The sequence below is a fragment of the Leptodactylus fuscus genome, chromosome 7, assembly GCF_031893055.1.
Source record: "Leptodactylus fuscus isolate aLepFus1 chromosome 7, aLepFus1.hap2, whole genome shotgun sequence".
NCBI lineage: Eukaryota > Metazoa > Chordata > Amphibia > Anura > Leptodactylidae > Leptodactylus > Leptodactylus fuscus.
Genome location: NC_134271.1, coordinates 22,376,260 through 22,520,438, shown reverse-complemented (window position 1 = coordinate 22,520,438; position 144,179 = coordinate 22,376,260). Strand labels below are relative to the sequence as shown.

At 41.4% G+C, this 144,179-nt stretch overlaps 5 protein-coding genes across 5 annotated transcripts in view; all 5 read left to right on the top strand.

Annotated features, from left to right (window-relative positions):
- LOC142212524 (interferon-induced transmembrane protein 1-like) overlaps positions 1–609 on the top strand; it is a 3,977-nt gene extending 3,368 nt beyond the window's left edge. The window contains exon 2 of the mRNA XM_075280484.1: positions 1–609. This exon is cut by the window's left edge and continues 589 nt beyond it. The gene's annotated coding sequence lies outside the window, so the exon portion shown is untranslated.
- A 37,619-nt stretch (positions 610–38,228) lies between these two features.
- Positions 38,229–71,099, top strand: LOC142214433 (uncharacterized). Its single transcript, XM_075283380.1, has 42 exons — positions 38,229–38,298; positions 40,712–40,735; positions 41,443–41,505; positions 42,065–42,121; positions 42,263–42,316; positions 42,787–43,048; positions 43,719–43,836; positions 44,666–44,753; positions 44,832–44,944; positions 46,125–46,341; positions 47,178–47,303; positions 47,414–47,531; positions 47,773–47,911; positions 48,251–48,358; positions 48,978–49,047; positions 49,176–49,313; positions 49,445–49,609; positions 49,689–49,783; positions 50,165–50,291; positions 50,450–50,705; positions 50,921–50,976; positions 51,234–51,334; positions 52,355–52,509; positions 52,592–52,730; positions 52,815–52,925; positions 53,045–53,224; positions 53,370–53,609; positions 53,799–53,955; positions 54,630–54,758; positions 55,126–55,270; positions 56,143–56,183; positions 56,466–56,768; positions 57,817–65,355; positions 66,046–66,300; positions 67,409–67,507; positions 67,675–67,715; positions 67,952–68,080; positions 68,749–68,916; positions 69,041–69,169; positions 69,927–69,981; positions 70,146–70,278; positions 70,877–71,099. Exons 1-42 carry the CDS (start codon positions 38,229–38,231, stop codon positions 71,097–71,099), a joined length of 12,936 nt encoding a protein of 4,311 aa, XP_075139481.1.
- Positions 71,100–82,365: 11,266 nt separating this feature from the next.
- On the top strand, positions 82,366–112,550 carry LOC142214432 (mucin-5AC-like). The gene is made up of 32 exons (XM_075283379.1): positions 82,366–82,485; positions 82,693–82,728; positions 84,179–84,223; positions 87,098–87,359; positions 87,609–87,723; positions 89,049–89,139; positions 89,586–89,692; positions 90,655–90,871; positions 91,859–91,984; positions 92,619–92,736; positions 93,789–93,927; positions 94,769–94,879; positions 94,972–95,041; positions 95,622–95,759; positions 97,923–98,087; positions 98,452–98,546; positions 99,201–99,327; positions 100,449–100,704; positions 100,906–100,955; positions 101,410–101,510; positions 103,258–103,409; positions 103,866–104,004; positions 104,111–104,221; positions 104,299–104,478; positions 104,574–104,813; positions 105,742–105,898; positions 106,188–106,316; positions 106,876–107,026; positions 108,455–108,495; positions 108,895–109,146; positions 110,348–112,302; positions 112,386–112,550. The coding sequence occupies exons 1-32, from the start codon at positions 82,413–82,415 to the stop codon at positions 112,548–112,550; spliced, it is 6,114 nt and encodes a 2,037-aa protein (XP_075139480.1). The 5' UTR covers positions 82,366–82,412.
- Positions 112,551–115,125: 2,575 nt separating this feature from the next.
- On the top strand, positions 115,126–119,397 carry LOC142214431 (uncharacterized; the record flags this gene model as incomplete). Its single annotated transcript, XM_075283378.1, has 1 exon — positions 115,126–119,397. A coding segment is annotated over exon 1 (4,272 nt), but the record flags the coding sequence as incomplete, so codon positions are not given.
- Positions 119,398–122,649: 3,252 nt separating this feature from the next.
- On the top strand, positions 122,650–129,436 carry LOC142214430 (uncharacterized; the record flags this gene model as incomplete). The annotated part of the gene is made up of 7 exons (XM_075283377.1): positions 122,650–124,132; positions 125,747–126,133; positions 126,257–126,355; positions 127,344–127,384; positions 127,716–127,844; positions 128,387–129,203; positions 129,240–129,436. Coding segments are annotated over 7 exons (3,153 nt in total), but the record flags the coding sequence as incomplete, so codon positions are not given.
- Positions 129,437–144,179: the final 14,743 nt, after the last annotated feature.

Below are 144,179 nucleotides of genomic sequence, written 5' to 3'. Positions count from 1 at the left end.
GTTTTGCAATTCCCTAGTGCTGCTGCTAAAACCAGGGAGGAAGAGGAAGACAAAGACATTGAGTCCTAAACTCAACCCAGCCCCTGTCCATACCTACTTGCCTCAGTTACCCTAGGTGGTAGCAGGACAACTGGGCAACAGAATAGGTGTACACAGAACAGGAGTCAGCAAGCCAAGGATCAAAGCCAGAGAGACAAAGCAGTACAAAATCGTAATCCAAGAGAGAAATCACAAGGGAATTCAAAAGTCAGTAGTCAGTAATACAATACAATAGAAAGAGAAGTGCTCAATAAGGACAGATTCACAATAGCCAGCCAACCAGTGTGGGCTGAGGACCTGTTTATTGGAAGTCCACAACCCGCACCAGATATGATTGGAAGATCACACTGGTAAGGCTAAGATTAACTATTTGAGGAGCCGAGGGAAACAAAGGTGTAAGAGATGGGTGTGGTGAGAAATCAATTGCAGAGATAAGGGGATAGAGCAATGTTCAGACAGAGCAACAAGAATCAAAAGCAAGGAATCATAACTGAACACTCCTCCTGCGTGGCAGCACGCATGCGGAGGGTGGCGCAGAGACCCGAATAGGCATAGACGTTACATCAGTAATATTCTTCTTGTCCCTCCCTGGTGTCCTCCTCTTACTCCTAAGGCCCTTTGAGGAAACTAATTAACATTTAACTAAACACAAGTTGCATATACTGTAAGTACACAATAGTCAGTGTATTCTCATGTACTGTAAGTACACAATAGTCAGTGTATTCTCATATACTGTAAGTAAGTACATAATAGTCAGTGTATACTCATATACTGTAAGTACACAATAGTCAGTGTATACTCATATATGGTAAGTACACAATAGTCAGTGTATTCTCATATACTGTAAGTAGTACATAATAGTGTACCTTCGGCACCTTAATAGAATGTAAATGTGTATTATGCCGCCTGATCTGTATTTTGTGCCCTGTGTGATTCCTATGTTTGTACATGAAGACACGATTTTCCATGTTGTACTGTTAATATGTGCGGTTAGTATGTTGTCTGCTATGTAACTTTCACCTCTATGACTGTTGACTTGTTGTGCTGTTTTTACTCTTGTTATTGTTCATATGCTTTTTATTTGTGTACAGTTGTGTAAAAAAAATAAAAAATAAATTCTGTAAGTTCTTTAAAAATAAAATTTGGGCAAAATTTTTTTTTCTTCTGAAATCCAATCCCTTTGTGAATTACTAAAGTCAATCACTCTTTAGCCTGAAGAAGTGGCTTTTCTGACCTCAATACACATTCGATTATCATGAGCCACAATGGTCCGTTGTCTAATATACATGGGATCCCCCAGATAATGTCAGTGAGTGGAGAAAACAAGGATCAACCAAGTTGAACCTGAACACCTAATCCTTTTGGTTGGGCAAGGGACTCACGTCTCTCCATCAAACACAGGCTTGGCCAAATGGTATTGGGAGTCTGGAGGAACAGCTGTCAACCAAATGTGTATTCAACCAACATCTATAAGTGGTTGAACACCATGAAATAACATAAAGATAAGATAGTCAGGCCTTTCTAAAACCATGAATACAGTATAACTAGTATATACAATCAAAGGGCCAATAGCTGTAACCAGTTGTTAGCCAAAGTTACAGACACCAATGCTAGGTTCACACTAGCGTTTGAGTCTCCATAGGAGTCTTCGTCCCAGTTTCCGCTTAAAATCGGCAGAGAGGAAAGTCTTGCATGTAGGACTTTTCTATCTGCTGGTTTTAGTATAAAAACCTGATGGACCCCATTATAGCCTATAGGCTGTAACCCAGGGGTGTAGCTATCGGGGTAGCAGAGGTAGCAGCAGCTGCAGGGCCCTGGACATTAGGGCATATGCAGTGTACAGGGGCCACTATAGGGCATAATAGTGCGTGCAGGAATGCGGGAGGGGGAAATCAGTCGGGGTCTTTGGGGGAGGAGGGGTCTCCATTTCAAATGTTTGCCTTGGGGCCCCACCATTCCTAGTTACATTACTGGTGTAAACACTTTTTAAGCAGAGAGGGTCTCCGTCTTTTGGGTCTGCATGGTTCCACAGGACGGAAACCGCAATGCTAGTGTGAGCCTAACCGCTTTACCTCTCTTGATCTTGAAAGGCCACAGTAGTCAATGTTTTTCCATCAGAAATCAGATCCTTCTACAAAATGCATAGTGAATAAGATTTTTCTTTTAGGGTGATGTGGAAAGGAAAGCTGGTCAATGTAACTGGATGATATATATGTAAATATGTCTCTTGAGTGTGGGAGGAAACTGGAGGTGCAAAGGTTACAATCGCTACCGGGTCCTCAAGCCTCACAAGGCCCAAAGGCATCTTTGGAACATATGGAGAAACCAGTAATGTAGATATCACATGGTAAGAGTGGGCCCTATTACCATTTTTGCATTGGGGCTCAGGAGCTTACACACAGTATAAAGGTCCTCAGTGACACCTACATACAGTATAAAGGTCCTCAGTGACACCTACATACAGTATAAAGGTCCTCAGGGACACCTACACACAGTATAAAGGTCCTCAGGGACACCTACACACAGTATAAATGTCCTCAGGGACACCTACATACAGTATAAAGGTCCTCAGTGACACCTACACACAGTATAAAGGTCCTCAGGGACACCTACACACAGTATGACGGTCCTCAGGGACACCTACATACAGTATAAAGGTCCTCAGGGACACCTAAACACAGTATGAAGGAACTTAGTCACACCTACACACAGTATAAAGGTCCTCAGTGACACCTACACACAATATAAAGGTCCTCAGTGACACTTACACACAATATAAAGGTCCTCAGGGACACCTATACACAGTATAAAGGTCCTCGTGACACCTACACACAGTATGAAGGTCCTCAGTGACACACACAGTATAAAGGTCCTCAGTGACACCTACATACAGTATAAAGGTCCTCAGTGACACCTACACACAGTATAAAGGTCCTCAGTGACACCTACACACAGTATAAAGGGCCTCAGGGACACCTACATACAGTATAAAGGTCCTCAGAGACACCTACACACAGTATAAAGGAACTTAGTGACACCTGTGATGTTGTTATAAGTATGTTCTGTATGTTCTGTTCTGCTTACTTATTCTGCTTTGTCTGCCTAGCAACAGTGAGGTAGTAATGGAGGAGGAGCTGAGCTTAGGGGGAGGAATTGTTAGACAGGGAGCCATGATGGAGCATGGAATAAAGTGTTCTGATCTACAAGAGTAACCATCTCATAGTGGACTTATTCCAGAAGACCTCCATCCTCACTACAACACTACAATTGGCGACGAGGATTAAGAATCATCAGCTAAAGGTATTTCACTGCTACAGAAAACTTGTGTACAAGACTGCAATCCTAGCACCAGCCATGGCCTGCTTACCCTCCTTTGCTGTATTTGATGTGCACCAGCCCCAAGCAAACTTAGCAGCATGCTGGAATAAATGGCTGAAACGCTTTGAGATATTCCTGCAAGCAATGAACATTACTGATAATGCAAGAAAGAAAGCCATGTTATTACACTATGCAGGGGAGCAAGTCTATGATATCTTCACAACTCTGCCCAATACAGGGGAGGACAGTGACTATGAGCTAAGCAAAGCAGCACTAACTAAGCATTTCTCTCCATACATAAATGCAGCTTTTGAAATTTTCAAGTTTAGACAGTCAAAACAGTCAGCAACAGAAACCATTGATGAATATCATGTCCGCTTAAGACAACTTGCAGCTTACTGTGAATTTGCAGATATAGACAAGGAAATTCTGATGCAAATCATACAAGGTTGTGTGTCCTCTAAGTTAAGGAGACAAGCACTCAGAGATCCCACCATGACTTTAACAAAGCTACTGGACATTGCACGTATTCATGATGCAGCAGAGAATCAAGCTAAACTTATAGAGAACACAGACTGTATACCAGAGCAGCCATCTTCTGTAGCAAAGCTCACTCAGAAGCCACATGTGCCTCACACACAGGCTGCAGCCTGCTACAACTGTGGAGGTCCTTATCCTCATCAGAAACCATGCCCAGCAAAGGGAGTAACTTGTCGTAACTGTGGGAAACAAAATCACTTTGCAAAAGTCTGCAGATCAAAATCACAGTCTTCTCTCTCTGCTAAACAAGCCTTGCCACAGAAAGTTCAGGCAGTGCAGTCCGTGTCCCCTGCGGATGAGCCCAGTAGCACCTACTTATTCTCAGTGACTGAGGGGTCTCGCAATGTGCATGCAATGTCTAATCCCAAACAAGTCATCTTAATACATGGCAATCCGGTGGAGACACTGGTAGATACAGGGGCGTCTGTCAATGTTATTAGTCATGCCACTTATAGCCAGCTAAAGAACAAACCTGCTTTGCAATGTACTAACCTGAAGATATATCCTTATGGTTCAGCTACTGCATTACCCCTATGTGGCAAATTTCAGGCATTACTAACGGCTGATGGGAAATCCATCACGGACACTTTCTATGTAGTGGAGTGTTCTGCAGACACTCTTCTTAGCTGCAATAGTGCGGTATCTCTGGGCCTAGTGAAACTGGCAAACAGCGTAACACACTCTTCTGTCCAAAATGTTATGCAGAAATATCCTCAACTCTTTCAAGGCATAGGAAAGCTGAAAGACTTTCAAGTGAAATTACACATTGACCAGTCAGTCCAGCCGTCAGTTCAACCTCACAGGCGCATCCCATTCCATGTCCGCAAGCTAGTGGAGAAAGAGCTACAAGACCTTGAGACAGATGATGTTATTGAACGTGTCGAGGGCCCAACTCCCTGGGTCTCACCAATTGTTGTTGCGCCTAAACCTAAGCAGCCTGGTAAAATCAGGTTATGTGTGGATATGCGACATGCCAATCGAGCCATTCAAAGAGAAAGGCACATTACGCCTACCATTGATGATATTCTCACAGATCTAAATGGTGCAAAAGTATTCTCAAAAATTGATCTAAAATCTGGTTATCATCAGCTTGAATTGCATCCAGACTCCAGATATATCACAACTTTTAGCACTCATGTCGGTCTAAGAAGGTTCAAGAGGCTGAATTTTGGCATTTCATCGGCTGCAGAAATCTTTCAGAATGTTATCAGGCAGGTTCTTTCAGGAATACCTGGAGTCCTCAATGTTAGTGATGACATCCTTATCTTTGGCACAACCCAAGAGGAACATGACAATCACCTAGAACAAGTCTTTCAGAGACTGCAAACCTGCAATTTAACTGTTAATCCATCAAAATGCGAGTTCAACAAGACGTCATTGAATTTTTTTGGCTACATTTTTTCTGAAAATGGTGTTTCTGCAGACCCTGAGAAAGTAGCAGCCATAACCTCTGCTAGCCAGCCACAAAATGTCTCAGATGTTCGAAGTTTTCTTGGTCTGGTCACATACTGTGGACGATTCATACCTGATCTGGCTACTGTTTCTGAACCCCTACGACAACTCACTAAAAAGGATACTCCTTGGTCATGGACAGTTGAACATCAATCAGCATTTGACACACTAAAGTCCAGTCTTTCTAGTGACACGGTCATGGCCTATTTTGACCCACTAAAGTCTACTGAGCTCATTGTGGATGCCAGTCCTGTAGGCCTTGGTGCAATTTTAACTCAGGTGTCCAAAACTGGCAGTATCTCCACAGTCTCCTATGCGAGCAAGGCTTTAACAGAAACGGAACAGCGCTATTCTCAAACTGAGAGGGAAGCTCTTGCAGTTGTATGGGGATGCCTTCATTTTCATCTTTACCTCTTTGGTTGTCCATTCACAGTGGTCAGTGATCATAAACCACTCATTCCAATCTTCAATAAACATTCATCAAAGCCACCCCCACGACTTGAACGCTGGCTACTCCGCCTGCAGAACTATCGCTTTCACTTGAGATATGAGGCAGGAGCTGGGAACCCTGCAGACTATTTTTCAAGACACCCTTCACCACAGTCTACCAAAGATGACTTGCCTGCCACTGTCTTAGCTGAGGAGCATGTAAATTTCATTGTTACACACTCTGTGCCAAGAGCAATGACCCTCAAAGAAATTAAACATGCGGTGGATTCTGATCCCCAACTTCAGTTGGTAATTGACACTGTTCGGTCTAAGAACTGGAACTCTTTTCTAGCTGACACTCGTCTTCAACCGCAGGGCCAAACAGCATATTTACAGGCCTTCTTTAATGCAAGTCACTCTCTTTCTGTATCTGACTCAAACATACTACTACGTGACAACCGCCTGGTCATTCCTCAGAAACTTCAGAGTAGAGTGATCGATCTGGCCCATGAGGCCCATCAAGGTATAGTTAAAACAAAGCAATTACTTAGGGAGAAAGTATGGTTTCCTGGACTAGATAAACAAGTGGAAGCACTTATTGTCACATGTATACCTTGCCAAGCAACTACGGTGGACCATAGCCGAGCACCAGTACAAATGACACCTCTGCCAGACAATCCATGGACTGCTGTGAGTGTTGATTTCTGCACTTTGCCAGATCATTCCTATTTACTGGTTGTCATAGATGATTTTTCTAGGTTTCCAGTCATTGAACCCGTTTCCACCACCTCTGCAAGAGCTGTCATACCAAAACTGGACAAAATCTTCTCTGCATATGGCATACCTGAAACAGTGAAGACTGACAATGGGCCACCTTTCAATAGTGCAGATTTTCAGTCTTTTGCAACTTATCTTGGTTTTAACCACAGGAAAATAACTCCTTACTGGCCTCAAGCCAATGGTGAAGTGGAGCGCTTCATGCAATCAATCAACAAAACTCTTCGGATTGCTACCATGGAACACAAGGATTTGCAGCAAGAATTGTACAGATTCCTTAGACAGTACAGAGCCACCCCACACTCTACTACAGGAACTCCGCCAGCGACTGCGCTTTTCGGCAGGCCTTTGCGCATTAAGCTTCCAAACATCCCAGTAGTTCACGTCCAGACTCCATTGGTCCTCAATGATTCCCTTGCCAAAGGCAGGATGAAAAGATATGCAGATAAGAGAAGTTGTTGCTTCAAACAGCTGGATGTGGGAGACTGGGTCCTCGTTAAAAGGCTGAGACCCAGTGACAAGTTATCATCCCCTTATCATCCAGAACCCTTTCAAGTCACACACGTCAAAGGTACCATGGTTACTGCTCAACGCCAGGGTCATCAAGTGACACGAAATGTCTCCCATTTTAAAAAGCTTTGTGACTACAACCCAGGAGCAAGTGCAGAGGAGACAGATGATGAGGAAATTTCACCAGGTACAACTGGTTCAGCAACACCAACAAGAGATACCGAAAATTCACAGACTGTTTCTGATAACGAGATTCTCAACGCTACCCGACAAGGATGAGTCGAAGGCCACCAACGCACCTCAGGGACTATGTTCTGCAGTAAAATTTTCTTTTCAGTTCGGACCTTTTATTTATTGTTCATTTATAATGTTTGCATTTTATTTTATTTTTTTTTATAAGAAGGGGAGAGATGTGATGTTGTTATAAGTATGTTCTGTATGTTCTGTTCTGCTTACTTATTCTGCTTTGTCTGCCTAGCAACAGTGAGGTAGTAATGGAGGAGGAGCTGAGCTTAGGGGGAGGAATTGTTAGACAGGGAGCCATGATGGAGCATGGAATAAAGTGTTCTGATCTACAAGAGTAACCATCTCATAGTGGACTTATTCCAGAAGACCTCCATCCTCACTACAACACTACAACACCTACATACAGTATAAAGGTCCTCAGTGACACCTACACACAGTATAAAGGTCCTCAGGGACACCTACACACAGTATAAAGGTCCTCAGGGACACCTACACACAGTATAACGGTCCTCAGTGACACCTATACACAGTATAAAGGTCCTCAGGGACGCCTACGCACAATATAAAGGTCCTCAGTGACACCTACACACAGTATGAAGGTCCTCAGTGACACCTATACACAGTATAAAGGTCCTCAGGGACACCTACATACAGTATAAAGGAACTTAGTGACACCTACATACAGTATAAAGATCTTCAGTGACACCTATACACAGTATAAAGGTCCTCAGGGACACCTACACACAGTATAAAGGTCCTCAGTGACACCTACACACAGTATAACGGTCCTCAGTGACACCTATACACAGTATAAAGGTCCTCAGGGACGCCTACGCACAATATAAAGGTCCTCAGTGACACCTACACACAGTATGAAGGTCCTCAGTGACACCTATACACAGTATAAAGGTCCTCAGGGACACCTACACACAGTATAAAGGTCCTCAGTGACACCTATACACAGTATAAAGGTCCTCAGTGACACCTACACACAGTATGACGGTCCTCAGTGACACCTACACACAGTATAAAGGTCCTCAGTGACACCTATACACAGTATAAAGGTCCTCAGGGACACCTACACACAGTATAAAGGTCCTCAGTGACACCTATACACAGTATAAAGGTCCTCAGTGACACCTACACACAGTATAACGGTCCTCAGGGACACCTACACACAGTATAAAGGTCCTCAGTGACACCTATACACAGTATAAAGGTCCTCAGGGACACCTATACACAGTATAAAGGTCCTCAGTGACACCTACACACAGTATGACGGTCCTCAGTGAACCCTACACACAGGATAAAGGTCCTCAGTGACACCTACGCACAGTATAAAGGTCCACAGTGACACCTACACACAGTATGAAGGTCCTCAGTGACACCTATACACAGTATAAAGGTCCTCAGGGACGCCTACGCACAATATAAAGGTCCTCAGTGACACCTACACACAGTATAAGGGCTAGTTCACACGTGAGTATAAGGGGAGGTTTTTGACAGCGGAAATGTCCTTTCTTCAGGCGGAAGCCGCGCAGGCTCAGCCGCGCGGCTTCCGCCCCCGGCAGCACCCTCCTATGTCGGCTCATTCATTTGAGCTGACAGCAGAGGGTTAAGCCGCGACAGCGATGGTTGCGGCGGGCGGGTTTTGACAAGAGAGAGACGTGGCTCACCGCGTCTCTCTCCGTGTCAAAACCCGCGCGGGCAGTTCACGTGTGAACTAGCCCTAAACGTCCTCAGGGACACCTACACACAGTATAAAGGTCCTCAGTGACACCTACACACAGTATAAAGGTAATCAGGGACACCTACACACAGTATAAAGGTCCTCAGTGACACCTACACACAGTATAAAGGTCCTCAGGGACACCTACACACAGTATAAAGGTCCTCAGGGACACCTACACACATTATAAAGGTCCTCAGTGACACCTACACACAATATAAAGGTCCTCAGGGACACCTACACACAGTATAAAGGTCCTCAGGGACACCTACACACATTATAAAGGTCCTCAGTGACACCTACACACATTATAAAGGTCCTCAGGGACACCTACACACAGTATAAAGGTCCTCAGTGACACCTACACACAGTATAAAGGTCCTCAGGGACACCTACACACATTATAAAGGTCCTCAGGGACACCTACACACATTATAAAGGTCCTCAGGGACACCTACACACATTATAAAGGTCCTCAGTGACACCTACACACATTATAAAGGTCCTCAGGGACACCTACACACAGTATAAAGGTCCTCAGTGACACCTACACACATTATAAAGGTCCTCAGTGACACCTACACACATTATAAAGGTCCTCAGGGACACTTACACACAGTATAATGGATTTTATTTGTTACAGTGCCTAAGGTGAAATCTGCAGTTATAAGGCTAGGTTCACATGGAGGAACATGCCACAGATTTGGGAATGGATTCTGCGGATCCCATAGACTATAATGGTTTCCGGACAAAAAACGCGGAGAGGAAAGCGCTGCTTGCAGGACTTTTCTCTCTAGATTTTCCTGCTGATATGGGAATGGAATAGCTGGAACACAGATGTGAACTGGGCCTTGTGTGAACATCTATAATATGGCTCCACAATATGGATATACCATATAACAGATGTAAATTGTATATCCTCGGTATTACTGAAAAACACAATCTTCTAGCCAGGAAATGAAATCAACCACTAATGTAACACTAATGTCATACTGATGTAATCCAATACAGTAATGGAAGTGATGGGTTTCTGAGTGAGAGAACAGGGCGTTATCCGGCTCTTTGCATCTTCACTCTGACCTCTGATGATAAATGAAGCAGATAATGGAATCTGCCAACGTGCCGCCATTAAGTGCCCTATTAGATGACATGATGATCAGGACAGTTATCGGGAACAAACAGTCCTAGGAACGCTTATTCCCTCATTGCCGTAAGGACGCGTTTCCACCTTCAGGTTTTTTGATGCAGTTTTTGAAGCTAAGACTCAGAGAGGATGAAAAAAACCAAAGCAAAGTATCATCTGTCCTTCATAGAGGGTGACTGAAAAAGGCGCACAAGCAGCGCCCGTACTTAAAGTAACACCAATGGTAAATGACCGGTGACTGGAAATCAAAGGAAATTTGGCGTAGTTCTCCCTAGCAATCTATCAGAGCTTTCAAGGACGGAACGTGAAATGCACTTACAAAATGTTGCATCGAAGCAAAAATTTTTTTGCAAGAATGGCGTCTGCGGTGACACCACAGCCGAACTTTCAGAATACGTTTGGTAAATGTGCTCCACATAGGAACTGCTTGTCGCGTTGGATGATGCAATTCGAAAGAGGAATTGGTAGAGGAAACGTCTTTGGTCCCTCCTTTTGTGCGTTGGATATAGGCATAGACATCTGCTGTGTCACCAAACCTGCAGCCCAGTACTAGGTTATACATGGCCCGATACTCGGCCATGGCTCCGTGTTTGGGGACCTCCGCCATAGGAGACTCTGGCATAGATTCTGCTTACAATCTGTATATAACTGGCGGAAACCCAACGGACCTCATTATAGTCAATGGGTCGATGAGTAACCGTTTTTAAAGCAGATCCAAACGCTAGTGTGAACCTGGTATAAGAATGCCTTCAAAAAGTTCTTCTAGTTTATTTTTGTCAATTTACAAAATGAACAATATTAGGTCTGACCACCCAAACTTGTATACTTGCCAACCCACCCAGAACATCCCAGAGGCTCCTGATAAAAGGGGGTGACATCCTGGCGTCCCAGAGGAGCTGGGCCTGACGATACGCGTGTAAAGAGCAGAACCTGCTGTAACACTGTAGTGTGAGTCTCGCCTAAGCAGCTCCCTCTGATGTCAGAGAAGGCAATACAAATAGCATATGCAACATGCGCCCCCTAGTGGTTGTCAGTAAAATGTTTGAGCTACTAGCACAGTGGCCGGAGAGATCTTATTGATTGATCGTCATTCTCATCATCTTCCTTCATCTCCCTTGTTACTTCAGTAACTGGACCATTGACTGTTCCCTCCAGTGATCCTTTATTTATCGCCTATGCCCAAATGATCGGCCATAAATAATGATAGAAAAAAAACTTTAATAACTATTTTAATTGTGCAACTGTTAAGATATTAATATCATGCCAGCACTGTCAGAGGCGTAACTTGAAGCTTCTGGGTCCAAAGCAAAATCTGTACAATTTAGAGAAGTTGTATATTTTATATAGTAGAGGGACCTTTGACACCACCCCTAAGGGTCCTGGGCCCTATTTTATACAGCAGAGGGACCTTTTTGACGCCCCCTAAGGGTCCTAGGTCCAATAGCAACTTCCACATCTATAGGTAAGTAAGATGGGTAGATTGCTGGAAAAGTAAGACAAAGATTTGTGCGTTGCAAACTATACAGGCTTTGGCTCCAAAAAAGTTACATAAGATCAAGTCAGAATAGGTCTGAAGACACCAAACATACTAAAGATGCCCAGGAGACGTGAGGTAAGGTGAGTATAAGTGTTTGCTATTGTTCCTCACCAAGTTTGGGCCTTCACTCAAATAAGACCCCAAAATATAAAAATAACACTTTTGGTACTATATGAAACGAACAAGAGGGCCAAACCTCACGAATATTTGTGAAAAGAATCTCGTAAGGTTCGCCCATCTCTAGTTTTCAATAATTTTATTTAATACCCCCAAATGAAAAAATCAATGACAAAAACAAATAGTCAATTGCTCAATATCATTGTAATAGATTCATAAATACACCATCATTAATGAAATATTTGGAACCAGAGTAAAAAGGATAGTAAATAGAATTGGGCTTTTTGGTGATTTTTATTACATTTGTTGTCGTTTGCCATATTAGATTAGAAATAATTGGTTTTCTCACTTGTTGTCCTTGTTTTTTAAGTCTTGTTGGTTGTTGTCACCTATTTCTTGGCTCTTGTTGGATGATGACATCTACTTCTTGGCTCTTGTTGGATGGTGGCACCTTCTTCTTGGCTCTTGTTGGATGGTGACACCTACTTCTTGGCTCTTGTTGGATGGTGTCACCTATTTCTTGGCTTTTGTTGGATAATGGCACCTACTTCTTGGCTCTTGTTGGTTGGTAGCACCTAGCTCTTGGCTGTTGTTGGATGGTGACACCTACTTCTTGGCTCTTGTTCGTTGTTGTCACCTATTTATTGGCTCTTGTTGGATGATGGCACCTACTTCTTGGCTCTTGTTGGTTGGTGGCACCTACTTCTTGGCTCTTGTTGGTTGGTGGCACCTACTTCTTGGCTCTTGTTGGTTGGTGGCACCTACTTCTTGGCTCTTGTTGGTTGGTAGCACCTACCTCTTGGCTCTTGTTGGATGGTAGCACCTACCTCTTGGCTCTTGTTGGATGGTGACACCTACTTCTTGGCTCTTGTTGGTTGGTGGCACCTACTTCTTGGATCTTGTTGGATGGTAGTACCTACTTATTGGCTCATGTTGGATGGTGACACCTACTTCTTGGCTCTTGTTGGTTGGTAGCACCTACCTCTTGGCTCTTGTTGGATGGTGGCACCTACTTCTTGGCTCTTGTTGGATGGTAGCACCTACTTCTTGACTCTTGTTGGATGGTGGCACCTACTTCTTGGCTCTTGTTGGTTGGTGGCACCTACTTCTTGGCTCTTGTTGGTTGGTAGCACCTACTTCTTGGCTCTTGTTGGTTGGTGGCACCTACTTCTTGGCTCTTGTTGTCCTCCTTGGACTGAGCCACGTTTATTATTTATTGTCTTTTTTTATACTTTTGCTGTTAGGTAGTTTTTAGCGTTTGGTCTGTGAGCAGAGGAACTTGCTTGGTTACAGGAGACATGTTGATACCTACTTTATTTTGAGAATTTATTTTGTCATCTTGTTCAGAATCTGGATTTTCATCTTCAGAGCTTTCCGCTTTTATACTATTTGGATTCTTTTCTTTTTTTGCAAGTGTTATCAACACAGCTAAAGCGCTTGACATTAATAAAATTTTATTGTCTCTCCATTAGGACAATAAAGGTCAACAGTGATCTTCTCTGTCTCTGTCTCTTGGCAACAGCTACATTTTTGCTCCATAGATTGTGATTTTGCAGAAGACATAATGGAATAGGTTTTGCATAAAACAATAAGTCACAAATCATTAAAGCCACTCAAATATAGTCTCCAATTATTCCAAAGTAAAACTAAAACTACCGTATATACTCGAGTATAAGCCGACCTTTTCAGCAGATTTTATGCTGAAAAAGCCCCCCTCGGCTTATACTCGAGTCACGCAGCACAGGACTGCAAGGACCTGCATAAATTAAGTGAAGGGGAGTGTCCTTCAGTGGTTGCTACAGTAATGATATGGGACACACCCCCTTTACTAGCAAGAGAGATGAAAGCCCGGAAGGCGGCAGGTCCCTGCTCCTGTGTCTGCGTCAAGAGCTCATACAGTAAAGTGACAGTAAAACACACAGGTACATGCTGGGGCCTCGGCTTATATTCGGGTCGGCTTATACTCAAGTATATACAGTAATAACCAATCATTATATCATCGATCTAATAATTTGGTCCAACGCCTGTCCAAACCTTACAAACGCAAATTCATATTACGATGTAACTTACATGGAATAGCTTTCACAGTTTCCTTTATAAGACATCACAACAATCTTGTTGGTTTGGCAGCCATTTTGAAGAATGATGTTTTCTGCCTTTACCTTTTGACACTTCTTAACTTCTTCCTTTACATCTTTAAGTGAAGGCCAAGAAAAGGTTTAAGAGCTTGTTTTATACCCTAATATTTCCATTCCAACCATCTCACCTGATTCTGGTTTGCACTCATATTTCTGTGGTTCGTAATTTTTTCTGTTTCTGACCTGATTCCATCCTGAGTTTTGTCACTTTCTCTGTCCTCTGCCATCATTCACATGATACATGTGCAGCTACTGGCAGTACCATCCCTACCTGCTGGAGGACAATGTGATTATCCCTTTCTCCTTATATTGTCCTGAGTAGTCTGAATAACCCTACAGTCAGAGAGGCTGAACTGTTATTTTCTTTGCTATCTTATGTGGCAGGTCAACATGGAGAGTACAGAATGTCCTCGGGATATTTTAGTTTTTATCTCAGGCTCAGAATAATAAAATCAAGGGGGAACTAGCTTACGCTATGTTCACACCTACATTCGGATTTCCGTTCTTCGGGTCCACTTGGTGACCTGAAAAAAATGGAAACCCAATCTGTAGACCTTATAGACTAGGGATTTTCTTGATAACCATTTCTTCCAAATGGCATACTTACATTTTAAGCAACATCCATTGGGATCTTTTTCAATGGTTCCCTATAATAAACAATATTTATTGGCAACATTTTATGATTTTGAAATGAACATGTTAACAATATCTAAGTTGCTGCAATTTGTCCATAAAACATTGGAGGCCAATAGGTTAATTATTCCATAACGTCGAATGACTTCAACTATGTCTAATTACTTCAATTATGGATTAATTGTTGATGGGTCTTAAATATGTAGAAACTAGAGATGAGCGAACATTGTTCGGATCAGCCGTTCCGAACAGCACGCTCCCATAGAAATGAATGGAAGCACCTGGCATGGCGACTGGCCGCTGGCAAAGTGTACGTGCCAGGTGCTTCTATTCATTTCTATGGGAACGTGCTGTTCGGAACGGCTGATCCGAACAATGTTCGCTCATCTCTAGTAGGAACCTAACACAAAAGGGATGTTATCTAAGTGAATACTTACGGGCACACATTCATCAGGATTGATTTTCGGCCATGATATTTTGGATGCCACAGGTAAAAGCTTGTCTTTCTTATGGACACACTCAGATTTCGTACAATTATCTCCAGGAGGTGACCAAGTGCTTCCAGGCTGTGAGAAAGCCAACATGCATTGGTATATGTCCACAGATAACTTGGAGGTTTGGAAGGAACTTTAAAATTGAGGGCCTATCTTTAGGACAGACCATCAATATTATATCGGTGAGGGCCAGGGTATTGTTGCCCTTCACCCCTAAGTATTGAATAGCTGACCAAAGAGGCTACAGCACATAGATAAGCATTGCTACAGCACCATACATTGTATAGTGGCAGTGCCTGGTACTGCACATGACTCAATCCAATTGGCCTAACTGTTCATGATGGGACAATTATTCACAATGTGATTGATCGGCAATAAGCTTTAGTACCAGGTACAGGGGACACAAAATGGATGACTTGTATGGTAAGTAATGGAGAGACCAAAGTGCTTGAGTGTCACGACCTCTTGAACCTCTTGAGTTCCTGGAGATTTACCCTCACCAATATGATATTAATAACCCACCAATTGTAAAATTTCAAAAAAACCTTTTTAATATGCAACAATGAAAAAAACGTGTGTTTTCCGTGCAGTGTCTGCACAAGTCATGCGGAGAGAAAAGTGCTGCTATATACAGTACATGTCACATGGACAGTTTGCTTATCTAAGTGGTAGAGTACATGTGGATAGAGCTGTGACTTCTGGGGTATATAGGTTATCTTCCCAAGATCATCTGCCATTAGGTAAGAGTTGGGAAACCCCAATAGACTGTCTCTTCGAAATTGGCAGGTTTGGTTGATAGACATCTAATTTGTATGGCCCCCATGTTACTTCCAATCCACTGGATTAACTGTTTGATCGGCAGGGGTTTGAGAGGAAGTTCAAGCATGCAGTATTCATTCTCTATAGCAGAGGTCCCAAACCACTGGTCCAAAGACCAGGACTGGGCCATTGGGGCTTTTTTGCTGGTCTGCGGGGAGGGGCGGCAGGCGGCAGACGTGGCTCCCAGCACAGCATATTATGTGGGGTGGGTTGGCAATCTGGCCACAGTCGCATGACTCTTGGTATAGCTAGTGGCGGGAACCTGCGGGGCCATGGGAAAATGGTCTTGCTTGAAGCCAGTCCCTGTTGCAAAACAGGTTGGGAACCTCTGCTCTATAGGACTACAGGAGATAGTGAACACTTTTCTTGACTATCCCTAACAGTCTCATAGAATGGATGGAGCATTAGCTTTATAGGGTAGAAGGGGGTACATGGGATTCCCATTCTCTCCCATGGATAGGAACCGGAATAATTATTTAAAGTCTGGGTTATTCTACTATATTCTGTGTGACTCTAGAATTACTTTTGTCCTCCCACCATAATTCCTCCTTTTGTCACATCGACGTCAAGCCCTTCAATCTTTATAGCAACATAAGACAGAACTGTCTACCCTGAGATAACAGAGCGCCGTATCTGAATATTATAATCTTCATAGGTCTTGCAGGGTTTCAGGGTCCAGGGAACTGGTTAATGTCTCCATCAAATGTCTTGTAGTGGATATTTCCCTGGGTGCTGCAGACTTGGTCGTTGTGTGCGGGGTTGGTCACTGTAGTGATACATTTCTCAGATATTATTCTCCAAACAATATGAATATATTACTCATTCTGCTTTGCCACAGTTCAATAACCTAAAGCTGAGGAATACATTAGGCTGTTTATGTAGGGCTTGCATTGCTTCTAGCAATAATCTCTTGATATCCTCTGTGTCCACAAGAGGTTAGGAAAATGGGAGATGACCCCAAACTGACATGGTACCATGTTTGCACAGCTTAAAAGGTATCGGTCACCATGAAAACACTATACTATCCGACAGCTTAACAGATTTATATATTTTGGGGAAAGAAATTCAGTATAATTTGTTATGTATTGATCTAAATCCCGGTTGACTCTTTAGGAGTCCAGTGGGCGGTCCTACTCAGTGATCCCATAGAGATAGCTGTCAATTACTGACAGCTATCCTTTTCCTCTACATAAGCATTCTCAACCAGTGACTCTAAGTGTCGAATGTCCAAAATTTGCTGGAACCGTCCAACGTTTTTGGAGACAGTCGCGGCTGAAAGGGGGTAGGGTTTACAAAACAGCACCTCGATAGGGTTGGTCTCAGGTGGTCCGGGGGGCGATCATAGTTAGTCCAAGGTTGGTTGGTAGGGATGCGCCTGGGATATTATTATGGAAGTTCTGATAGTTATAGAAAGATAATCTCATCATGATCTCAGGTTGACCCATACTGGGACTGATGGAGCCGGTACTGTTCCAAACTAACAAGTCATATGTCCCCTGTGAACTGTAATACAGGATCCACACTCACGGCTCTACTGTGTGCATGAGACCTTACGCTGTACATGACCCAAACTTTTTTACACATGGACAGCAGCAAAATTTCCACTCAAAAAGTGATGTTGGCGCATCTGAAAATAGCAACTGTGTAGCTAGGTATTTACATATGAAACATGTTTGCTCTAGCAAATCGAGAAACCAGGCACGGCCCTACCACGTCGCTCTCTTGCTGAGTCATGATGTGTCTCACGACTTGCAGTTCCTTTCGGTAACTGCTTGGTGTCTCCAAGGGCTATAGAGTTGTTTAGTTGTGAGAGAAGATTACTATTCTGCTAACAGCTATATTATATCTCAACTCCCTATATATGTATCATAAGGTACAAGATCGGAGCAGTAAACTAAATGAGATAAAAGTGCGGTTTAATTTCTGCCGGAAAACTGTCCCATTTTTTTGTACTTTGAAAGGAGTTCTTAAGATGTGACAAAATTTGTGGTGTAGTATCCTAAGCCAACTCATAACAGGAGATATGTATTAAGCCATAGGCAGCAATGCTAGTAGACAAAAGGAACCCATTGAAGTGAATGAGAGGCTTTTTTCCATGTGGATTCTATTGCAGATTCAGCGTCAACATCAGCGCCAAAAAAAATCCATGTGAATGGACCCAAAGGGCACCAACGGCCCTGTACTTAAAGAGGACCTTTCATCAGATTGGGCACAGGCAGTTCCATATGAATTCAGCGGCTTTCCCGATCTGTGCCCCGAGTAAAGCGCTATCGGTCCCGGTACTGTAGCGCTTTACAGTCAGAAGGGTGTTCCTGACAGTCAGGTAGGAACGTCCTTCTCCACAGCAGCGCCTATCGCGCTTTACTGTGTGAGCGGGGAGGAACGCCCCCTCCCTCTGCTCACAGTACTCGTCCATAGACTAGCATTATCAGGAGAGGAGGGGGCGTTCCTCCCCGCTCACACTGTGCAGCGCAATAGGCGTTGCTGTGCAGAAGGACATACCTACCTGACTGTCAGGAACACCCTGCTGACTGTAAAGCGCTACAGTACCGGGACCAATAGCGCTTTACCCAGGGCACAGATTGGGAAAGCCGACAGTGCGCTGAATTCAATGCACTGTCGGCTTTCCAGCAGTATATAGAACTGATTGTGCCCAATCTGATGAAAGGTCCTTTTAACCACTGTGCCCACCCCTGGATGACGTTACTATTACGACATCCTTCAGGCCGGCCATTTCCTCCTCTATCAGTTAAAATAAGTCCACAATAACTTGCCTGCAACTTCCACCTGACTCCACCACCGCCACAGAAGAGTCTATTTGACACCTTAAACGGACTCGACCGCCACCAAACTGGTTAGGAATGCAATAGCCTCTAGAAACCTTATATACTACAAGTCCCCATACCATCTTCTCTACTATATACCTTAGCCATTGTGATGGACAAAGAAAATTGTTAAGCCAGATCAACTAAGCTATGAATATTGACCTGGCTGTACTTAGGAACTAGTAAAGAGAACTAGACTATAATACTGAAATTGCCTTAAACCCGTATATGTGGGGGATACCGCCATACCACAAACAGGTAATTGCCAACCATTTATGCACATACGTATATACTTCCCACTTCTATTGTGTGGGGTCCCAGTTATGGTGGTAACTGTATAAACATGATATAGATGTATATACCATGTATGAGATAAAGCCTCTTCAAGGAATAACTCTGCCACTAAAAAAACAGAACTGTCCATTTATATCCATTGGTAACCCTATACCCACTTATACTGCCAGGAAAGACATCGAGAGTATAAAGAAGGGAAGAGTAAAGTACTCGATGTGCGTCAGCTTCTCCAGATACTACAGCAACCCCAGGCCACTTACTGGAGTGAAAAACCTCACTATTGTTGGATGGGTCATTACATCAGCCATTAAACAAGCCATTAAATGATGCTTATAATGATGAGAATAAGCCCATGATCCACTTGAGATACAGTAGTCTCTGAAGGCATAGTCATGACTCTAGGGACTTAACCTAACAGGGTCTTCTAAATGAATAATTGGTTTGCGGAAACAGGTGGTCCATACCTTCAATGGATACCCCTCTACACCAAAGGGCCACACCTCCGATGGTTACTTCTCCACACCAGGGGGCCATACCTCTCCACACCAGGGGGCCATACCTCCGATAGATACCACTCCACAGCAGGGGGCTATACCTCTGATGGAAGCCTCTCCACACCAGGGGGCCATACCTCTGATGGTTATTTCTCTATACCAGGGGAACATACCACCGATAGATACCTCTCAGTGTATTGGTGCACCCTGAACAGTTGCACAGGAGCTCAGTAAGTGAGTAGACCCTATTACCATATCACATATTACTTTCTTCTGTCCATTTGAAGGATGTTAATGTCTAAGCTAATGAACTTTATGCCTAACAATTACTGGTAGGTTATTCAAGAGACATGAAGAGGTGCTCTATGCTGATATATTGGAAAACAAGGGGCACAACTGTATGGGGGCATTCACAACACCATTGATGACTGTCAGTAGTGTCCGTAGCTATTGTCCGTTACAAGATTTTAGCAATGGACACTAGCTGAACCGTCAGAAATTTCAATGGTATTTTATCTTGTGTCCGTTTGTGTCTGTTTACACTCAATCCATCAGAAGTCAATTTTTTTTTTAGCAGACAAATAAATCTCACATGCAGGACTTTTATGTCCAATTGAAAAAATGGATTCTTGACAGACAACAAGTGTCCGTTATTTTTTTAACATTGAAGTCTATGGGCAACAGATAGAGTTGAAATTAGTGGGACAGTGCCCCAAATATGGGACTGTCCCGCGAGAGCTGGGGCGGCTGAGGGTCCCCTACTACCATGAGACCAGGTGCGGATGGACCGTTGACTCGTTGGCTCTATGGTATGGATAAAGCAACCCTGGAATAATACATATAAAGCCAATAATGTACTTTTGTAAAGGTCACATAAAGTAATAGAGGCCATTCACTTTGTAGCGTGTATTTTTTGTACTTCCTGGTGTAATCCCTGTATTTTTTTTTATAATTAGATAATCATGGGTTTACCTTCTTATCCTCGTAACCTTCTCCCTAATCCAGATTTGTGGAGCTTCATGAGGTCACCATGACTCAGACAGATGTGGGCACTGATCCTTCCTTGCACTACCACAATTACTAGTGAGACAGCAGCATGCCGGCTGGACCTACAGGTTCCCTCTATAAAACCTGGCACGAGAGGTATCCAGAAGAGCTGTCATCTTTATGGAACATCAGAAGAGATAATGTAGCTTTTGGTAGACAGGTATATATTATATTTAGGCTTAGAAAGGGGCGTAACCTAGTATACCAGATTGACCATATGCCCATCTGCCCCTTATGCCCAAACAATCATATAAACAATAGTAAATCATATAGAGTGCCAATAACTTCTATATGTGCCGTAAATGGAGATAAAAGGTGTCAATGAATTTGCCATGGATAATGGATAATGTTGGTCATCTAACACTCTGGCTTTTGCACCATGATATCTTACTATAACTCATACAGTAGTAAAAGCCTATATACAACACAACAAGAGAAGTATATCAACTTTGTAGAAGATAGAAAGTACACAAAAGTTAGAGCAGTTCATGCCATCAATCCCATTTGCATCGTCACAGACACAGACCGTCAATGTAGTCATAAATGGTTCTCAAGAGTGGATTGGCAATGATATTCATCGGGCATTGACCAATATATCTACTGATGGGCTGCTCAATTGGCTCCTGAGAAACGTGTGGGCCTGGGCCAGTAATGTAACCAGGCATCACAGAGAAGTTACCTGATTTGTACAGACCATAGGGTATGACCACATGGTCTTGATGTGGTCATAACAGGTCCTGATACCAATATGGACATACTAATGCTACAATCCAGACCATTTGTGAACCTGATGACCATTCTCTGTGAGGTTTTGACATTTTTGACACCTAGTTTCAACACTCACTGTTTAATTTAGCATTGCAATTGGTTCTTTGCTCACATGTTTAAATATTGTTGATGCTTTGAAAAACCACAGGTTTCCATTTCTTGGAAATGTGACGGCCTATGACTAGTACTTTGCCTTTTGGGTGTGTTTGTAGACTTATAAGAGGGGCTGGTTGGACAAACTCAGAGAATAGAAGGTTGACCAGCCCACTAATGTACATATTTGACACATTTGCTGATTGCTGTGTGGCATTGGCTGTGTGCCATCTATACGCAGAAATGAAGGTAGTAGTGGAAACTGAAGGTTGTTGACGGGCCTGGACTGGCTTAGCACCGAGCGGTGGATTGGGGAGGCCACTGGAGCAGCGCTGCTCCAGCGGCCTCCCCTCACGCTCAGGCAGAAAGCAGGTCCTCTCCGTGCCTGCTCTCTGCCTGCGAACGGCGCTAAGCCCCACCCCTAATTTTGCCCCGCCCCTTCACCCCCGTTTCGGTCACAGTCCTTCATCAGATAAGATCTAGAGTACTGCAGAGTGCGCATTGGAGTCATGGCATTAATGCTCACTCTGCAGTACTCTAGATCTTATCTGATGAAGGTCTGTGACCGAAACGTCATGTTTATTACAATGATCTAGTGACTACTATATTCTTGTATGCTTTACAAACTTGTTCATGGCGTTTATGCTTCAATAAATTGTTCAACTTTTCACGTTATTGGTGTGCAGCAGCATTTATCTACATTGTATTTGAGTCGCAGGACTCCCTGTCTGCTAGCACCCACATTCATCCATTATTAGTGTGCAGTTCCATTGCTTTCTTTATAAAGCTGTGTCACACACGCACAATTTCTAACACCAAGAGTATTACTGCAAATACCTACTGTATATAATAATACATGAAAATAAGGTTCTTGGTTTTTATACTTTTATCAAATTGTATTTAAGCTTATTTTCCAATGAGAATGCAACCTCCTGCACTAAAATGGCTCACCTGTTATGGCGTTGGCCTCCTACGATTTAAGGGCAAGGGTATTTCAACCATATTATGGCTAACATACATCACTGTCTCTGGACCTGTGGCTTCTGAGATGAACACGGGAGCGTTGTTCACTTCAAAAGTATTTAGGGTTGACATACAGTACAGACCATAAGTTTGGACACATCTTCTCATTCAGAGTTTTCTGTATTTTCATGACTATGAAAATTGTAGTTTCACACTGAAGGCATCAAAACTATGAATTATATACTTAACAAAAAAGTGTGAAACAACTGAAAATCTGTCTTATATTCTCAGTTCTTCAAAGTAGCCACCTTTTGCTTTGACTACTGCTTTGCACACTCTTGTCATTCTCTTGATGAGCTTCAAGAGGTAGTCACCTGAAATGGTTTTCACTTCACAGGTGTGCCCTGTCAGGTTTAATAAGTTGGATTTCTTGCCTTATAAATGGGGTTGGGACCATCAGTTGTGTTGTGCAGAAGTCAGGTGGATACACAGCTGATAGTCCTACTGAATAGACTGTTAGAATTTGTATTATGGCAAGAAAAAAGCAGCTAAGTAAAGAAAAACGAGTGGCCATCATTACTTTAAGAAATGAAGGTCAGTCAGTCCGAAAAATTGGGAAAACTTTGAAAGTGCCCCCAATTGCAGTTGCAAAAACCATCAAGCGCTACAAAGAAACTGGCTCACATGAGGAGCGCCCCAGGAAAGGAAGACCAAGAGTCACCTCTGCTGCGGAGGATAAGTTCATCTGAGTCACCAGCCTCAGAAATCGCAGGTTAGCAGCAGCTCAGATTAGAGACCAGGTCAGTGCCACACAGAGTTCTAGCAGCAGACACATCTCTACAACAACTGGTAAGAGGAGACTTCGTGCAGCCTCAGGCCTTCATGGTAAAATAGCTGCTAGAAAACCACTGCTAAGGACAGGCAACAAGCAGAAGAGACTTGTTTGGGCTAAAGAACACAAGGAATGGACATTAGACCAGTGGAAATCTGTGCTTTGGTCTGATGAGTCCAAATTTGAGATCTGTGGTTCCAACCAACGTGTCTGTGCAACGCAGAAAAGGTGAACGGATGGACTCTACATACCTGGTTCACACCGTGAAGCATGGAGGAGGTGTGATGGTGTGTGTGTGTGTGTGTGTGTGTGTGTGGGGGGGGGGGGGGGGCAAGCTGGTGACACTGTTGGGGATTTATTCAAAATTGAAGGCATACTGAACCAGCATGGCTACCACAGCATCTTGCAGCGGCATGCTATTCCATCTGGTTTGCGTCTAGTTAGACCATCATTTATTTTTCAACAGGACAATGACCCCAAACACACCTCCAGGCTGTCTAAGGGAGAGTGATGGGGTGCTACGTTAGATGACCTGGCCTCCACAGTCACCAGACCTGAACCCAATCGAGATGGTTTGGGGTGAGCTAGATCACAGAGTGAAGGCAAAAGGGCCAACAAGTGCTAAGCATCTCTGGGAACTCCTTCAAGACTGTTGGAAGACCATTTCCGGTGACTACCTCTTGAAGCTCATCAAGAGAATGCCAAGAGTGTGCAAAGCAGTAATCAAAGCAAAAGGTGGCAACTTTGAAGAACCGAGAATATAAGACAGATTTTCATTTGTTTCACACTTTTTTATTAAGTATATAATTCCACATGTGTTACTTCATAGTTTTGATGCCTTCAATGTGAATCTACAATTTTGATAGTAATGAAAATACCGAAAACTCTTTGAATGAGAAGAGTCCAAACTTTTGGTCTGTACTGTACATTGGAAATTTTCGAAGACAAAATTGCTAACAGGGCTCCATCTACATCTTGACATTTATAATACTTGTGTCTTCTTATGTGGCATACTGTCATGCTTTCTTCAAGCTCCAAGGCCAAGGTGGGATAGGTGTAGGTACTATTTGTTGATATATTTTCTATCGAATATATTGGGGGGGGGGGGTTTATTCTGGGGAACGTGTGGTCTCTATTGTTCTTCTATTCTTATTATTGCTATACCTTCTCTAGGGCTGTTCAGCACTTGTTCACATTGTTATGGTCATAGATCCAGTTACGCTTCACATTGGTAAATAAGGATAGGAGATGGTAACACATGACCTCCCTTCCTTAGCGCAGAACAAACAAGCTCTATCACGGCTTGACTAATTACTTTTCTGGCAGGAAAAATAACACAATGGATTAGGTCAGCAAGCGGTGAAGAACAAATAGAGATACTTTGGTCCAAGATGCCAATTTATGAGATTAATTCTCATTGTTGTTTTGGAAGAAACGAAAGGTAAAATGTTTTTCTCTAGGACGAAGATGAAATCTGGATAGAACTGTAGTTTTTAATGGTATATGGGTTATAGATTTAGAAATGTGTTGTAGAATGACAAAATTCCATATTTCTATTCTTAAAGTCTAAAAAATACTAAAAGTTTCACACATATCTAACAATATGACTAGAATGTACTGCTGGCCAATATAAAGAGGAGACAATGTAAGAATCGGAGCTCAATAGGGTTGAGCCGATCTTGAGATTTCAGGATCGATTTCAAAATCCGATTTCCAAACATTTTCCAGCCAATACCGATCTCGATCGTGAAATTTGCTCGATTGCCGATCGGGATCCGATCTTTTCTGATCCCGATCGCTCAACCTTAGTCAATGCTTCTCTATGGGAAAAGTCACATTTAGGGTTGAGCCGATCTTGAGATTTCAAAATTTGATTTACCGATCATTTTGTAGGCCAATCCCGATCATGAAATTTGCTCGATTGCTGATCGGGATCTGATCTTTTCCAATCCCGATCACTCAACCCTAGGGCTCAATGATCTGCTGCAATACCTTATTTTTCCAATTCATGTAAGATAGATGAAATAGTCCTTTACTAGTCTCACCATGGGGAAATTTATTGTGCTACAGCAGCATGGATAATACAATAATAGTACAAGAAAAAACACATACAAATCTCAGAATAGAAGATAAAAAAGATAGCAGGAGTCATAACAAAAGGAATAAACGTCTGTGCGGAGTGATCTACGCTTAGTCTGGTGTTGACTATACAGCCTGACCGCGGTTGGGAGGAAGGATCTCTGATAGTGGACCTTCTCACACTTGGGGTGAAGCAGTCGGTCTTTGACAGTACTGCCCAGTCCTGTCACGGTCTCATACATGGGATGGGAGTTCTGCTCCAGCATGGAGCTCACAGTATCCTTCTGTCACCCACCAACTGTACTAGGTCCAGGGAGCTCCCCAGGACAGATCTGGTCCTTCTAACTAGTCTATCAAGTCTATTACTATCCTTGGTTGATGTGCTACTTCCCAAGCAGGCCACTACAAAGAAGATGGCTGATGCTACTACAGAGTTGAAAAAGGCCCTAAGATGGGCCCCTGGACTCCAAAAGGCCCTCAGCCTCCTGAGCAGGTGGAGAATGCTGTGGTCCTTTCTGTGCAGCGCATCCAGGTGATCGGCCCAGTCCAGCTTATTATTGAGGAGTACACCCAGGTACTTACAAGTGTTGACTATTTCAATGCCTGTCCCTTGGATGTCCACCGGATTCGGAGCACGTCTCCGCTTACTAAAGCAGCACTGTAGCACTTCTACAAAACCATTGCTTCTTGCAATATAACCATAACGTGTGTCTAAAAAAAAACAAGAGCAAGCAATTGACCGCACAGTGCATGATTAAACTCGGAGTTTGTATCCACTACTTACCATTTGTTTTTCCATAGACATACATGTCACTTCCACTTTGACATATCTTTGTTTGTGTTTGCCTTAAAGAGCTAGAAATGACATAGATAGGTTCCTAGAAAAGTGTTATATGCTATGCTTTAAGTCAATTTAAAGTGTGTGGTCATATCGAACTTGTTTGACCTGAAATTAATCGGGGACTCGAGCATCCTAATCCTGAAACCAATCTTGAAAGGTTCTTCTAGCTATGTTTGACAGCCTTCTCTGTAGGAGAAGATTTCCCATAAACCATTGGACATTCAGAATTGTAGAATTTCCTTTTTGGACTTATTTACAGTGAAGTCACCTTTAGGGAGCCTCGGTAACACTATTTTGTAGTAAAGAAACATCCACTAACTGTTAAAAAGGGATAGTTGCGCCCTGATTCCATGTGCCTAGACATTCCCAATGGGAAATTTCTGAGTGTACAGTATGCTGGAATTGCACCTATGATCTGCGATAGACATTCCCACATAGAGGCTAGTATAGAGGTAGTACGACCCTCTTCTTCATTGTTGTTTAGATGGTAATTCTGGCTATTTTAATGGCTCGTCAATGAAATGTATGCTTTTGGTGTCATTGGGTACAGAGTCTGTTCTTTTATTTTATTTATAAAACCTACATATAACTACTAGAGATGAGCGAACAGTAAAATGTTCGATATTCGATATTCGTTTCGAGTAACCCCTCAATATTCGACTACTCGAATCGAATATCGAATCCTATTATACTCTATGGGGGAAAAATGGTCATTTCAGGGGTAGGCAATGTTCAATCAAATTGAACTTACCAAGTCCACGAGTGAGGGTCGGGCTGGATCCTCCGAGAAGTCTTCTCCATGCAGCATTCCCATGACGTCTTCCGGCTCTGAATTCACTCTGTCAGGCATCAGACCTGGGCAGAGCCGACTGCGAATGCCCGCACTACAAGAAAATGGCCGCTTACAGTCAAAGCGGCCATTTTATTGTAGCGCGGGCATGCGCAGTCGGCTCTGCTCAGGCCCGATGCCTGGCAGAGTGAATTCAGAGCTGGAAGACGCCGCGGAGACGCTGCGCGGAGAAGACTTCTAAAGGTAGGAGAAGAACCAGCGTTGATTGGCCGACTGTATAGCATTCGGCCAATCAACGCTGGTTCTGCATCAAATTTTTCCATTCGAATAGCGAGTAGTATTCGATCGAGTACGAGTATTTAGAATACCGTAGTATTCGATCGAATACCTAGTCGATCGAATACTACTCGCTCATCTCTAATAACTACACTGGTCCATAACCTTCCACAAATTTATCTGTATAGCCTAGTCTAATACATATGAGCCATATGAGCCATTTTGAATAGAGAGAGACCTCCTAGTGGGTGTCCGTGTATGTCTTCTGTATGGTTACCCCTTGTCTAGAGCCTGGGTGAAAATGGCATGGTATTATTTTACTCTTACGGAAACATAGGTGCCATCTGCTCTGATCCACCAAGTTGGCATGAATAGTTTATATCCAGTAAACTTAAATTCAGGTTGGGTTAACATCGGTGCTGGAGTCTCCGTTGACCCAGTCAAGGAAACTTCCGAAAATCGGCGGAGAGCAAGCTCCTGCACAGAAGATTTTTCTCTCTGCCAATTTCAGTTTTGAAATGGCTAACACCAACAGACCCAATGAACCCTAATATAGTCAATGGGGTCTACCGCTGTCCATGTGTGACCAATGAAACAAATATGGCTGTCCATCACTTGGACCCATAAGATGGAGTGTGCAACACTAGTATGAACTTAGCATAACTAGAAACCTGGATGTTATATAAAGAAGATATGTTTAGCTAATGGTTTTTGCATTAAACTTTTCATTCCATGTGATGGTTAATGCCCTTATGACGGTATAGTGAACCTTTGCCTCCTGTATTATGATCTCAAATTAATATTTATTTGTCGGTGATCCATATCTTATGTGTTTGCTTTACATGTTACTAATTTGTTCCTGTAACCACAGAACATGACTTTAAGCCAAGGTAAACGCTATCAGGCTTAGTCCCTGATCTGAGCCAACACTTCCCTAGGGAAAACTCCGGGGGTATTGGTTACAAGACAAATCAGCAGGCTGAAGTAACCATGACTAAACCAGTCATAGCATTGCACAGGGGACAAATTATTTCATTTTGCATTATAATGCATTCATATACATAGTAAATCTAAATATTCAAATAATTTTTCTGCTATTAACCCCATTTCCAGTTTAGTTTTTTTTTAAAAAAACCTCTATTTTTTATTTTTCTATTCAGAAAGCCGTATGGGAGTTTAATGGTGTTGGGGACTGTTCTTCATAGTATTACCATATAATAAATGAGTATACCATATAAAAATTGAATGGGGTAGAATTGGAGAAAAAACGCATGTCCGTCATGTTCTTACTGGCTCTGTTTTTACTGTATTCTATGGGTCGGTACAATTGCAGAAATGGCGAATTTATGTAATTTTTATATTTTAACCCATTAAAAAATCCTAAACTTGGCAAAAAAAAGTTTCTTGGAGTTGCCATAATCTGACAGCCATATCTTTTTTATATTTCCTGGTACAGAGATGTATAATGCAATATATTCCACCATGTCCTATTGGGATACAAAAACTGGAACCTTGCCCAGTAGTGATGAATCCAGACCCTTTTGATAATGGTCAAGATTTCTACAGTTGTGGCCTAAAGTTTTGAGATTGACACAGTCTGGTTTTCACAAAGTTTTCTTCTTGAAGAAGTAATTTCTATCCAAGAAAAACATCCAGGACAGGCTCTTTCTTCAGGAAGTATAGGGACTGGACTTCAGAGGACTGGGGTAAAGTTATTTTTTTTCAGATGGAGCCCCTGTTTGGGATATCTGGATGAATAATTATCCAGGGAATTCAGGGATTCCGTTCCCCCTCCACTGTATTCAGGTGGAAACCACGCTGAATCCACATGGACCCCATTATAGCCTATGGGGTCCGTGGGTAACTGCTTTTATAAGAGGATTAGGTTTCTACTATAGATGAGCGAACACTGTTCGGATCAGCCGATCCGAACAGCACGCTCCCATAGAAATGAATGGAAGCACCTGTGACGTTGACTTTGCCGGCGTCACAGGTGCTTCCATTCATTTCTATGGATGCGTGCTGTTCGGATCGGCTGATCTGAACAGTGTTCGCTCATCTCTAGTTTCTACAAGTGGACCTCCCAAACCTAGCCTTAACAATTCTGACCCACAGTGGGTGGTCCTGGGTGCCAGGACTGAATTTCAGGTACAACTCAGTCCAGTTTCCTGATATAACTGTAATCTGTTTGGCCCCTGCCGATTTTTAGTCCCACCCACTTTTCTCAATATAATGTTCCCCTCAATGTTTCAAATAATTGATATCTGTTTGGACATTTCTATTTAAAGGGGCTCTATCAGCAAAATTATGCTGATAGACCCCCACATATGCGTGAATAGCCTTTAAATAGGCCATTCAGGCATTGCTAATGTTATATTAAACTACCCCCCCCCCCCCCCCCGTTTTAAAATAATACCCTAAAAAAGAATATGATAATCATACCTTATCGTGCACGCTGGGCGGGCATGCACTGTCCAACGTCATCTTTAGCCACACCTACATCTTCTTTCTTCTTGCAGTGATGTCCTCGGGTCTTCTTCCGGCATCATTGCTTGTAATCCCGTGCCGGTGCAGTAGCAGAGAAACAGGGGAACTCAGTATGCTCAGTTCCCCTGCTACTGTTCCCCTGCTACTGCGCCAGCGCGGGATTACAAGCTATGATGCCAGAAGAAGAAGACGGGACCCAAGGACATCGCTGCAAGAAGAAAGAAAATGTAGGCGCGGCTAAAGATGACGTCGGATCGTGCATGCCTGCCCAGCGTGCACGATAAGGTATGATTATCATATTCTTTTTTAGGGTATTATTTTAAAACGGGGGGGGAGGGGGGGTGTAGTTTAATATAACATAAGCAATGCCTGAATGGCCTTTTTTAAAGGCTACTTACACATATGTGGGGCTCTATCAGCATAATTTTGCTGACAGAGCCCCTTTAAGCTAAAGTTATTAAGCACTTTGCCAAATTTTTGACTGCCATGTCTCCTTTAATATTAATGTAAGTATATGGGACTGTAGAGACCCTAGTCTGTATACAATGCTATTACATATAATATCTGACCACGCTGGTCCATTCTCGTACTCAACTTCTCTCTAAAGGTCCCCAACGAATGTTGCCTGTTTCAGCCATGGGAAGTGGCAGCAATATTACGCACACAGATTGTTCCCTCCCAGAAGACAGGGGAGTCTTGCAGCTTCATTTTTTTTTTCAAGTATAGCATATAACACACCGCAGAGTAAATCAAATACAACGTCATCAGGGACTTTGTTTGGAGTTGCCGGCCATACGTTGACGTGACGTTAACAGTTGTGGTTGGGAATTTTCTAACAATTTCCATGACTACAAAATTGTTTTTTGAGTTTTTCTTTAACAAACATCAGGCGTGTGTAGGAAGTGTCAGCCCGGAGTTGACATATCAAACATAAGAATTTCTTTCTCACGGTGAACCTATAAAGAGTGTCAAAACTAACAGCCGAAGAAAGTGGGGACACATCGAAGGAACTTTGTGCACATTGCCCCCAGTTTAGATATTAGCCTGGAAAAAATCAGATTTTTAAGCATAGACATTGCCTGTAAACGACAGAGAAAATGAGTATTTAGAGTCAAACTGAGGTTCCTTGGGTCCTCCAAAGAAAATTATTATGGAAAAAGCCAAATAACTAGCAGCCACCTCTCTATTGATTTTATTGGGGGACATTGGCTACTGGCAGCTACTTTGAATCAGCGGACTCCCGTTCTTTCATTAGGTGAGGGTCCCAGAGGTGAGGCCTATACCTATCTGGGATTTAAGGTCTATCTTGTGCATGGCTCTCTCTGAAGCTCATCAACAAACACAGGGGTCTTCTGAGATAATCTAACTGTGCCCAAGTAAGATACCGTGATAAAAAAGCAAAAATTATATATAAATAATAATAATGATAACAATTATAATAATACTTCTAATTTATATAGCGCCAACAACATCATTCAATCCCCTGCCACACAAACACCGCCACTTTACATGGGGTATATAGGCTCATCATTAGAGATGAGCGAGTACTGTTCGGATCAGCCGATCCGAACAGCACGCTCACATAGAAATGAATGGACGTAGCCGGCATGCGGGGGGTTAAGCGGCCGGCCGCCGTCAAAGCGGAAGCACCAGGTGCATCCATTCATTTCTATGGAGCGTACAGTTCGGATCGGCTGAACCGAACAGTACTCGCTCATCTCTACTCATCATCAATAACTGGCCTCAGTAGCTGTACAGTGACAAATATATACAGGTAATGCATAGACATGAGTGAGCTGTTTCGGACAGAGCTTGATTCAACCCTAGTTCTCCAAAAGTTTCGGGTTTGACCTGAAATTTTTGGGATTTGTCACCCATGAAACACTATTATACGCTGGGTCTTCTTTTTATACTCTATGGCTCCTCTTCTAATACTGTCCTTGCCTTACTTCTCCTGGGTATCCAGCAGACCCCCAATGTCCTCTTCAGGCCTCTGATTGACATCAAGCACCCCAGGGTCACCCATGACCATGCTGAGGCCTAGCGTTGAGGCCTAATGGTGACCCTGGGACGTGTAACGACATAGAGACCAGAAGAGGACATTGGACAACTGCTGGACTTCACAAGGATTCCAAGGAGAGATGGGCCTCCACTTATAATACTTTGGGATCTGAGGAGACCCCAGAATATAATAATAGCACTTCCGATAAGTCAAAATGAATCTTATGAGGTTCACCCATGTGTAGTACTGTATGTCATCACTGCAGCCATTTAAAGAGCACCTTCCACCAACTCCAGTTCTCTGCATCCTCTAATAGTCACTGCTCAGCTCGCCTGTGCAGAATCCACTATAAATGCCCCTCACACATCATGAGAAAACCAAATAAGGTAGCATCTTACCCCCCCCCATCACAGAAGCAGCCCCCCAACTTTAAGTGGTACTGGTTCAAAAATTTGCTCACAGAACAAGTATCAGAGCTGAGTCTGGAGACAAGTCCTGCACCTTTGTGTCCATTGTATGACCAAGGCCTGGTTCACATCTGCGTTCCGTATTCCGTTCTATGGGGTCCCCAAGCGGTCTCCCTTTATAGAATACCAAACACAGATGTGAACCAGGCCTAATGTAGTTTTTTACATTCTGGTAGTTAGCAATGAAATGGTATATTATTTTTGGATAATATTTTTAAGATAAATTAAATCGTGTTTTGGGAGCGTGATACCTAAACGCTACTGAATAATGGAAAAAGATACTTGTCCTAGTCACTTCTCTATCATCTCTATGGTTGGTAGTGATGTGTTAAATACGGTAACACACGAGTTAATGGAGAGCGGCTTCCCTCTGTGTGCGCACTGTGTGTAACCAAACATCTCTGTTTGTCTTAGATATGTATGTTTGATCTAAAGGAACAATAAAAATTCTCATTATCTAATGCTTATTATACAGTATATTGTGTCTGTGTGTGTATATATATATGTATATAATATTTGTAGATTTCTACTGCATGCGTCAGTTTGGCATGGGAAAAATCTTAGTTTGTTTGACAAACATATTACCTTTATACAGTGTATAATTTATGGGACATTAAAGGCATTGTCCCATTATGGACATTATGGACAACAGTGAACAGGAGGACAAATGACTGGAAGTCCACCTGAGGCCTCCTTGTGAATGGTCCAATGAGCTTCTTTAAAAATCTACTACCGTTCTGTGTATACAGCTCCTATGCAGACCTATGTATATCCATGGTTACCCGCAATAACAACAATTATAGTCTCACCAGATCCTGCAGTTATTCTCCCCTTCATCTCCCTCTACGTCAGTAACTCTACTCAGTATATGTTAACAAGAAGTAGATGACAGATGGAAGATTATATAGTGTTGGTTGTCTGTTACCATAGAATCACATACGTGGGAAATATTTATTCAAGGATATATGAAAAGTTGCCTTATTGAGCAATAAACAGAAGGAGTGTTCAGAGATCACAATACTGATGGGCGAGAGCGCGGGAGACCTAGGAATGGCCATCAATCAGTGGTGTAACTAGGAATGGCGGGGCCCCGTGGCGAACTTTTGACATGAGGCCCCCCCCAACCGACACCGACGCCGAAGACCTTGACCGGCCCCCTGCTCCGCACTCTATTATGTCCCTTAGTAAGCCCTGCACACAGTATTATGTCCCATAGTGACCCCTGCACACAGTATTATGTCCCATAGTGACCCCTGCACACAGTATTATCCCCCATAGTGGCCCCAGTACACAGTATTATCCCCCATAGTGGTCCCAGTACACAGTATTATCCCCCATAGTGGCCCCTGCACACAGTATTATCCCCCATAGTGGCCCCTGCACACAGTATTATCCCCCATAGTGGCCCCTGCACACAGTATTATGCCCCATAGTGGCCCCAGTACACAGTATTATGTCCCATAGTGACCCCTGCACACAGTATTATGCCCCATAGTGGCCCCTGCACACAGTATTATCCCCCATAGTGGCCCCTGCACACAGTATTATCCCCCATAGTGGCCCCTGCACACAGTATTATGCCCCATAGTGGCCCCTGCATACAGTATTATCCCCCATAGTGGCCCCAGTACACAGTATTATCCCCCATAGTGGCCCCTGCACACAGTATTATCCCCCATAGTGGCCCCTGCACACAGTATTATCCCCCATAGTGGCCCCTGCACACAGTATTATCCCCCATAGTGGCCCCTGCACACAGTATTATCCCCCATAGTGCCCCCTGCACACAGTATTATCCCCCATAGTGGCCCCTGCACACAGTATTATCCCCCATAGTGGCCCCTGCACACAGTATTATCCCCCATAGTGGCCCCTGCACACAGTATTATCCCCAATAGTGGCCCCTGCATACAGTATTATCCCCCATAGTGGCCCCAGTACACAGTATTATCCCCCATAATGGCCCCTGCACACAGTATTATACCCCAGAGTGGCCCCTGCACACAGTATTATACCCCATAGTGGCCCCTGCACATAGTATTATCCCCCATAGTGGCCCCTGCACACACTATTATGTCCCACTGTGGACACCCATAAGCAATTATTATACTCTGTGGTCTTTTCAGACCCCAGAGTATAATAATCGGAGACCCGGGGAATAAAAACATAAAAAATTACTGTTTCTTACCTGTCCCCGGCTCCTCCACTGTCTTCTCCGCTGCCGTCTTTGTTCTATGACGTCGGACGTCACATGACCCGGGAAGCAGGCTGGGTTCATGTGACGTCAGAGACGTCAGACAAGAAGGAAGGAGGCCTGGCCAGGATCGTGGAGAGGTAAGTAACAGTGTTTATTACGTTCCCTTACCTCTCCCGGTCCGCTGATCATTATACTCGGGGGTCTGCAAAGAGCACGGAGTATAATGATAGCAGCGGTAGCGGCTGTCACCGGGCCCCTAATGTCCCGGGCCCTGTGGCAGCTGCCTCTGCTACTATGGCGGTAGTTACACCCCTGACATCAATATCTGTATATACAATACTGACTACAAGTTTTAGGCAGGTGTGGGTGCAAATGCTGCAAATAATAACTGTTTTCAATAATAAAGGTATTAATAGTTAATTTTGTCTGTCTTGGATGACATGAAGAGACAGAAGGATTGGAGCCAGCCTACATCCATAGAAGATCTGTGCTTAGTTCTCCAAGACGGCGGAAACAACCTCCCTGTCCATATCTTCTCTTTTGTTCATTTATGAAACTTTGTTAATTGACAAAAATAATCGATAACACTTCTATTTTTTGGAGGCAGTCTTATTTTGCAGCATTTTTCTGCACCTCCCAAAACTTTTGCACAATTTATCATTGAGAATCTGAGTGTCAGTACTCACAATGATCAATGGTTTGAAGAGGCTCTAACACTTAGGCAAGCACTGTGGCCTCCTTATTGTATTCACTGGCCTGTACACCAGTAAGTAGTACAAGTTACCTAGTTACATAGTAAATGAGGTTGGATGAAGACATCAGTCCATCAAGTCCAACCTATAACCCTACAATCCCTACAGTGTTGATCCAGGGGAAGGCAAAAAACCACAAGAGGCTCATGCCAATTGCCCCATTTCAGGGGAAAAAATTCCTTCCCGGCTCCAATCCAAGTGAATGAGACAAGGAATAATATGATGGACCAGGTCGAAGGACATGTTTGGCTGAATGGTGGCAGTGGTGTCGCAACATGTGTGGCGGTACGGCATGGAATAATATGACGGACCAGTGTACAGGACACACCTGGCTGAGTGAAGGCAGTGGCGATAGCTGTGGCAGCACTAGTAGCAGTATGAGACTTTTTTCAGATTAGCGCAGACTGTGAGACTATTTATTGGTTGAGCAACAAAAAACGCTTAAGAAACAGAACTTTTTTCAGATTAGCAGGCTTTGTCTTCTCTGTTTATTGGGTGAGCAAAAAAAACCCAAACCTTAAATAACAGAATTTTTTTTCAGATTAGTGCAGGCAGAATACCGTATATACTCGAGTAAAAGTCGACCCGAATATAAGCCGAGGCCCCTAATTTTACCACAAAAAAACTGGGAAAACTTATTGACTTGAGTATAAGCCGAGGGGGGAAATGCAGCAGCCACTGGAAAATTTCAAAAATTAAAATGGTCGGAGTTTTTGGGTGCAGTAGTTGCTGGGTGCTGGGGAAGGGGAGGGGGTGTTTTGGTTGTCTGTCTGACCCTTCCCTGAGCTTGAGGACTGTTTTCTTCCCCCACTTGGAATTCAGTCTGGCTGAATATAGGGTATCTATAGGGTATTAACCCCTTCCCGACGGAACAGGAGCACTGCAGATCCCCTATATTCAGTAGACCGGGCACTGTCAGACACAGGGATACCTAATGTGTTTGTGTTTCACAGTCATTTTCTACTTTTATATGTATTCTAGGGAAAGGAGGGATTTACAACTTTTATTATTTTTTATATTATATTTTTATTAAAGCTTTTTTTTCAGTATTTTATGGGAGATTCTATAAATTACTATAGCGGCTGCTCATAGACAACCCCCCCTCCCAAAAAAATTTTTTCTTTTTTTTTCTTTGCTTATCTCGAGTATAAGCCGAGGGGGGCTTCTTCAGCACAAAAACTGTGCTGAAAAATTTGGCTTATACTCAAGTATATACGTTTTGCTGTTAGAGCAGCAGTTTGTAATTTATGAAAAAATTTAAAGTCTTGTCCCAAAAAAACCCTTAAGAAAAGATTTACCATTAGCAGGACTGACTTTGTCAGTAAAAACAATGTTAAATAGTCTTTGGACAACTCAAGCTGCTCCATTGCAAAACAGACTTAAATACAATTGAATTATTAGCAACGAAAGGGTTAATTGTCCTTTGTCTTTATTAGACAGAATGAAACATGGATGATATACAGTACGTGGTCTCTATTACTTGTCTGACGCCCACACCAGTATACAATATGCTAATGAGATATATATTAAATATGTTACTATAGAAATACTTATTAGGATCAATCAAAGTGCCTAACCTAAGTAGTGGCCACATCACAGTTCCCATCTACTTAAAGGGTTCACACCATTAGGGAAACTTATCCTTTATCCACAGTATAGGGGACAAGTGTCCAATTGCTGGGAGACCCAATCACCAGCCCCCCAGTGATCAGGAGGATGGGGAACTGAAAATATCCTTAAAGCCTCCTTGTGAATGGACCCCTATTAAACTTCTCCGTTCAATTCTATGGGGCTTCTGAGACTATATTTTCTGGCACAGCCCAATAGAAATGAATGAAGTGCCGGTCACCCAGGCTTTATGGCTTGATTGCTTGGTGTCCTGATGATAGATCCCCCACTGATCAGATGCTTATCCCCTAACACATGTTGCTCTGCCATCCAGTTTTACAGATATGGCAGGGGTCAGTTGCACCTGGTTTGGGACATCGAACTTTGAGTCAAGGCTTCTTTTTACCACTCTACAAATCATGTGATACTTGGAACCACTATTACGGGGAAGGGGGGGTGGCTACAGTGCTGCAGTCTTTGGCAACTTCATCCGTCACCAGGTTACCCTTGACTTCTGGGGTCGTCTCCTTCGTGTAGGCTTGAACCTTTGATAGCCACCTTCTTCCATCGCTCTAGGAAATAGGTTAAAACGTCTACACGTTAGATTGGTTTTCCCGAGGACCCAAGAAAGTCTCTACTACACCAAGTGATCCCATAACCATGGGCAATCCCAAAAACGTACCTGTAATCCACAGACACATTTACAGTCTTACCTTACGTAGTTACATAGTAGATGAGGTTGGATAAAGACATCAGTCCATCAAGTCCAACCTATAACCCTACAATCCCTACAGTGTTGATCCAGGGGAAGGCAAAAAAAAACCAGTTTATCCCCGTGACTGCCTTCGGAGTAATACGTCAATCTCCATGGCTGCCACAAATCCTTGTCTATGCAAAAAACTCAAAATCAATGTTAAGAAAAAAATCTTTTCCATGTACCAACTCTTGCGTTCCACTCGTCATAGTTCGAAACAATCATGTCATGTGTCTTGTGACATTGTTCCTTTCCCCGGGCCAAGTAAATGTTGTCTCCCCTTTTTGGATCCACAGATTTAATACATGAAATAAGCAATAAACATTGAGACATCTTCAAAGACAATGCCAATCCTTTCTATACCTGTCCTGCTAGAACAATAATTACAACAATAACTATTTCATCGGAATTCTCCCCAGCAGCAAAATGCAGAAATTTACAAATGACAATTGGAAAGCGACTGAAATATCGTCTTGTAAGGTTCATTAATTGTGTTTAATATGTCTTTCATACGTTAATCAAACCTCCTCCCATAATACAAACATCCTTGGACACAGCAGGACATCCCATACATTGCCACTGCCAATATCCTCCACACTGACTCCGCCCCGTTTTATACAAAAAATATCACCACCATATCTGGGCTTACTCTATAAAAGGGTCAGATGAGACTCCCTTCATCTGTTCCTCCTCATAAAATCCCCAGTTCGGTGTCCAGTAACCGAACTGCACGCAACATGGGGACTAGGAGGCTATTGATATCTATAGGAAGCCTCCTGATATTTCTTACATGTATCCAAGCACAAGGTAAGTGTCCAGTGGTAAAATGTCATCTCAATCTATTTTGTCAATGTTATATACTGTCTGTATTAGATTGTTATGTGGTTAAAATATAATTGTATTCCCTACGTTTATAGATTATATATGTATTTAGTAGAGATGAGCGAGTGGTATTCGATCGAATACCTCGCTCCCATAGGAATGCGTGTAAGCGGCCGAACACCAAAGCGCAGTGAATATTTGGTGTTCGGCCGCTTACACGCATTCCTATGGGAGCGAGGTATTCAATCGAATACTACTCGCTCATCTCTAGTATTTAGGTCTGCATTTCCATGTATGGGGCAGTATCAAGGGGTTTTTTTGCCCCATATAGGGGATAAATTTCAGATAGCTAGGGTTCTGCCACAGCTATTAGGAGAATGGGGACCCAAACGTCCCCATGGGTGGAATTAATTCACTTCTATGGGGCTCCGGACGCCCCATAGGAGTCAATGGTGCACTGGTCACGCAAGTGCACTTGTACGTCATTCACATGGAGAATGGATGGGGACTTTTGGTATAGGGAATAACTGCCTGTAATGGCAAAACCCATGTCCATTCTGACAACATGAAATAGACTCAATATCAACTTATAGTTTAGTCCAAATCGTAGAAATCGGAGCCACTTTCCAAACTGTTCGCTCTTGTTGATCACTATCAATGTTATACTCATTAGGTCATATACTGTATCTGTAGATTTTCTGAATAGTTAATACTACATTTGCAAAATTGACAGTGCCGATTCACTTATTACTCAGGTAGTACAACCCAGATGATCTACCATTTAATATATGCAACACCTCTAGACAAGCCCTTATCGAAAGGTCACACAGCAAAATTTTTATGTAGATTAGAGCCTATGTCAAGTTAAAGTTTGCTACATCTGTACTTAGTAAGGGTTATAGCAGGGGTAGGGAACGTACGGCTCTCCAGCTGTTGCAAAACTACAACTCCCAGCATGCATACTGGCTCCGCTGTTCTTGGAACTCCCATGGAAGTGAATGGAGCAGGATGGGAGTTGTAGTTTCACAGCAGCTGGAGAGCCGAAGGTTCCCTACCCCTGGGTTATATTGTAAAAGGCCGAATTTTATCAATTCAGGTATTGTCAACTGTTGCGATCAGATGTTAAAAATAAAAAGTTAATATTTCCATGCTGAATTTTAAAGTACAGCCAGTACCTAAGCACTGGCTACTTGTGTAACAGATTTGCTTACTTGCATCCATTGTCATGTCGTAAATAGGGCAGGAAATGCGTTAGCAATTATTACAATTCTGCATCTTTTTAGTCGACACTTGGTTTTATCGGATCAAACACACTACAGGGCTACATGGTAACTTTGGCTATCACTTCAATTGCATGGCCAAAGATCATTGGGTTGTCCTATCGACCCCTAATGAATGGGGTCTTAAAGCCCCCATATACAAAAAAGAAAAGGTAGTCAAACCTGATGAACTGTATAGGCATGTGTATGGGGGAATAGCTGGTGGTCATATATATATATATATATATATATATATATATATATATATATATATACATATATATATATATATACATATATATATATATATATATATATATATATATGTATCCATCTATATACTGTATATGTATCGATGACAAGTCACAATATCATAAGTAGAAATCTGGCCAGATATAGCCCAAGCATGCGATATACAAGATATGATACAGCCTGATCCATGGGATGAAATGAGCCATTACACAGATACAGGATTTACGCACTGATGACATTATGATAACACAGATTAGCCGTGTTTAACAAGTCAAGCCTCCAGCAGATTATACAGAAAGGCAAAGTTTATTTAGTCCTTAGGCAAACATTGGCTTCAAAGTTCAAGAGCAATCAGTAAATTGTCTAAGATGTTCCACTGCGCTAAGTATATATGCTTGGGATTATACTGAGCTAACAGGGAAATCATCTCATAATAACATATAGGATTCAGCCTCCAAACAGATTAACTAGCGTATAGCGACAGCCATGGAAGGAGTCATCTGTATATCTAATAGCTTTATATCAGTCCTATATGAACACCCCCGGAGGACTTGCAGGATAATATATTCAATGCAGATGTTGTTCCTAGCGAGATTTGAACCCAGGACTCCAGCACTGCAAGACTGCAGTGCTAACCACTGAGCCACCGTGTTGCCCCATAATGCGTATAGGTTTCCAATGGGGGGGTCCACATGGGGAACCCGAATGCAAATGTGAGCCAAGCCTTAGATGAATTGGTTGTAAAAGCCTTTAACTATTCAACCACTATGTTTTTCTTTTTAACGCTCAGTCTTTACAAAAACTCAAATATTACATAAAGTTTCATCGTATATCTCATTTTTTAAATTTTTTTATTTAATTTTAATACTTTTTTTATCTCGTTTAAGCTACTGGTCAGAAAAAGATTTCAGGTGAGTCGCTTTAATTTGATGAATTTTAAAACTTTCTCTATACTTTAATATTTGTCTTCGGACAGCTCCTTTCCACGTTGTTGGCAGTGCGGATACACGCTATGTGTGTGCGGTTTCATTGCTTTAGAATCGGAGTTGTGTAGTGAGATCAGCTCTGCTTATCTTACTCAGGCATAAGCTAACAATGAAGGATTGTGTCCATAGCCTTGTCATATTGACTTATTTGTGGCTATGTTTGCCGTACACATTCATTGCCAAGCCACAAATAACAACCACTTGCCTTCTATGGTTATATCTGTTACCATTGCTACATTTCCCATCAGTAGGGTTGAGCCGATCTTGAGATTTCAGGATCGATTTTAAAATCCGATTTCCGATCATTTTCCAGCCGATCGCGATCGTGAAATTTGTTCGATCGCCGACCGGGATCCGATCTTTCCAAATCCCGATCGCTCAACCCTAAATGCAATAAATCATAGGTAGGGTTGAGCCGATCTTGAGATTGCTATGGTTTGATTCTTTGTCACATTGTAATATCAAATACTGTCTGCTCATGTACGTTCTGATTTGTAAATTGCTACCAAATATGTTGGCGCCAATTAAAGTTATTCTTATAATTATTGCTCCCTCTAGGGACCGGGAAGATAATAGCTCCAGTAATGTTGTCAATCTGTGCCTTGACGTATTTCTGTTCTTGTATTTTGTAGAAGAAGATTGGGATTCTGTTGATCAAGAATATACAAACATCGATTTAGACAATGTGAATCCAGGTGTGTACCTACCGCATGTAAAAACTGAACAATGGTAACAATTGCATTGTTGTGATGACTAGGTAAAATATACTTAGTGTAATATAGATATAGCCAGTGAGAACTAAATGGCAAACCTACTAATGTAATTCTCCAGAACCTCTGCTATTTTTCTGCCTGCACTGAGCAGCCCCTATATAGACTTACAATTTTTCACTGACATGGCCCGCATTCTCCACCATGGTCACATGCCTGGTTTGTAATGGGTTTTTGTGTTTCCTGTGATGTGCCGTCGTCCATATTTTCTACTCCAGACTTACAGACAGAGCTATTCTTTCCAGCATCCAGTCTCTACGTCCCTGCAATGATTGACATGCAGACTGAATAAGTAACTCATAGCGGGGAGGTCGATCTTTAGTGCAGTGAGACCAACAGTTACATCCTCATTGCACCAAAGCGCTCACTAGTATATGAGGACAAAAACTAATTTCTCAGCAATGGAGGCAACAATTGGAAAGAAATACTCACACTGGTTATTGGTATGTATTATTAACAATGTGTATTCATATTGACTTTATAGATGATGTACAACAGACTGACGCAGATGACGATGACGTACAGCAGACGCAGCAATCAGGTGAGACATCATGTATATGTAATAAATAGTCATTCGGTTACCTTAATGACTGCTTTGCCTTTATGTGGGTGATACATATTAATTGCCCTGACTCTAGCATTCTCCAAATTTATTACTGATCAACATGCTATAATTTTACAGATGGAGGTTATAAAAAGGCGAACATTATCACACATCCTCCTCCGGTTTACAAAAGTAAGTAAAAACTTATAGCAAGAAGATGTAGAATTGCATCTATCTAATCTAATCTAATCTATCTATCTATCTATCTATCTATCTATCTATCTATCTATCTATCCATCCATCCATCCATCCATCCATCTATCCATCCATCCATCCATCCATCCATCCATCCATCCATCCACAGTATCTATCTATCTATCTATCTATCTATCTATCTATCTATCTATCTATCTATCTATCTATCTATCTATCTATCTATCTATCCATCCACAGTATCTATCTATCTATCTATCTATCTATCTATCTATCTATCTATCTATCTATCTATCTATCTATCTATCTATCTATCTATCTATCTATCCATCCATCCATCCATCCACAGTATCTATCTATCTATCTATCTATCTATCTATCTATCTATCTATCTATCTATCTATCTATCTATCTAGGATATAGTAATCATAACTACTTTCCACTTACAGGTGTGAATCCCTATCATAACCAAAGAATTTGTAGTACCTTTAGTAACCATCACTACAAAACCTTTGATGGAGAAATCTTCCATTTTCGTGGCCATTGTAGTTACAAGTTTGTAAGTCACTGCCACCAAAATTATGAGGAATTTTTTGTGGGAATCACACGTCAGACCAGGAAAAATGTTCCCGTCATCGCCAGCATAAACATGAAACTAGAAGGTCTTACTATTGTGTTGGCTGAGAAGTCTGTCACTGTGAACAATGAAGAGTAAGTGTCTATTGTATTATTTCTTTAGAATAGCCGGGTGTCTTACAGGCGGGTGGTGTCCCAATACTTTTCTAAGGATGTGTGTTGTTCTCTTTGCACTTCATATACATTGTGATGGCTAAGAAATTCTCGAAGATTTTTTTTAATTTTTTTTTTTTTATGCTACTTCTAGCTGTGACCACTGCAGATACAATCCTGACGTTGTTCCTCCACATTCTCTTCACTAATATTATTTATATTATTATTTATATGTAAAGAAATATCATGGAATTTGAAAGTAAACTAAAAATTCTTGTGCGGTACTTGTCTAAATTTTTCTTATGATTTTATTGCATGGAGACATTAAGATACATATTTGGTATAGTTTAGATATAGCAGTACTGAGCAGCAGCCAAAGTGAAATCTGAACTTCTATGGATTATATATTATTAGTTTTTGGGATCTACGTTAGGCTAGGTTCACACCGATCGTGAAATTTGCTCGACCACCGATCACGATCCGATCTTTCCCGATCTCAACCCTAATAGTGACACTCAATTGTTACATGATTTATCTTATGTCTTATTAGTGATGTATGTAGAATATATATCACATGGCACCCTATGTACTGTATTCATTTATATGTGAAACATTTGGACATTTTATACTAATGCTTCCAATTTCCCAACAGTGTGGATCAACTGCCATACAGTCATGGTGGAGTCGAAATCTCAAAGACCGGTACCTATATGAGAGTTAGTTCCAAAATTGGCATGGTAATGCTGTGGAATGAAGAGGATTCTATAACGGTAATTTAAAAAAAATGGCTTCACTTCTACCATATTTAGTACTTTTAATACTTTATCAGACCCGGTCTGTGTGGTTTAATCTCGGTGAGAGACAGAGATTCAGAGACAACCATGAAAGTAGTTAAGGGAATGAAAAAGTTTCTGGAAAGATTCACAAAATTGAGATTATTAAGTGATAACAGTAAAGCGTCCACTACATTTAAGAGAAACCTATCGCTAGATTTAGGGTCATTACATCACTAGCAAGTCATTAGGATTTTGCCTTCAAAATCTTCCTATTTCCAAACCAACCACACTGGGTACTAGTAAAGAACTTGTAACTAACTAGAGATAAGGTCAGGACTCATAACTAGTCGCATCTGGCGCATGCGAATGACACAGCTAGATTTAGGGTCACTACATCACTAGCAAGTCATTAGGATTTTGCCTTCAAAATCGTCCTATTTCCAAACCAACCACACTGGGTACTAGTAAAGAACTTGTAAATAACTAGAGATAAGGTCAGGACTCATCACTAGTCACATCTAGCGCATGTGCATTACACAGCTAGATTTAGGGTCAATACATCACTAGCAAGTCATTGGGATTTTGCCTTCAAAATCTTCCTATTTCTAAGCCAACCACACTGGGTACTAGTAAAGAACTTGTAACTAACTAGCGATAAGGTCAGGACTCATCACTTCTCGCATCTGGCGCATGCGCATGAAACAGATCAAGCTATGTTGGTATTCACGAAATACTGATTACTTCCTATAATACTGACTAATTACAATAATACTGACTACATTGATGCATTAATATTCATAAAATGTCCACTTTACATTTATAGGTAGAACTGAGTCAAAAATATGCCAACCAAACTTGTGGTCTTTGTGGTGACTACAATGGGAATCCACACAATGAGTTTATGGTCAACAGTAAGTACAATGCAGATCGTGAATACGTATGATATTTACTGTATAGGAAATGGAAAACTAATTTCACCTTTTCTTTAGACGCCCCTATAACTAATCACCAGTATGGAAAGCTTCATAAATACCGTAACCCAGAAGAAGAAATGTGTGATGATAGTAAGGAGGAAGAAGAAGACAAAACATGTCCTACCAATGTAAGCATTCATACATGTTAGAGATACGTGGATCGAAGATAACGTTCAATAAAAACATGGAATTGTGAAGCATTGAAAGTTATCTTTCCAAGGCTATAATATATATGGACTATTCTTTATAATTCATTACAGTCCAACTCACAGAACCCCTATCAATAGATGAAGGAAAGGACCTTGGTCAACGTTCTCTGTTTAGCCAGAAATAGTTTTATACAATTCTTTTGACTATCTCTAGTAATACAGCTCAGTCCCATTCATTTGAATGGAACTAACCTTATGTGAGCTGCAGTACCAAGCACAACCACAACCATATATACAATGTGGTGTGGTGCTGGGGGCATAAGTACCATAGTAGGGCCCAAGAGTAACTCCAGCAGATAACGGGCCCTATTTACTTACCGATCCTGGCTCCTGCTCACAGCCGCCGGTGCTTCACCTTCTGTGGAGACGGCTGTAAGCAGGAACCAGGATCGGTAAGTGAGGCCACGGGCCCGCGATCCCCTCAAACACTGCTATCATTATACTGATAATGATCGGAGGCCCAGTAAAGGTGAGGGAACATAAAAAAAAAAACCTGGTACTCACCTCTTGTGGCTCCGATAGGCTTCGGGCCTTTTTGGTGATGTCACTGACATCACGTGGGCCGGGCTTGCTTTCTTATGCGTTGCCTCAGCTCAAGTGACGTCAGATCCCACTGGTGTACTGCCTGCCTATCCTAAAATATACCACCCCAGAAAATCACTTGAGTTATTAAGTTCCCTTTCAAGTACTGTGGCGATAGAAGGCTTCATCAGCCCATGAATGTATCGTACATTCTGGACTTGACACAGTGTTCGACATAGAGAATGGGGAGTAAGTAACTCCCCTGAGAACACCGGACTGGTCATGTTAAAATCTTACTACCTGATCCGAAGTTTTATGTTTGTGTAATGACAGTCACCTCTATTACGAAAGTGTCTGACCTCTGTATAAGCAATGCCGCCCCTGCTACCTCTTGTGTCACCCCCTCTACCTCATAGATTGTAAGCTCTTGCGAGCAGGGCCCTCAGTCCCATTGTGTGAAGTGACTTTCTTTGTAATGTATCTTTCTGTCTGTATTTGAAACCTACAAATTGTACGGCGCTGCGGAATATGTTGGCGCTATATAAATAAACTGTATTATTATTATTATCTTTTACAGAAAGCTCTATGTCGTTCTGTTTTGACCGGTGCAGGTCTCAAAGACTGCAATAACATTGTGAAAGTTGACAAATACGTTGAGCTATGTGAGCATGATATTTGCAGATGCAAAGGGAATTCAACAGGGTTTTGTCTTTGCAACATCTTTACTGAGTATTCCAGACAGTGCACACATGCTGGTGGAAAACCAAAGAACTGGAGAACATCTCAAATCTGCCGTAAGTCACAATCCACCAATCCACTGAAGAGACTGTTATTTTTTTCTGGTTAACGAAATATTATCACTCATAGAAATTTGTAGTAGTTGTGTTTAGTTACTTAAGAATATAACAAGGGCGGCTCTCTGTGTATCTCTGGCATGTCCTTGTCCAGATCTTATTGTACTATACACTATATTGTTATGATTGCACAGACAGGACACATCAATAAGCTCACATGTATGGATGAACCAATAAGAAAGAGTGACTATCTCCAAAATTGGTGACAATCTTCAGTTGGACCTTACGTTATATCAGAGACTGGGTTCTTTGGAGGAGTCTTTGGTGGTGGCCCAGACACCAGTCTTGGTGGTGGGCCAGCCTCCTCTTTGGAGGAGTCTTTGGTGGTGGCCCAGACACCAGTCTTGGTGGTGGGCCAGCCTCCTCTTTGGAGGAGTCTTTGGTGGTGGCCCAGACACCCCTCTTGGTGGTGGCCCAAACTCCTCTTTGGAGGAGTCTTTGGTGGTGACCCAGACACCACTCTTGGTGGTGGCCCAGACTCCTCTTTGGAGGAGTCTTTGGAGATGGCCCAGACACCCCTGTGCTCTATATTACTAAATTTGTCTGGTTCAGAGTTTAGACTGTGTTCAAACAAATAATTTCAAGCAGTTGTTGCCAGCCCATGGTTCTCTACCCTTCCACCATGAGTATCACATGCTGGAGACCACCAATGGAAAATAGTGTAAGATCACTGATGTAAAAGATCAAGACCAAATTATGTGTTATATCAAGAGTACATGGGCATATGATAAAATATAATATTCTACTTAGTAACATGTCAATTGTTAAATTTTTAGCTCTGAAATGTGCATTCAACCTACAATTCAAAGAGTGCGGCACTGCCTGTCCCGACACTTGTACCAACCCCGAGCGCTCATCAGTTTGCGATGATCATTGCACAGATGGCTGCTTCTGTCCCGCAGGTAAATTATTATTATTTTCTACATGATATAAACCTCAAATATATTGCAGATGGAGGATCGGCCTCTACAAAAAAAGTTCTATCATCTAAAGCCTTCTTTTGATTTTTAAGGAACGGTGTTTGATGACATCAGAAAAACGGGTTGTATTCCAAAAGAGCAATGTCCCTGCACGCATAATGATAATGTGTACCCATCAGGAACAGGATATTCTGAGACATGTCAAGACTGGTAACTACTGTTTCATTATCTATAGCCTAAGTGTAGTCTCTCAACCATTGGTATGTAAAGATCAGAGGGACGTGTTATGTCCCTAGGGGGCACTCACACTCCCGTACTTTTAATAGGCAACACAATGTATAATGTTACAATGATAGCAAATTGTCACCATGGTGGCGTATACTATTGGAAAGGGAACAATATTTCAGTTTTACAAACTTATCTTACCTCTGAACATCACTTTCCTCAACAGCACATGTCAAGGAGGAAAATGGAACTGTGTTAAAAAGTCATGCTTTGGTGTTTGTGCTGTTGAAGGAGGTTCTCACATCACCACCTTTGATCTTACCCGCTACAACTTCCATGGAGACTGTACCTACACTCTAGCAAAGGTAAATAAGGGATATACATCGTAGACATAATAAATGGATTAGTACACTGGCAGTACGGGTGGATAATTCACTTATCAATGGCTAAAACCAACAGGGTGTATGGGGATGGGATCCAAAAGTGGCCAAATGGTAGATATGGTGGACTCTAGTCTAGCCTAGCAATACGAAAAGGCCACAAATTTGAGTTTTCTTATGGGACCTTCCAATGCTATTATATACTTTATACAATCAACTAAAAATATACCATCAGGAGATTCCTTTAAGATGTGTAACTATGTCATCTGAGTTCATAACGTGATGTGATAACTAACGTTTAGCACTTTTGTCCCAAATTTACAGACACATGATTCCAGCCTTAGTATTTTGGCTGAAATTAGCAAATGTGGGCATACAGACACAGAAACGTGCCTCAAGAGCATTTCCATAAGCTTGAATGGAGGAAGGGAAGTAAGTACAGTAGTTAAAGAAATAAGAAATATTTTCCAGTTCTTGTAAATAGGGTTGAACGATCGGGATTGGATAAGATCGGATTCCGATCGGCGATCGAATAAATTTCTTCAATCGCGATCGTAATTCCGATCCCGATCTATTCCGCCAGGATCGAGGTCTGAGGTTATCTCAAGATCGGCTCAACCCTACTCATATATGTATCATTAATAGGGTTGAACGATCGGGATCGGAAAAATCAGATCCCGATCGGCGATCGAGCACATTTCATGATCGGGATCGACTGGAAAATTATTGGAAATCGGATTTTAAAATCGATCCTGAAATCTCAAGATCGGCTCAACCCCACTTGTAAATTAACACAGAATATTAGAATAATCTAAGAATTCATCGCTATTATCATAGGCTCCAATATTGGCAAAATCATGGCATCTAAACCTCTGTTTTAGAACTGCCCAAACTAAATGTGGATGCCCACTTTTGGGTAGAGTTTAATAAGTACCACCCAATTTTGGGATAGAATTTATGGGGAGATTCCAATTTGCCTAGATTGTTTTCAAAAATTTGAGAGAGTCCTGGTCTTGTCTTTTTTGTAACGCAATTCTTTAATTTCCTTCAGTTTATCTTAGTGAAGAAATGTGGCAGTGTATATATTAACTCAGTCTACACCCAACTGCCAGTCTCAACAGGTATGTATCGAGGGTGAACCTGCTAAAGGATATATTACTATAATAACATGGGTTTAAGTTTGACAACCATTGTTTCTTTGGTCTGCAATTCGTCTTGTTCCTTATTACAAATTTCTCTTTGTTCACAGCCTCGGTTACCATCTTCAAGCCTACATCCTTCTTCACAATTATACAAACTGTCAAGGGCATGCTGATTAAAATTCAACTGGTTCCCATCATGCAAGTTTATGTAGAAGCCGATCCACAACATAAGGACAAACTGTCCGGTAAGATCACATAGTTTTGTTTGACAATAACCAAGAATAACGTAGGTGACAATGTGCATATCGGTGATGCCGAAAGAACAGCAGAATAAAGAATGGATGACTGGACTCAAAGCAAAATAATATCTTTTCAGGTCTTTGTGGCAACTTCAATGACATTCAGGCCGATGATTTCAAATCTCCTGCTGGAGTTCTGGAAGGAACCGGATCATCATTTGGCAACTTGTGGAAGATTCAGCTTGACTGTCCAAATGTCAAAAACATATTTGAAGATCCCTGCGCCCTCATTGGTCAGAATGGTGAGTATTTTTGTGGCTACTGTGCAAATAATAATATTAATGACTAAGCTAATATTAATGAGTTTCACTTTGTTTCCAGAACAATACGCATCCCACCATTGCGACTTACTGCTCGATAGTGATGGACCCTTTGCCAGTTGCCACAAGACTGTTGACGCAGAGCCCTACCATAAGGTAAAGCTAATAATACTACGGCTCAATATATAAAAAGTCTGACAAGTAGTTCCTAGTAAGTGTAATGTTTTTGATGTTCGTTCAGATTCCTCAAATTTGTTTCAAGAACCAATTTCTCAATTTGTGATATGTTGGCAAAACTCTTGATAGGTTTCAATTTCAATTTCACAACCGGTGGCCACCAATAGTCACATATACGAGAGGCATCCTGTGACAGAGTATCACAAAAATCATGTTGTCTTGAAAGTTGATCATCTCACGCTATACATTTTGGGCTAAATTTGATACAACCCTCCATACTACAAAAAATTAAGCCAAGTCAAATCCGCTCATGGTAAATCATCCCCTAAATTTTTTCCTATTTTTTATATATATCCACAGAACTGCATGTTTGATGCCTGTAGTTGTGAGAAGAAAGAAGACTGCATGTGCGCTGCTCTCTCATCCTATGCCTATGCCTGCGTTTCCAAAGGAGTTGATTTAAGCGGGTGGAGGACAAATATTTGCCGTAGGTTTTTCTAAGCCACAAATTTTATTTTTTATATTTTTTTAAAAAAAATTTCGGTCATCTATATTACAAAAAAGTTATGTCATAGCGGGAATTTCATAAAATAAAATGGTTGTACATCTGTTCTAATATATTATATTGGTGTGTTTTAACCTTAGACTCATACGCAAAGAACTGTCCGAATGATCAAGTCTATAGATACAAAACCAGTTCTTGTCAACCTTCTTGCCGTGGTCTTAGTGAAGTTGATGTCACCTGTAAAATCGAAACTGGCACATTGGATGGTTGCACATGTCCTGATGAAATGTATCGAGGTGACAATGACAAATGTTTCCTGGCTGCTGCCTGCTCTTGTTACTATAAAGGAACTGCCATTGCACCTAATGATGTCATTCACGAAAATGGAGCAATTTGGTAAGATGTTACTTTATAAAAACGTTAGAATATGCCAAGAGACAAGTGCGGTGTCTCTTTACTGCGGCATTCGTACAATAACGCAAACCAATACCACCGTTGACGTAATGTGATGATGAAAACAGTCAGTTACATATATATTGTATTTTTCCGGAAATTCTGAAGCAATGTCACTGTGAATAAGATTTACTAATCCCTGTTCTCAATTGTTGTAGCACCTGCACAAATGGAAAATTGGAATGTCTTGGTGTAGCTCCCGTGGTGATAAAAGGTATTGTATTCTTTGCTTCTTCGAGTTCTATATGAATTGTGTCCACCAGTATTCCTTTGGATTGTAAAACATCCATTGCATTGTCGTGTGCAAGCAACATCATGAAAGTCTCTACCAATGGCACGACCACTATTTCTTCCACTCTTTGACCTGTTGTATCATTGTACCTGTTACTTTGGTGCAAGACTTAGTAATTCTTATGTCAACACTTAATTATTTTACTTGTACTTATCATTACACTACTTTCTGACCCACAGAATGTGATGCTCCAATGGTCTATTTCAATTGTGACAATGCCACCGAAGGGGCTAAAGGCTTTGAGTGCCAGAAAAGCTGTTCCTCCTTTGACACAGAATGCGTAAGTTACCATAAATTCATTGTGTTTTATGGGGTCAATGGGGACATAAAGATTGCTGGATTATCCTTAGGATGGTCCATCAGTATTAGATTCGTAAACTCCATACCCTCATGGTTTGTGTTTCCAACCATTGTTCCATGGTTTTTCCAACCATTGTTCCAGTTCCATTGTTGCCCATTACATTTGTCAGGTATTGGAGCTCAGTCCCGTAAAGGTAATTGAGGATTAGTTGTAATACTAGATACTATGTAACATCTCTGCCTGTTCGGGCCTCTGCGCCACCCTCTGCTCGCATGCTGCGGCGCCGGAGGCGTGTGCAGTTTGACAATCTGCTTAAGGTTTTTAGTTGCACTGTGTGAACACGGCTCTAGTCCTTAATTGGATTTGCACCACACCCGTCTTCTGCCAAGGTTGCCTCTGTTCATTAAGTGGTTAATCTGTCTTGCCTGTGATTGACAGCTTTCTTCCTGTCAGGTTCTGGGCGGGTTCTTCCTTCCCTATTTAGTCTTGGCTCACAGTCACACTGGTGCCGGTTATTGCCTCTAGCTTTCTGGTTTTTCTTGCTGTTATTGCTTGTACTCTAATCCTTGACCTCTGGCTTTCCTACTGACTATTCTCTTGACTCCGATTTGGCACTGCATCGCTCTCTTGTTACCGAACCCTGGCTACCTGACCTCCCTTTGTTGTTGTACATCTTGTCTGCGTTTTGTGTTTCATGTATTCAGGGAGGGACTGTCTTCGTGGTTGTCGCCTATTACTTAGGATAGGGTCTGGCAATAGGAAGGGCAAGCGGGGGGCTTCAGTTTAGGGCTCACTGTCCCTTGTGCCCCTCCCTCCAGGGTTCACCAGCAGCTTCTGGGGAATTATCATCTGGCTATTCCCTAACATACTACCTATGGACAAGAATCCAAATACTCAACTCAATATTCACTCAAATTTTTAATCCTTTTTATTTAATATTGACTGTACCAGTTAGATTTTTTTTTCACAATTTGATTTTTTTGTTACCTTGCCTTACAGTATAGCTCTAGTTGTGTATCTGGCTGTGTATGTCCTGAAGGATTGGTGCTTGATGATGAAAGAAACATCTGTATTCCTGAACATCAGTGTCCTTGTAGACTCAACGACGACTACTATGCAGCAGGAGAAACTGTTCAGGTCAAATGCAATACTTGGTAAGATGCTGCAGAACTTGAGGGTTTTGTTTTCTGGAGTTTTATGTTTTTCGATTCATCTGATTGTGACCTTATTCTACAGTACCTGTAAGCATAAGAAGTGGGAATGTACCACAAACACATGCCTGGGGACTTGTAGCGTATACGGAGATGGACATTACATTACCTTTGACCAAAAAAGATATCATTTCAATGGAAATTGCTGGTACACCTTGGTGGAGGTAGATGTTTTTTTATATTTTCTTTCAAGTAATACAGTATACGTATTCTGCCATCTGCCAATCTATTTCTTTGTGCGTTCCTAGGATTATACATCAGATGATCCTAGTAAAGGTACCTTCCGAATCTTAACAGAAAATGTTCCTTGTGGCTCATCAGGGACCACCTGTTCCAAAAAAATCAGAATGTTTCTTGGCGTAAGTATAAATTATCCGAAAATATCCATCCCATGACTGTCCTACTTTGTAATAACCATCCATATTAACAGATTTCTCTTTTATTACTAAAAGTTCTTCCCTTTTTGCTTCATTTCTAGAACTATGAGATGACACTTGGGGATCAGAAGTTTGATGTGGTTAAGAAGGACTCTGGAAACTATGTACCATTCAAAGTTCGACACCAGGGCATCTATATGGTGGTTGAGGCGCAAAATGGTTTAGCTATGATCTGGGATAAGAAAACCTCTCTCTTTGTTAAGCTAGATCCAAAATATGAGGTAAAAATGTAAACTATAGTCAATTACTATACATCCAAAACTAAACATTTAAATGCTTAAATTTCAATTTCTTACTTTTTTTCTCATTTCGCGTAGTAAATTCAAACCAAAATTTATACTGTTTTATTGAATTTTTTTTTTTCAGGGAAAAGTCAGTGGTCTCTGTGGTAATTTTGATGGAAACGCTGCTAATGACTTGGTAACCAGAAGTCGATCCATGGTTGGAGATATTGTTGAGTTTGGCAACAGCTGGAAGGTTTTCTCGAGATGTCCCAATGCTGTGGAGATTAAAGATACCTGCGCCTCTAACCCATATAGAAAAGCCTGGTCCCAAAAACAATGTAGTATCATCACCAGTGGGGTGTTTGTGTCCTGCCATGGTGTGGTGAGAACTATTTTATTTTATTTTTTTTATAACTTTTGCTGTTTTTGTTCTCATTTCGTACAATTTTTTTATATTTATAGTTAAACCTAGATAAGCATGATCTTACCAAATCCATTTCCAACCTGATCCATAAAAAATAGTGGTACCTTCTCACTCCATTCATAATATCTGGTTATTTTCTAAACTCAGGTGGACCCTGTTAAGTTCTACGAAGCTTGCGTGAATGATGCTTGTGCTTGCGACACTGGCGGAGACTGTGACTGCTTCTGTACAGCCGTAGCTGCTTATGCCCAGGCTTGTAGTGAGGCTGGGCAATGTATCCGTTGGAGAACCCCAAATATTTGCCGTAAGTAACTTTTTCTTACAAGAATCCCAATCCTATTTTTCTTTATATTGCTTGGATTTATTTGAGAGAAGTAGGTGGAATTTGGATATCCCAAGGGCAAAACCAGGAGTTGCACTCCTCAAGAATACGGGAGCCAAGGGTACAATTAATTCGGACTTTTAATAGACGATAACACTTTTCGGGGTTCTTTAAAAAGCAGATCTCTATGATGTGGCTATGCAGTCATATTTTGATGAAGGGTTGCTTTTAAAAACTCAGAAATGCGTTATCTTCTAATAAAAGTCCAAATTAATTGTACATTTCGCTCCCATCCGTATTCTTGAGAAGTGCGTCTCCTAGATTTGTCCTTGGGATATCCAGATCCCAGCTACTTCTCTCATTTGTTTACGGCTTTGATAACTTTCGACGGCCGGTACACAAGGCATATGCAACCCTCATTGAGGCAAGTTTGCCCGTGAAAACAAGGCTCTCCCCACATTGGGAAGTGTGAATATCGAAAGATCAAGAGGATAAGATTGGGGGTCCACAAGAGTTTTATACCTTGCTTCCACAGAGGAGCGCATACTTTCTGCATTTTTTTCCTCCTATACATGCATATATGTTTCTGGAAAAATTCAGATTATTTTCACAAATCACAACCATACCCTTTAAATCATCTATTTTCCCCCCTGCAGCCGTGTTTTGTGATTTCTACAACCAACAAGGCCATTGTGAATGGCACTACAAAGCATGTGGTGCTCCATGTTTGAAGACTTGCATGAACCCAACTGGTGTCTGCTTTAACAAGCTCATTGGCTTAGAAGGTAAGTGTTCCATTAATTTACCAAAAACTAACAAGTATTATGTACATAATATTAATATTCATAAAGAATGTGAACATTTCCACAATTGAAACATTAAATAGCAGTAAATAAATCCTTTATATAAAATGGATAAATGGTTGTCTCCAACCTATAAGCGGAAATACACATTATAGAGGGGGGCTTTCCTAATACATGGACTGGAGAGCTGTCTAGTTGGCGATGTCTTTGGTAGACCTGGTTCTCCATTTTGATTTGGTACCATATCATACAACAGCAGCCTCCAACAATATCCGTAAACCAGAACTGTAGACACATTAAATGTATGCTCATTTCTCATTACACCTGTGCTGATATCTCTTCACTTCAGGTTGCTACCCCACATGTCCTGAAGACCGACCATACTTTGATGAGGAGTCTATGCGTTGTGTTGCATCATGTCACTGTTATGATGAATATGGAGACGAATTCAAACCAGGAGAAAAGATGCCAGGGCCAACCAGATGTTCTCAATGGTAAGAGTGTTGGCACCTGCATTTCTACCCTATATATGGGTTTTTATATAAGTATATCTTTGGTTCTATGTCTGATCTTTGTTATAGTGAAGAGCTTCTCTCATTGGGTCGCCATTTATTACAGTCATCAAGATGAAATATTATAAGAGACGCATAGCTATCATAGCTATGATTAAGAGGTCTACCTACCTCGAAACGCGTTAGCGGTTTTTACTTCACTCTATATGTTTTCTTTCTACCACTTCGTTTGTGTCATGTATCTATTTTTTTAAGAAGATGAATTAAAGTTACGAGTTTTAAAGACTGGAGTGTTGCGGACCATTATCCTCTTTTTTTCTACCCTTCGAGTAGCTATATACTGTTTGGGGACCAGTGAAAGGGACAATATACTGTGGGGGTCAGTAAAGAGGGCAATATACTTTGTAGGGATCAGTATAAGGGGCAACATACTGTCTAGGGATCCGTATAAGGTGCAATATACTGTGTGAGGGTGAAAGGGGAGTTATACTGTGTGTGAACCAATAAAGGGGGTAGTACATTGTGTAGGCCAGTAACGGGAGTAGTATACTGTGTGGGAGCCAGTAAAGGCAGTGTTATAACGGGTCATTACAGGGGATAATATACTACGTGAGCCATTTAATGGGAGCATTATACTGCGTGTGGGCCAAATAAAGGGATTTTTTGATCTGCAAATGGGAGGCCATGTCTTCAGTTTTATTAAGGGGGGCCCCATCACAGGACCAAAGATTGTTGGATTGGGTATCCCTCATTCCCTGTCCAAAGGGTGGTGCTATTATAGTAAAAGTATCTGAAGACGTTTACATGTATCAGACTGTTAGTAATACATTGTTGTTTTTTTTTCTTATCTATAGCATGTGCCAAAAAAATGGAAGAGAATGTACCCGGGCAAAAGGTATGACGTAGTAGTATAAACTGCTGTCGGTTACGTAAACTGCGATTGATTTACTAATATTGTCTAATATAGCAAGACTAAGACTAGACAGTTTTATAATGTGCCATATCCATCACAATAGCTGATACTAGATAATAAATATGACGCTTTTTTGTCCGTCTAATCTGACGTTACACACTCTGATTTGTTGCTTACAAAGGATGTGAAAATGGATTATAATAATTTGCTGAAAATATTTATATATTTCATGTTTTTTTTGTTTTTTTTTTCTTTTTGAACTAGAATGTTGTGAATACGAAGGCAAAGAATATTTACCCGGTGACATAGTCTATTACACAGCTGATGAAATAGGCGGCTGCTTAAAAGCCATTTGTTCAGAAAATTCAACAATAGAAAGATCGATTGGCTTATGTCCAACTACCTCAGCTCCAACTACAATATGGGACTTCAGCTCAAGTTCTGAAGAACCCCCTCCTACCCCAACAACTACCCACGAAGGTGGTACAAGCACAGGAAAACCAGGCACTGTCCCTTCCACTTCGGAACCTAAGACTACCACTGGTCCTGGGTATACTACATCAGAAGGTATTCTGTCTTGGAAAATTCATGCTTTATACTACTGTGAACACAAATGCCGTTCTTTTGTTGCTACATAATTTATCTTGGTTAAAAATTGGCAGGGAGTCATGCAACAATTTATAATTAGAGATGAGTGAGTAGTACTCGATCAAGTAGATATTCGGTCGAATACTATAATATTCGAAATACTCGTACTCGATCGAGTACCACTCGCTATTCGAATGTAAAAGTTCGATGCAGAACCAGCATTGATTTGCCGAATGCTATACAGTCGGCCAATCAACGCTGGTTCTTCTCCTACCTTTAGAAGTCTTCTCCGTGCAGCTTCCCCGCGGCGTCTTCCGGCTCTGAATTCACTCTGCCAGGCATCGGGCCTGGGCAGAGCCGACTGCGCATGTCTGCTTGTAGTGCGGGCATGCGCAGGTGGCTCTGCCCAGGCCCGATGCCTGACAGAGTGAATTCAAAGCCGGAAGATGCCGCGGGGACGCTGCAAGGAGAAGACTGCTCGGAGGATCCAGCCCGACCCTCACTCGTGGACTTGGTAAGTATAATTTGATCAAATGTTGCCTACCCCTGAAATGAGCATTTTCCCCCCATAGACTATAATAGGGTTCGATATTCGATTCGAGTAGTTGAATATTGAGGGGCTACTCGAAACAAATATCGAACCTCAAACATTTTAATGTTCGCTCATCTCTATTTATAATGACATTTATAGGTAAGGTTAGGTTCACACCGGAGCCCGGATTCCGTTTGGGGATTCTATCCACCATTCCGCTTGCAGTCTTTTCTCCCTGTTTTTTTGGACGAAATCCTGGCGGACCCCATTATAGTCTTTGGGGTCTGTGGGTAACTAACCACTTATTAAGTAGATAGGGTTTCTGTTTTTTGGGACCCCAAGCGGACCTGAAGAACAGAAATCAGGTGAAGGTATGAACCTAGAGTAAGCCCCGTACGGTTTAATAGCCCTAACATGTTTCAGTGAATATAAATTTGATTAATTCTATTGCATTTAATTGTAATTTACTTACTCGATTTTTTTCATGTTTTTCAGCTAAACCTACCACTTGTGTTGAGCCATATGACTGTAAATGGTCAGAATGGTATGATGTGAGCAAACCTGAAAACAATGAAGGAGATTTTGAACGATTTGAAGATATTAAGCGCCAAGGTCATGAAGTGTGTGAACATATAAGTAAAGTGGAATGCGAAGCCACAGATCACCCTGGCACAAAAATAGAAAAATTGGGGCAAGTTGTAACATGCAATCGAAATGAAGGCCTAGTTTGTCGCCATAGCGACAATGACGAACCGTGCCTCAATTATAAAATGAGGGCGCTATGTTGTAAGGTTAGGGATTGCACAACTACTCCATCATCAACAAACGAAGAACCGATTTCAACTCCATCAATTGGAACACCGCCTCCCACAACTCCAGAACAACCAGTAACTTTGCCTCAGGTAATTACAGAAACATCAACTTCTGAAGAATTCACCACTGGTGAACTTACATCACCAGAACCAGAAACCTCAAAAACACCATCAACCACAACTTCAGGTTCACCTGGTACACCTGAGACAACTGGCACAGAGACAGTAAAAACAACATCATCTGAAGAGACCCAAACATCTGTTACACCCTCTCCAACAACAACCTGTGTGTATAAAATGGAGTGTCGGTGGACTCCATGGTATGATGGTACTAAACCTAATGCCAGAAGCGATGGAGGAGACACTGAAATTATTAAAGACATTAAAGATGGAGGACATGAATTTTGTACAAAGGATGAAGTTGAAAACAAGATAGAATGTCAAGCTATAGATGATGAAGGAAATGCTATTGCTGATAACAAACAAAAATACACCTGTGATAAGACTATTGGACTTGTGTGTCACAACAGAGATCAATTAAATAAACAGAAGTGTAAAAACTATGGAGTAAGGATGGAATGTTGTCAAAAAGTTTGCGAAAAAGTAGTAACACCAGAAGTAACTACACCTAAAACTACAGAACCAAAACCTACTACTGGTGAAACAACAACTGAAGGAACAACTGAATCAGAACCAGAACCTTCTCCAGAGCAGCCGTTGTCAACACCTTCCCCAACAACCCTCTGTGTACTTAAGATGGAATGTCGCTGGACAGAATGGTTTGATGATAATAAGCCTACCACAAAAAGTGATGGAGGAGACACTGAAAGCATTCCAGATATAAAAGCAAGTGGCAGGGAAGTTTGTGAAAGCAAAGAAGTAGAAGACAAAATTGAATGTCGAGCAGTCGACAAAGATGGTCAAGTTATTACTGAGAACAGACAAAAGTATAATTGCAGTTTGCCACATGGTGTGAGCTGCCAGAACAGAGAACAAGCAAAGAAAGAAAAATGTAACAACTACATGATGAGGGTTTTGTGTTGTGCAGAAGTTTGTGAACCCGTGTCTACAAAACCTGAAACATCTGAGCCTGTAACACAACCTGGGACTACACCCAAAGAGCCTGGAACTGAAACATCTTCCCCACCAGAAGACACAACTCCTCCTTCCACAACAACATCGGAGGTTTCAACCCCTTCTACTTCAACATCAGGAACATGCATAGAGAAAATGTACTGCCGCTGGACACAGTGGTATGATATCAGTAAGCCTTCAAAGAAAAGCGATGGCGGAGAAAGTGAAAATCCAAAAGATATAATATTAGCCGGGAATGAGATATGTACGGCAAAAGAAGTTGAACGTAAAATAGAATGTGAAGCCGTTGATAACGCAGGAGTTAAAATTGCTAATAATAAGCAAACTGTAACCTGTACCTTGGGAACCGGATTGTCTTGCCAGAACGAAGAGCAGGAAGAAGAACAACCATGTCATAATTACAGAATGAGGGTTCAGTGTTGTGAAACACATTGCGAACCGGTTGAGACATTGCCCACAACCTCAGTTACCAAACCTACTATTTCAACTCCCAAAGACTGTGACAATGAAAGAGCATTAGAATGTCGCTGGACAGATTGGTTCAATCAAAATAAACCGTCTGAAGAAATTAATGGTGGAGAAAGTGAAAATACAAAAACGTTGAAGTCTTCTGGAATCGAAGTTTGTAAGAAGGGTGAAGTCGAATATCAAATTGAGTGTAAAGATGAACAAAATTCAGAAACACCATCTAAACAAAAAACTACTTGTAATGTAAAAGATGGCTTAATTTGTAGGAATCTAGATCAATCTGGGGAAAACTGCAATGACCACAGTATAAGGATGGAATGCTGTTCAGAAAAGTTTGTGAAATCTTGTGGTGAATCAACAACCGTGCCGACAACAACTTCGGGAACCACAACTCCCTCCTCTGAAAAACCCCCTTCCCCAAGTTCAACAGAAGTCAAACCACCGACAACAAGCTGTGTAAAAAAAATGGAATGTCGTTGGACTCAATGGTATGACAACAATCCTGCCAATCCTAAAGGAAATGGAGGAGATTTTGAAAATCCTAAAGACATAATAGCTAAAGGACAAACTATTTGCAATGAAAATGAAGTTCGGAGCAGGATTGAATGTCAAGCCATTAGTAAAGATGGTACAGTAATATCAGATAATAAACAAAAATTTACTTGTGATGTGGAAACTGGATTGAGCTGCGAGAATAAAAATCAGAAGACGAAAGAAAAATGTGACAATTATAGAATACGATATGAATGTTGTGCAGAGTCCTGTGAAAACACTGACACAACACAGGCAGTTACAAGTGAAACAAGTGAGTCTCAGGAAACACCTACTGATACAAAATCCCCAACCAGTGGCCCATCCACCCCAACCACAACATCTACCACCAAAACAGAAGACACTTCTCCTCATCCTGCTACAACTACCAGCTGTGAGAAATTTAGACAGAATGAATGTCGTTGGACAAACTGGTTTAACACTGGTAAACCTTCATCTGACCCCAGTGGTGGAGACATTGAAAACCCCAAAAAGCTGAGTGCTATGGGAATTCAAGTATGTAACGAGGAAGAAGATGAAGAAGCAATTAAATGCCGAGCTGTTGATCATCCAGATAAAAAATTTGAAGATCTTGGACAAGACTCTGAATGCAGTGTGGAAAATGGATTAATTTGTCTGAACAGTAAACAACAAGGAGAAATAAAACAGTGTTTGGACTATGAATTCCAAGTTGAGTGCTGTTCCAAAAGATTTATTGAAGTTTGTGGAAAGACAACTCCCACTCCTACTTCACCATCAACTAGTGAAGTAACAAAAAGTCCTACAACAACATCCACAACAGAACCTTCAACAGACATACCAACTTCTGAGCAACCCGGAACCAAACCAGGCACTCCATCCGGAGGCACCACACCTGGTCAAACTTCTGAGCAACCCGGAACCCAACCAGGCACTCCATCTGAAGACACCACACCTGGTCAAACTTCTGAGCAACCCGGAACCCAACCAGGCACTCCATCTCAAGGCACCACACCTGGTCAAACTTCTGAGCAACCCGGAACCAAACCAGGCACTCCATCTGAAGGCACAACACCTGGTCAAACTTCTGAGCAACCCGGAACCCAACCAGGCACTCCATCTGAAGGAACCACACCTGGTCAAACATCTGAGCAACCCGGAACCCAACCAGGCACTCCATCTGAAGGCATCACACCTGGTCAAACTTCTGAGCAACCCGGAACCCAACCAGGCACTCCATCTGAAGGCACCACACCTGGTCAAACTTCTGAGCAACCCGGAACCCAACCAGGCACTCCATCTCAAGGCACCACACCTGGTCAAACTTCTGAGCAACCCGGAACCCAACCAGGCACTCCATCTGAAGGCACCACACCTGGTCAAACTTCTGAGCAACCCGGAACCCAACCAGGCACTCCATCTCAAGGCACCACACCTGGTCAAACTTCTGAGCAACCCGGAACCCAACCAGGCACTCCATCTCAAGGCACCACACCTGGTCAAACTTCTGAGCAACCCGGAACCCAACCAGGCACTCCATCTGAAGGCACCACACCTGGTCAAACTTCTGAGCAACCCGGAACCCAACCAGGCACTCCATCTGAAGGCACCACACCTGGTCAAACTTCTGAGCAACCCGGAACCCAACCAGGCACTCCATCTCAAGGCACCACACCTGGTCAAACTTCTGAGCAACCCGGAACCCAACCAGGCACTCCATCTCAAGGCACCACACCTGGTCAAACTTCTGAGCAACCCGGAACCCAACCAGGCACTCCATCTGAAGGCACCACACCTGGTCAAACTTCTGAGCAACCCGGAACCCAACCAGGCACTCCATCTCAAGGCACCACACCTGGTCAAACTTCTGAGCAACCCGGAACCCAACCAGGCACTCCATCTCAAGGCACCACACCTGGTCAAACTTCTGAGCAACCCGGAACCCAACCAGGCACTCCATCTCAAGGCACCACACCTGGTCAAACTTCTGAGCAACCCGGAACCCAACCAGGCACTCCATCTGAAGGCACCACACCTGGTCAAACTTCTGAGCAACCCGGAACCCAACCAGGCACTCCATCTGAAGGCACCACACCTGGTCAAACTTCTGAGCAACCTGGAACCAAACCAGGCACTCCATCTGTAGGGACCACACCTGGTCAAACTTCTGAGCAACCCGGAACACAACCAGGCACTCCATCTGAAGGCACCACACCTGGTCAAACTTCTGAGCAACCCGGAACCCAACCAGGCACTCCATCTCAAGGCACCACACCTGGTCAAACTTCTGAGCAACCCGGAACCCAACCAGGCACTCCATCTGAAGGCACCACACCTGGACAAACTTCTGAGCAACCTGGAACCCAACCAGGCACTCCATCTGAAGGCACCACACCTGGTCAAACTTCTGAGCAACCCGGAACCCAACCAGGCACTCCATCTCAAGGCACCACACCTGGTCAAACTTCTGAGCAACCCGGAACCCAACCAGGCACTCCATCTGAAGGCACCACACCTGGTCAAACTTCTGAGCAACCCGGAACACAACCAGGCACTCCATCTCAAGGCACCACACCTGGTCAAACTTCTGAGCAACCCGGAACCCAACCAGGCACTCCATCTCAAGGCACCACACCTGGTCAAACTTCTGAGCAACCCGGAACCCAACCAGGCACTCCATCTCAAGGCACCACACCTGGTCAAACTTCTGAGCAACCCGGAACCCAACCAGGCACTCCATCTCAAGGCACCACACCTGGTCAAACTTCTGAGCAACCCGGAACCCAACCAGGCACTCCATCTCAAGGCACCACACCTGGTCAAACTTCTGAGCAACCCGGAACCCAACCAGGCACTCCATCTCAAGGCACCACACCTGGTCAAACTTCTGAGCAACCCGGAACCCAACCAGGCACTCCATCTGTAGGCACGACACCTGGTCAAACTTCTGAGCAACCCGGAACCCAACCAGGCACTCCATCTGAAGGCACCACACCTGGTCAAACTTCTGAGCAACCCGGAACCCAACCAGGCACTCCATCTGAAGGCACCACACCTGGTCAAACTTCTGAGCAACCGGGAACGCAACCAGGCACTCCATCTGGAGGCACCACACCTGGTCAAACTTCTGAGCAACCTGGAACCCAACCAGGCACTCCATCTGGAGGCACCACACCTGGTCAAACTTCTGAGCAACCTGGAACCCAACCAGGCACTCCATCTGGAGGCACCACACCTGGTCAAACTTCTGAGCAACCCGGAACCCAACCAGGCACTCCATCTCAAGACACCACACCTGGTCAAACTTCTGAGCAACCCGGAACCCAACCAGGCACTCCATCTCAAGGCACCACACCTGGTCAAACTTCTGAGCAACCCGGAACCCAACCAGGCACTCCATCAGAAGGTACCACACCTGGTCAAACTTCTGAGCAACCCGGAACCCAACCAGGCACTCCATCTGAAGGCACCACACCTGGTCAAACTTCTGAGCAACCCGGAACCCAACCAGGCACTCCATCTGAAGGCACCACACCTGGTCAAACTTCTGAGCAACCCGGAACCCAACCAGGCACTCCATCTGGAGGCACCACACCTGGTCAAACTTCTGAGCAACCTGGAACCCAACCAGGCACTCCATCTGAAGGCACAACACCTGGTCAAACTTCTGAGCAACCCGGAACCCAACCAGGCACTCTATCTGAAGGCACCACACCTGGTCAAACTTCTGAGCAACCTGGAACCCAACCAGGCACTCCATCTCAAGGCACCACACCTGGTCAAACTTCTGAGCAACCCGGAACCCAACCAGGCACTCCATCTCAAGGCACCACACCTGGTCAAACTTCTGAGCAACCCGGAACCCAACCAGGCACTCCATCTCAAGGCACCACACCTGGTCAAACTTCTGAGCAACCCGGAACCCAACCAGGCACTCCATCTGAAGGCACCACACCTGGTCAAACTTCTGAGCAACCCGGAACCCAACCAGGCACTCCATCTCAAGGCACCACACCTGGTCAAACTTCTGAGCAACCCGGAACCCAACCAGGCACTCCATCTGAAGGCACCACACCTGGTCAAACTTCTGAGCAACCTGGAACCCAACCAGGCACTCCATCTGAAGGCACCACACCTGGTCAAACTTCTGAGCAACCTGGAACCCAACCAGGCACTCCATCTCAAGGCACCACACCTGGTCAAACTTCTGAGCAACCTGGAACCCAACCAGGCACTCCATCTGAAGGCACCACACCTGGTCAAACTTCTGAGCAACCTGGAACCCAACCAGGCACTCCATCTGAAGGCACCACACCTGGTCAAACTTCTGAGCAACCCGGAACCCAACCAGGCACTCCATCTCAAGGCACCACACCTGGTCAAACTTCTGAGCAACCTGGAACCCAACCAGGCACTCCATCTCAAGGCACCACACCTGGTCAAACGTCTGAGCAACCCGGAACCAAACCAGGCACTCCATCTGAAGGCACCACACCTGGTCAAACTTCTGAGCAACCCGGAACCCAACCAGGCACTCCATCTGGAGGCACCACACCTGGTCAAACTTCTGAGCAACCTGGAACCCAACCAGGCACTCCATCTGAAGGCACCACACCTGGTCAAACTTCTGAGCAACCCGGAACCCAACCAGGCACTCCATCTGAAGGCACCACACCTGGTCAAACTTCTGAGCAACCCGGAACCAAACCAGGCACTCCTACATACCCTACTTCACCATCAAACTGTAAAGTACTGAGGGACAAAGAATGTCGCTGGACAAAATGGTTTAATACAGATAAACCATCTTCAGACGCTAGTGGTGAAGAGAAAGAAACTTTACAAAAACTGCAATTTTTGGGAACAGAAGTCTGTAAAAATGAAGAAGTTGAAAATGACATTGAGTGCAAGTCTGAAGGATCTCCAGGTTCTTATCAGAATTCTGAACAGGTAGTGACTTGCAATGTGAAAGATGGTTTAACTTGTAAGAACAAACAGCAAGCAGATGGACAGTGCCTTGACCATGCTATACGCTTTGAATGCTGTTCTAAAATATTTGTTGAGAAGTGTGGAGAGCCTGAACAGACAACACCATCATCTGAACCCACAACAAAATGTTTCTGCAAAGTTAATGATAAGGTGTATACTCCAGGTAAGATTCAGTATTTGGACCTCTGAATAGTTATTATTTATGGTTATTGCATTCTGGATTACAGTTTTTTTTTTATTTTTCATAGTCCTGCAAACACTATTTTCATAATAAGCTTGTAGAAAAGATGTGGACAGGAGGTTTTATGAAAGCATGCAAAGTCCCTGCAACTTCCTTTGAAGTATAAAACTTTTGCATGCAATGCGCTTCTATAGGGTGCCAATGATGGTGCCACCATACTAAATTATTCTCTTCTAGAAGCAATTCTTGTAGGGTAGAAGATCATATATAAATATATATATATATATATCATCCTATTGAGTATTCTACAACATATATATTTTTTGTTATAGATTTACCAGAAAAATTTGCCTCTATATATCTGGTATACAGAGATATGATAGTGACCATAGTAATCTTTGAGTGCTGCGTTACAGCACTGTACAGAGCGGCAATACATTTCAGATCATGAGCATTTCATAAGGTTGGAAAATCCAGAATGTATTTATTTGTAAGGCACAATAGGCCTATGCCTATAGGCATTATGGAGGATGGTTTGCTTATGGAGGCTTGACCTACCTATGCTAGATAATCAATAAAATGAATGAATGAATGAATGAACTATACTACAACTTTTATTCACATATCTTATAATATTATCTCCTACAATGTTTTATAATTCCTATTTTTCAGGTGAAATGATTTACACCGCATACGACCATGAAGGTTGCGCATTCCATGCATTTTGTGGGGACTCATGTGAAATCAAGCATTCAGTAGGAGATTGTCCCACCCCAACTCCAACTACAACTACTTCAGGAGAACTGACCAGCATAAAAGATGTTGGTACTTCCAAAGACAAAATGACTAGGCCACCCAAGACAACCAAAAAACCTGGTACACCTGGTACTACAGAATCTAATGAATGGGAACCGTCAACAGAAACGCGTAAGTACAAACCTAATAACCTAGTACGGTGTTGTGATACAAGGAATGTGATTGTTAATCAATGGCAAAATTGTGTAGATCACATTTCACCGATGAAGTATAAATTTGGAAAGGAAATGTCTGATAAAAGATGTCTGTTACCCTGCAAGTGCCGACCATGACTCAGGAGATAGAGCACCCCCAAGTCCTTAACACTTTTAGGTTCTTCTTATCCCTAATGACGGTACATAAGGGCTCATTCACACAGAGTTTTTTGGCATTGGATTTTGAGGCGGAATCCGCCTCAAAACCCACTGCCAAAAATGGCTCCCATTGACTTCAATGGGAGCCGCTCGCTTCTTTTTTCCGCTAGCTAGTAGAGGAAAATAGAAGCGACATGCCCCTTCTTTCCACGGCGTCCGTGGCGCAAGGCTGCCTCCTGATTAGGCCCATTCATTCGGGTCTAATCCGGAGCAGAATGCCATGACAGGATGCCGGTGCACATCACCGGCATCCCATCGTGGCTAGCCATGCGGAATGTTCACACGCGGACATACCCTTCTGGTGCTACTTATCAGTATAATTATTCTACCCTAGCAGCAATGTCTTGGGACGGTATTATCTCTTATACACTGTATTTATGTAGCAGATTCTACACTTCACTACTCTGGTTATGTAGACAAAATGCCACATGACAACCAGCCGAAACAAGATGTTCTGAGATCTTACAGTTTAGAGGGATTAGGGGGCAGTAATGAAGCCGAAGGTAATTTGGACGATACCTGCTTCTTTTAATGGTTCCAAATTACTTCAGATGTTTGGGATTCTTTCTGATGAAATAGACAAATTCAATGATTTAGATGAGTGGCTTCTCTTTTCTGGGTCTTTTCCAATCGGCACTACCCTATGGTCCCACCCATATTCAATATGGATAGCCCTCACCATATGATTAGGCAATGTCTTCTTTAAATTTCCAAATTACAATATAAGAATCACATATGATCAAGGGCGGTCACCATATGCCGGCCAAATATGACACTAAGGTAACTGATAAAACTGTTGCATTGATATTAGTAGTCAGTTATATACTGTGTAATGTGTATTATGACCGTACATGTTTACTTTGCAGCATGTGGACCATGTGAATGCTTGATGCCCAACTGCAGTACAGGATATCGTGTGGTGTCTAAGATGCCGCCAGGTGCCTGCTGTGCCACCATCACATGCGGTATGTACCATTTACTACTTACAGTATCATACAGTATGTCTTATGAGGGATTGTGAAAAACAATTTAAAATTTTGCTAATTTAATAACCTGTACATGTAAATTATACAATATGATGTTGCAAATTTGGAAAATATTGGCACAAACCATTTTTTGTATTCTTTTCCAGAACCCGACTCAGTCTGTGTAGTGGAGGATGCCATATATATGGTATGTATATATGAACCAAAAATCTAACTTCGCTATATCATTCTGCCAATGGCACCGCTGGCACCAGGATGTATATAAGACCTTCATTTGTTTTACGTTTACGAAGGTTTGGCTCATTGTAGGGGGTCATACAGTATACAAAAGTGTCTACTCCATGAGGGTCCACCTATACAACACATAAAGAAAGACCTATATGATGACTATTTTCTTACCCTGTATTCTATATTCTTGTACAGCCTGGATCCACCATCCCACAAGCTAAGAACGCGTGCCAGAAATGTGAGTGCGCTAAAGATGAGAAGGATGAATCTGGTTTCTATGCAGTAAAATGTGAGGAACTTTCCTGTGACAAGACTTGTGAGAAGGTGAGTGGACATATTATTGTGGCCTGTGCATAGTGGAAGAACACGTAGTGCAGTAGGACCACACCATAGGCTGTTTTAACCAAATTCAGTATCATTTCAACTAGCGTGCCGCATGTAATGTGCCCACATGAAGTATGTTGCTTTAACCATGCCTGAGGAAGGGATGTTAGAAAAATCCCAAAAGCTTGCAATCTGTCATCATTTTTATTTAGCCATTAAAAAAGGTATCAACTACTGAAGACTCTCCAATTTTTTGTATTAGAAAAGGAATTTATCACCGTTTTTTATTTATTTCTGTAGTTTTTACTTTATTATCTGCACATCTTGCCTGAGCTCCTGTTAACATGAGCCGTGTTATATTCCACCTGATAGTTGAGCATTGTCAGCTTTGCCGGGATGTTCCCTGTTTGCAGAGATATTGGTACCATTAGTTTCAGTACTGATATCACTGCATTGTCAGACGGTCTCAGTGTCATCACTGGGGGTGGTGAGGAAGGCCCCCTGACGGTACATTTCTTGAGACTTAAATTTGCAAATATTCATATTAAAAAAAAAAAAATTCTGTTGACACATTGACTTTAAAAGACTACCGTGTCATCCCCTTCGGCTCTTACCTGTCTCATATAAGATGATGCTTCTCTGATCACTGTCCTGGCTGTTTCATTCAGGGCTTTGAATATGCCGAAAAGGCAGGCGAATGCTGTGGTGAATGCGTACCCAAGCAATGTACCATTAAGAAGGCAAAGGTAGAGACTGAAGACAGCACACAAACTGGTCAGACCCAACAGGAAGAAAGTGGAGAAAGTGGAGAAGAGGGCACACAAATTCTGATCCAGGTAAGTGCAAAAACATCCCTGCCCCGGTCCTACCATGTTGAATGACACTGTCCTAAAACTTACAAAGTGGCCATTACTTATTATCTCTATTTTAACTTTTTTTTTTTTTTTTTTACATTTTTAGATTGGAGACACCTATCGTCCCGAAGGAGACAAATGCAGTTACTATGAGTGCGATGAGGAAGATGGCAAACCTGTTTTGACCAAAGTGAAGAAAGTCTGCCAAGAGTTGGACATCGACAAATGCGAGGAGGTAGAGCAATATTACCTGTATATAAAGTCACAATTCATGGGGACTCTAATATTGTAGTATTTGTATATCACGTCTGAAATTTATTTTACTATTAACCTCCATTATGTGTTCAGTGACTTGTTCCCAAAAAAATTGTAGAATTTTTATAATAAGAGATTTGCTCACCTTGACTCCTCTTCTTCACAGCTTTTCCAGAATGTGTGATGGCCACCAGATTTTATCCCAGTGTTCCGTAGCGATAGTGTGGTCTACTTTTTAGGATTAAGAGTCACCTCTCACATTAAACATGGTGTCTGATCCGCCAACATCATGTTATAGAGCAGGCGGAGTAGAAAACTTGCCTTAGTGATTGAAATCCATGCACTTTCTAAGCTTAGGAGACCAAGAGCTATCTCTTTGTGGATGCTAAAAAAACAGGGGTAGGCGGTCAATTTTAGAGATTTCGGTCAAAAAGTTATAAGTTATACTGAACCCTTGCCCAAAAACCAATATGGTAGTCTGCTAAGCTCTATAACATGTCAATAGGTTACTGGTCTTAAGGAAAAGTTGTTTGTGTTCATCATTCCCTTGTTGTGGCAGCATAGCCAAGGACTTGGGTTTCCACCATACCATAGATGGGAACATCTATCGTCTTTCCTACCATGATCGTTATCATGCCCATAACGTTTTGCAGAGCAAACAGTTTTTTTTTCACAAAAATTTAAGATGATATTTTATTGCATACTTAATGTAATACTAAATTGTTTTTTTCTTCTAGGGCTCAGTTAAATCTGATGAAGATGGCTGCTGTCAGACATGCACACTTAAGACAGGCAAGTACATTATTACAACACGCTAAGATTTCATGTCTTTCTCAAATGGTAGCCTTATGTATTGTCAGTGGGGATCCAATTTGGAGACAATCTATATTAACAGACCTAAAGAACTTGGGTGTAGCAAATATTTGCCCATATTAATCAATTCTATTTCTTTGCAGAAGTGAAGGTGGTTGAAAAGCCCGTACTCGAAAACTGCAGCTCTCGCAAGAACAAGACGTTATTGAAAGATGGTGACTGTGTACTTGAGGTGGATCTCACATACTGCGGAGGACCTTGTATGGGAATATCAATGTAAGTGACTATAGCTAGACCATAAATTGATAAAATTTCAGGTTTCACATTTCATGCATACATTATGGACATCTTCTGATGAGGACAGATTTTGCATTGGGACCCAGGAACCTTATGTTACACCTCTGGCGATAAACAGGCCATGTGACACATGAACGTGACAGCATTAGCCTATGATGTGGAAGCGGCACCGTACTCTTTCGAGCATCTTTTCATTGGGGTGCTGGACCCCCTACCAATCAGTTATTGATAGCCTATTCTAAGCATCTGTCATCAGTGTCTAAATCCTAAAATATCCCTTTAAGGCTCATCCAATACTGGTGTGCTATAGTTTATTACAATCACCTAAGTTGGAATGGGCTGCCCATAGACTTCTATAGGTCCCTACTATACCCTACCATTATTGGCTTCTGGTTTGATTTAAAGGTCTTTTTTGTTGGACTCCATTGTTACTAAGGCTACTAAGGACAGTTACACCTATGGACCAAAGGTTCATAGATCATGAGGCTGATATTCAATTTTTGAGAACTAAATCCATGCTGCACCTTGGAAACTAATGATCACTCTATTAATGGTCCTCGTATGTCTATATTTGCAGGTACTCAGCAGAATCTCAAGATATGGCTCACACGTGTAGCTGCTGTACAGAACTTGAGGTGGCTGTAAAGACGGTACAATTGATGTGTGCCAATGGTAAGCGCAAAGTCCATCACTACAAAGATGTGGTTAAATGTGGCTGCTCGCTAGCTACCTGCGAACCTGTCAAGGCTTCTGAGAGTAAAGAAATCCAGCAAATCACCACTAGACGAAGAAGAAGATGAACGCAAATCCAGAGAGCAAGACAGCAATATAACGCTTTTTGAATAGTCAACTTGACTAAATTCCCCTGATGATTTTCCTTTTATTGTCTACATACTGCTACCCCATAGTCTGGCGCTGGATAGAGAACGCGTGTAAAGGTCATACATGCAAATTCCAGCATTCCCTGTAAAAAGCTTTATGTTGTTACTTGCTTTCTTATGCTTATTATTCCTTGTATATGTACTTGCCATTAAACTATAGAAATCAATGTGCAACCATTTGTCTTGGGTCCATTTTTTCACATCTTCCTAATGTCATGCTTCCAATGTCAGACTCTATAGCAGTTGAGATACAATCCTTTATTACCTATGGAAAAATGAAAGGACTTAGTTTTCACATATTATTTTGGGCTTCATAAGCATGTGGTAATACATTGAACAAGATGCTGGGCCTTCAGATACCCTATTGCTTGTCCAAACTGAACCCCAACCTTTTATGATGTTCATAGAGATGCTCTAAAGCCAAATGCATGGGGGGCAGGCTTGGTCTAGCCCACAGGTGAGCCCCCAGTGGACCCCTGAACCAAGTGGGTCCCCAGCTTACCCTGCCATGGCGTATTACTCTCACCGGGGCATATTTATTAGGCCTTGTATGCAGGTTTCTAGTTGGGCCATCAGTCCCACCAGGTTTACCATCATCTTTCCAGATTTCTGAGTATAAAGGTGATATTAGCTGGCGTATATTTTGCCTCCGGCCGTGAAGACTGGCATGAGGAGTCATCATAAGTCCAGGCCACTGTTCTTCATACAGATACTCATCGTACACCATTGAACCAGGCTATGGTTCAGTATAAAAATACTTGATAGATTATTTAAGAAATTGCTCGGTTTATTTTTATACACTGCAGACACATTGAGGGCTGAGATGACATCTTGGGGCAGAGTTTCCCAACCTTTTCAGACTTGGAAAAAAAAACAAACACATTTTTTGAAATTACAGCTGGAACCACAACAAAACTATATGCATTATACTGTTGCAGTTTTGATGCAAATTGTGACTGCATCTCAACTGCAACATGTGAATGTATCCTCACTACACCATCCTATACATTCCACCCAGCACATACAAAAAAATCATCTTTTATCATCACCAAGCTCCCTCAGTGGCCCCAAATAGTATCATGTTCCCCAGTGGCCCATCACACAGTACATGCTGCCTAGTAGTCCTCAGACACATAATAATGCTTTCTATTGGCCCCCAAACACCAAATAATGCTCCCCAGTGGCCCCCGAGCAAGTTGCAATACTCCCTAATGGCCCCTGGGCAAGTAGCAATACCCCCTAATGGCCCCCAGGGAAGAATCTATGTTCTCCAGTAGCCCCCAGACAAATAATAATGCCCCCAGTTGGCCTGCAGAGAAATTATAATGTCCCGAGTGGCCCCCAGGCAAGTAATAATGACACCCAGTGGCCCCCAGTCATCTAGAAATGTCCCCCAGTGGCTCCCTGACAATTAATAATGTCCTTAGTGGCCCCAGGAACATAATGTCTCCCATAGGCCCCAGTCACATAATAACTGCCCCCAGACGAGTACTAATGTCCCTCTGCAGTCTCCTGACAACTAACAATGTCCCCCAGTGGCCCCACACTCTAGTTGTGATATGTGACAAGCTTTGTGATCCTCCAGCAGGTCTTCATCAGACATCACTAGCTGATCTATCAGCAATAGAGCAGGAAGCTAAAGCCCTGCTGCTCCATTCTATTCAACTACATCAGCGTCCTAAACATGGCAATCTAGTTAAAAGGAGGCATGAGACCATTTCCCCATCAGATTCCCCTGGGGGGTCTCCGTGGAGGCTGACATGACATCTAGGTGCAGAATTAGGCCATTCAGTATTCCTTCCCATTTTCTCAGACTCGCTGCACTACAATCGATCTGCTGCTGTGTGACCACTTATTCCTCACAAAGCTAAAAGAGCCAGGGCAAGAGCCAGGCAGAAGTCTATTGACAGGCCCTCAGGAGCAGGGATGGTTTTAGACAAAATGGGGCCCTGGGCAAAATTAAAAGCGGGGCCCCAAATCCTGACACACCAACCACACCGTCATATTTATTCATTTCAGATGTCAAGGCTGCACTTACTGTGGCATTGATATAGTCTTTAGACAGTAAATTAGCGGACATTTTCTTGTGGCCTGTGGGCAATGTGCAGTTGGCTTTGCCCGAGGCCTACAAGTTTCACCGCCTGCGCCAGAAGAAGACGCATGAAGAGGACGTTCCAGAAGAAGATGGAGGCTGCACTGGAGAGTTCTCTTGCAGCACTGTAGACGCCCTCAGTGCTGTTTGAGCGCTGGGGCCCGCCTCCAGTGCTGCAAGAGAACTCATTTGCATACCGACAGGAAACAGAATTTTAACCGAACAGCGGGGCGAAGAAGACATCTAAAGGTAGGAGAAGAATAGCCTTTCTTAAGGCTAGTCCGACGTGTCAACGAAAAATAAAAAGTTTTTAATGGTAGAATCCTTTTAAAAGATTAGGAAAAAATTGTAAACATATACAGTCCTATGAAAAAGTTTGGGCACCCCTATTAATCTTAATCATTTTTAGTTCTAAATATTTTGGTATTTGCAACAGCCATGTCAGTTTGATATATCTAATAACTGATGGACACAGTACTATTTCAGGATTGAAATGAGGTTTATTGTACTAACAGAAAATGTGCAATATGCATTAAACCAAAATTTGACCGGTGCAAAAGTATGGGCACCTCAACAGAAAAGTGACATTAATATTTAGTAGATCCTCCTTTTGCAAAGATAACAGCCTCTAGTCGCTTCCTGTAGCTTTTAATCAGTTCCTGGATCCTGGATAAAGGTATTTTGGACAAACAATTCAAGTTCAGTTACGTTAGATGGTCGCCGAGCATGGACAGCCCGCTTCAAATCATCCCACAGATGTTCAATGATATTCAGGTCTGGGGACTGGGATGGCCATTCCAGAACATTGTAATTGTTCCTCTGCATGAATGCCTGAGTCGATTTGGAGCAGTGTTTTGGATCATTGTCTTGCTGAAATATCCATCCCCGGCGTAACTTCAACTTCGTCACTGATTCTTGAACATTATTCTCAAGAATCTGCTGATACTGAGTGGAATCCATGCGACCCTCAACTTTAGCAAGATTCCCGGTGCCGGCATTGGCTACACAGCCCCAAAGCATGCTGGAACCTCCACCAAATTTTACAGTGGGTAGCAAGTGTTTTTCTTGGAATGCTGTTTCTTTTTGGACGCCATGCATAACGCCTTTTTTTATAACCAAACAACTCAATCTTTGTTTCCAAAATGAAGTTGGCTTCTCCAAATGTGCTTTTGCATACCTCAGGCAACTCTATTTGTGGCGTACGTGCAGAAACAGCTTCTTTCTCATCACTCTCCCATACAGCTTCTCCTTGTGCAAAGTGCGCTGTATTGTTACCGATGCACAGTGACACCATCTGCAGCAAGATGATGCTGCAGCTCTTTGGAGGTGGTCTGTGGATTGTCCTTGACTGTTCTCACCATTCTTCTTCTCTGCCTTTCTGATATTTTTCTTGGCCTGCCACTTCTGGGCTTAACAAGAACTGTCCCTGTGGTCTTCCATTTCCTTACTATGTTCCTCACAGTGGAAACTGACAGGTTAAATCTCTGAGACAACGTTTTGTATCCTTCCCCTGAACAACTATGTTGAACAATCTTTGTTTTCAGATCATTTGAGAGCGGGCTGTCCATGTTCGGCGACCATCAAACTTAACTGAACTTGAATTGTTTTGTAGAAAGAAATGGTCCAAAATACCTTCATCCAGGATCCAGGAACTGATTAAAAGCTACAGGAAGCGACTAGAGGCTGTTATCTTTGCAAAAGGAGGATGTACTAAATATTAATGTCACTTTTCTGTTGAGGTGCCCATATTTTTGCACCGGTCAAATTTTGGTTTAATGCATATTGCGCATTTTCTGTTAGTACAATAAACCTCATTTCAATCCTGAAATATTACTGTGTCCATCAGTTATTAGATATATCAAACTGAAATGGCTGCTGCAAACACCAAAATATTTAGAACTAAAAATGATTAAGATTAATAGGGGTGCCCAAACTTTTTCATAGGACTGTATATTTGCGTGAAACTGCCATGTGTGTACTGCTGTGCACACTACCTCGACACTGTGACTACCTCCATGATGTAGTCGTGTACTGCACATACTTCTATCCTAACAAGCATCAGATCAAGTAAAGGGTTTTTTCTGGCCGATTTCTTATACTTGTCATCAATCTACAGGACAGGACATTGGTATGTCAGTATATAATCTGTCAGGGTTCAACACCCGAACCCCACACAAATCAGCTGTTCTAGAAGCTTCCGGGTGCCAGGCTCTGCTTGTGAACAAGATGCCGCACCACTTCTACCCAAGTAATAGGAGCGGCGCTGCAATTACCAAGAACCACCACTGTACAGAGGATGGCGCTGTTGTGTCAGTCCTATTACTTGAATGGTAACGGTGCAGCACTATGTCAGCACACGGAGGCCACTAGAACAATCGGACCCAACATATCACATACTGTTGTCCTATGATGTGAATAGATCATCACTATAAAAATGGACCCTAACACAAATGGTGAGGTTTTTTTTATGGACATTGACTAATTTTATTCAGACAAAAATGCCTGAATAAAATGCTGTAAATCAAAATCAATACCAAACTTCAGCTGGTATGACATGAAACAATAGGGGGCAGCAGAAGATGCTTCTTTTGTCAGGATGCTATTTTGGCAAGTATTCCGCAGCTGATTCAGCCACAGACTTATTGGTGCGAGACCACTCCTACTTAGCCCTGTTGTTCCTGTTGTAAACCACAGCTGAAAAGCTAAAGCTCTGCTGCTCCGCATAAGGCCAACTCATGCTAAGACCCCAAGTTGCGGGAGTCAAAGCCAAGAACAGCCACAAAAGAAATGGGGAATGTATAGAAAGTTCTTATACTTCTACCTTGACTTTGGGTTAAAAAGAAGCAGCAAAATCTGCAACAAATAAAGCTGCGTTTACGCAACGTGGGGCCTTAGCCTCAAACTCATCTTCAACTGCCCCTTAAAAAATTGCATCCATAATATATATATTGTGGGGAAGATAGCTCGGTAGATAGCAGTGGTGCGGACCCAACCAGTCAGAGACAGGGACACAAATCTTGCAGCAAAGCGGTTTATTAAACAAAAACAGCAAAATAAGTAAACCTTTACGTCAGGCACAAAAACTAGCAAAATAAAATACAGCCTCAACTTTAGGGAAAATAATGTCAAACCAAAATCCTGCTCGTCTGAGCACTAACTAAACAGAAAATACTAACTGTACGTGTGGCTTACTACTACCACACAAAATCAACCAAAAAAAGCACCATACCATACCATACACAAAGCTCTGTGTCAGGACAGACCCAGCCACTTCCTCTCCCCTCAGGATCTGCCCTGAAGTGCAGGGTCTGCAGCCTTTTATGGCCCAGTAACGTGCCTATGACCCATACCTGGGGCTGATCTGCCCTAGAATCTGGCGCTGATGTAGCACAATTCAAGCAATTTGCCTTTCACCTTCTCACTATATATTATATAGCCATATCTAAGAGAAAAATACTACTGTGAATCAACCGGCAAAATACAGGTCTTGTATCAATCACTAAGATTCTATTAATACAGACGAGATTCTCAACCATGTGGTGACTGTGATCCAATATAAAGTAGACCTGACTCACCCATTGTTGTATATGAAGTAGTGATAAAATGTATTCCCCATGGGGTACAAATGGCCTGTGGGGGGGGGATGGTTGAGAATTGGAACAGTCATGGGAATATACCCTAAGAGGTGACTAGTAACTGCAGACACAACCAGTATATGGCACATAACACTGATAAAATGGAGATGTAATAGCAGTCACGGAGAACATTGAAATGATCAGTATGAATAATAGAGGTCACATACATGGCGGAGGAGCTAGTAACCTACAGGACCAACATGGAGGCATAATAAGAGCAGTGCAGTTTACATACCAAACCACCATCCTTCTCCTGCTCCCAGGATGCTCTTCTCTAACCAGTGACTCTTCACATGAATTTCTCCAGCACCACCATAGTCAATAAAGTAATGCGGTGCCTCATTCTGTCACTCCATAGAGCCACCAGAACTCACACAAGCCCCAACCCTAATTCTATGAAGTTAAATACAGAGAATAAATACAGGAATTCATGGTCCCCACCCAACCCCCTCCCCAAATCCTGTTCCCCTTTTCTTAGTATTTCTGGGGTTTCAAAACTTCCCTTCCAACAGTGGGAAAATACTGACATGTTTTTTGGTGTCACTGACTGTAATGAAAGATCCTATTGACTAAAAGGCTATATAAAGGCAGCAGACTGAAGCTCTGGAGATGATATGCTGTCTCATGGTAACTGGGACATTGCATAACTTCAGTGGAAAATCTTTCTCATATCGTGCAAGAGTATGCCTGTTTATGGAAAATCTCTGTATGGTTTGCCTTGGATGATTTCCAACAGCATAAACTAGTAGTGAGAACCTGAAAAGCAAACGTTCATTTAAAGGGGACCTGTCAGCAGGAAGTGGCTGCCCGATCTGCGGGCTGTACTCCATAGAGGACGTGAAGAGGACCACATGGATATTCTGCTTTCTAATAAACAATAAGACGGTCGCATTCAAGGAAACTTAGGAGGAACCCTAACTATAGGTGTTGTTACTTACGCAACCCCAATTCCGAAAAAGTTGGGACATTGTGCAAAATAAGACAAGAATTCAATGATTTGAAATGTCATAGAACCATATGTTAATCACATAAAAACACTAAGGCTCCGTTCCCACGGAGTAACACGGCGCTCATTCTGACATGTAAACACGTGTCAGAGTGAGCGCTTCAAAACAGAATCCCATTGACTTCAATAGGTTCCGTTTAACCAAGGGTGGGCAATTAATTTTCCTATGGGGCCACATGAGAAATTGTATCAGTTCTAGAGGGCCATGTGCGTCGCGGCAAATTTAGCTCCACCCACTTCTGTGCTGACTCCTCCCATTCTCAATCATTTTGCATGTGCCCCACAAAGTAAAATCCTCCTACAGTCACCCTAACATTATACCCCCCCCCCCCCACATTATAACTTTTCCCTCCAAATATCCCACAGTATTAAGTCCCTCTCCTGGTGCCCCAGTATAAACTAGCAGAAACTAGAGGGGACATTAAACTGGGGCAGCTGGAGGGGGACATTAAACTGGTGGTAACTAGAGGCAGACATGTCCCCCTCCAGCTACCCCCCATGGTTTAATATCCTCCTCCAGCTTCCCCAGTTTAATGTCACCCTCCATCTGCCCCCTAGTTTAATGTCCCCCTACATGTGCATTAAGTTTAACTGCCCCCCTACATCTGCCCCTAGTTCCCCCCTCTTGCTCACACATGCTGTCTCTTCTCTCTTTATCATCCAGCAGCCCCCATTGCTGGCAGCTTGCAGCAAGCACACAGTCCCAGGTGGCTCCACCCACTAATGAGTCATAGCCTATCCTGGTGATAGGCTGTGATGACATCATCCCAGGTCCTTGAAAAACCTTCCATTAGCTATGCAGGCTGGATAGAAGCAGTCAGAGGGCCGGATGTGGCCCGCGGGCCGCACATGCCCAGGTCTGCGTTTAATTGAGGTAACACATTGAAATCAATGGGTTAAAAATCCTCCCATTGATTTCAATGTGTAGCGTGCATTAGTACAGAACCCATTGAAGTCAATGGGCTTCTATTTTGAAGCTCTCATTCTGACACGTGTTTACGTGTCAGAATGAGCGCCGCGTTACATCGTGGGAACGGGCCCTAATAAGTATGAGAAGTTGAAACTTAGACATTTTTTCACATGAAAAAAATAAGTCATTTAGAAGTTGACGGCAATGATACATCTGAAAAAAGTTGGGACAAAGCCATGTGTCAGCTGCTCAGCATGGATTCAAGTTGTATGAGCTGCCCGTTGTTTTAGGCTGTAATGCCATCCCATATCATTGGCGAGGCAGATTGATGACAAGTTGGAAGGTCTCACTCCTCTCTAGTCCACAGGACATGGTGTCTGTTTCTATAAATAATATCAAAGTTTGATTCACCCAAAGAAAAAATTTTCTATGTTAAGGCTGGGGCCCCCACGTGGCATAAACTGTGGCATTTTACAATCACAGCAAAGTAGACGGGATTCTAGCAAATCTCATCCCCACTTTGCAGTAAAATACGCACAGTGGACACACTGTGATTTCTAAAACTTCGCAGTTTTGGAAATTGCAGTATGTCCTTTTTTCCTATGAAAGCCCCAATCGGTTTCCGTATAGGTATAATGGAAGCACAAAGAAAACTCTGTGGACTTTCTGTGCATCGCATAGTAGTAAGAACCGTGATGCGTTGCACCACAGTGAAATCATCTTCTTCTAAAGACTGATTTTCCCACTCATGGTTACTTCCAACCAATCATGTGCAAAGAGATATTTGCCTATAGATAGAAAGATGTAGAAAGCTGACTGTAGTGGACTCTGTTAAGTACCACTGTTGTAAAGTAAAGGCAAAAGGGAAGACTTAACTCCAAATGGCCCCAAAACTAGCAAACAATAACAAGAGAGGGCCAAGTGGCTGTGTTTCCCCTGCCAGGATCCACAATGTAAGCACCTATCTTAAAAAGTGGACATCAATCTAACTGGTCATTATTCCCATCGACCTCAGGACAGTCATGGGTTGGGTTCCACCGCCTTCCAGAGTGACAATGTTCCACTCTGGGAATGGGAGGGGTCCTCTCTGATTTTGAGAGAAAGATCCAAGTAAGGAATATAAGAGACATTGTCAAGAAAAGAATGGCTAGATGGATAAACATAGAGACTCCCCCAGATTTAGAGACCGAAAGGCAGGTGTAGGGAGCATGCCCTTCGCAGATAACATAGGAGAGCCATTGATAAGTGAGGCCACAGCAGCCAACCACTGTAAATATGTTGTGCACAAAGAGACTACATTGTTTATACAAGTAATGTGTACCTTCCCATAGAATGGCCAATGTTGTGAATGTTAACACGCAATACCTGCACACCCAGTCCCCATAAAGTCTATGTTCAGATTGCATGTCTGTCTACAGATTGTCGCTGCCGACATATTAACGTGGGTGTTATAGGAAATCTGAAAATACATTATCAAAACAAGTGTTACTGAGGAGGCAAACGTGGCCGTGACATTATATCAAGAAAAAAGAGCGATCGGCAAAAATCCCATAAAACACCTTTCACACTAATGTTAGCTCCTTTAACTGAACAAGATAGATAATGCGGAGGATTAATTCATATGGACAATATACGGTAATTCTTCCTGTTGACACTTAAAAAATACTGAATATTGAGTTTGTATATACTGTACCATATTTCAGCAAACAAATAAGCAACACGCTGCAAATTTTACTTTTATTTACATGTTCCACAAGAAAACACCATACTAATGTGTTGGGCATTGTATGACTTATATTAATCCCTTCCCCTTACGGCTATTTTTTTTTTTTTTTGTACATAGTTACATGGTAGATGAGATTGGATGAAGACAGCGGTCCATCAATTCCAACCTATACAGTGTTGATCCAGATGGAGGCAAAACAAACCCGGTGAGACTGATGCCAATTGCCCCATGTTAGGTGAAAAAATTCCTTCCCAACTCTAAATCTGACAATCCAAAAGTCATAACTTTTTTATTTTTCAATCACAAAGCTAGGATTTCTTATGTGCAGAACAAATTGTACTTCATAATGGTTCTCCCTGAATACTCCTTACAATGTATTGGGAAGCAGGAAAAAATTAAGAATGGGGTGAAATTAGAGAAAAGGTGCATTTGGTCCAATTTCTTTTGTTTTTCATTTTTACAGGTTTCTGTGGGTAAAAATACATGTTCCTTATACTTTTTGGGTTAGTATGTTCACAGCGATACCAAATTTTTAAATCTTTTGAAATGTTTTAATACCTTGCACACAGTGTTATGCCCCATAGTGGCTCCTGCACACAGTATTATGCCACATAGTGGCCACTGCACACATTATTGTGCCCCATAGTGGCCCCTGTAAACAGTATTATGTCCCATAGTGGCCCTTGCACACAGTATTATGCCACATAGTGGCCCTTGCACACAGTATTATGCCCCATAGTGGCCCCTGTACACAGTATTATGTCCCTTAGTGGCCCCTGCACACATTATTGTGCCCCATAGTGGCCCCTGTACATAGTATTATGCCCCATAGTGGCCCCTGCACAGAATTATGCCCCATAGTGGCCCCCGCACACAGTATTATGCCCCACTGTGGACCACCCATGAACAATTGTTATACTCTGGGGTCTTTTCAGACCCCAGAATATAATAATAATAATCAGAGAATCAGGGTATGATAAAAAGATAAAAATAACACTGTTATTTACCTCTCCTGGGCTCTGGCGTACTCCCCACTGATGTTGGCCATCTTCAACGATGGAAGACACGTCACTTGAGGCAGGCCTGTGTCTCGACACATAAGGAAGCAAAAAATGTTACCAGATTAGAAAAAAAATACATTAGTATTTGGTTTTATTTAGGAAAACATCTGTATGGTATGTAATACACTCCATTTAACAGAAGGGAAAGAGTACATATTACAGATTTTCTCCGAGCCTCTACATGGCTGTTATATTGACCCAACCCCTGCACCAGGCTAAAATTTTAGGTGACTCTAGTCATGGCCATTAGCAGAAGTGCTGCAAGATTGTGATGTCTTTAGATTGCCCAAAATTTTAGCCAGAATTAAAAGCGATTTATAACTACTCACAGAGAGGAATATACATCTCATACTATGTGCATTGTACTAGACCACTTGAACTTCTTTCTCATTGACCCAGACCATTCTTTCAAGTCGGTTTTAAAAAAAGAACAAGGATTTTTACACAAGGTAAGCTAAACATAGGCAGCTCATTTGTTATGCTTGTCTTAAACAATCTCATTGACCCATTGTCACCTCCATGGTTTTTCTTGTGAAAGTAAATTTCACCCATCCGCCAAAGAGCAAACATCCTGGGTCAAAACTCTCCATTCTGACATAGGGTGAGAAACATGCTTGCTCAGGTTGGTCCACACAAAAATCCACCCACAATGCATTTCTCACCCTCTGTGATGGAAAGATGACCTAGGTAAGGGTGGAATTTTTTTTCTATAAAAAGGCACAGCTACGGTGTTGAAGATTGTCACCACCTCTGAATACAGCCGAGTTCAGTACCTACAGTAAAGTGACTGAACTCAATAGAAATGGGGACTTGGAGGGGTGCGGGGTTAGTAGCATGCTCCCTTATAGCAGTGCTAACCCAATTTAGTGTCCAAGGTGAGCATATGTTACTATTTTAGGTTTTATCTGCTATACAAATTCAGAATCAAAAACCCTTGCCCAAAGCACAGTGACTTGTTGGTACCCTCATTGTCACTCACCAACCTGGGCATAAGCCTCAACAACCAAATTGCCACAATTTCAAAAATTATTGTTTAAGGTTTTTGGTTATTTTGAATGGTTCTTTATGTTTGTTTTTAACAGGTTTGTCATCCGACTATTCAATGCAACAGATATCTGGTAAGAGTTTTATAAATTTACACATAGTTGTTATATCGAAATTCCCTACAATTCCAATTGTGTATAATTTTCTTTTGTAAAATTAGAATAAGAGAACAAACACCAGGGAAAAGGCTATAAATGTACCAAAAATTACATTACAGTCCATATTCCAAATTGGAAATGTGTACCGTAGCTTTTATTGACATTACTAAGACAAATATCTACTTTCTTAGATCAACAGAACAGAATAGCCGAAGTAAACTAAACACTTACAGTAGATTCCCACAGCTCAATGTCGACAAAACAAGTATTTGCCATGAAGATAACAGTCAGATTATGGTTTATTGACTTTGTACTTTCACTAGTCATTCATTTAGTAATCTTTATTGTAATTGACACAAAATTTTTCTTTTTTGAAATGATGAACGTATTGGAAAAGAGCAGAACAAATTCTCAAATGTCCCTAAAAACAACTTAGAGAAAAACTTAAAATGGAAAGTTAATCTAATGCCATGCACAAGGTTTATAATGGAGCCATAAAGGCTAAATTAGATAAATTTTTTGAAAGGGTATGCGTGCTACTAGAGAAATAATGTTACCTGTAGAATAGCACAACGTAGAATATTAGAATTGGTTTAACTATGTTACAAATCTTTTATAATATTAAAGTTCTTTAAATGTAAAGTTAACTTATTTTATTAAATTTTTTTCTTTTATATGTAGTTAGATCTCCTGAGATGCTGATAGAGTTGACTGATTTTATAGTTAATGTGTATTAAGACATAGGCAGTTCTTAAACAATGTTATGGAAAGGGCAAGACGGATTAACCGGGAGGGAAAAATAATAATCTTTGGAACATTGAATTATAATATGTTTATTAATCTTTTATCACTGGTCTTCGTAAAAAGGTTAATAAAGAAATATGATTTTGGTATTTTTATGCCAAGGATAGCGGATTACATTTATAGGATATAGGATATAGGATTCTTTCAATTCAAAAATTTTATTGGAATTTCAAAACATGAGAATAAACAATGCAAAGACAGAAAATGTAGATATTATCGTACAATGTATACAGAAACTGAGCATAAACACCTAAATATTATACATTATAATATAACATATAGAAGTACAGGATAGGGGGTGTGGGGGGAGGAAAGAGGGGCGGTTAGTAGAGTAAAAGGGAGGCTGAAGGTGGGTGGGGGGGCCGGAAAAAAAGTAAATTAACAAAGGAGATGGTACAGGATTCTTTGAACCCAAGGTGAACAGGTTTATCACAGTATTTTCAAAACTGTAGCACTACCTTGGCTATGTTGTGTTTGGCAGATCGTTGACCGATTAATTTCTAGTTTTGTATTCGATTAGAAATTTGTAGTAAACTATATTTTACATGTGATATCATTTTCCGCTATCCTAAGGCTCTAGAATATATATTTTCAAGTAATGTCTTCTGTTTTTTCTCTTTAGACACCCAAGTGACCTTCATTGGAACACCAACTCCCGTTATGAAAAGTAAGTCCATAATACCTAAAAATCGTAAAACAATAGTAAACAACTAGAAAAAAAGCAAATTTACTCAAAAGAAGCAAAAATCTTATCTTAATAATTCCACTGATAAGATATTGGCACTATAATATACAGTAGTATATAAAATTTCCAATCTAAAAAATACTTAAACTATTGGTAGAGTTGTCTTATTCGGGTAGTAAGACATTATAAAAAAAAAGCCAATCCCTTAGATTTAAAAAGGATTTTAAGTACCATGTTGACCGAATTCAAAGTCATATAGGGCAAGCAAATACGGCAACCCCACTGACCTAAAGATTTTAAGTTTCTTCATTTCAAGTGGACCGCTTTCCATACTTCAAATGTCGATGAACTACTATTGCTGTGAGGGTCTCTTTCCATATGATGTGATATTAGCTAAAATTAAAAACAGAATTTATGGCGAATAGAAGAATAAAATACTGTGGCAAAGTCTGAGGGGATGAAACGTTCCATTAAATCGTTTCATATAATATGAATTTGAATATGAATATAATATGAATATAACATATTGTGCTTGATTCTTGCAATTATATCTAAAATCTAGAAATATCGATAACTAGAAAAAAAATGTCCAACAAAACTGATATGAAAAAAATTTTATATGAAAAAATTAGGAGCAGGAGAAAAATTCTTAGAACATTCTGCATCCACAAAAGTGTACTTCACGCCCAATACTTTCCCATTTGTAACCATATATTTTAAATTATTATCTGGATATGGGGTAGGGTAACTATAGAGTGGCTAAAATGGGAATATCACAAAATATATTTCCAATAAAATATTATTAGGGCCCCTTCACACGGAGGATACTCTGGCTGATTCGGAGCGTGTAAACGTTCCGAATCAGCAGTCTTTAAAGCAGGTCCCATTGCTTTCTATGGGAGTCGGCATACGCGCGCTCCCCATAGAGATGAATGAGAAAAAGCAGCCCATTCATTTCTATGGGGAGCGCACATATGCCGCCTCCCATAGAAAGCAATGGGACCTGCTTTAAACGCTGCTGATTCGGAACGTTTACATGCTCCGAATCAGCCAGAGTATCCTCCGTGTGAAGGGGCCCTTAGGCTAAAGACCAACGTTGTCGAAATGCAGCTTTTTTTTGTTGTAGTTTTTGTTATGGTCAAAGTCAGGAATGGCTACAAAGGGAATGGGAAATATATAGGAACTTCTTTTACTTATACCTTCTGCTCAATCCAGTCCTGCCTCTGGCTCAAAAAAACCACAGTAAAATCTGCAACAAAAAAACTGCATTAACGCAACGCTGGGCCTTAGCCTTAGGAAGGCTGCATAGATCATCTAAATAATGCTGTATCCAAATATGTAGTCTCTATGTTATCACTCATACAGTCCTAGGAGATACAATAGTTTACCTTTGTTATTGGAGTAGACACCTTTAGTATCATGTCTGGCAAAGAGGCCTAATGTTCTAAAATCCTGAATTTTCATCCATCTTAACCAATAAACAAAAGGAGGCTTTCCCTTTTTATTTGAATCTCTTGCCACTGCAGCCATTTTTTTGTTTTTGAGTTTTTTATTTTTCTGTGTATATTTTTTTACAAGACAAATACAACTTCAGTATGGCCCCATTTAACACATTCTGCAATGTACTAAATGGGGGAAAAAATGAGTTTTGCTAGAAAAAGAGTAGCTGTATTTTATGGGTACAATCATGGCAATAAACAGTAGATCTAGTTTTTTTTTCATGTTTTCATTACGAAAAATTTCACTTTGGAACAATCAAAAAAAATTTTTTGTTGCCATATTGCTGTAACATTTTTATATTGATATTTTTTATATGATTCTTTAAAAGATTTATTTTTTTGTACGGCAAAATGTAGTTGTTTATCCCATTGTTGATACCGTTATTAGCACTCAGAATATAGTAGAACATTCTGGAATGAAAACACAAATGGTAGAGATGGGTGTAAATTGCATAGCCAGGACAATAAAGCGCAGAGTTTCTGATGGAAATGGATGTAGAATAAATTTTCTTTGGATAGAGAGTTTCAAGAATGGATTTTTTATTCTCAGGTCCAGTTATTGTTAGGCCTCTGTCTGTAACTACAAAAAAATGCCCCCCACTTCCCACAATTTGCATTGCATGAGAGGTCGATACACATGGCACACACTCACTCTGTAAAGCACTTCGTATATACTCGAGTATAAGCTGAATTTTTCAGCACAGTTTTAATTTTTGAAATTTTCCAGTAGCTGCTGCATTCCCCCCCCCCCCCCAGGCTTATACTCGAGTCCATAAGTTTTCCCAGTTTTTTGTGGTAAAATTAGGGGCCTCGGCTTATATTTGGGTCGGCTTATACTCAAGTATATACGGTAGATGATCATTGCATCTATGGCACTGAATGGTCAGGTTTGAACTTTTACCTGTTTCTGGTCCATTTTAGCAAGGAGTCTGCTAACTCAGCTCTTGAACCAATGCCATCACTTCGCCATACATAGGTGTATGTTCACTGGAACAACCTTCCCACCATGTGATGCATGTCTAGCAAATATCAAGGAGTTAACAGACTCAGAACCAGTATAAAGGATCCGGTCCCAATTAACAAATTTTGATGGGTTCCATTGACTTATAATAGGTTCCCCTTGGCCCATCTCGTTTTCTGTGGGGGTTTTTGCCAAGAAGACGAGCACTAAATATACAATAGAATAGTCTTACTTCAGTATTACAAGCAAATAACAATACCCTAAGTACTGTTAGTCTTCTTTCTGTACAATAATAAGATAATATAAAATAATAATATATAATTTGATATCAGACTACACTTCGATCTGTTTTATCGCATATTATAAACGTGAGATGTTCTTTCCTATCCTCAACAGCCGCTGTTTCTGCCCACAATGGACAAGTCTGCAGCACGTGGGGCAATAGCTACTTTAAGACCTTTGATGGTGATATATTCTATTTCCCTGGAACGTGCAACTATCTCTATGCCTCAAACTGCAAGAGCAACTTTGAGGACTTTAACATCCAGATAAGGCGCTCCATCGTCAATAAACTGCCAACTATCAGCCACATCTCTGTGAAGATTGATGGAGTTTACATAGAGTTACAGAGCGGCACCGTAGCAATTAATGGACTACCGTGAGTTATTGATATTATATTTCATTATACACTTTTAGAATTCTATTATAACTATATATTTGCTTTAGTCTGGAATCAAAAAGAGTAAGCCTTAAGGATATTTTCACCTTTGCCTATAGTCTTTCATTACAAGGCATCCTACTATTTTTTGTACACAGCTCCTGGAAGTTAGTGAAGTGTCTTCTACATCCTTGTTGATTTATTAGAATTTTTCTTGAATTTTGTAACGTATCTTCATGTCTCGTACAGGGTGGAGCTCCCATACAGCTTTTCTGGAGTCCAGGTTGGCAGGACTGGCATGTACATTCAGATCGCTGCACGTTTAGGTCTCCAGTTTATGTGGAATGAAGATGACGCTATCTTGGTAACTATCCACAGTTAAAAGATAGGTTATCTTAGAAACAGGAATATTTATTCTTATCTACTTCTGGATTGTGAATCTCCCCAACGTAAAAATTTTGATTCTGCAAAAAAGGAAAGTTTTACAGAGGCCAAATATAGGGCATGAGCCTAATAACAGATATGATACACCAGTCTTTGTATATTCCCTTCAATATTTTAACTTGAGTAAAGTTTTCTTAAAAAACTCAAAAATAAACATAAGAAGTATTTGATTCTGAAGCATCCAAACATAGGTGACACGGATGTTATGGGTTATTTTCACTACATAGAAAACCCTTCTGAGCAGTTCAGTTAAATGTTTAGGCTATGTGTACACAAAGAAATTTTCAGATTCCGAAAAATTCTATCCAGAATTTGCTAGAATCATGCGATCGACCCTTGGAATATTGGTTCAAATCTATTGAGTATTTTTTATTTATTTATTTATTTATTTATTTATTTTATTTTCATTATAATATATATATATATATATATATATATATATATATATATATATATATATTATTAATTTTATAAATAATGTCTTTATTTTTATGTAATATTTAATTTTGCATTTTTGTAATATAAATATATGGAAAAGGGTTAAACAAATAAGAAGGCTGTAAATTTCTCATTTTTTTTTTCATTTATCTTTTAATAGCACAAAATACTGCTAAAATATTTTTTTAATATATTTCTTTCCCTCTCCAGTAGGGTTATCTTTCCATACGTGATAGCTAGGACATGTGATATGGATATTAACAATTCAACAAAAATCCACATGAAAATCTACCATGACTTAAAAAAAAAAAATGTTACCAGTAGTAGAAATTTGCTTTATGTGTATTATTGGCATCATAAGTTCCTTTGTAGTGAGCGCCCCCTACAGTTTTTGAATCAAAAGTTAGATATCTCTAACAGTTCTCTTTTTGTTAAAAATCGAATAAGCTACATCAAACCACGGGGCCAAAAATGATATGTATACAAAAAAAAGGTTTAGCGATGCCAAAACAAGGGTATGGGAAATGTATCTGTGTGTGGGAGGAGGGGGGAGGGGTGGGATTAAGGCAAAAAAAAAAAAAAATGAAAATGAAATGAAAAAATATTTTAGCAGCGTTTTGTGCTATTAAAAGATAAATGGAAAAAAAAGAGAAATTTACATCCGTCATATTTGTTTAACCCTTTTCCATATATTTATTTTACAAAAATGCTAAATTAAAAATTACATAAAAATAAAGACACAAATATTATTTATCTCCTGCTCTAAAAGTTCAAAATGTAAATATATGAATCTACTTTTCTTTTTAGTTGGAACTGGATCCAAAATTTGCCAACCAGACCTGTGGTCTTTGTGGAGATTACAATGGAATTCCCATTTATAATGAGTTCATCACCAATAGTAAGTCCTCAGTAATTCAGTGTATTAGATACAAGTGTCACCCCTAATGTACAATACATATTTACTATTCAAAATGTGCTGCAATTTTGATGTAGATTCCACCAAAAAAAGGCCAAAAAACAAATGTCTTATGTTTTTTTTTACATAGTTTGTAAATCTTCCCTGTTTAGAAAAATGGCCACATCTGCGTTTGGGTTTCCATTTGGGGAATCCGCTTAGAGACCCCCGAACGGAAACCTATACGTATAAAAAAGCGCTTACCTGGGAAACCCACAGACTCCATAGACTATAATGGGGTCCGTGTGGCTTTTGCACAGAACATGTGAAAAGTCCTACAAGCAGTCAAAGCAGAACATGCCATGTGTACCAGTATGATGACAGAAATTGAAGTTTTTCCCAGTTTGTAAGAAAAAATATCCTATTTTCTCATGTATAATACCTTTCAGATGTTCAAGTAACTACAAATCAGTATGGAAACATGCAGAAGCTGAATGGACCCCAGGAAACTTGCCAAGATGTGTTACAAACTGCTCTGAGCAACTGCACGGACACGGTAAGTATATAGAACGTCACCAATAAGCAGCTCATACACAAGGGGGTCTATAGAGTTAAAATGTCCCTATTGTACCATCACCCCTGATGGTGGACTCATGAACAATAACATTTTCTAATGATTATTATACGCCTAACTCATGGTGTGGTCTTCATGTCTACCCCATCTATCTGACTAGGGATTGGTGGAGACCAAACTCTGGTTTTGGAACCTTTTCCAGCCTGATGAACAACAGGAACTCTTCTTTTGAGGTCCTCCAAAACTCCTTTTTTCGTGTCTGTATTTGCTAATCCTATAAAGGTTCACATCCTATCACATAGTATCACATATAGGTGGTAGGGGGATATTGTCACTCCTTAGGGAGAGACCACCATATAGGTGTGTGGAGATTTGTTAAGCCTTTAGCACTCCACTTGCAAAGTGGAGTGCTAAAGGCTTAACAAATCTCCACACACCTATATGGTGGTCTCTCCCTAAGGAGTGACAATATCCCCCGAACCCTGTCTAAGCCTCTCACCTCTACCAGGTTATAGTCCTCTCTACATCGGGCTGATGAGATCCAACCAGATCGAAACAGCTGTCCTCGATTGAGAGACTATAACCTGGTAATAATCCCAGCGTCATTGCTAAACAAAGGCCTCTTGGAAGGTCGGGCATGAAGCTAAAGGGAGCAGCCATTATTGGGTTATTTCACTGGAATCCTGTCTTAAGACAGGCTTGCACATTCCAGTGAGCGCCCTCTATTGGTTTGCAACAATGAGGCAGCAACTGTCTTCCTAATTACATCATGGAAGGCGGATTTGCATATTCTTCCCATATAGGTGGTAGGTCATTATTGTATTGAATCTGTATTGTGAGAGATTGGAGGTGGACGCACATCTGTATGTCTATGGCCTTTAGTAAACTGATTTCATTTCTTTTATGATTTCATTGCCTTATCCTATTTGCATTGTTTTCAACAGAATCGAATATGTGAGGTGGTCTTGAGAAGCGCTCCTTTCTCACAATGTAACTCTTTGGTGGATCCAGCTCAGTATATTGATGCCTGTGTCCAAGATCTGTGTCGTTGTAGCCCAGACGCCATTGGCTTTTGCTTATGTAACACCTTTACTGAGTATTCCCGCCAATGTACCCATGCTGGTGGAGTTCCACAAAACTGGAGAACTGCTCAACTCTGTCGTAAGTGCCGTCATAGTCATGCTATAGATCTCAGATCCCCAAACATTTGTACTGGTTGGGGGCCGTATTGGGTTTAAAAAAAAGACGTAAGTGTATCATGACGATATTACTGGTATGGTATAATTTAATCCTTTCCGGGTTTTTTAAAAATTTAGATTGTGCGCCCCACATAGAGCTCACAATGTACATTTTTCCTATCAGTATGTCTTTGGAATATGGGATGGAAATCCACACAAACACGGGGAGAACATACAAACTCCTTGCAGATGGTTTTTTGCCCTTGGTGGCATTTGAACACCAGGACACCAGCGCTGCAAGGCTGCAGTGCTAACCACTGAGCCACCATGTTGCCCCTGTTTTTTGCATTCTTGTTGTATACTCCCGCCCTTCCAAAATCCATACATTTTTTTAAATTTTTTTATTAATAGAACTACGACTTTATATTAATAGTTCGATGGTGGGACTATTAAAGGATTATGTTATCTTATCTTATGCAGTGGCTTATTTTTTCAGGGCAAAGTTTACTTCCTGATGATACCATTAAATATTCTGTACAGTGTATTAGAAAGCTGGAAAATTCAGTATGGGTTGGGATTAGAAAAAACTACAGTTTTCTTATGGGTTTGTTTTTATGGTGTTGAGTCTGCCGTCAAGGTATATTACCTATAGGCAACGGGTTGGTCTGATCACAGTGATGGCAAATTTATACAGTTTTTGCTATGTTTTACAACAATCCAATTTATTCTTGTAGTTATACCTTCTAAGAATTTAATAGAGGAGTGGGGAGGAACGAGGCACAGGGATTTCACTCATGAAACCAGAGCTGTTATTGAATAGGACTTCCACTCTTAGGCTCGATTTGGAGGGTTCCCACTTAAACTGAAGGTCCCTTGGGGAGGAGACTTGTTAGATTGAAAAAGTGGAGTTAGGGGATTCGATTTCACTATGATGGATACGATATAGATTGATAATGCTTTCTTTTCACAGCTTTGTCATGTAACTACAACATGGAGTACAAGGAATGTGGCAGCGCCTGCCCAAATACTTGCACCAATCCTGAACGCTCATTAGTGTGTGACAGCCATTGTATAGATGGATGCTTCTGCCCTGCAGGTAAGTTAATGTTTATGTTCAGAAATTTACTGTATATTATACCGGCTCCATAGTATCATAAGAAAGTGGAGCTGAGCAAGATAAAAAAAACATCTCAACTTCAGGCAAAATAAATGATGTGAAACAAAATCCTGCTCGTCTGAGCACTTAACAAAACAGTAACAATATACTAATTATATGTTTTCGTACTACCAGCCGCATGAACAAACAAATTAGCACAATACGGTCTCACCAGACTCAGAGTATCAGGACAGACCCAGACTCCCTGGATTTGCCCTGAAGTGCAGACTCTTCAGCCTTTTATGGGCCAGTAATGATGCTATGAGCCAGACCTGGGCTAAAGCCTATTCCAGACCTGCCCTGAACCACATTTAGGTCAAAAACCTGGGGTGGATATATCAGGACTCCAGCACTCTGCCTGTCATGTTCTCACACATTCTATATTGAAACCAAATTACAGATTCCCTTTAAAAGATATGGAGAATTTTTTATGTTCCTATGAACGTTAAATGTAAAAAAATAAAAATAACTGAGGACTTTGTATTACATTGAGGCTGTTCCTGCTTCGGACACCATTTTAAAGGATATTTCTCTGCTGCTTCAGTCCGGATATTGATATGTTTTTCCGTTTCAGGAACGGTCTTTGATGATATTAACAATTCTGGATGTGTTCCTGTTCAGCAATGTTACTGTACATACAACGGACAGGTTTACACACCTGGCACCGGATACTCAGCCCAGTGTCGCACTTGGTAAGATATATTTAATTCTTCTGGACATTGACCTCAATCCATTATATTCACGTAACTATGGTATATATTGTCCCAATGGTGGAGACCCAGTATGACCTCTGTGTTGTGTTGTCAATTGTGGTTATTTCCTAAGCTCTTCAATAGAGAAGCAAAATTATTATCTCAGTAAAAATCTATCTATTAATTAATAGCTGCATCTAGGTGGTAAATATGTTGTTATTAGGAATTTTAGAGGGGCATTACTAGTTTCGCACTACATTTGCTCAAATAACTAAGGGACCCGCACCCTGTTTTGCCCAGTCGTGTGATGTCCTGGATGACATGGATCATCTCTGCACATCCAGTCCGGCACTATATATCCCAGTCATCCATGATATGAATGTGTCGGGAGGCGCTTCTGCCTTCAGCCCCCAAAAACCATCCATGTTTCCTCTAGTAATTGCTCTAAGTAGCCCGCATAATATTTTTTAATTATATGTCTATGGAGAGGATATTAGAAAAACATAGCAAGGCTATAGAGATCAAAAAATGACTCGGTACAGGATTTTGGACAAAAACACTTTCCAGCCCCCCACTCCCGTATCTTCCAGCACATAAGATAATGAAGATAATGTGAATGCTATAGGCAATCACTGTACGCAGAGATCACATGACTGATCAATGGAGCCCAGGATAAAGAGACTAGGGACAAGGGCATCAGGTACAGATGGTTCAGAAGTTAAATATGGCTTAGGGCCCCTTCACAAGACGTAAGCGCTCGGCTCATTCCGAGCCGTACACGTGAGCGCTTCTAAACACTTCCCATTCACTTCAATGGGAGCGCACGTAAAGCCGGCTTTACGAGCGCTCCCATTGAAGTGAATGGGAAGTGGTTAGAAGCGCTCGCGTGTACGGCTCGGAATGGGCCGAGCACTTACGCCGTGTGAACGGGCCCTTAATTTATTATTTTATAGTATTCTAAAACTTGTGCCAAACATTTTTATAGGCCAGACCAATACTTTACATGTTTGGAACTGCAGCAAATATATAAATGCATTTTTTTTCACCATCAGCACTTGTTCAGCCGGCAAATGGAGCTGCGTAAATAAGGCTTGTCCGGGATCCTGCTCAATCGAGGGAGGATCTCATATCACCTCCTTTGATCTTACACGGTACATGTTCCATGGAGACTGCAGTTACGTTCTAACAAAGGTACCTAGGAAATAACTCATAGTATTATATAGTAACAACATGATTGTCCTTCTTGTGATCTATCAATGAATAATTATACGTTACATGTAAAAATTCACACCTAAGTATACACAGTAGATCTTGAGGTGGCTCCCAGTCATGAGAATTCCACTTTGGAAATTTTCCTGTCGTTGACCAAAAGATGTTGGAATCCTATGGCGGAATCTAGTGCAAAATTTCTGCTGTTTGAACTTACTCTTATAACCAGGGGTGTAAATGATATGATTTTACAGTCAGAGCAAAGTGGATAGGATTCTAGCAAATCACTTGCTCACTTTGCGGTAAAAACCGTGGTGCGGAAATGCAACGATTTCTAAAACCGATGCGTTTTTAGAAATCGCAGCATGTCAATTATACGTATAGAAACGCCGGCGGTTTGCCCATAGGTATAATTGAAACAGAAAGTCCATAGAGGAAACCTGAAGAACCGCATTCATTTAGAGGCCCAATGTGTAACCAATGTTCCTAAGATCTATTTGCAGATTGTAAACAATGTAAATAGTCATAAACTTGCAAATAACTTGGAAAAGCACACCAAAGTCATATCTATCTATCTATCTCCTATCTATCTATCTATCTATCTATCTATCTATCTATCTATCTATCTCTCTCTCTCTCTCTCTCTCTCTCTATCTATCTATCTCCTATCTATCTATCTATCTATCTATCTATCTATCTACAAATAAATCAATGTAGATCTTCTCTTCATTTATACAGTAGCATTGGTGTCTAGGAATTATATTGACTAACTCCGTTACCTCTTTGGTTCAGTTCTTTACATTTAGTTTTGCTCTCTCACCAGACATGTTACAATGCCACATTCAGCGTATTAGGAGAACTTCGTACATGTGGTCTGACAACCACTGAGACCTGCCTGAAAAGTGTCACCCTCCTCCTAAATGATGGAAAAGATGTAAGTTTCCGTTGCCCTGTACAATTCAAGCTCAGCGTGAGCCATTATTAAGTATATTGTTTGGTATTAATGTGGATGTTCTTCTCTTACAGCTGATCTTCGTGAAGCCTTGTGGCACCGTATATGTGAATTCTCTCTACACCCAGTTGCCCATTTCATCAGGTATGTTGTGCCTATATATGAATAGTGATCCTATTCTCTAGTATGGGTTTGTTTTAAGGGTTCTAGCACGAGAAACATTAGTGGTAGGGTAACCACCAGGTAGCCGCACATTTGTGATACAATATCAAGATATCATGTGGTTGTGAAATGATATTCATCGCATAACATGCAAATCTAGACACTCAAGATTGTACATCTGTACAATAACATTCTCAAACCCACAGGACACAAAGCAGACACAACTTATTATTAGGAGACCCCTCTGATGAAAACAATAATGCATTAGCAACAGATTTTATAGAATCATTCATGTTTTCCTACAGTCTTATGAATCTATGTTAACACCTTTCTTTGATGGATTTGTGTTTGGTAATCCAATATTATACAGATTCTTCTACTATAACAGTAATGTATCATAGTGAAACAGTATTACAGTTCTTGTAGTACCACATGTTTCCAGCAGGCGGTGATGTTCAGATCCTTTATTGTAAATATAGTAGATTATATATGTAGCCCGTACAGTATACTGTTCCGTTATGTGACCTTACTGATAAGAATGTATATCTTGCTTGATCCGCAGCCAGTGTCACAATCTTCAAGCCTTCGTCATTCTTCATCATTGTGCAGACCACATTTGGGTTGCAGCTACAGATCCAGCTTGTGCCCACCATGCAGCTCCACATCAATTTGGATCCATCTTATCAAAATACAGTTTGTGGTAAATATTCATTATTCATCTTGTAGAAATCATAGAGACAATGGAAATGTAGCTATGGATGAGGATATTACTGAATATGGAGTAGAGAAGGTTTTTCAGTCTTCTAGAAGGATCCTATTGAAAAGAATGTCACCTAAAGACGATGTACCAAGTGTCTGGTAAGGGTCTTACTGCTGGGACCTTCACCCATCCTGAGAACTAGGGAACAGAGCAGTGGCGTAACTAGGAATGGCTGGGCCCCAAGGCGAACGTTTGATGTTGTCCCCTCCCTGACCGACCACATTCCTGCACACAGTATTATGTCCCCCAGTGGCCCCTGCACACAGTATTATGTCCCATAGCGGTCACTGCACACAGTAGTATGCCCCATAGTGGCCCCTGCACCCACTATTATGTCTCGCAGTGGCCCCTGTACACTGTATTATGCCCCATAGTGGCCCCTGTACACTGTATTATGCCCCATAGTGGCCCCTGCACACAGTATTATGCCCCATAGTGGCCCCTGCACACTGTATTATGCTCCATAGTGGCCCCTGCACATAGTATTATGCCCCATAGTGGCCCCTGCACACAGTATTATGCCCCATAGTGGCTCCTGCACACAGTATTATGTCCCATAGTGACCCCTGCACACAGTATTATGCCCCATAGTGGCCCCTGCACACAGTATTATGTCCCATAGTGGCTCCTGCACACAGTATTATGTCCCATAGTGACCCCTGCACACAGTATTATGCCCCATAGTGGCCCCTGCACACAGTACAATGTCCCATAGTGGCCCCTGTACACAGTATTATGCCCCATAGTGGCCCCTGAACCCACTATTATGTACCGGCCTATTAAAAAAACAAAAAACAAAAAAACGGGGCCCTCCAGGTTCCCTAATGTCCCGGGCCCAGTGCTAACTGCTACCGCTGCTACCCCGGTAGTTATGTCCCCGGTCCAGTGTCCCCACACCCCCTTGTTTGTTGATGGGGTGTTCGTATGTGTGTTAAATTCAGCTCTATAGGGCTCCAAAGAGAAGCTGAGTACGGTACTCAGAGAATAGAGTTTAATGAAGTGGCTGTGTTCATATACAACAGAGGGACTTGGGGGCCCCATTCTCCTACGGATAGGGGACGCACTTTGTTCTTAGTAAAACCATTTTAAACCAAGAGCCATATTAAGAGCCTGCAATAGATTATTAGAGTAAGTAATATCTTCCTTACCTTATAGGAGTTTGTACAATAGTTGCCGAATTCCAGGATCTCCATAAACCTTCTCAGGCATGAAAAATATCTCTATGTGGTAATGTTTAATAGTGGTCTAGGAGGGGGAGGATTCACCTGCAGCTTCGCTCTTTCTCTATTTTTTGGAGAAATGGAATATTATTAAGGGATCTAGAAATAGGGTGATATTTGCTTAACTAGACTATGGGATGTTCAGGTAGGAAAAAAACAACCCTCTACATGTCCAACCGTCCATAGGACCAAGCTACAGGACAGATATAGGACACCATAGAGGACCCAACAGTTGATTTTCCTGATTTTTCATCGTCATATTCACCACTGGGGGACGTCACAGCAAAGAGCATAGCATAGCGTCACAGCATAGAGTCGGCTCTAGAGTAGCTCTTTAAATCCATATGTTGTGAGCGCCCTCTAGTGGTAACTGCAGGGATTGTGAGAAATAGAGTTCCTAACACTATAATAGGGTTCGGGGGATATTGTCACTCCTTAGGGAGAGACCACCATATAGGTGTGTGGAGACTTGTTAAGCCTTTAGCACTCCACTTTGCAAGGAACTATGGGAAGAATATGCAAATCTGCCTTCCATGATGTAATTAGGAAGACAGTTGCTGCCTCAGTATTGCAAACCAATAGAGGGCGCTCACATTCCAGTGAGCGCCCTCTATTGGTTTGCAATACTGAGGCAGCAACTGTCTTCCTAATTACATCATGGAAGGCAGATTTGCATATTCTTCCCATAACACTATAATAAACTTCCAAAATTACTGCTATGGGGTTCTATAATTTTTTTATTTACTTGCTTGAAAATGTTTATGTTTATGTCTTGTCATTTTTATTTCATTTTTTAATAAAATTATACATTTTGTACACTTTTCATCTGCTATTTCTTCTTCTATAAGCTATTATGACAATATCTCTCTGAACTGATTCACAGGACTTTGCGGAAACTTTAACAACATACAAGCCGATGACTTCAGAGTTCTTAGCGGTGTCATTGAAGGAACCGGATCTTCTTTCGCCAACACTTGGATGACTCAGGCCGACTGTCCCATTATATCTAACAGCTTTGAAAATCCATGTGCTCTCAGCATTGAGAATGGTAAAGTAGTCAAGTCCTCATGGTCTTTATTATCGGAATGGAAATCTTAAAAACTGGCAAAGTACTGAGTTATATTCCGGAACTAGGCCTTTAACAAGGCGTGTAATGGACATTTGTTCTCATATTCATATACAGAAAATTATTATAGAAAAGGCAGGATATTAGTAGTATTTCTATATTTGGCACTAGATGGCGGCATTGGTTTTGTCAATGCAAACTGATATACGCAGAACATGAAGGAACAATTGACATGTCTGCAGCATGACCTGCCACTAGATGGCAGAATGGACATCTCATTTACATAAATTTGCTCATAAAATCTGTACATGAGTTGAGATGTAACATATTATATTTTCCTCCCTAGAACTGTATGCCAAACATTGGTGCTCAATGCTGACTGATCCTGCCGGACCCTTTGCAGAATGTCATTCCATAGTTAATCCAGATGTTTACAACCAGGTAAATCTAATAGGGAACTGACCTCAATGGAATTGCTTAAGAATTATTTGCTTCAAACCAATGCAGAAAAGCAAGAAATACATGGAAAATGGCATCATTCACTTTTTCATTGTGAAATTTTGAGAGCCATAGGAATCACTGACTCAGACCTCTTAGATGCCGCAGTCGTCATTGACAGAGGCATCTAATAGGTTAATGGTCGAAGTTATGGCAAATCTCAGACTGTTGCAGCACAGTGCCTACTATAGTAACACATATACCTAGGGCAGGATCTGGGTGGGGATAATATGACTGTTGGAAAATGGCCCAAAAAGTATTTCGTCCCCAAAGAAACTCAAGCCATTGAATGCCATATTTGCCCAGATAATGTGGCAGGTGGGCCACAATGTGCCCATCTACTGGTCTCACAGAGCCTTTCATTACCTCTCAATGTTTCCATGTTGTGCAGAAAAGTGGTGCTGCCCCCTGCTGGTAAAAAGAATAATGATTTAACAATTGTCAAGATTATCTAAGACTTAGTATGATGGGGAAGTGAGCACCAGTCAAAATCCAGTAGGACTGAGAACACAGCATTTGAGACATGACATGTGACAGTATACATTACAAAGCTTCTATGTTTCTCACCAACTTTACTTTTTCTCATCCTTTCTCTAGAACTGTATGTTTGACTCGTGTAACTGTGCCCAGAGTGAGCAGTGTATGTGCGCCGCGCTGTCCTCCTACGTGTACGCCTGCGCTGCCAAGGGGATCATTCTGAAAGGATGGCGTCAAAATGTCTGCAGTAAGTAAAACCCTATTACTATAAGTCACATGAGAACAGATATCAAATAGAAAAAGAATTGCTTCACTCAATGTGTCAGTAAAGTAAGTTATCTGCTCTTATCAAGTATTATTCTCTGGTGGGGAGAATTACTGTATAAGTTGTAATATGTTGAGAAGATTGCACAAATCCAGAGTGTAACCATACAACTGCACAAGCTGGTCTCATGTAAGAAATTTAGATACAGATGGGTGATAGATAGATAGATAGATAGATAGATAGATAGATAGATGATAGATAGATAGATAGATAGATAGATAGATTGATAGAGATATGAGATAGATAAATAGGAGATAGATAGATAGATAGATAGATAGATAGATCAAAGATAGATAGATAGATAGATAGATAGATAGATAGATATGAGATAGATAGATAGATAGATAGATATGAGATCGATAGATAGATAGATAGATAGATAGATAGATAGATAGATAGGAGATAGATAGATAGATAGATAGATATGAGATAGATAGATAGATAGATAGATAGATAGATAGATATGAGATCGATAGATAGATAGATAGATAGATAGATAGATATGAGATCGATAGATAGATAGATAGATAGATAGATGAAAGATAGATGAAAGATAGATAGATAGATAGATAGATAGATAGATATGAGATCGATAGATAGATAGATAGATAGATGAAAGATAGATGAAAGATAGATAGATAGATAGATAGATAGATAGATATGAGATCGATAGATAGATATGAGATAGATAGATAGATAGATAGATAGATATGAGATCGATAGATAGATAGATAGATAGATATGAGATCGATAGATAGATAGATAGATAGATAGATAGATAGATGAAAGATAGATGAAAGATAGATAGATAGATAGATAGATAGATATGAGATCGATAGATAGATAGATAGATAGATAGATAGATAGATAGATAGATAGGAGATCGATAGATAGATAGATAGATAGATAGATAGGAGATAGATAGATAGATAGATAGATAGATATGAGATAGATAAATAGAAGATAGATTATGATCAAATGACATTTGCTGTTTAAGAATAATGAATACAGATGTGGTGACATTGTCCCTCTTTATGTCCCAGCCTCCTATACCACATCCTGCGCTGCCTCCTTGACCTACAGCTATTCAGTCAGCAGATGCCAGCCCACTTGCCGCTCTCTCAGCAGCCATGACATTACTTGTGACATCTCCTTTGTCCCTGTGGATGGCTGCATTTGTCAGAATGGCACCTACCTGGATGACAGCGGCCGATGCGTGCTCGCAGCAGACTGTTCTTGCTACTATAAGGGTACAGCGGTGCCACCTGGTGAAGTCGTTCATGACAATGGCGCTATATGGTAAGTGTGACCTTTCCTGATGCAGAAGACTTCCCCTCATTGTAGTCATTTGCTGTAAAACCAGCCAGGCATTGACCTCACTGTGTCGGTCACTACGTCGTCTGGCCTTCTTAGAGGTCGGCACGAATGTGAAGACAGATTTCCTTTACATTCCCCTTTAGATGACTTCTCGCATGCTCATGTTCATACATTATTTTCCAGCACCTGCTCTTCTGGAAAATTAGACTGCATTGGAAAAACAGACATAACAGGTGAGTATTCACAGGTATATTCCTAGAAAAGTGAACAAAAAGCAAACAATGGATTAATACTATTAAAGTGATTGATAGAGCGCCCCTAGTGGCTGTAATACTGTATAGAATACATTTTATTCTGACTGAGTCACAAGTTCTCTTAGACCCTCTAATACTTTAGAAGCCAGGAAGTGGTGCCCTTTTCGCACCAATACTATATATTAGGAAATTGCATTTAATCCAAATTAATAAAGGAATTGACTTTCCAAAAGGTGGCACTAGAGCACGATTCTCTTTTCCACCAAGGAGGTCATATTTCCAGATTCCTTACCTAGGAAACTTAGACATTTCTCATTTCTTAATGATTGTAGATGTAGAGACCAAAACCCTGACATTCAAAAATAAATCTTTATTAAATCCCCTGTTTTATTCTTACAAATAATCTAATGTTATGTATACATTGATTTTATAGCGTGCGCTTCTCCTATGGTTTACTTTGACTGCACAAACAAGACCGCCGGCACCAAGGGGGCAGAATGTCAGAAGAGTTGCCAGACTTTAGACATGCAGTGTGTAAGTTATTTTATATTGTCCTGCATTATGTGTTGGTCCATCCAAATACTAAATCACATTCGAGCCCTGAAACCTTGAACTCTAAATCTGTAATAACCTGATGTGTAGTGGTAAAAATCAGTAAGGCCTATATTGTATGTCTAAGGCTAGAATTACATGTGCAATTGTAGGGGCAACGTTTGAGCTAAAAGCAGGAATCAAAAAGTAAATGTATGAAAAAAATTATGTCCATTAGTGCCCCCTGCACACAGTATTATGTTCCATAGTGGCCCCTGTACACAGTATTAGCCCCATAGTGGCCCCTGCACACAGTATTATCCCCCATAGTGGCCCCTGCACACAGTATTATCCCCAATAGTGGCCCCTGCATACAGTATTATTTATGCCCCATAGTAGCCCCTGCACACAGTATTATGCCCCATAGTGGCCCCTGCACACAGTATTATCCCCCATAGTGGCCCCTGCACACAGTATTATCCCCAATAGTGGCCCCTGCACACAGTATTATCCCCAATAGTGGCTCCTGCATACAGTATTATCCCCCATAGTAGCCCCTGCACACAGTATTATCCCCAATAGTGGCCCCTGCACACAGTATTATCCCGAATAGTGGCCCCTGCACACAGTATTATCCCCAATAGTGGCTCCTGCATACAGTATTATACCCCATAGTGGCCCCTGCACACAGTATTATGTCCCATAGTGGTCCCTGCACATAGTATTATCCCCCATAGTGGCCCCTGCACACAGTATTATGTCCCATAGTGGTCCCTGCACACAGTATTATCCCCCATAGTGGCCCCTGCATACACTATTATGTCCCACTGTGGACACCCATGAACAATTATTATACTCTGGGGTCTTTTCAGAAGTATAGAACATGTATGGAACATGTATAGAAGTCTGTGTAGTTCTTCCTGTCCTGCTTGCCGGCAACTCATCCGAGCTAAATTTTTATGTTGGATATTGGTGGAATAATTGTAGTTTCGCTGTCCTCAGTGTTGCTGGTGCTTGTACCTTTACATGTAATATTAAGTTGTAGAATCCACAATTAATCTCCATCTTTGTCACTTACGACATATTGGCAGTACTAAGTAGGCTTGAGCGATCAGAATCGGAAAAGATCAGATTCCGATCGGTGATCAAGCAAATTTCACGATCGGGATCGGCTGGAAAATGATCGGAAATTGGATTTTAAAATCGATCCTGAAATCTCAAGATCGGCTCAACCCCAGTACTAAGCTTAATATCATGATGTTCCTGTTCAACCGTTGAACTGAGGGAGGGTGAACGCAAATATTGTTCTGAGCACTAAGTGCCTGTTACTTATTTTAGCACCCCAGGGTGTCATCAGATTACAACCATAAGTAAAGAAGGGAGACCCGTCCAACTCCTTGACAATAATTTTCCTTGCGTGCTTACTTTAGAAGAAACACACGACGAAGCGTAAAATTTCCATTTGCTAGTCACCTTCTCTTATGTCTACATGCATGGCCTAAGGATCACTCATGGCTACTCCTAAATATGTTTGTACAGTAGATGTTAAAAAGCCGTGACAGACAAGCTTCATTGCCATTCCACTTTCTAGTCATTTGTAATATAAGGTGTATTTTTTGCTTTGTCACGCAGAGTCGGGAAAACGTAGGACCTCTAAAGTTCAATTGAAATCACAAATTTAGCTTATAAAATGGAAGATTTTTTGGTAAACCAAGATTTTTACGTTAGTGTTACTCCATCCCTTTTACAGTACAGCGCGCAGTGTATATCTGGTTGTGTTTGCCCTGCTGGACTTATATCTGATGGTAAAGGCGGATGTGTGGCGGAGGAGCAATGTCCATGCATACACAACAATGAAGTCTACGCTCCAGGGTCAAATATCAGAATACAATGCAACACTTGGTGAGTGTTCTTCCCCCAGATCTGTCATGCCGAATGCGACTGTCCCCGACTATAAGGCTGGTCTTACACAACCGTAGTGCTTTTACGGTCCACAATTTGCTAATCAGCAACACTAAATTTCACTCCAAAAAGTCATTCCGCAGACGTCTGTGTCCATCCGCATGCGCCCATAGAGTTCTATGGGACAGTCTGTGCCGTGCTGTGATGTCCGTGACTTTGCGGACCATGGTAACGGCACGGCACACCACGGATAAAATATCAGGTGGTTTAAGAGGCCGCACTGAATACAATGTGTCCACCATTGAGAATCCACAATTGCGGACTTAACTTACGGCCGTGTAAGACCAGGCTAAGTCACATTAAAGTATAAGTCCATTTCAGGCCTTCGAACGTGTCATGATCATCCTTCTTTAGAAGTTTCTAAGACTTACTTACGTATTATTATACACCCTACAGTAAATGTGTGAACAGAAACTGGGAATGCACCAGTGAGCTATGTATGGGAACTTGCGCTGTATATGGAGACGGTAACTACATCACGTTTGACACCACAAGATACGTCTTCAGTGGAAGCTGCGAATACACATTGGCTCAAGTAAACAATATTTCCCTACTTACTATTATTTATTCCAGAATAACATACCGTATGGCCTACATCCGTATAATACTGACAAGCGTCATTTCTTTCCATTGAAATCCAGGACTATTGTAGCGGTGACCCCTCCAATGGAACCTTCCGAGTTATCACAGAGAATATTCCATGTGGATCCACTGGTACCACCTGCTCCAAATCCATCAAAGTCTTCCTTGGCGTAAGTGATCCTTAATTTTTATGGAACTATATCAAATATTTATTCTGAAATTAATGACATTTTTTTATTTTCTTTAGAATTACCAACTCATCCTGAGCAATGAGAAATTCCAGGTGGTAAAGCTTGATGTTGGGGTGTATGTACCATACAAGGTGCGGCAGATGGGTATCTACATGGTGATCGAAGCCCTCAATGGACTGGTTTTAGTATGGGATACAAAAACTACCATTTTTATCAAGTTGGAAGCAAGTTTTCAGGTATCTTACCAGACCACTTTAAAATCTAAAAGTTCTTTGAGGAACTATTGTCATGTCTGTTCATTTTATTATCATACGTGTGATTCTATCTATAGGGTAAAGTCTGCGGATTGTGTGGTAACTACGATGGAAATGCAGTAAACGATTTCACCACTAGAAGTCTGTCGGTGGTAGGAAATGTGGCAGAGTTTGGAAACAGCTGGAAGTTATCTCCAAGTTGCCCAGATGCGATGACACTCAAAGATCCATGTTCCCTGAACCCTTACAGGAAATCCTGGGCGCAAAGACAATGTAGTATCATCACTAGCGCCGCGTTTAGTCCTTGTCATGCTCTGGTAAGACTCTCTGAAGTATACTTTTTAAATACGACGTGTCCTTCCTTACATTTCCTCTCGACTCAACGTGTTTAGATATATTTGCCATTAGATGACTGACTTTTCAAGAAAATATTGCTTTGTGATGTTGTGATGTTCGAGGTTCGATATTCGTTTCGAGTAGCCCCTCAATATTCGACTACTCGAATCGTTTCAGGGGTAGGCAACGTTCGATTAAATTATACTTACCAAGTCCACGAGTGAGGGTTGGGCTGGATCCTCCTAGCAGTCTTCTCCTTGCAGCGTCCCCGCGGCGTCTTCCAGCTCTTCATTCACACTGCCAGGCATCGGGCCTAGGCAGAGCCGACTGCGCATGCCCGCACTACAAGCGGACATGTGCAGTCGGCTCTGCCCAGGCCAGATGTCTGGCAGAGTGAATGAAGAGCCGGAAGACGCCGCAGGGAAGCTCCACGGAGAAGACTTCTAAAGGTAGGAGAAGAACCAGCGTTGATTGGCCGACTGTATAGCATTCGGCCAATCAATGCTGGTTCTGCATCAAACTTTTACATTCGAATAGCGAGTGGTACTCGATCGAGTTACGAGTATTTTGAATACCGTAGTATTTGATCGAATACCTACTCGATCAAGTACTACTCGCTCATCTCTATGCTTGAACAATCTGCTAGAACTTACTTGCCCTCGCTAAGTCCCGATTCACACCTTTGTTCAGACTATTCCGTTCCCCTCTCTGCATGAAATATATGGAGAGAATTCCTGCAAGTAGCACTTTTCTCTCCGCATTTTTTGTGCGGAAACCGCACAGACCCCATTGTAATCTATGTGGACTCCACAAACGGAAACCCGTATGCAGATGTGAACCAGGCCTCACCAATATAGTGGATGTAAAGCTTTACCAATGCTGACTTCTATCTACATTTTCTTGGTCTAGGTGGATCCATTGAAGTATTATGATGCCTGTGTCAGCGACTCCTGTGCCTGTGATACTGGTGGAGACTGTGAATGCTTCTGTACTGCGGTGGCTTCATATGCCCAAGCCTGTAGTGAAGCTGGAACGTGCATCAACTGGAGAACCCCAACAATGTGCCGTGAGTTTGGATTAAAATGGACTAGAAGTTTTTGATTGAAATACCTTCTGTTCCCCCTTTCTTATTTTATCCATTCGGTACTCTTTTAACACACATGGAGTTCCCGTTGTAGGCCCAGTTGGCCACTATAACACGTATACATGTCCGCTGGATCCCACAGCTTCTTACTTGGCTCCTCTCCATATGCCTATCCTTCACCTCTCTTAGATTTTTTTAAATTCAGAAACTGTATATGCAACGTAGACATCTACTCTGTTACTGATCATGTCTAATATCATCCTCAAAACAGCCTTGTTCTGTGACTTCTACAACCAAGAAGGACACTGCGAGTGGCACTACAAAGCCTGTGGTGCGAAGTGTTTGAAAACCTGCAGGAACCCCAGTGGAAGCTGTTACCATAATCTTCCTGGTTTAGAAGGTGAGACTTCAGCTACAATGTACAGTACATCCAAAAATGTCTTTGCTTTACAATATTCACAAGGTTTTGAAAGTTGTTGGGATTTTACCGAATCTTAGCACCTCTACCGATCAGCTGTTTGAAGGGGCTACAGCATGCAACATGCAAGTGCAACTAATTAGTATGTATATTATTATATTATAGTATACAGCAGTGGTCTGCAACCTATGACTCTTCAGTTGCGTTAAAACTATATCTTACAGCATGTCTTGATGACTACATATACTACTACTTATATACTAATATTAAAGATATGTAAGTCAAGAATATGTGAACAAGTAGCCCCAAAGGCTTGTATGGAGAACCGCGCTCACTGGACCAATCAACAAAGAGCCACTGAGAATGTTCGCTAAACAAATCCGCACAACGCGTTTCAGGCTCAAAAAGGCCTTTTCTCAAGTGCAAGTAACTTAGCCAGTCAGGCCAGATGCTTTTTTCTTCTAAGTCAAGAATATGGGATCTTTTGATGATGAAACTGTTTATTTTCACTGCTGACCATTGCTATATTTTGTCTATATAGGATGCTACCCTAATTGTCCGGAAGAGGCACCTTACTTTAATGAAGATACACAGACATGTGTACCATACTGCGACTGTTATGATGAATATGACCACACTTATCCCATAGGAGCTGTAATGCCATCTTACAATAATGGAACCTGCACAGTCTGGTGAGTATTCTGCATATGCAGGACTGTTTTTTACATACAGAATTTTGAAGATAGCATTAGATTTACCTTCATACAATAAGACTTACCTCTATCAAAAATAGGGTTGAGCAATCGGGATTGGAAAAGATCGGATCCCGATCGGCGATCGAGCAAATTTCACGATCGGGATCGGCTGGAAAATGATCGGAAATAGGATTTTAAAATTGATCCTGAAATCTCAAAATCGGCTCAACCCTAATCACACACCTTTCCAACGCATTGCAGTCCTGAGACCCTTACCCGAATCTTCTTTAGCTATCCAATGTGTTGGACTATTAGTTTTTCCACTTTTCCAGTGTAAGACAATTCCTTTGTTAGGATTTCAATTTGTGTTATTTCTGAAAGCCTAGCTTGGGTCTTCATGGATGAAGTTGAAGAGCTTTATAGGACACAAAAATCAATGATCGGTCAATGATGAGCTGCTAAGGGTGCTAGACACGAGGAATACTGTTCATACTCTGCAAACAAAAATTTTAAGCCATACTTGACTTAAAGGGGTTTTTCCATTTGGTACTTTTATAGCCTACATAGCTTTTAGTCATAAATGCTCGATAGTAGTAGGTTCCACTTCTAGGATCCCCATCTATCTTGAGAAGAGGGGTCTTCCACCGGTCTGCTTGGCTATGTTTGGAACTTCCATTTAAGAGAACATATGAACGGTCATCCTTCCACTCAAAGCAACCATGAGATGGGATTTGTTGAACTGTTTTTGAGATAGGTGCAGGTTCCAGAGTTGTGACCTACATCTTTTGACCATTTATGAAATATCCTGAGGATATGAGACCTATGTCCAAAATAAGAAAACCCTTTGAAAGTGAAGGCAACTTGTTTAGCCAGGTCTTAGGTGTTTGATAATTTGCTACTTGTTTGTGGCATGTGGTGATGATTCTATATTCTTTAGTTAGAGAAGCCCCTATCAAAACCAACTGGATTTTCAGCTCAGCTTCAGCTGTATCCGAAAGCCAAACACTCCTCTCTAACGGTGCAGGGAAGAGTCATTGAGATGTTAGCAGATGGGGTCCACAATCCAAGAACGAGCCAGCACACGTTTTCTTGCAAAAAATAAACCTATAGTGAAGGCAATGTTCTTATAGATGACTGAACTTGTGAGTTATCCACTCCCTCCTGGCCCTTAGGATTAAGAGATATGGTGCCCTATGTGCTTATAGGATGCCACGTTCTCCATTCATTCCTATAAGACTCACATTGAGGCTTCCATCAGAACGAATAGGAAGACTGTTCTTCCTGTCCACGTATAAGACGTTGTGTCTATTCGAGAGTCAGAGTGTTGGTCATATCTCACAGCTGACGTTTGGTCCTTCTTAATAGAATACCATGTAATCATAAATTGGGAAATTATTTTGTCTTTTCATTTCTTTTCTTATACAGCAACTGCACAGAAGAAGGCAAAAAGTGTTACAACCTCACCGGTAAGTATACATTTACGCTTACAAAGATCTGAAGAATTTTTGGCCGTGTTATAGATTGAGACTGCGTTAAAGTGGTTATGTCATGAAGAAGACTCCTGTCCATATGCAATTATTAGGGGATATAGACATCCTATTGATCTCGTTCTACAAGCTAGAAAAGAGGATAGGTCATTGGGAAGGGGAAGGGTTGCTCTCATTCTAGTAGACCCAAGCCATCTTTATATCACACGGACAGCCAGTTCTTTTCCATCTATCACTGGTGATCGACCAATGACACATTATGAATAGGGTTGAGACTGATAGAATATACAACAGTCTGTAGAGCAATATCCCAATTTAGAAGGCATAAAACATATCAGATCATACAACGTTGATGGTGTTCCTTCTTCTTGTCAACAGATTGCTGTATGTACGCCGGGAAGATGTATAAGAATAATGACACCATCTACAACACGACTGACGGCATTGGAGGCTGTATCACTGCCATATGTTACAATGGAGAAATCTCAAGAATAATTGAGTCTTGTTCAACAACAAGTACGCCATCAACAACGTTCCATTTCTCTACAACATCTCCGACCACAACAACAGTCAGTACTACTACCCCAACAGGCACGCCTTCGACTACGTCTACAACCACCGTGACAACAGGTAAGTCACACAGTACTTATAGCAATGTGCTGTAGGCTAGTTTGTTTTTTTTTGGTTCTCTTATACAGCGGTCCATCCCAGAAAGAATTCTGTGCAATAATCTCAGAGGATTGGACACTTAACCACTTCTGTACCGGGCCAATTTGTGTTTCAGGATCAGACACGTTTTCAGGTTTTTTGTATGTTCCATTTTGAGGGCTTTAAAATTTTTAGCATTTGGGTTATTCAACTACTTTCTGCATCTTTTTTTTCGGTGACACATAGGGCTTTATTTTTATGTTGTTTTTATTTTTGCACATAATAATAAGATTATCAGTAGAGATGAGCGAGTAGTACTCGATCGAGTAGGTATTCGATCGAATACTACGGTATTCGAAATACTCGTACTCGATCGATTACCACTCGCTATTCGAATGGAAAAGTTCAATGCAGAACCAGCATTGATTGGCCGAATGCTATACAGTCGGCCAATCAACGCTGGTTCTTCTCCTACCTTTAGAAGTCTTCTCCGTGCAGCTTCCCCGCGGCGTCTTCCGGCTCTGAATTCACTCTGCCAGGCATCGGGCCTGGGCAGAGCCGACTGCGCATGTCAGCTTGTAGTGCGGGCATGTGCAGTCGGCTCTGCCCAGGCCCGATGCCTGGCAGAGTGAATTCAGAGCCGGAAGATGCCGCGGGGACGCTGCAAGGAGAAGACTTCTCAGAGAATCCAGCCCGACCCTCACTCGTGGACTTGGTAAGTATAATTTGATCGAATGTTGCCTACCCCTGAAACGAGCATTTTCCCCCCATAGACTATAATAGGGTTCGATATTCGACTCGAGTAGTTGAATATTGAGGGGCTACTCGAAACGAATATCGAATCTCGAACATTTTACTGTTCGCTCATCTCTAATTATCAGATTTTCTCTGATCTTAGTCTTGTTGCCAATGGATTTGACGATTTGAAGCGCTGTGGGAGAATTGCGATGTGTTGCTGCTGATGTTTTTCCCGCAATGCTTTCTTGCTCCGGGATGCCCAATGGGGCCTTAGCCTTCAGCACTTTCCCTCCTCCTTGTGGATTTGCAGCTTTGTATCAGAACCACAGAATTTTGGCTATTGCAAATACATTTTAGCTTTTTTTCTCTATAATTAGAATTTCAGACTCTTTTGATAAATCCTTCCTTTTATAATTGCTATTAATTTATTACTTTCCTTTTTCAGTGTGTGCAAGATGCACTTGGTCGAATTGGTATGATGTCTCTGGCACAACTGACACTGGCGACTTTGAAACTTTTACAAACATCCGAAAAGCTGGATACAGTGTTTGCGCTTCCCCACGCAATGTCAGATGCAGAGCTAAGGCATTTCCAGAGACTAGCCTAGCAGCTTTAGGACAAAATGTAACGTGCAGCAAGGATATTGGTTTAATCTGTTATAACTCTGACAACCGACAAATCTGCTACAACTATGAAATTAGCATAGAATGTTGTGAGTCTCTACCGGAGTGTGGTCCAACAACTTCAGAATCTCCAACAACAACCAGCCCTCCAAGCACGACTACGGGAACATCTACAGTCACACCAACAGTTACTCCCTGCACAAAAATGGACTGCCGATACACCAGATGGTTTGACTTGCATGCACCTACCTCAAATATTGATGATGGCGATAGGGAAAGCTTGGAAGAAATTAAGTCAAGAGGTTACGAGGTTTGCACGGCTAACGAAGATGTAACAGGCATCCAATGCGAAGCCGTAGTACTTGGACTAACAAATAGCAATGCGCCAAATCAGACATACAAGTGTGACCTTAAAAATGGTCTAAGATGCAATAATAGTGATCAACCTGACTCACAAATTTGCTACAATTACAGAGTACAATTTGAGTGCTGTTCTAAATTTTGTGAAAAGACAACTCCAGTCACAACCCCCTCAACCACTACTGAAACACCTATAACTGAGACGGAGACACCAACAAGCACAGTGCCAACACCTTTTTCAGAGACAACCCCAATCGTCGAAACAACTACCCCAACAAACTTGACTACAACCTCTACAACATGTGCCTATACAATGACCTGCCGTTATACCAACTGGTTTGACTTACATGCTCCTACATCTGACATTAATGATGGAGACATGGAAACCATTGCAAATATTAAAGCCAATGGTTACTCAGTTTGTACAGATGAAGAGACTGAAACCAACATAGAGTGTGAAGCCACTGTATACGGATCAAAAGATAGTGCTTTTAATAACCAAGTTTACCAATGTAACCTAAAGAACGGATTGGTATGTTACAACAAGGATCAAAATAACATCTTTAAAATGTGTTTTAACTATCGAGTAAGAATAGAATGCTGCTCCAAATTCTGTAAAAGTGAAACAACACCTTTCACTACAACATCTATTGTAACATCTACATCTCCAATTACTACTACTCCTACAGTATCTTCTACACCTTCAACTTCCAGTACAATAACTGTAACAGAATCAACTCCAACCAGTACAGAAACTACGACACCAATATGCACACATATGGACTGTCGCTATACTCAGTGGTTTAACTTGAATAGACCATTACCTGGCATTGACGGCAGTGAAATCGAAACCTTGCAAGACATTACATCTAATAACTTACCAATATGCACACAAGCGGAAATGCCAACAAATATCCAGTGCCAGGCTACAGATAACAGCACAGTTAATGACCAAACTTATGTCTGTGACCTGCAGAATGGCTTGGTGTGTGAAAACAAAAAACAAAAAAATTTCCAGACATGTTACAACTACGAAATAAGAGTTGAATGCTGTTCCAAGGTTTGTAGCACAACAACCTCCACAACCACAGTGACAGAAACTACAACACCTACAGTTTCAACAACTTCAGTGACTCCATCAACGACTGTGTCTACTAGTTCACCAACTACAGTAACTGTGACGGAAACTACGGCACCAATATGCACACATATGGACTGTCGCTATACTCAATGGTTTAACTTGAATAAACCATTACCTGGCATTGGCGGCAGTGAAATCGAAACCTTGCAAGACATTACATCTAAGAACTTACCAATATGCACACAAGCGGAAATGCCAACAAATATCCAGTGCCAGGCTACAGATAACAGCACAGTTAATGACCAAACTTATGTCTGTGACCTGCAGAATGGGTTGGTGTGTGAAAACAAAAAACAAAAAAATTTCCAGACATGCTACAACTACGAAATAAGAGTTGAATGCTGTTCCAAGGTGTGTAGCTCAACAACCTCCACAACCACAGTGACAGAAACTACAACACCTACAGTTTCAACAACTTCAGTAACTCCATCAACTACTCCAACAACACCAACTACAGTAACTGTGACAGAAACTACAACACCAATATGCACACATATGGACTGTCGCTATACTCAGTGGTTTAACTTGAATAAACCATTACCTGGCATTGACGGCAGTGAAATCGAAACCTTGCAAGACATTACATCTAATAACTTACCAATATGCACACAAGCGGAAATGCCAACAAATATCCAGTGCCAGGCTACAGATAACAGCACAGTTAATGACCAAACTTATGTCTGTGACCTGCAGAATGGGTTGGTGTGTGAAAACAAAAAACAAAAAAATTTCCAGACATGTTACAACTACGAAATAAGAGTTGAATGCTGTTCCAAGGTGTGTAGCACAACAACCGAAACAACAACCACAACTGTGACAGGAACTACAACACCTTCTACAGTTTCAACAACTTCAGTGACTCCATCAACGACTGTGTCTACTAGTTCACCAACTACAGTAACTGTGACGGAAACTACGGCACCAATATGCACACATATGGACTGTCGCTATACTCAGTGGTTTAACTTGAATAAACCATTACCTGGCATTGACGGCAGTGAAATCGAAACCTTGCAAAACATTACATCTAAGAACTTACCAATATGCACACAAGCGGAAATGCCGACAAATATTCAGTGCCAGGCTACTGATAACAGCACAGTTAATGACCAAACTTATGTCTGCGACCTGCAGAATGGTTTGGTGTGTGAAAACAAAAATCAAAAAAATTTCCAGACATGCTACAACTACGAAATAAGAGTTGAATGCTGTTCCAAGGTGTGTAGCACAACAACCGGAACAACAACCATGACTGTGACAGAAACTACAACACCTTCTACAGTTTCAACAACTTCTGAGACTCCATCAACTACTCCAACACCAACTACAGTGACTGTGACAGAAACTACGACACCAATATGCACACATATGGACTGTCGCTATACTCAGTGGTTTAACTTGAATAAACCATTACCTGGCATTGACGGCAGTGAAATCGAAACCTTGCAAAACATTACATCTAAGAACTTACCAATATGCACACAAGCGGAAATGCCAACAAATATCCAGTGCCAGGCTACAGATAACAGCACAGTTAATGACCAAACTTATGTCTGTGACCTGCAGAATGGCTTGGTGTGTGAAAACAAAAATCAAAAAAATTTCCAGACATGTTACAACTACGAAATAAGAGTTGAATGCTGTTCCAAGGTTTGTAGCACAACAACCTCCACAACCACAGTGACAGAAACTACAACACCTACAGTTTCAACAACTTCAGTGACCCCATCAACGACTGTGTCTACTAGTTCACCAACTACAGTAACTGTGACGGAAACTACGACACCAATATGCACACATATGGACTGTCGCTATACTCAATGGTTTAACTTGAATAAACCATTACCTGGCATTGGCGGCAGTGAAATCGAAACCTTGAAAGACATTACATCTAAGAACTTACCAATATGCACACAAGCGGAAATGCCAACAAATATCCAGTGCCAGGCTACAGATAACAGCACAGTTAATGACCAAACTTATGTCTGTGACCTGCAGAATGGGTTGGTGTGTGAAAACAAAAAACAAAAAAATTTCCAGACATGCTACAACTACGAAATAAGAGTTGAATGCTGTTCCAAGGTTTGTAGCACAACAACCTCCACAACCACAGTGACAGAAACTACAACACCTACAGTTTCAACAACTTCAGTAACTCCATCAACTACTCCAACAACACCAACTACAGTAACTGTGACAGAAACTACAACACCAATATGCACACATATGGACTGTCGCTATACTCAGTGGTTTAACTTGAATAAACCATTACCTGGCATTGACGGCAGTGAAATCGAAACCTTGCAAGACATTACATCTAATAACTTACCAATATGCACACAAGCGGAAATGCCAACAAATATCCAGTGCCAGGCTACAGATAACAGCACAGTTAATGACCAAACTTATGTCTGTGACCTGCAGAATGGGTTGGTGTGTGAAAACAAAAAACAAAAAAATTTCCAGACATGTTACAACTACGAAATAAGAGTTGAATGCTGTTCCAAGGTGTGTAGCACAACAACCGAAACAACAACCACAACTGTGACAGGAACTACAACACCTTCTACAGTTTCAACAACTTCAGTGACTCCATCAACGACTGTGTCTACTAGTTCACCAACTACAGTAACTGTGACGGAAACTACGGCACCAATATGCACACATATGGACTGTCGCTATACTCAGTGGTTTAACTTGAATAAACCATTACCTGGCATTGACGGCAGTGAAATCGAAACCTTGCAAAACATTACATCTAAGAACTTACCAATATGCACACAAGCGGAAATGCCGACAAATATTCAGTGCCAGGCTACTGATAACAGCACAATTAATGACCAAACTTATGTCTGCGACCTGCAGAATGGTTTGGTGTGTGAAAACAAAAATCAAAAAAATTTCCAGACATGCTACAACTACGAAATAAGAGTTGAATGCTGTTCCAAGGTGTGTAGCACAACAACCGGAACAACAACCATGACTGTGACAGAAACTACAACACCTTCTACAGTTTCAACAACTTCTGAGACTCCATCAACTACTCCAACACCAACTACAGTGACTGTGACAGAAACTACGACACCAATATGCACACATATGGACTGTCGCTATACTCAGTGGTTTAACTTGAATAAACCATTACCTGGCATTGACGGCAGTGAAATCGAAACCTTGCAAAACATTACATCTAAGAACTTACCAATATGCACACAAGCGGAAATGCCAACAAATATCCAGTGCCAGGCTACAGATAACAGCACAGTTAATGACCAAACTTATGTCTGTGACCTGCAGAATGGGTTGGTGTGTGAAAACAAAAATCAAAAAAATTTCCAGACATGTTACAACTACGAAATAAGAGTTGAATGCTGTTCCAAGGTTTGTAGCACAACAACCTCCACAACCACAGTGACAGAAACTACAACACCTACAGTTTCAACAACTTCAGTGACCCCATCAACTACTCTAACAACACCAACTACAGTAACCGTGACAGAAACAAGCACTCCCACTAGTACTGGCTCAACTACCTCACCGACTACAGTAACCGTGACAGAAACTACAACACCAATATGCACACATATGGACTGTCGCTATACTCAGTGGTTTAACTTGAATAAACCATTACCTGGCATTGGTGGCAACGAAAGCGAAACCTTGCAAGACATTACATCTAACCACTTAGAAATATGCACACAAGCAGAAATGCCGACAAATATTCAGTGCCAGGCTACTGATAACAGCACAATTAATGACCAAACTTATGTCTGCGACCTGCAGAATGGTTTGGTGTGTGAAAACAAAAATCAAAAAAATTTCCAGACATGCTACAACTACGAAATAAGAGTTGAATGCTGTTCCAAGGTTTGTAGCACAACAACCGGAACAACAACCACAACTGTGACAGGAACTACAACATTTTCTACAGTATCAAAAACTTCAACTTCTCCAACATCTACAACAGTAACTGTAACAGAAACAAGCACTCCCACTAGCACTGGCTCAACAACTACAGGAACTACTACACCAACTACAGTAACTGTCACAGAAACTACTACCCCCACCAGCACTGTCTCTTCTACAACACCAACAACTGTAACAGTGACAGAAACTACAACACCTACTAGCACAGTTTCCACAACTTCAGTGACTTCATCAACTACTCCAACATCTACTACAGTGACTGTGACAGAAACAAGCACTCTCACTAGCACTGGCTCAACAACTACAGGAACTACTACACCAACTACAGTAACTATCACAGAAACTACAACACCTACTAGTACAGTTTCAACAACTTCGGTGACTCCATCAACTACTCCAACAACATCTACTACAGTGACTGTGACAGAAACAAGCACTCCCACTAGCACTGGCTCAACAACTACAGGAACTACTACACCAACTACAGTAACTGTCACAGAAACTAGCACCCCCACCAGCACTGTCTCTTCTACAACACCAACAACTGTAACAGTGACAGAAACTACAACACCTACTAGTACAGTTTCCACAACTTCATTGACTTCATCAACTACTCCAACATCTACTACAGTGACTGTGACAGAAACAAGCACTCCCACTAGCACTGGCTCAACAACTACAGGAACTACTACACCAACTACAGTAACTGTCACAGAAACTACAACACCTACTAGTACAGTTTCAACAACCTCGGTGACTCCATCAACTACTCCGATATCATCTACTACAGTAACAGTGACAGAAACAAGCACTCCCACTAGCACTGGCTCAACAACTTCAGTGACTACTACACCAACTACAGTAACTGTGACAGAAACTAGTACCCCCACCAGCACTGTCTCTTCTACAACACCAACAACTGTAACAGAATCTACAACTACTAGTACAGTTTCCACAACTTCGGTGACTCCATCAACTACTGTATCAACCACTCCAACAACATCTACTACAGTGACTGTGACAGAAACAAGCACTCCCACTAGTACTGGCTCAACAACTACAGGAACTACTACACCAACTACAGTAACTGTCACAGAAACTAGCACCCCCACCAGCACTGTCTCTTCTACAACACCAACAACTGTAACAGTGACAGAAACTACAACACCTACTAGTACAGTTTCCACAACTTCAGTAACTTCATCAACTACTCCAACAACTTCTACTACAGTGACTGTGACAGCAACAAGCACTCCCACTAGCACTGGCTCAACAACTACAGGAACTACTACACCAACTACAGTAACTGTCACAGAAACTACAACACCTACTAATACAGTTTCAACAACCTCGGTGACTCCATCAACTACTCCAACAACATCTACTACAGTGACTGTGACAGAAACAAGCACTCCCACTAGCACTGGCTCAACAACTACAGGAACTACTACACCAACTACAGTAACTGTCACAGAAACTAGCACCTCCACCAGCACTGTCTCTTCTACAACACCAACAACTGTAACAGTGACAGAAACTACAACACCTACTAGTACAGTTTCCACAACTTCAGTGACTTCATCAACTACTCCAACAACATCTACTACAGTGACTGTGACAGAAACAAGCACTCCCACTAGCACTGGCTCAACAACTACAGGAACTACTACACCAACTACAGTAACTGTCACAGAAACTAGCACCTCCACCAGCACTGTCTCTTCTACAACACCAACAACTGTAACAGTGACAGAAACTACAACACCTACTAGTACAGTTTCAACAACCTCGGTGACTCCATCAACTACTCCTACATCATCTACTACAGTGACAGTGACAGAAACAAGCACCCCCACTAGCACTGGCTCAACAACTTCAGTGACTACTACACCAACTACAGTAACTGTGACAGAAACTAGCACCCCCACCAGCACTGTCTCTTCTACAACACCAACAACTGTAACAGAATCTACAACTACTAGTACAGTTTCCACAACTTCGGTGACTCCATCAAGTACTGTATCAACCACTCCAACAACATCTACAACAGTGACTGTGACAGAAACAAGCACTTCCACTAGCACCGGTTCAACAACTACAGGAACTGCTACACCAACTACAGTAACTGTGACAGAAACTACAACACCTACTAGCACAGTTTCCACAACGTCAGTGACTTCATCAACTACTTCAACAACATCTACTACAGTGACTGTGACAGAAACAAGCAGTCCCACTAGCACTGGCTCAACAACTTCAGTGACTACTACACCAACTACAGTAACTGTGACAGAAACTAGTACCCCCACCAGCACTGTCTCTTCTACAACACCAACAACTGTAACAGAATCTACAACTACTAGTACAGTTTCCACAACTTCGTTGACTCCATCAACTACTGTATCAACCACTCCAACAACATCTACTACAGTGACTTTGACAGAAACAAGCACTCCCACTAGCACTGGCTCAACAACTACAGGAACTACTACACCAACTACAGTAACTGTCACAGAAACTACAACACCTACTAGTACAGTTTCCACAACTTCAGTGACTTCATCAACTACTCCAACAACATCTACTACAGTGACTGTGACAGAAACAAGCACTCCCACTAGCACTGGCTCAACAACTTCAGTGACTACTACACCAACTACAGTAACTGTGACAGAAACTAGTACCCCCACCAGCACTGTCTCTTCTACAACACCAACAACTGTAACAGAATCTACAACTACTAGTACAGTTTCCACAACTTCGTTGACTCCATCAACTACTGTATCAACCACTCCAACAACATCTACTACAGTGACTTTGACAGAAACAAGCACTCCCACTAGCACTGGCTCAACAACTACAGGAACTACTACACCAACTACAGTAACTGTCACAGAAACTACAACACCTACTAGTACAGTTTCCACAACTTCAGTGACTTCATCAACTACTCCAACAACATCTACTACAGTGACTGTGACAGAAACAAGCACTCCCACTAGCACTGGCTCAACAACTACAGGAACTACTACACCAACTACAGTAACTGTCACAGAAACTACAACACCTACTAGTACAGTTTCAACAACCTCGGTGACTCCATCAACTACTCCAACAACATCTACTACAGTGACTGTGACAGAAACACGCACTCCCACTAGCACTGGCTCAACAACTACAGGAACTACTACACCAACTACAGTAACTGTCACAGAAACTAGCATCTCCACCAGCACTGTCTCTTCTACAACACCAACAACTGTAACAGTGACAGAAACTACAACACCTACTAGCACAGTTTCCACAACTTCAGTGACTTCATCAACTACTCCAACAACATCTACTACAGTGACTGTGACAGAAACAAGCACTCCCACTAGCACTGGCTCAACAACTACAGGAACTACTACACCAACTACAGTAACTGTCACAGAAACTAGCACCTCCACCAGCACTGTCTCTTCTACAACACCAACAACTGTAACAGTGACAGAAACTACAACACCTACTAGTACAGTTTCAACAACCTCGGTGACTCCATCAACTACTCCTACATCATCTACTACAGTGACAGTGACAGAAACAAGCAGTCCCACTAGCACTGGCTCAACAACTTCAGTGACTACTACACCAACTACAGTAACTGTGACAGAAACTAGTACCCCCACCAGCACTGTCTCTTCTACAACACCAACAACTGTAACAGAATCTACAACTACTAGTACAGTTTCCACAACTTCGGTGACTCCATCAACTACTGTTTCAACCACTCCAACAACATCTACAACAGTGACTGTGACAGAAACAAGCACTTCCACTAGCACTGGCTCAACAACTACAGGAACTGCTACACCAACTACAGTAACTGTGACAGAAACTACAACACCTACTAGTACAGTTTCAACAACTTCAGTGACTCCATCAACTACTGTATCAACTACGCCAACAACATCTACAACAGTGACTGTGACAGAAACAAGCACTCCCACTAGCACTGGCTCAACAACTACAGGAACTACTACACCAACTACAGTAACTGTGACAGAAAGTACAACAACTACTAGTACAGTTTCAACAACTTCAGTGACTCCATCAACTACTGTATCAACTACTCCAACGACATCTACTACAGTGACTGTGACAGAAACAAGTACTCCCACTAGCACTGGCTCAACAACTACAGGAATTACTACACCAACTACAGTAACTGTGACAGAAACTACAACACCTACTAGTACAGTTTCAACAACCTCGGTGACTCCATCAACTACTTCAACATCATCTACTACAGTGACAGTGACAGAAACAAGCACTCCCACTAGCACTGGCTCAACAACTTCAGTAACTACTACACCCACTACAGTAACTGTGACAGAAACTAGTACTCCCACCAGCACTGTCTCTTCTACAACACCAACAACTGTAACAGTGACAGAAACTACAACACCTACTAGTACAGTTTCCACAACTTCAGTTACTCCATCAACTACTGTATCATCTACTCCAACAACATCTACTACAGTGACTGTGACAGAAACAAGCACTCCCACTAGCACTGGTTCAACAACTACAGGAACTACTACACCAACTACAGTAACTGTGACAGAAACTACAACACCTACCAGTACAGTTTCAACAACTTCAGTGACTCCATCAACTACTCCAACAACATCTACTACAGTGACTGTGACAGAAACAAGCACTCCCACTAGCACTGGCTCAACAACTACAGGAACTACTACACCAACTACATTAACTGTGACAGAAACTACAACACCTACTAGTACAGTTTCAACAACTTCAGTGACTTCATCAACTACTCCAACAACATCCACTACAGTCACTGTGACAGAAACAAGCACTCCCACTAGCACTGGTTCAACAACTACAGGAACTACTACACCAACTACAGTTACTGTGACAGAAACTACAACATCAACTAGTACAGTTTCAACAACTTCAGTTACTCCATCAACTACTGTATCAACCACTCCAACAACATCTACAACAGTGACTGTGACAGAAACAAGTACTCCCACTAGCACTGGCTCAACAACTACAGGAACTACTACACCAACTACAGTAACTGTGACAGAATCTACAGCACCAACTAGTACAGTTTCAACAACCTCGGTGACTTCATCAACTACTCCAACATCATCTACTACAGTGACAGTGACAGAAACAAGCACTCCCACTAGCACTGGCTCAACAACTTCAGTGACTACTACACCAACTACAGTAACTGTGACAGAAACTAGTACTCCCACCAGCACTGTCTCTTCTACTACACCAACAACTGTAACAGTGACAGAATCTACAACTACTAGTACAGTTTCCACAACTTCAGTTACTCCATCAACTACTGTATCATCTACTCCAACAATATCTACTACAGTGACTGTGACAGAAACAAGCACTCCCACTAGCACTGGCTCAACAACTACAGGAACTACTACACCAACTACAGTAACGGTGACAGAAACTACAACACCTACTAGTACAGTTTCAACAACTTCAGTGACTCCATCAACTACTCCAACAACATCTACTACAGTGACTGTGACAGAAACAAGCACTCCCACTAGCACTGGCTCAACAACTACAGGAACTACTACACCAACTACAGTAACTGTGACAGAAACTACAACACCGACTAGTACAGTTTCAACAACTTCAGTGACTCCATCAACTACTCCAACAACATCCACTACAGTCACTGTGACAGAAACAAGCACTCCCACTAGCACTGGTTCAACTACTACAGGAACTACTACACCAACTACAGTAACTGTCACAGAAACTACAACACCTACTAGTACAGTTTCAACAACCTCGGTGACTCCATCGACTACTCCAACAACATCTACTACAGTGACTGTGACAGAAACAAGCACTTCCACTACCACTGGTTCAACAACTACAGGAACTACTACACCAACTACAGTAACTGTGACAGAAACTACAACACCAACTAGTTCAGTTTCAACAACTTCAGCGACTCCATCAACTACTCCAACAACATCCACTACAGTCACTGTGACAGAAACAAGCACTCCCACTAGCACTGGTTCAACTACTACAGGAACTACTACACCAACTACAGTAACTGTGACAGAAACTACAACACCTACTAGTACAGTTTCAACAACCTCGGTGACTCCATCGACTACTCCAACAACATCCACTACAGTCACTGTGACAGAAACAAGCACTCCCACTAGCACTGGTTCAACTACTACAGGAACTACTACACCAACTACAGTAACTGTCACAGAAACTACAACACCTACTAGTACAGTTTCAACAACCTCGGTGACTCCATCGACTACTCCAACAACATCTACTACAGTGACTGTGACAGAAACAAACACTTCCACTACCACTGGTTCAACAACTACAGGAACTACTACACCAACTACAGTAACTGTGACAGAAACTACAACACCAACTAGTTCAGTTTCAACAACTTCAGTGACTCCATCAACTACTCCAACAACATCCACTACAGTCACTGTGACAGAAACAAGCACTCCCACTAGCACTGGTTCAACTACTACAGGAACTACTACACCAACTACAGTTACTGTGACAGAAAGTACAACATCAACTAGTACAGTTTCAACAACTTCAGTTACTCCATCAACTACTGTATCAACCACTCCAACAACATCTACAACAGTGACTGTGACAGAAACAAGCACTCCTACTAGCACTGGTTCAACAACTACAGGAACTACTACACCAACTACAGTAACTGTGACAGAAACTACAACACCGACTAGTACAGTTTCAACAACTTCAGTGACTCCATCAACTACTCCAACAACATCCACTACAGTCACTGTGACAGAAACAAGCACTCCCACTAGCACTGGTTCAACTACTACAGGAACTACTACACCAACTACAGTAACTGTCACAGAAACTACAACACCTACTAGTACAGTTTCAACAACCTCGGTGACTCCATCGACTACTCCAACAACATCTACTACAGTGACTGTGACAGAAACAAGCACTTCCACTACCACTGGTTCAACAACTACAGGAACTACTACACCAACTACAGTAACTGTGACAGAAACTACAACACCAACTAGTTCAGTTTCAACAACTTCAGCGACTCCATCAACTACTCCAACAACATCCACTACAGTCACTGTGACAGAAACAAGCACTCCCACTAGCACTGGTTCAACTACTACAGGAACTACTACACCAACTACAGTAACTGTCACAGAAACTACAACACCTACTAGTACAGTTTCAACAACCTCGGTGACTCCATCGACTACTCCAACAACATCTACTACAGTGACTGTGACAGAAACAAGCACTTCCACTACCACTGGTTCAACAACTACAGGAACTACTACACCAACTACAGTAACTGTGACAGAAACTACAACACCAACTAGTTCAGTTTCAACAACTTCAGTGACTCCATCAACTACTCCAACAATATCCACTACAGTCACTGTGACAGAAACAAGCACTCCCACTAGCACTGGTTCAACTACTACAGGAACTACTACACCAACTACAGTTACTGTGACAGAAAGTACAACATCAACTAGTACAGTTTCAACAACTTCAGTTACTCCATCAACTACTGTATCAACCACTCCAACAACATCTACAACAGTGACTGTGACAGAAACAAGCACTCCTACTAGCACTGGTTCAACAACTACAGGAACTACTACACCAACTACTGTAACTGTGACAGAAACTAGTACTCCCACCAGCACTGTCTCTTCTACAACACCAACAACTATAACAGAGACAGAAACTACAACACCTACTAGTACCGTTTCAACAACTACAATGACTCCATCAACCACTGTCTCTACCACATCTACCCCCTCATCCTCTACTCAGACAATTTCTACTAGCACATCTACTACGTCTTACACGACCAGCACTTATTCTACTACTATTACATCCACCTACACTGTTACTGTTACATCAACATCAGGAACTACTACTTCTCCAACTCCCACCAAAACCATCTTAACATCTTCTATTTCACCAACTACAAGTTCCACAACACTAACAACAAGCATTTCTCTGAGTACAGAATCCTCTACATCTCTGTCTTCAACTCCTATAGAATCTCCAACAACAAGCACTACATCCTGTTTCTGCAAAGTGAACGAGCAGCTTTTCTCACCTGGTAAGCTACAACTTAAACTATTTGTGATGTAATATAGCAAAAAACAACGTAGCAGATCTGTCCAATATATGCTCTTATCATTTTAGATTTATTTGCATAAATTGGATTTTTCATCAACTCTACCAACTCCAAACTAAAAGTTTTATAATAGGGCAAAGAAACAAACAAACAAAAACAACAAAAAACAAGATAGCAGAACAGTAAAATATAAACTGTTTGGATTTAGATTCATTTACATGAAAAGGACGTTTCATCCCCTCTACCAATTATAGTCTAGAGTGCTCAGAATCACATAACCATGCCTGCTTCTGCCTGAGACCACCCACTTGACAACTAAGTGTCTAATTAGCATATGATGTACAAAAATAACCTCAGCTGATTGGGAGTGGTGGAGGATACAGGAAATATTCTAGGAGCAACAGTGGATCAGCACCTATTAAATGATGGAAAGAACTGAAATTGGTGAGGAGCTGACAAGTCCTCCTTAAAGAGAGTCATTCATGTCCGCAAACACATAAGACCTTTAGACAGAATCTCCTTTGAATTATTCAGAATGCTGTTTCCATTGCAGATATATCAGAGTAGTTATTTTGGTTATAGATATCCCTGTATTGTCAAGTGGGTGGGTGCTAACCAGTTGATCATGTGACAAATAAATATGACGTCACTGGTCCGCAGAGCGGAATCGGCATTCACCCAAAGGGGTGTTGGCCTCCCACCAATGACCTATGCTAACACGTGTATTTGCCATAGAAAACAACTATTGTGCAGCATCTTAAAGGGGTTGTCCAGCATAAACTAAAAACACTAAGCTAAACCACCCCCGAACTTCTAATTTACTCCCTTTTTTTTAAAAAAAAAAAAAAGTATATTTACCCATATGCCAGGGCCAGTCATGTAACCCCCACCAGGCACATATTCTGATTTCCTGGTGACGTTCCATTTTGATATTTGCAGAAACGGGAGGCCAACAGCACTTTTCTTAATTTTCATTTTCAATACATTGGAGAAAAACATGGTCATGGCTGGATGTAGCCTTGCTTGATATGAGAGATCCTACTGTATGCTGGATGTCAAGGCAACGCTCCATTGTCTAGTCAGCAGTAGGGTTGAGCTGATCTTGAGATTTCAGGATAGATTTTAAAATCCGATTTCCGATCATTTTCCAGCCAATCCCGATCGTGAAATTTGCTCGATCGCCGATCGGGTTCCGATCTTTCCTGATCACTCAACCCTAGTCAGCAGATTTTCCATACAATTCACGCTATGTATTGCAAAGGATGAAATCCATGGTCAACATCTACAGTATATATTGATAGGCTGCAGAACTAAATCCTCACCCCAGGTCAGAGTCTAGTGTGGATTTCTTAATATCACATCCACTTTGCTGGTACTGTAATACAAATCCGAAAAGAGAATCCATAGTTTGCCCTTTCTGCGTGGACCTACACTTTAGGGACTTTCTCATAAAATATATTTATCACCTATGAGCATTGTAAAATTTCTATTTTTTACCATCATATAGATCAGTGATAAAGTAAAATGTGGCATATTTTTTTTATATCTTCTAAACCTAACGATGAACCATTCAACATATTGTACCTTAAATTTCAGGGGATAACATCTATAGAACTGCAGATATTGATGGCTGTCAGTATTATGCAATCTGCAATAATGCATGTGTGACAGAGAGATACACTGGACCATGTGTATCTACTACAACTGGTGGCCCCACAACAACCTCTACTATTTCATCAACTCCATCTACCTCAGAAGTCACAACAACAAAACCTACAGAAACAACATCGACAATTCCATCAACTACAACCATTACTGGATCCACTCCATCTACGTCGTCCTCAACATCTCCAACCCCATCAACAACATATCCAGTGACTACTGGAACCGGATCAACCATATCTTCTACATCTGAATCTACTCTTTCAACAGTTCTATCTACAACATTTCCATCAACAAGTCAAAATATTTCCAGCACGACACGTAGGTGTAACTCACTGATTTTAGGAAATAATAATGGATGGATATAAAAATGATTGAACACCGTACAATGTATCATTTAGGCTTTTGTAATTTTTTAATTCCAAGATTTTTTTTTTTCAACAGCATGTGGAATCTGTGAATGCCAAATGCCAAGATGTGAAACAGGCTTCAAAGTGGCTACTTTTACCCCCCCTGGAGCCTGCTGTCCAAACATCACTTGCGGTAAGAGCAATTGATATGTTTCTTATATGGTGTAGACATTCAGAGATAGGATCTAATAACCAACCACTTAAAAAAACAGCCACAACTAACCAGTCCTTTGTGGTTTTTGTTCCATAGATGTTTCATAGCCCTCTGTTGTCCATATTTTCTGTGACTGCTGTAACCAATAACTCACTTTGGAAAGTTCTTTTGTGAGAGTTTTTATTTTATAATATTTTACGTTATAAAAAAAAATTAAATATAGTAAGATAAACCCTAGAAAATAATGGTTGTTGATGAGGAAAAATGCACGAAGGATGCGCTTCCTACTTCCTAATGAAACCTCAAATATATATTCCAGTGGATCCCCAATACTTCCTCTCGATCATGGGGGAATCACTCTTCTTCCTCTGTGGAGAGGGTGGTAGTATTTTTAGTGGCAGAAAGCCAAACGGGGGTCGCCAATTCATGGGTACTGGCTGTCCAGAGGGACTCGGGCCATGAGCAATACATATAGAAAGCAGAATCTAACTGATTCTGCAAAAACAAAGCCAGTGGGCGCACTACTTGCGAATTACAGACTGGAACTCAGTGGTGTAAGAAATTTGAATATTTATTGGATAATGCATTTCGGGATATTTAGGGCGCACCAAGATGCAACCCCTTTATGACATCTTAACTGGTGAGTCCAGCCAGTAGAGTGGAGGAAACATTGGACTCACTGCAAAGATCTGATGAGGGGGTTGCGTCTTGGTGTGCTCCAAATACCCCAAAATGCGTTATCCAATAAATACTCAAATTTCTTACACCACTTGGTTCCAGTCTAATTCCCAAGGAGTGCGCCCCCTGGCTTTGTTTTTGCAGAATCAGTTAGATTCTGCTATCTTCACCTATAAAATAATGCAACATTGAATCAACTACAACCGTACTGGACATAGATAAAATGTACTTTGAACTTAAACATTGTGTATGGCATAAAGTGAGCAAAACTTTTGTGTTATTTTTGTAGTACCTGAATCCGTCTGTGTGGTAGGAAATGAGATATACCAGGTAAGATTTTTGTGTTTAACTTAGTTTTGTAATCTACCTGAGGTTAACTTTTAATATAAATACATTTTTTTAGGTAGGGGATTCTTGTAGTACCCTGGATTATAGGGAGGGCATACAATGCACACCACCTTGGAGACCTAGGTGTCTCCAGCACCCACCCTACCTGTCCCGGCTAGTTCGTGTAATTTCATAGGATTTTCTTGACAACATTATTGTAGCCAATCAGAAAAGATTTTTATATAGAAAAAAACAGAACATATGAATGTATGATATATTAATCCATGACTATGGAACAGAAGTCTCATAAAGGTACCATGTTTTCTCTCATCAGCGTGGCTCAGAAATCCCACAACCAGCGGGTTCATGCCAGAAATGCAGATGTTCCTACAGTATGGACAACAATTCCCAGTTTTATGCCGTTGATTGTCAGCCAATCATATGTCAGACAACTTGTCAAAGTGTAAGTATACTGCCTTACTGAAAAGTACTCACTTGACTAATCCCCCATCGTTCCAGTAACAACACCCAGATACTCTGCTGGTCTCTACATCTTGATCCAGCAATGGTGTCCTGACACAGAACATGACTGTGTTGTGGTCAACCTTTAATTGTGGACAGTATGATTTCATCACACTCATTGGTCCAATTTCTTTCCCAGTGATAGTATTGTTTGTAAAGATATGACTCCTCACAACTTATCTATATCAGGCACATGTGCATATGTTATGAACCCAATGAGTTCTACAAATATATTCTGACCCAGAATACATAGAAGACATTTTGGGAGATGCTAACATGCAAAGTCTTCTATTTTGTAGTTTCTTTAAAAACATCTCTTTTCATATAGGAAACTTTTGTTGACTTCTTTAGCAATTCTGAATGTACTGCATTCTACCTAAAGAGCATATATTAATCAATAATAATAGTAAAGTAATATTGTTTTTTCTATTTGGATACAGTTTGTGGGATTAGCATGTTGTAATAATTAAAATTTCTTTTTAGGGATACACATACAAAGCAAGATCTGGAGAATGCTGTGGAGAATGTGTTCCACTACAATGTACAATGAAAATGAGCACTATTAGTACAGGAACAACAAGTAGTCCTTCAGGTGGCTCACCAAGTGGTCCATCAGGTGGCTCACCAAGTGGCTCAACAACTGGCTCATCGGGTGGCTCAGCAAATGGCTTACCAACTGGTTCATCAGGCGGCTCAGGCAGTGGCTTAACAGCTGGTCCATCAGGCGGCTCGCAAAGTGGCTTATCAACTGGTTCATCAGGTGGCTCACAAAGTGGCTTAACAGCTGGTCCATCAGGTGGCTCACCAAGTGGCTCAACAACTAGCTCATCGGGTGGCTCAGCAAATGGCTTACCAACTGGTTCATCAGGTGGCTCACAAAGTGGCTTAACAGCTGGTCCATCAGGCGGCTCGCAAAGTGGCTTATCAACTGGTTCATCAGGTGGCTCACAAAGTGGCTTAACAGCTGGTCCATCAGGCGGCTCGCAAAGTAGCTTAACAGTTGGTCCATCAGGTGGCTCATTAAATGGCTTCACAACTGGTTCATCAGGTGGCTCACAAAGTGGCTTATCAACTGGTTCATCAGGTGGCTCACAAAGTGGCTTATCAACTGGTTCATCAGGTGGCTCACAAAGTGGCTTAACAGTTGGTCCATCAGGTGGCTCACTAAATGGCTTAACAACTGGTTCATCAGGTGGCTCACAAAGTGGCTTAACAGTTGGTCCATCAGGTGGCTCACTAAATGGCTTTACAACTGGTTCATCAGGTGGCTCACAAAGTGGCTTAACAGTTGGTCCATCAGGTGGCTCACTAAATGGCTTCACAACTGGTTCATCAGGTGGCTCACAAAGTGGCTTAACAGTTGGTCCATCAGGTGGCTCACTAAATGGCTTCACAACTGGTTCATCAGGTATCTCACCAAATGGTGGCTCATCAAGTGGATCAACCAACAACATCCCAGGAAGCTCAACTAGCAGTTCAACAGATATTGTTAACATTCCAGTAAGTAAACTCAATAAAAACTATATACAATAGTCTACAGGCTTAAAACATCATAATTAAATTAGTGGAACATTTCATAAATGATAGCTACATATTTATCTACACTAAAATAATTTTTACTTAACACTTTGATAGACACTTAAGAATCATCTAAGGCGGGGGGTAATAGACAATTTCTACATGTTAACATATTGTATTACAGATCGAATCTCTTTATTTTACAGATTGGAACCATTTATCATGTACCCAACAACAGCTGCGTCTACTATGAATGCAATGAGGAAAATGGTGTCCCTGTGTTGACGAAAGTGCAGAAAGTCTGCCAAACATTGGATTTATCTACTTGTGAACCGGTATATAGTTTTTTAAAATGTTTACCTGGGTTTCAATGTTCTCTTTTAAGTGAAGTAAGGTCCTAGAAGAAGGTCTCCCTGCTGTGTATATGACATACAATATGGCAGCAATAATTTCTAATTTAAGATAAAAAGATTAGCATTAATTTCTAAGTACCTATCGAGGGAATAGTTTGTACTTTGTAATGTAAGCCAAATGATAAACCTTTAGCAATTCTGGATACAGATGGAAACTTTAGAGACTGTAGGGTAAAGGAAAAAAATATAAATGATAGATAGATAGCTAGATAGCTAGATAGATAGATAGGTGATAGATAGATAGATAGATAGATAGATAGATAGATAGATAGATAGAGATAGATAGAGAGAGAGAGAGAGAGAGAGATAGATGATAGATAGATAGATAGATAGATAGATAGATAGATAGATAGATAGATAGAATGTAACTAAAATTGTGTTCCAAAGTTTTAAGGCTAAAAATAACAGCTTTCCCAAAATATCTAAAAGTAGACGTAAAATATTTAAAAATGTAAAAAATAAAATATAATACAGGAAATTAAAAAAAGTTAAATTTCAGAAACAGAAATTCACAGACATGACTTATGTCTTGTATTGCAGCTCAGCTTGGTTCAATTCACATAACTCATTTTTCTAATCTTAGACATTCAATTTTATTCTATTTTGTAGAATGAAAATACAATATTCTACTACTTTGTAACATACGGACAAATGGCCATATTTTAATGCATGGGTTCTCTCTCCTACAGGGTACTATTAGATACGATGCTGAAGGCTGCTGTCAGACCTGTACTCCTAAGCCAGGTAAGAAGACTTTATTTCTCATTAAATATGAAATTGTTATTAAAGGGATCCTATCATTTAAACTCAATTTTTTCTGCCTATCATGTAGGAATAGCCTTAAGAAAGGCTATTCTTCTCCTACTTTTAGATGTCTTCTCCGAGCCACCGTTCCGTAGAAATGCTGGTTTTCGCCGGTATGCAAATGAGTTATCTCGCAGCACTGGGGGCAGGCTCCAGCACTCAAACAGCACTGGGGGTGTCACCAATTAATTACACGATTTTGTGAAATTAAGTTCCTCAAACCTCCTGATTTTCTTCAATGGAAAATTAATAATACTTTTTGAGAGAACAGGAGTCCCCTATGAGGATGGTGACCCCCTACTTTATTAAAGGGTTTTTTCCACAAATATCAAAATTAAAAATACTTAAAAATCAAACAGTTTTACAAATATAAGTGATGCTTTATACTATATATATTTTTCTATAATATTATATAAATATTATATATCATTATTATTATAAATTATATAATATATATATATTTTATATGGTTACAATTTTTGCTGTTGCTTTTTGAGTTCTTTTGTGTTGATCATCAGGCAAAGGATACAACAATGGTTAAACTGTCTATGGCCTAGCCCAGTCATGATTTCTTTATTACTCACATAGAGATGAGAGGAAGGGACAATGTATGCAGGAGAAAAAAACTGGACCATATTAGGAAATTATAGCTGAACTTCTGAGACATCTACATGATATATAAATTGTATTTCCAAGTTTTAAATTTTAAAAATGTTATGCTATTTTTTTTATATATCTATGCAGTTCCAATTGTACCAGAAGACTGCAGTGCTCGAAAGAATGAGACAATCTTGACTGATGAAAACTGCGAACTTCTTGTGGAACTTACATACTGTGGAGGTCCATGCATGGGAACTTCTGCGTAAGTTACTCGATATCTTAAAAATAATACAGATCTACAGGGGGAATGAAAGATGGAAGAAACTTATTTTTCCAAATTTTTTATGCAACATTGACCAACTTGACACACAGATTAAGTCTGTTAGGATTACTTTTAGTTTACAAAATGGATGAATGTCATGGATCTTTTTTCCAGACTCAAACCAATGATACCATTGGTTACCATTGATACTACTGGATACCACTGATACCATTTTCGAAGCAGACAAATATAGAACATGTGTAAGGGAATTACTAGAGAGGCAATTCCCCAGTAGCTGCTGGTGAAGCCTGGGGAGAGGGGCACAATAGACAGTGAGCCCTTAGCTGAATCCACCCTTTGTCTCTTTCTGCTTGCCGGTCCTATCCTAAGCAATAGGCGACAACTGATAACACAGACAAGACAAACATGAACAAAGGGAGGTCAGCTAGCCAAGGGTTCAGTAACAGTTAAACAACGCAGTACAGAATCGTAATCCTAGAGAATAGTCACAAGGGAAACCAAGGGCCAGATATCAGGAATACAATACAATACAATAGAAGCAGAAAGAGGAGCTAAGAGGGGACAAAGAGTCATAATAGCCAGCAAGCCTGTATGGGCTGATGTCCTGTATATAGGAAGCCAAAGACCCTGTCCTAGGCTTGATTGGTAGGCAGGCTGTCAATTACACAGTCAAGGCTAGAATTAACCATTTGATGAACATAGGGAACTAAGGTGCAGGAGATGGGTGTGGTGAAAACTCAATTACAGAGATAGGTAAAAGCAGTGTTCACACAGTGCAATGAAAAACTCTAAGAAAGGCCATCACACTTCTGCTTTCCACAGTTGTATGAATGAGGACTTAATATTTCCTATTGTAGGATTCTCAAGCAGAGAGGGACCTCAGTCTGTGTCATATGAAGCTTTCTAGCCAATAAAAGCTAAGTTCACACTAGTGTTCGGGTTTCTGTCCTTTGGGTCCACTTGGGGTCCCGAAAGACGAAATCCTTATCTGCTTCATAAGTAGTTACACACAGGAACACTGTAATGGGTTCCACCAGGTATGCATCTAAAACAGTGGAGAGAAAAATCCTCTTTGCAGGACTTTTCTCTCCGACGATTTTAAGCGGAATGTGGAACGAAGTCTCGTATGGAGACACAAACGCTAGTCTGAACCTACATGCTGTGTGGCTGATTAAAATTCAACATATAACAAGTATTGGGACTTAATTTCTGCCTGGAACTCTTGCATGTCATACAAAGTGAATGAACAAACGTTGGTTAGTACAAAGTGAATGTTCAGTAACGCAATATTTTTTCAAGACTGCTACATCTGGATCTGTAGTTGGTAGAGATATACAGCCAGTTACTAAAAGTCTAATTCTGATGTCTGTTTCTTTCTTTCTAGATATTCCGTGGGACAACAAACAATGAATCATCAATGTTCTTGTTGCTCAGAGCTGGAAGTACAAGAAAAGACTGTCCAACTGAAGTGTAAAGATGGAAGTACCAGGAGCTATACCTACATTGATGTGGTCAGCTGTGGTTGTGTCGGAGCGTTCTGCAGCCCATCGGTGTAATAATTAAAAAATCACTATGCGCCCACTGCAAAGCTAAAGCAATGCCAAAGATAAATGTATCCTAGTGGCCTTCGCTAAATATTTATATCGTGATTCAGGTCAGCTCATTCTTATTAGTAATTCTTAGCCGTAGACTTTAGTTTAGAATAGCCTGTAGTCATTACAAGAGGAGTTATTAGCACAATGAGAATCCAAACTTATCAATTGTAATGGTGCACTTATGTGTAGTCACCGATTCCCACGTAGACCTGGACTCTTGCAGACACTGTATGAGTTTTTTGAGAATGAATATTTAGCGAATGCCACCAAACTGTGTTACTTTTTAACTGTCACTGTAGATAGAAATAAACTTTGAAGCATTTATGACTATGTGACTCATTTATTAAAGGGGTGATCTAATTTAGAAGAACACACATTTTCACAAACTCCCCATTGAAGCATTGAGGACCGTCATCTATTAGTTGGCTACAGAGAGCCTCTCATGCACTGGAGGAGATAGCGCAACCATGCACAACACTGAGCAATAGTATGACCATGAAAAAAATACGTAATTCTACATCTCCCCTGTAGTGGTGCTCCAGGGAAATTGAGAACTTTGTGTCCAGTCCCAACTGGAATTATGGATGTCTTGGTCTCTAAGAAGATTACAGAGATGACAATGACTTAGGGGATGTTCACACCGTCATCTTTGAAACCTGTTGCTGTAATCTGTTATAGGATCAGTGCAACTGACCGTAAAGCTGGTAAAATGCCTGAGTAGATGGAACACCCATCTTGTTTGTTTATTTTTTCAACGGGTGAAAAAGTCCTGCATATGGGATAATATCTTCAGTCTAAAACAATATTCAAGACATAAGATATTCCATCTTGTTAATACCATTAGAGTGAGTGGAGATGGATTCAGGTGGAAGGTTCTCGGTCTGCATCACTCATTTTGCCAGTGCTTTAGTACATAGCTCTGATCCTTTGACAGATCAGATCAATGGAATTGAATGAGGGTAGTGTAAAGTTAGCCTTATTGAAGGAAATAACAATGTTCATAAGGATCATAAGACTCATTGTTATACCAACCAAGGTACATTGCACACTCACTTTCTGTATCTGCTTAAAGGGGTTTACCCATCTCAGTGCATCAGCAGGCGGCCTGAAGTGTGTGTTTCTCACTTCCTCTATTCCTCTTTCCCTTCCTCCATCTGACTGGACACAGAATACTTATGCAGATCAGATAATAAGCATATGGGCTCAGTGTTATCTGTGTGTTTACATAGAGAGATAACAGACTCAGTTTTATCAGCAACCTGCAATTAGCTGAACAATTGTCCCCATAATCTGGTCTATCAGCCTCTCACTTCTACCAAATCAATTCTCTCTAGGCTGCGCTGATGAAGTCCAACCAGACAGAAACTGTGCCGTCTGTAGCTGAGAAATTGATTTGGTTATAACCCCGCATTATGCAGTAAAGACTTCTGGGAAAGTCGGGCATGATGTTCAGGGTGCTTCCCATAGAGGGCAGCATAACAGAGGTACTGTCTCCCTGTTTACATCTTGGGAGACAGATTTGCATATTCTTCCCATGTTCCCTTACAGTGGAGCAACTATGGCTGTATAAGTCTCCACACACCTGAAAAGGTGGTCTCTCCCTAAGGATGGACGCTATCCCCACAACAATGTCTGGACACTGTTCAAATATTAAGGAAAAGATAAATTGAAACCTTTTACAGGAGAATCTAATAGCAGCAGCCCGTGATCTCAAGCTAAATAGACTTTGGGTCATGTAGCAATGACAAAAAACCAAAGGACGCTAGTAATCATCTAAAGAATGCTTACAAAAAAGATTTGTGTTGTGGCGAAGACAAAGACCTGACCGTAACCCTAACACGATGGTGCTGCATGAACAGAAGTTGGCTATACCTGCAAGACATCCAAAAAATCTTCATGCACTCAAACACAAATGGTCCAAAATCTCTTCTTGAGGCTATGTAAGGTTTATTCATCATAGGAAATCAGGCCAAGAATAGACCACCAAAAACAGGAAGACGTCCTCGCTCAGTGGTATCGCTCTTTGAGTAAAGGAGATGTACAGTTAGGGCCAGAAATATTTGGACAGTGACACAAGTTTTGTTATTTTAGCTGTTTACTAAAACATGTTCAGAAATACAATTATATATATAATATGGGCTGAAAGTGCACACTCCCAGCTGCAATATGAGAGTTACCACATCCAAATCGGAGAAAGGGTTTAGGAATCATAGCTCTGTAATGCATAGCCTCCTCTTTTTCAAGGGACCAAAAGTAATTGGACAATGGACTCTAAGGGCTGCAATTAACTCTGAATGCGTCTCCCTCGTAAACTTGTAATCAATGAAGTAGTTAAAAGGTCTGGGGTTGATTCCAGGTGTGTGGTTTTGCATTTGGAAGCTGTTGCTGTGACCGGACAACATGCGGTCAAAGGAACTCTCAATTGAGGTGAAGCAGAACATCCTGAGGCTGAAAAAAAAGAAAAAATCCATCAGAGAGATAGCAGACATGCTTGGAGTAGCAAAATCAACAGTCGGGTACATTCTAAGAAAAAAGGAATTGACTGGTGAGCTTGGGAACTCAAAAAGGCCTGGGCGTCCACAGATGACAACAGGGGTGGATGATTGCCGCATACTTTCTTTGGTCAAGAAGAACCCGTTCACAACATCAACTGAAGTCCAGAACACTCTCAGTGAAGTAGGTGTATCTGTCTCTAAGTCAACAGTAAAGAGAAGACTCCATGAAAGTAAATATAAAGGGTTCACATCTAAATGCAAACCATTCACCAATTCCAAAAATAGACAGGCCAGAGTTAAATTTGCTGAAAAACACCTCAAGAAGCCAGCTCAGTTCTGGAAAAGTATTCTATGGACAGATGAGACCAAGATCAACCTGTACCAGAATGATGGGAAGAAAAAAGTTTGGAGAAGAAAGGGAACGGCACCTGATCCAAGGCACACCACATCCTCTGTAAAACATGGTGGAGGCAACGTGATGGCATGGGCATGCATGGCTTTCAATGGCACCGGGTCACTTGTGTTTATTGATGACATAACAGCAGACAAGAGTAGCCGGATGAATTCTGAAGTGTACCGGGATATACTTTCAGCCCAGATTCAGCCAAATGCTGCCAAGTTGATCGGACGGCGCTTCATAGTACAGATGGACAATGACCCCAAGCATACAGCCAAAGCTACCCAGGAGTTCATGAGTGCAAAAAAGTGGAACATTCTGCAATGGCCAAGTCAATCACCAGATCTTAACCCAATTGAGCATGCATTTCACTTGCTCAAATCCAGACTTAAGGCGGAAAGACCCACAAACAAGCAAGACCTGAAGGCTGCAGCTGTAAAGGCCTGGCAAAGCATTAAGAAGGAGGAAACCCAGCGTTTGGTGATGTCCATGGGTTCCAGACTTAAGACAGTGATTGCCTCCAAAGGATTCGCAACAAAATATTGAAAATAAAAATATTTTGTTTGGGTTATGTTTATTTGTCCAATTACTTTTGAGCTCCTAAAATGTGGAGTGTTTGTAAAGAAATGTGTACAATTCCTACATTTTCTATCAGATATTTTTGTTCAACCCTTCAAATTAAACATTACAATCTGTACTTGAATTCTGTTGTAGAGGTTTCATTTCAAAACCAATGTGGTGGCATGCAGAGCCCAACTCGCGAAAATTGTGTCACTGTCCAAATATTTCTGGCCCTAACTGTATGTCACATGGTGATTGTGAGTGACCGCTCATCCAAAAGAATCCATGTGGTTACCATACAAAGGTCTCCGAATTTAATTCTCTCATCCTTCTTCCTAAATAAAAGGGCATTTTTAACTGTAAGAAAAACCTGTATAGACTTTATATTATCATTTGACCCAAATTCATTACAACAAAGTTAGTCCACGCAGGAAGGACCATCAAATCCCATATCAATTATCTAACTAGCAACCAGTCTCAATATATTGATATCTTAAAAATCCATCCAACCTTATTAACGGACTTCTTTCACAGCCTTGGAAACAAACATATGGTGGGCAACCCTAGATGTTACTTTGTTCGATAGTTGTATCCCACACGAAAAGGGGATGTCACATTACTGAAAATTGAAAAATAATGTTTCCTATGTTCAGACTTAGAGGAAACTGTACTAGAAACAGTGATCTTGGCACAGCACTTTTAAAAGAAACCCTACCCCAGGGGAAAAGTTAAGAGAATTTTTAGCACCCACTAGATTGTGAGACTGTAAGCAAACCATAGGATCAATGTCTAGTCAAACACAGTTTTCACTGCAAACATTCCAAGTGCCTCACAATTGGTCATTGTCTTCATATTATCACCTTTGATTAAAAGTTTTCAGAATTGTTCCTCATCATATGTTATTCATGTCCTAGAATCCCTATGTGGTCTTCAGTCTGTAGGATGAACAATCGTGTTTCTTAGAGATTGTGTGAATAAACATTGCTATAATGTTATGAATGCCTATATGAAAATAGTGCCCCGTGCAGCACATTCCTATATCATGATTGTGATTTTAGAAATTTTAGGGTAACTCCAATAGAACAGATCCATCAATCTTCCAAAAAGACATCATGAATTACTGAGGAAACATGAGATATACTGAATATACGAAAATGAACACCTCCACCTCAAAATCCTGACCAAAGTACCCCATGTAAACTTAGACTAAAGGGGTTTTCCCACCCCCCTCTCTCACCAGTTTTCCTTTCTCTTCCTCTCACTTCCTGCATTCTTCAGCATGCTGGTAGGCAGACTGGTTGATGAACAGGACACTATGAATTGCTTTGTTCTCCAAGATGTTTGGAACAACCTTCCTGCCGAGTTCCTTCGAATACTTTCTGCAATTGTACTGAGAAATACTGATTGAAGGACTTCAAAAATTTACGTGCGTAATACATTGAAAGCAATAGGGAAAAAAAGCCTCCCATTGATTTCAATGGGGAGCACACGTATGCCGGCTTCCATTCAAGTCAATGGGAGCTGCTTTTTATGCGCTCATTCTGAATGTGTTTTTACGATCAGAATGAGCGCACCATAACCTCGTGTGAAGGCTCCCTAACATTGTATGGAGGAGGATTATGACGTGGATTCCGCTGTCAAAATCCTCCTCCATGTTCCCATGTGAACTAGCCCTTAGCTTCACTGATAACACCCTGACGCGTTTCATTACTGCTCACTGCAAGTAATTCATCAGAGGCTTTTATAAGATAGCTTGCCACTACCTAAAATAAGTGATTATTTCAAAGCATGGAGAGCCTAATCACTGCCCCGCTCCCCCCCCTTGGCATTTTTTTGCAGCCGCGAGTGAGAGCGAAGATGTCAGATCTTTTGAAGGAGAGACTCCACCCCCTCACCGGGGTTCCAGCCAATCAACATCCTGCCTTCCAGTCGTGCCTCCAGCACCTATTTCTCCTTCAGATCAAGCCACGCATGCACAATAAGTTTAACCCTCGCATGCAGCGAAGGAGATCGGCTCATTTTATAAGCCAAACCTCCACCATGTAAATGGCTCCATTCATTGTCCATGCAGCTGATGGAGTTAGCTGAGTACATAGAGAATAACTGGAAATGCCCATGCTCAGTCTGCCTCTCTATTCAAACAGCAGAATGGGACTCTCATTCTGGTGATCAGTGGAAGTTTAGTGGTCGGACTCCCACCAATGAGCATGTTAAGTGATAACATTACATCTTGGGCCAGTCCCTTTAACTTGTAATTTCATCGACCAGCTTTTTTCAAGGGTTTGATATTCTTAATGATAGGAAATTTGCTGCAGATTATACTTTTCTTGTAACAAAAAAATCTTAAAAATATGGGTGAACAAAGCATAAGAGATGTTATTACATTATTTTTTATGTATTGTTAATGTAAAGTAGAAAAAAAGTATAGAGTTAAAAGGAGAGGCTCTATTTAATGGGGGGTGGGACCTTTCTCATGATTGGTTGAGATTAGAGATGAGCGAACAGTAAAATGCTTCAAGGTTCGATATTCGTTTCGAGTAGCCCCTCAATATTCGACTACTCGAATCGAATATCGAACCCTATTATAGTCTATGGGGGGAAAATGCTTGTTTCAGGGGTAGGCAACGTTCGATCAAATTATACTTACCAAGTCCACAAGTGAGGGTCGGGCTGGATCCTCCGAGAAGTCTTCTCTGTGCAGCGTCCCCGCAGCATCTTCCGGCTCTGAATTCACTCTGCCAGGCACTACAAGCGGACATGCGCAGTCGGTTCTGCCCAGGCCCGATGCCTGGCAGAGTGAATGAAGAACCGGAAGACACCGCGGGGAAGCTGCACGGAGAAGACTTTAAAGGTAGGAGAAGAACCAGCGTTGATTGGCCGACTGTATAGCATTCGGCCAATCAATGCTGGTTCTGCATCGAACTTTTACATTCAAACAGTGAGTGGTACTCGATTGAGTATGAGTATTTCGAATACCGTAGTATTAGATCGTATACCTACTCGATTGAGTACTACTCGCTCATCTCCCATTGGTCAAAAACCCTTTGACACCCAACCTACCTAGTTGTAATGGTAGAACAACATAATTCTTCTCCTTATTAGGATCAGCTTTACATCCTCTTACAAGTAACCTAAAGGATTAGTTTACAACTATGGCGGAACGTATTTAAAAATCTAAAAATGTATCATAAATTAAGTAAAACAATGTTACTTAGGTTTGATTAGCGGTTTGTATTAATTGAATTGATTGTATAGAGCAATCCAAATTTTGTTTTGGGACAGGGTATGATAGGTAACCACATTGGGGAAGAGCTAACAGTAGTATCACAGAATACCGTACATGTATATAGGAGGCAAACAGACTCATTTATTAAATTGGAATGACTACCTTGCAGTTGTCCACTGCTTCCAAGGTCACTAAATTTTACGATATGGAAATTTTGCTAAAATATTAATTTACTTTTTTTGCCAACATTTTTATTAGGGTGAAAATATTAGCCATTGCACAGTTTTACAAATCAATGCAATGAACTTCCATAACATTACACTTGTCAGGGGTGGTCTCAATGGGACCACTTAAGTATATTGGATGATAGTCAAATTTAAAGATAAAGACTCGAGTCAGTGATGCATTCAACACAGAGACAAATTGAACAAGTATTGCTGCTACTACTGTCAAAGAAATGGAAAAACTTGACACCAGGTGGCTCCATTTTCCAAACCACAATTCAAACCAGTTTGAGATAGGGTTGTTGACACCAGAGTTTTCAGCAAGGTCCTCTGATAATGTTGTAAGATTTTCCAACACTTCTATGAAACTTCCATCAGGACCTGTATGGTTAGATATATAAGTATAACCATTAATGTCAATCATTTTGCAAACCCCTCCTTTTTCTACTTATAACATCTCTAAAACTACTCTCTTCCTCCATGTTATCACAGAAATTAGACAAAATTGTTCAGCTGTTTCATTTTGGGTTATCAGCCCGTTCGTCGTCTCCCCTTTTTGGAGTGAAGTTAACAGTATCATCAGTAATAGGATCATTCTTTTGCTACAGGGCTTTATAGTGGCTTGCGCGAATCCAAGTGGGCTTCCCCTCAAGTTTCACAGAAGTGGCGGTAGTAAGGAGGACTTGGAAAGGACCATCAAATCTCTCCTGGTTGGAGGGAGAGTGCCCCTTCTCAATTCTCTGGACCTGGAATAGAATCATAGGCTTGTTTATGTACAAGTGAGAGTCTCTTTTGGAGTCTCTGGACATAACTGATGAGATTGTCACACTGTACAGGTCTAGCCTAGTGTCTGTGGGAAATACAAGCCTAGCCTGATGGTGACCTGAATAAAACCTTTAAAAGGAGGCAGGTTTTTTTTTTGTCCCCCCCCCCCCCCCCGTTCATTGGGCATGTACCTTTTTGAAAAGAAGCCCAATGGCAAGCACTCTGTGCAGGGTTTCCCTAATTTCTCCCTTGCTTTCTGAATTTTTAGGCTTGAGAGTACCATTCAGTCTCTCCACCTTTCCACTGGTTTGTGGATGATAGGATGTATGAAATGCTTGTATGGCCCCCAACATTTGTATAAAATTTTGCATTTCCTGTTCTGTGAAACGGATACCTCTGTCAAATGGCTTTATGATATGGCTTTATAGCTTTAGATAGTCCAAACCTACAGAAAACCTCCAACATCAGTTTCTTTGCGGTGGCTCCTGCAATGGCTTTTGGCATTGGTGGCCGGACGCCTGTGACTATAAAGAGCGGCACCTGTGTGCTCATCACATGACCATGGACCATAAATCACATGACCATGGTCAGAGTTTTATCCTCTAGAACAGGGGTCCTCAAACTTTTTAAACAGTGGGCCGGAGGCAGAGCAGGTCGCACAGACATCGGGAGCGGTGCCCTCCAATAGGTAAAGTGAAGTGCGCTCCATGGCCTGGCCCGAGCTCCCCAGGAGCTTCATTATAAATGCACGCCTGCCGGCATTGACAGCGGGGGCAGACAGAAGTGCTTGGTGGTCCGCTTGTGGCCCGTGGGCCGCAGTTTGAGGACCCCTGCTCTAGAAGTAACAGAATGAATGACAGCAAGCCGAAATCTAGAAAACCGTGAGGAATTGATATAGAAAGTATATTGCAAAATTGTCTATCTTTTTATTGTACATTTGTTTGTCTATGTTGGTCTGAAAGTGACCAACCCCTTTAAATATTATTGAAAGAATGTATACACATATAGGAAATATATATGAATGTATTCATTTCCCTATCACACTATAGGTCATATAATGTAGTATATAATTAGGTCAGTATAACAGACCTAATTATATATTATACTGCTATTGTTGCCAGTGATAATTGTATAGTTACACATAAGCATATACATGGAACTAAATATTATAGCTGTACAGGTCATAAATGTTGCTTATATGGTAGCCATGTAGTGTGAATCTATACACATGTAATATTTATGGGGTTTTTCAAGACCTATGACCTCTGTGCTAGCCACAAATATAAAAACTATTCATACCTCATAGGAAGAAGTTGAGGAATTACTGGAGAAAGCCACCTGGGCAGTTTCATGTGTTTTCCTCTTGTCAGAGCATAAAATACTGACATAAAGTGTTGAAAGTGACACAGTGTGATGTGACACTGGAACAAGTGGATGGAGACACTCCCATGATGTCCAGGAACACACAGTGAACCACCTCTTACAGGACGCACAGGCGGAGCTGACACAATCACATCGTAGATTATAGACCTAAAAGCCATATCTTAGGATAAAATTACATTATCACATAGCTTGTGTCCACTCCTGGAACAAGTGATATAAGGGTATATTTATACAGACAGCACCATCCCTACTGGCACTAAGCACCAATTACTGGTTGTTGTGAGAGATGAGCGAATCGAAGTGGATGAAGTAGAATTTGATCCGAATTTCAGGAAATATTCAATTTGCATCAAATCCGGATTTCTTCATGCTTTGTGGTAAATTTTTCATAAAATGGCTGCTGCACATGTTAGGACATGGGGCAAGCAACTCTGGGAATGCAGAATTACCCACAATGCCATGCGTGCAGCCAACCAGCAGCCAGCCAGCCCAGTGATATCATAGCCCTTTAACCCCTTTGTGACCGCCCACAGCATTGGGAGCAGATGTTAGCTGTAACAGCTAACACCCTGCTCCATAGTCCCTTGTTAGAACACAGCTCTGATCAGGTGGTTTAACCCCTTGGATGCCGGGGTCAAACATGACCCTGGCATCCAAGGGGTTTCGTCATGCTACAGTACATATCCCCCTCAGATTTCCTTGCAGCGAAATTGAGGGGAGTCATTATGCACCTTCTACAGCACAGGGAGTGGCCAGTGACCCTGGGCTGCTAGTTGCCAGCCCCCAGTATCTGGTTGATCTTACCCAGAAATGAGGAAGTCAGCTTATTCAACTGCATAGGCTGACTTCCTCTATAGACTGCAATACACGTATATAGAAGTCTATAGTGCTGAACCAGTGATCAGAGAATCGCTGATTCAGGTCCCCTAGTGGGACATCACTAAAAACTACTGCAAGGCACAGTGTTCTACACCACTATACAGACTCTCTGCAGCTGGGAAATAGCAGTTTTTTTAACGTGAGTTGCTACAAATTCATTTGGATAGAATCATATAGGAAAATTCCTCAAAGATGTCAAACCAAATTTTTTTAAAATTTGCTGATCTCTAGTTGCTCTACGCAGCATAGTCAGTTTTTCATATATACTTCTCCAAAGAGTGTATAAGTTCCAACAAACTTATGCAGACATTATACAACAAAAGAAAAAAATGGGCAAACATAAGAAACTGAGCAACTCTGGCAAGTACCAAATTGTGACAACTAGATAAATTGGACACAGTATTTCTAAAATGGCAGATTTTAGTGGGTCTTCCAGGCATGATCTGAGTATTGTCAAACAAAACAGGGTACAGGAAAGGGAAAAATACAGCCCCCTTTTGGAAGAAACCAGTCCAGCATGAATGGTAAGTTTCAATAATTGTCCGTGGACTTTTATAGTTATACAGCGGAGTTTTACTCACAGCCCTGGAAAGAGATAGCAGCGGTGCCCGGATATGACCCCTCGGCTCGGAGTGCTAGCAGCATGCAGATCCTTGATGATAAAAACGATCCGGCATCCAGCGGCTTTGTATAAAAACTCTTTAAAGTTTATTGATATCCATAATAAAAAGTGATACACATACACGTATGGATCACAACATCACTCCATATTCACGGAAGGGAAACACAAACTGACGCGTTTCGGAATATTTATTACAATATTTATTCTGAATAATTATAACAGCTACGACTAAGGAAAATATTCCGAAACGCGTCAGTTTGTGTTTCCCTTCCGTGAATATGGAGTGATGTTGTGATCCATACGTGTATGTGTATCACTTTTTATTATGGATATCAATAAACTTTAAAGAGTTTTTATACAAAGCCGCTGGATGCCGGATCGTTTTTATCATCAAGGATCTGCATGATCTGAGTATTACCTACCAAAACTGGTCTAAAGAAAAGCAACCTATGCACTGATAACAGAATTATAGCAGAAAAAGTTTAAGTCATGTTCGTGGAGAAAGAAAATC

What these genes read in the sequence shown, in the direction of transcription:
- LOC142214432 (XM_075283379.1), top strand. Translation starts at nt 82,413, where the DNA reads ATGGGGACTTGGAGGGGTGCGGGGTTAGTAGCATGCTCCCTTATAGCA. An exon ending in TTAGTCCTTGTCATGCTCTG is followed by an intron (nt 104,814 to 105,741) that starts GTAAGACTCTCT and finishes TTCTTGGTCTAG; the next exon opens with GTGGATCCATTGAAGTATTA. An exon ending in AATGGAACCTGCACAGTCTG is followed by an intron (nt 107,027 to 108,454) that starts GTGAGTATTCTG and finishes TTTCTTATACAG; the next exon opens with CAACTGCACAGAAGAAGGCA.
- LOC142214433 (XM_075283380.1), top strand. Translation starts at nt 38,229, where the DNA reads ATGGGGACTAGGAGGCTATTGATATCTATAGGAAGCCTCCTGATATTT. An exon ending in TACATGTATCCAAGCACAAG is followed by an intron (nt 38,299 to 40,711) that starts GTAAGTGTCCAG and finishes ATCTCGTTTAAG; the next exon opens with CTACTGGTCAGAAAAAGATT. An exon ending in AAATCAGAATGTTTCTTGGC is followed by an intron (nt 52,926 to 53,044) that starts GTAAGTATAAAT and finishes CTTCATTTCTAG; the next exon opens with AACTATGAGATGACACTTGG.